Below are 130,379 nucleotides of genomic sequence, written 5' to 3' on the forward strand. Positions count from 1 at the left end.
AAATGAAATGATCTAAAGAATCGAAATAAAAAGATTTAATATTTATGGATAAATGTTTAAAAAAAATACGAGTAATGTTTTGTAGTTATAATTTTAAAAGTTCAACTACTTTTGCATAAACCCATTTGAAAGAAATAACTCTTAAAATAACCCTCTTAATTTATTTTTAAAAAATTACATTTTTTCTCAATTTGGAAGAAAATTAATCAATCAACAACAAAACCATATTTTAAGAAATGATCAATTTCAAAATCATTTCGTCCTAAAACAATGAAACTGAGATCATTTAGGTACATTTCTCCCATCTTACCTTAATTTCCTCAAATCGTGAAAAGTTTAGTCTCATTCAATCTTTAACTTATCCCTTTCATTTTCACTCCATGGTTTATTGTTATGTATTTTTGCTTTATACAAAAACTATTGAACAAGATTATTGTAAATTGTTTTTTGTTTTAAAACCAAACAAAACAACCCATATTCCCCCGTTTAGATATTGGGACTTTAGTATTAACTATTGGGTTTTACTAAACGAAACCTAAGTGAAACCTTAAAGACTTTGTTTAACACGTTAAGTGAAACCCTAAGGGTTTTGTTTAACATTTTCCTTAACTATTTAGTTTAGTATGTCAAATATAAGCATTAACTTAATTCATTTATTAAACAGATTCGCAATGTCAATTTTTTTAATCGAACAACATACAATGTTATACGACGGACCGCATTTTAATAATAAAACATATAAACTTATTTTTACTACCTTGTAAAAATTACATCCTTTCTTGTTAAATATTGCACATTTGGGATATGTAAATTGTTCAAATACTTTTTTTTCTAGCCATAAGCAATCCTATATCGTGTATATCCATATTGAAATGAGTTCTATATTTTTACTATAACATATATCAATCTCATGATATTAGGAATAATTTAGCAATCTATTTACGGTAAAATGTCACTCTAATTGATTGATCACGTTTACGTTTGACGGTAACTACAACATCTGATGCCTTATTATTTGTCAATTATATCTATTGCAAAGCGCGGATATCAGAATCTAAATAAATGGCAATGCATACAAATGCTTTTAAAATGGAAACAATCATATCATCGCAAGTAAAAAATTCAATAAAAATAGTTTGGAGTAGGCAAGTATGCACGCTTTGCAAAATATTTGTGTGCAAGATTATAATGTTTCTGTACGTAGAGTTGTTTATATAGTTTTTATAAAAAGGTTTAGAAAATCTTTCGCCGGGCACTGGCATGTTATGAGGTTCACATGTCAAGATTACACGTTCATTTATTTTGGTATCGACTTCAAATAGGGATTTAGTTCATATCAAGATTACTACAAAAAGTACTAAAGTAGCATCATTTAGGATGTTAACTTGACAAAACTTGCAATCACTTTGTATTTTAGGATTAAAATCCACGGTTATTAATATCAATCATAAATTCCGAAAAATATTATATATATCGGGGGTGTTTGATATTGCGATTACAAAACAAAATCTGCGTTTTCAAAATAGATTATGCATTTTCAAAACTGTTTTCTTCAAAACTGCGTTTTCATAGCCAATAGTCACTTTTTCATACAAACGCTTTTTTAGATAATTTGCGTTTTACAAACATAATAATTAGATAATCACTTTATAACGCAATCACAAACACCCTTTAAAATATATAACAACATATTAAACTAAAGGAAAATACTAAATAAAGTTTTTAAAATTTCACTTAACGTGCATAAATGTATTGTACCTTTTCATATCAAAAGTATAGCTCCTAAATTTTATAAAAAGTGTATAATTAATTAATGACTTTAACAGAAACCTAGGGCATCGTTTAATAAAATCTTAAACTAAATAATAAAAGAAAAAGAAAAGCGACTTGTCTTTGTAGCATGTTCTACTCTACTCTAGAATAGGTTGGTATGATGGCCATTTTAAACGTGTGCCCTGCATATTTTTATTCAATTGGTCCCATTCACATGGATTTAGATTGTGAAAATCACTAGGGTATATGATTTGATACCAATTAAAATCTATTATATATATGGAAATAATAACATACTTCCATGATTTTGTAAAGAGATAAATAAAGAAGGATATATGCTTCTAGTAGCATATTTGTTTTCTCATTATATATATATATATGCTAAAAAGTAATATCCATTGTACAAGTTCATTTGCTTTTAACCCTTAATAATTTTGGATTTTCGTTTTACCCTCTTAAATTTCTATGTTTTTACTTTTGTCATCATCTTTTGAGTTTTGTCTTTTTTCACCTTTTTAAAGCTTTTATCTTTTCACTTTTACATTCCATCAAAAATTTAACTTTCATTTTTTTGACACCAAAGTTTTCGGTTCTCAAGTTTCTATTAAACAACTTTTATACGTAAGCATTTATTAACTAATTTTTACATAAATTTTCACACATCATGCACAAAGGATATGAAACGGTATAATATACAAACTAAAATGATATTTTGATGCCCATCACAACGCGCGGGTGGCCCCGGAGGTGAGTTTTCCCCAAGGTCTCGGGTTCGAGTCTTTGGTTTCTCATCTCAAGGTATTTTCAATGAGGAGAGGGTTGGAGGTCCAGCGATTTATTGGTTAAAATTGTCTCTAACACGTCTGAATCGAAACTAACTTTACAAAAAAAAATATATATATATATATCTATTCTGCTTAACTAAAAAGGTGTAATGAAAATTACAAAAAATTAGTATTACAAGATTGGTTGTTTACAATATAACCATTTTATTCTTTATTTAACTTTTGACTGGACCTTATATATATATACTAGCGTTGTACCCGCGCGATACAACGGGGAATAAGAAAAAAACGTCGGTGGTTTGATGGTGGTTTGTGGGGCGGCGGCGATGAAAAAGAAAAAAAATTAAGCCGGCGGCAATGGATGGTGGTTTGATGGTGTTTATGGGGGATAACGTACATAGAAGGTGGATTGCGGCGGTGGATGGTGGTATTTGGGGCGGTGGTGGATGGTGGTATTTGGGGCGGTGGTGGATGGTGTTTATGGGGGGAGAAAATCAGAGAAGGGGGGAGGGAGAGAAAATCGGAAATCGGATGAACGTGTGTGTGTAATGAGCGTGATGGAGAAAAAATAGGGTAGTGTAAATTAGAAGGGCATAAAAGAACAATTTTAAATAAGAACAATTAAATAAGAACAATTAAATAATATATAGGGAGACAATTAAATAAGAACGGTGAGAACACTTAAAAAACATCATTTTGATGCATTAAAAGTCTATAAAACTAACATAGTGCTTAACTAATTATCATTATTTAAGTGTTTAACAACACATTGATCCGTCAAAATCGAAAAAATCACGTTTTTTTGTGGATGCATTATTTTGAAGAATATGCATCCAAGATGGATGCACAAAACAAAAAACATGATTTTCTTGATTTTGACAGGCCAATGCGTTGTTATACACTTAAATAATGATAATTAGTTAAGCACTATATTAGTTTTATGGACTTTTAATGCATCAAAATGATTATGTTTTAAGTGTTCTCACCGTTCTTATTTTAAGACTGTTCACACTGGAATATGAGGCTGTTAGGCACCAAAGTTGGGTGAAAAACCCTTCACATACTTTTTTTTAAACCATAAAAATTATGGGGGCCAAGCATTTATTCAAAATATTAAAATATTGGTATGTGAGAGGTTTTTCACCCAAGTTAGATGTATAACAGCCCCATACTCACTTTTCTTTATATATATATATATATATAAAGATGATATTTGAAACAAAGTTAATTAAATCTGATAGATACAACAATATTGATAGATATAGATGTGGGGCATGGAGGTTCTCGATTGGTCTCAACTTTGAGAAGCAAACAACATGTGTAATCTTTATATAAAGTCGAAAGTTATGAGAAACCTAATTACTTTGATGATTTTTTTTAATACACGTGTAATTTTTCATTAATGATATATACACACCTAATCTTCAACTGTTGTGTATCAAAATCTTTACTTCTCTCTCTTTTTTTTATGCGTAGCTAGATTAGGGAATAGCATATGAACTAAAAACCTAAAACATGTTTTCAACCTGTCTGAACCCGATCCAAAAACCAGACCCATTTAACGTCCCGTTTTCTTTTTGTCTTGTACCCCGTTCAGATGGGGTCGGGTTTTGACCAGTGTTCATGCCTAGGCTAGGTATATATCACTCTAAATAAAACATAAATAAAGTATTAGAGAAAACTTGTAAATCATGATCGGTCATGTCACTTGCTAGTTAATAGTGGATAAAAAAAAAAGAGGCATATACCTATTTTAAAAAACTAACTAGATAAAACCCCGTGTGTTTTATACGAGTTGTTATGATATATTCAAGATAAGATTAAATATATCTAATTCATGAAATTTTATAAATTCAAATGTAAAAATATATGAAAGAACAAGTCGATAAATTTTAATGTAATAAGTTGGGTAGAAAAATTTTGAGTTTGGATAATCAGTATTACAATTCTTAATTAATAATTAAATTAATAATAATATCATTAGTGTTGAATTTTAAAGATATTAGTTAAGTCTGTGTTGTATGTTATATATAATAATTAAAATAAAGATAAAAATGAATATTATATATTAAATTAAATATTTATTTTTATAATGTATAATTATCCAATCTATAATATATATTAAAAGAGAAACTTTAATTAGTAATATGAAGTAATCTATACCCTCCATTAAACTTCTATCTTTAATTTTCACCATTAAATCAAATTGCTTGCATCATCTTTGACTAAACTTTAAAAAAATGATATTAGTACTCCTACTTTAGATAATTTTCATAAACTAAAAAAAATAGTTTAATTACACATATTTATCAATCTATCTTTTTATTTATCAATTTTTTATTTAGAATAATAATATCCATCTTTTGTATATTTAACAATTCGATAGATTATTCTTTTTCTTAGGTCTTTTTAATCATGAACCCGTGTCAAACAAAAAAAATATATATTCACACATGAGAATATTTATATTTTGTATATTGATATTCTAAAATAATATTTGATTGTGTATGATGATTTGAAAGTTGTCACTAGAATCGTAATCTTGTGTTATATACAAATTTCGTTCATATGTTTGTTGGTGTAATTTGCTCTAATGATTGACTAGTATATATTTACTTTATAATAGTAAAATACAAAGTATTTACAAAGAAAAATAAAATTTATAACTGTGTTATATATATACTTGAAAGTAATCAAAGAAAGAATAAAATGTCCGATTTGTAGTTTTTTCAAAGCAACTGAAGATGAAGAAAGGTATTTATGTTTTCATTGTTAGTTTGTATAATTGTATTTATTTTATTTTTTATTCTTCCAGTATTTTATACCTTTATTGTTTTTTTTCCCATTATGTCAGTATTTTTATATGTATAAATGTATTTTTTTTATATGGTTTCCTCGCGTTTCACGCGGGTTATAATCTAGTATTATAGATATGGGTAGGATATATTGTATGTAAATAATGTACGACATTTATAATTATTAATTTTTAATATTTTTTAACAAACTAATAGGTATCTTTATTGAGATATGGTCAACATTTATAGTTTATGTGTGTATATATATATATTTATTTACATAAAAAAAGTCAAGAAAAGTTAAAATTGAAAATTAAAAAAAACCGAGATATGAGATTGGTTAATAAGTTATTAAATTAGCTGTCATTTAATATAGTAAAAGATATTGGACCTAATAAGCTTTTCTTAATATGTATAGTCAAACACTTTTTTATAACCCCAACAAAATATTTTCTTTATATATAACTAAGAGATAATAGAAAAATCCTATGTGGCATCTTTATTTATATGATAAGTACAATTTTTGATTAGTTGTAAATTTTCTAAATTTTTGGTATTATTTCATGCCATGTAGATTATGTAAATATAATATAAAATATAATTATAATTATAAATATAATATATGGATATGGATATAAAGATATATATAATAATAATATATTTATTAATGTACATAGGTCCTTCCCTAACTTTTTTTCGAACATTCAATCGGTACGCAAAATCAGAGAAACTTCACCGTATAATGGTGAAGCCTTGTACGTACCCTAGACAACGAGATATTGATTATAGGCCGTTACAAATATTCGGAGAAAAAAACCCCAAGACTTGTCATCCCTAAGGATCGAACTCAAGACCTTGAGTAAAACCTGAGAGTGTTTCCAACCAATTGAACTAGTCATCATTGGCTCCCTAACTCTTGCTATAACTTAGGATTTACAAGATTTTCTTTTCATTTAATGTATTCTTCTAGAATATTATAAAGAGAATGGTTTAAGACCCCTGTGAAAGATAATTAATTTTGTTGAACAATTAATTGTTTTTTACATGCTCTAAAAAGATAGCTTTAAACTTATTAAAATAGCTTAAAACTATTTATACTCAATATAAGCGTATATATTGTTATTATTCGAGTACTTACCACTTAAGGAAGGGAGTCAAAAATCATCAAACCTCACAATAATATATACGTTATTTTTGCATGATAAAAAACCAAATAACATATAAATAATGTTTTATTAAATGTGAAAAAGAAACCATGATCGTAAGCAATCATCTCATATGTCCTCCTCTAATGTTCTGTCTTCGATTTGTACCAACAAAAGAACAACCAACATGTCGATTATTACTTTCTTATAGACCATGAAACTCCATGTTAAGCTTGTTAAATGCATTAATCCCGTTATTTATCTGTTTTACAGTCCAATTACATCTATAGTACTTATAATGTTTTTGTGTCTTTTCATATACCATAACTCATTAACATAAATACATGCCAAGTATTCATGATGTTGTTAAATATAACTTTTGAGTTTTGAGAATATCAAATGATTATTGATTGTTTAAGAGTCTAAGATTATAACCAACATCAAATTGAAGGTTTAGATTATTAAGAAGAGTGATGAATGTAGTTTTAGCATTGATGCAAGAACTCAATCTTTATATTATATATAGAGAGAGAGAGATATAGATTATAGATAAATTCATAAATTCAAATTATTAAAAAGAGTGACGAATGTACTTTTAGCATTGATGCAAGAAGTCAAAATTTTTTTTTTTATCGTAAACTGCTTCGGCAAATGTGATCAAATGGTTCAAGTTGACGACCACATCAGCAAGTTCTTCCATAGCAACTTCAATCTTGTCGATCTTACACTGCAAATAAGTAAAGTATTAATACTAAAGATTAGTACAATGCCCGGTTTGTATATAGTCGATTTGTTCTCCACACCATTTCCTCTTCGCCTTTAGTTTTCGACCAATTGCAACAAGTTCTTCTTTGAACATTCGGTGGTCGAGGATATCAACCATGATATTGTCATTCACTTGATCGACAGTCATTGGTGGTTTTCGGTTAGGGGCATTTGATGAAGAAGTCATTTCAGATATATAGAAGTTTGAGTTTTGATCTGAAGTCTTTTATAAGGTCTCAGTATTTATAAGTAGACTACAAAGACGTTTCTTCAACGTTCAAAATTCAAAATATTTACACCATTAGTCCCTCTAACGTTTGAATTTAAAATATTTACACTTTCAGTCCCTCAAACGGCCAAAAATTCAAAAACAGAACAGTTACCTGGATTGTCACTTTATAAATAGAAACCTAGAGCACAATTTAGATTCATCACAATTCTAAATTTCATTCTTTTACAAACTCACACACTCTTTCTAACCAAATGGCGTCCTCATCATAAAAAAAAATGTTCACCGACCTCGTCTGACCGAAGATGAGATGAAAACACGAATCATGACCGATATCAAAGAGGACACCCTTCTTCAAACTGAACTCTCTGGGGTCCTGGGTTATCTACGGAAGAAAAGACGACAATGCGAGCAACAGGTTGCTATTATAGAAGCACTAGGTCGCAAGGTCTCGAAACACGGAGAGACATATTCGTTGTTTTTGCAGGATGAGAGCATGAGGGTCAAGAGGGTGGTCGATGATGTTTTTAAGGTTGGTCACACGTTGGGTGACCAATGCACTTGGGCCGAATCGTACCACGACAATTGCGGAGGAGACGAAACAACAGATGAAGTCAAATGTCCGCAACACGACAAGTGGTGGCCCAATGAACGTGCTTACTGTGGATTAGGAAAAATGTCAATAAAAGATGATGACGATGAAGAGTAGTTTTGTTTTTTTTTTTTAATGTTATGCATTGTGTGTTTCTATTACGTCCGTGTGTGTTTTTACTTTTAAAATGTAATATGTTTTAAGTGTTATGTAATGTATTTTGTTATTAATAAAAGATATAAATTAAAAAAAGGTTAGTTATGTAAAGTTTATAATGTTAAGGATAAATTATTAAAATGTGAAGAAAATGTTGGGAGTTTCAGTTGCCATTAAAAAAAGGTTAAAAAATTGTTGAAAAGTTGAAATAAGGTGGAGTGATTTGATTAGATAGTTGAAGAGAAATTAAAATGTTCAACCTTTTGGCTCCCTTCGCCCTTAGAAAAAAAAAAACTCAATTTAAACAAAACCAGTGTATATCAATGAATAAACATCAAAACCAAAACTAATTAACACAACAAGCCGTTACCATATATATAATATAATATAATTATATATACGAGTATAATACTAGTTGATAAACATGACTAAAAATTAAGATCAAATTTATGATGAGTCGAAGACGAAGCCTCCTTTGACGTGTTTCGTGATTGGTATGGCGTCGGTCTTACGGTTGCCCTGTCCTTTCTCCTTGCCAAAAACTTGTGAAGTGACGCTCTTCTAGCTATCGGCAAATCCAGTCCTTCTTCTAGTCTTGGAATAGTATTTAGCTGATCGGGCGATCCAAAAATGTCGCATGACGTTGAATAATTTGAAGGTGAAGTTGATTGGTTTTGAATTCGATTTTTACTAGAAATAATAGAACCACCAGAAGTCGCTAGCAACATTACATCTCTCGCTTTATCATCCGAAATATCATCAAACACTAATACTTGTCCCCCATAGAAAATAGTCATCGGTGCGGTCTTAGTCCCCGATTCATTGTTGTCGCTACTTTTATTTGTTAAACCGTCGACGACTCTTTCAAACAAGGAATCTGAGCTAACATATTGAGGAAGAGGATTTAATGTTTTCTCGGTTTTCGTCGATGTCTGGACCGGACTAATTTCCATGTTACTTAACAAATCAACAGTAGTCTCCCGTTTTTCTGAAATAAAATTAATGAATAAATAATTTAAAAAACACCATTCGTAATTACCATACAAATTAATATAAGTGAATATTAGTAAGATGATAATACCTATAGCATCAAAATTTGGATTGAGTCCAAGATCTATAAGGCTGCCTTTCTCTTTCAGAAACATGCCTAACCGATTGCAAGTCCTTGCAAAACTCGATTTCTCGTTAGCGTTAACAGAAGAATACATTTTAGCTCTTGACATATATATATATTGGTAGATAATATTAATTGATGGAAATAAAATAAAAACAAAATCTCCAGTATTGATAGGGAGAAATGGAAGTGAAGAAAGATTGGGTTTTGCAAGTTTTTTATATTATATGAAAAGAAGATATGGATGTGATCTGTTAACGATCGATTACTGTATCGTAGTGGTGACAGAGACATATACATCCATTTGCGTAGAAATTTAAAGAGATATATACATATATATATCACGTGTTAATTGTGTTTATGAAGAAAACTAGAGAAAAGTGTGCAGAGGGTAAACGGTGTACAACATTTCCAAGTGGACATCACGAGTTTCACTTGCCGTATAATTACATTTCAAATGGGAGCGCTTTTCTTTCACGGATATATATTATTGATACATACAAAGATATATCTATACTCCCTTATAAAATATATTGAACATTTATTTTTGGAAATTAAACATTTTTTTCAGTATTTCCATAATACCCCTTACACCCTTACTTATACATAAAACTCTTATATACTCTCTTTTCCCCGTTCTTTTTAATCATTATACGCTCTTATCAACCTTCTATCATCCTCCGCACCGCCCTATTTCTCCACCGTCTCCTTTTTATGTTGCCCTCGCCTTCTAGACGCCACAACGCGCGGGCACTATGCTCGTTCCCTTATAAAACATATTGAACATCTATTTTAGGAAATTAAGCATTTTTTTCAGTATTCCCATAATACCCCTTACACCCTAGCTTACTTAAACATAAAATTCTTATATACTCTCTTTTCCCCATTCTTTCTAATCATTACACGCTCTTATCAACCTTCTATCACCCTCCGCGCCGCCCTATTTCTCCACCGTCTCCCTTTTATGTTGTCCTCGCCTTCTAACCGCCGCAACACGCGGACAATATGCTCATAATCTCCTTAAACTATCTTTATCTAATTTTCTCTTTTACATTCTCAAGCTTAAGTTCATTATTAATCTAAAATAAAAATGTAGCATAAAGTACATGCGTTTGTTTTTATTAAATCAATATGTTGCGTAAAACAAGCCTCAATTGTTACTTTGATTAGTAGGTTTGATGTACCTTAGCGTTGATATTTGTTATATAAAAAAAGCTAATATTTTGGTTGCTATTTTTTATTATTATTATTTTTTTTTTCTTTTCCAAATGAACATCTATTTATCATTGGAGATGATCACATTTTGAATTTATGAAAGCAAATATGACTCTTCACAGTTATATGTTGTCATCTCTAGTAGTTTAGGGGTGGCGGAAAAAACCTAGAAAAATAAAACAAATTAAAAATAGTCATACCGGTCAATATTTTCGGTAATACCGATAAAACCAAAAAAATTTCCACACCAGTATGACTAAAATACCAGTTTTTAAAATATTGGCTTAAAACGGAATTCACCCTTCAAAAGAAAAAAAAAATAATAATAACTAAACATTAGGTACCATTTAAGTAATTAAGAAAAACATTAGGTATGAAATCAGCAATATCGTGCAAACGTTAGGTACCATTTAAGTAATTAAGAAACGCGATATTACATCTTTACCCCTCACGTGCAAGTTACGTGAGAGGGTTTTTAACGGCCACGTGACGGCGTTAGCCTTCAGTATGGTCCGAGTAGAAATTTACATACGTCGGGTATGATCAGCGTAATTTTGAAAAGAAAGGTATGAAACCAATAATATGACGCAAACATTAGATATCATTTCAGTAATTAACTCTAAATCATAACTATTTCAATTCAATATGGTGTACTTTCTTACACTATAATATATCAGCTGTCAATTTGGTATTTATGATAGGAAAATAATTAATCCTGCTACTCAAATAGTTTAATATATTGTAGTAAGTAGTAACACAAATTTGATGCTTTTCTTGAAGCCTTCTAACCATCCCCATTGGGGATGAAGTTGCTTTGTTCGGTCGTTTGATAATCGGGTGACCCCACCAAAATTCTTACCATATTTCACGACTTGTTTACTCCACCGACTGCTAGTTAGTTTACTTTATTCAATATTTTAACATTAATGGCTTTGTTTGCTTAGCCAACTTGGTTATTTTATTTAATATTTTAATGGTTTGAGAGTATATAGTGGGTTTGTAAAATTAAATATATTTAATAAAAAATAAATTTTGGTTGAGTTATTAATGGTAATATGAAAATTGGTTTTAGTTAGGTTGAATATATATAAGAAAAAAAACTTAAAATTTTTAATGAATAGCATCGTTAGGTTAGATTGAGTTATGAAGGAGGATGATCTAAATTAAACAATGTTTATTTTATTATTTATCTAAAGGATTTGCTTGAAATAAACGTGACTTTCCATGTGCAATAAGTGCAGAAAGAATATAATAATAAAAAGATATTATTGTTATTTTGTTTTAGTTTAAACTAAAAATATTATTAATATTATATTCGTTGATATTTTCCTTTCAAGCAGATAACGAATGAGATGGTCATTTTGATTTTTGGTGGCGTATCATAAACTTTTTGTGTCTCACACTCTCACTGCATTTCCACGTGAAACAGAGACTCCGACATGCCGCACATACATTTTAATGTGGAACTCACAATGAGAGTGGTCTTAACGTCAATAAAGTAATTGTTTGAACCTCAATCTTCAAAAATTATAAAAGCCTTAAACTTACGCATATGTGGGACTGTGGGAGGATCACATACACGAGTTTTTTTTTTTAATAGCAATAAAAAGTCGTATATCAATATAGCTAATTGCCTAATTAGCTGAAAAGAGCGGATAAATGACTATATTAAAATAAGTGTTGGAAATAACAGTATAATAACAATATGTAATTTCTTAAATATATATATATATATATATATATATATTACAATACGATTAAATAATGATAAAGGAATTAAACAAGAACAAAATGGAGGAACTAAATAAAAGAGGCAATTTGAAAGCTTCCTGAAAGACGAACGGAGCACAGGGATGGTTGCTGTTTCGTGACCGAAATTGCAGAGAATGTGTGTGTGGTATGAACGAAATGTATTGTTGTTGTTGTATCTTTCAAGTCCCTGATAGGACCTTATATACACAAAATTGTAACTCAAAATAATTAACTAGCACTAATGGTGAGTTAATTATTTATCAGTTTCATGAGTTACAAAACTGATACTTATGACATCAGTTTCAGGAGTTTCAAAAGCTTCTTCTAGATCATTCTTGAACGGGTCAAAAACCGGGTCGGGTTTATCTCGGGTCGCAGCAAAAAGGAGCCCCGCACGGGCCCCAGTTTTTCGAGCTGCATTCGTGTCCGCAGGTCGCGCGTACACGCATTGGTTCAGAGAATTTTGACCCAGAAACCCGTTTTCTGCACCCCCCCTGCGCGGGTAGGAGCCAGAGTAAAACACAACACAAGATCTTGACATAGCTTAGAAACCTCCACTTATAAACTAGTAAAAGTTTATATCCCACACCAATGTGGGACAAAGCTTTTCCAACTCCAACTTATGCACCAAACACACAACTTTGAGACTTGATATCTCATTCACCTTTAACCCAATTTGGACGCATCTTAGTTTGTTACGTAGCCTTGGCCAGAGACTACAAAACCCACTAAACGGTTCGCAATATATGTCACACGACTATATATTTATTGATGTCCAAAGTGGTGGAAAAATGCACTTTTTCCCAACAATAAGAATATTGTTTATCCACACTAACCAAGTGATTATTGACCATTTTTCAATTTTGTATCTTGTGAAGAACTGAAGATATTTCATTATTACGAAACTTTCAAATAGACCTGATTTACAATGGTCTCCACAATAGCTCTTTAATTAGGCTCTGGAAATTTCTTTGCTCTCAATCTTGACAGAATAAGAAATGTAATTGACCAAATATCAAACAATTTTGAACTTGAAGCCCGAACTTTAACAATGATCATGCAATGAAAGGCAATAACAAAGTACACGATTCAATGTATTCACGTCATTAAAGTACGGTGGATTAAGAATGAAGGGGAAATCGACACTCGTATATGACAAATTCCAACTCATTACGAATCGAGCTAGCAACAATTTCACTCATGTATATTAACTTTTTTAAGTACCAAAGCATTCCATGGAGTAGTAAAGTTCCTACCTGATAGAGTGACGTGGTCAATAATGGTGGAGCCACATAATCCCAGAAGGACCAAGGCCCATTCTATAATGGCATAAAAACTTTGAGATGTAGTTAAAAAAAATAATAATCACATTTATGGGCATATATATATATATATATATTTATTTTTGTATAAGGTTTTAGGGTAGTTGGGTAATTTTAATGTATAGGGTTGGGATTTTTTAAAAAAGCTTCATCCATGAGCCTTTCTTTAATAAGCCCAGCCTTTGGGGCTTTTTTTTTGAAAATAAATAGCCAGTCTCAGTCTCAAGTTTTAGCCCTTAATTTCAACCCCAATCCTAAATTTCAGCTACTTTTGCAAAATATATATATAATGAATTATGTGGAATTTATCATTGAAATTAGAGTACTCTTGAAATTATGATAGCCCACAAAGTAGTTAAAATTATTATATGTCGTTATCGTAATATAGATAATATTACTAGCAACAACTCTAGTATTATCGTTAAGTTGTATAAAAAAGTTGTATTTATTATATAAAAAAAAGGGTTTTGTTAGTTACAGCCCTTCGGGTTGTCAATAAAAACTAATTGGGTGCATTAAAATTTGTACCTTGCTGTTAGAAAAATCAAGGGGCGGTTTTTAATATATAATGTACAAGTTTTTAAACATGTAATATGTTGTTAGTAACAGCCCTTAGGGCTGTCATTATCATTTTCCTAAAAAAAATTATGATAAAATAAAAAATATGTATATATAGAAACTATTTAAAATCTAGTTAGACCATAATATTTTCTTATGTATATATAGAAACTAATTAGATTCTAGTTGAGTCGATGAAATTTGGTCATCTCCAAGGTCAATATACAAATATTTCCCAAATTTATAGGCTCTTCTAATACAAACTAAACGAACATAACCGTTCATCATTGATTTGGTCAAAGACGCATATATGGCTTTTTTCATTCTAGGCCACTCTTGCATTTTTCTAAACTTTACCTACATCAGAATCACAAAAAGACCAAAAATTCAGCTCAAACTTTCAATCCCCAAATGGAAAAAAACATCACAATTCTTTCCTTTTTCGTTTTTTCTTTCCCTTGGCTAAGTAAATGGCCATTTCTTTTAAACTATTATATTTCTTGTATATTTTGTTAATCATGATTCCATGGGTGGTTAAGGCTTACATGACTGATTCAGATGCTTTGCTTAGAATCAAACAATCTTTGAATAATCCTGAGCCTCTTGATTCTTGGAAAGCCGGAACAATTCCTTGCGACGAGGTGCTTACATGGGTCGGTCTTGTTTGTAACAACGGGCTGGTCACTAATCTTCATCTTAAATCAATGAGTCTTTCTGGTAATCTAGACATAAATGCCCTGTCACAAATGCCAGCATTGAGAATCCTAGCACTTGAAAACAATTCTTTCTCTGGCCCAATTCCTGAATTCAATAAACTTGGATCATTAAAAGGTCTTCACCTTTCAATGAATCAATATTCTGGTGAAATCCCTTACGATTTCTTCAATTCAATGACAGCTTTGAAGAAAATTTGGTTTGATGGTAACAAATTCACTGGCAATATCCCGTCTTCAATTGGAGAATTACCAAATCTTGTGGAATTGCATCTTGAAGACAATCAGTTTTCTGGTACAATTCCAGCAATAGGCCAAAGAAGTTTAAATTCGGTCAACCTTTCGTATAATAACTTAACAGGTGAAGTCCCACCAGGCTTGGCTAAATTTGATGCAACCTCTTTTGAAGGAAATCCCGGGCTTTGTGGAGCAAGATTTGGTAGAATGTGTGACAAAACACCTCCCAAAAGTCCTACTAATAAACCAATTGAAAATAAGTCTAATAAAAAGTCATTAAGGATAGAATATGTACTAATGGTTGTGACATTATTAATTCTTGTGTTAATGCTTGTTGGGATCTTTATTCTGATGAGGAGGAAAAAAGATAATTCTGAGACAATTGGAATCATGGAGAAAGATAACCTTGAAGGATCGGTTGGTTTAACTATATGTAATATAAGCAAACCAGAAGCTATTCCGGGCCAAAATGGTTTTGATACGGGCCAGAAGGCACTGATGACCAAAAAGAAAGGGGTGAGTGTTGATCTAATGCTATTAAACGATACCAAAGGAGTGTTCAGATTATCTGATGTGATGAAAGCCGCTGCAGAAGTGTTGGGAAATGGAATGCTTGGCTCATCCTATAAGGCCAAAATGACAAATGGGATGGTTGTTGTGGTCAAGAGGTTAAAAGAAATGAATCTAGTTGATAAAAATGGGTTTGAAGTTGAGATGATGAGGCTTGGAAGACTAAACCACCCACATATATTGACACCACTCGCATGCCACTATCGCAAAGAGGAAAAACTCTTGATTTACGAGTACTTTCCAGCAGGAAGCCTACTTTACTTGTTACATGGTAAGCGTTAGATTTGTCACGGTTTGTGTGTTTGGTGGTGCGTTTTGAAAGTGATCATGTAATGTGAAACACTAAGAATAATCAAATAATGATCATATGTGTTTTCTCTTTGGTCAAAATTTGTGAACGGATTATCAATGAATAAAAAAGCAATAATCAGATAATCACTTTAAAACGCAGTGTCAAATGAATTACAAATTATGGATGATTATGATGATTGGTTTCATATTTTAGGTGACCGAGGAAAGAGACACGCCGAGCTCAAATGGTATGCACGTTTGAAAATCATTAAAGGGGTTGCACTAGGACTAGGATATCTTCACAAAGAACTCGCCAGTCTAGATTTACCTCATGGAAATCTCAAATCGAGCAATGTCCTTCTAAGTGCTAACTACCATCCTCTAGTTGTAGATTTTGGTCTACATCATATGATCAACCCAAATCATGTTGCAAATGCGTTAGCAGCCTATAGAGCTCCGGAAGTACTCAAAATGCGTCAAGTATCACCTAAATGCGACGTTTATTGTCTAGGAATTATAATTTTAGAAGTCCTAACAGGAAAGTTCCCCTCACAGTATGTTAACAACGGCCAAGGTGGTACAGATCTTGTACAATGGGTAAAATCCGCTATGCAGGAATCTAGAGAAGTTGAGTTGTTAGATCCCGAGATCACTGGATCAAGTAAATACATTGGTGAAATGAGAAAACTTCTACATATTGGTGCAAGTTGTACAGATAGTGATCCCCAATCTAGATTAGATATTAGTGAGGTAATTAGTAGTATAGAGAATATTCAAGGTGGGGATGACAACACGATTCAAATGTTTTCATCTTTTGGGGATGGATATGACGATGCAGCAAGTACACTAACCGGAGTAACAGATTCGTCGTATATCTCAATGGCAGCTGATCAGTCTAGAACGAACAACAATGAATCAACGCAACAGAATAACGATAATATTGGTCTTCGTGTATCGTAATTATAGTTAATTTTGATCATTTTTGCTTGTATGTGGTAGATGTGTAGGTGTGTTTAGTGAATGTATGACCTTGAATAGCTTCCAAGCTAGGATGGTAGGTTGATTCCAGGTACGAAAGGCCTTTGCGTTATTTGACTATAGAACGTAGATTGAGTTTTGTAAGTTTTAAGTTACAAAAGTGAAATTAGTAGGACAGAATGAGACAATCTGAAAATGAGCCTTATTGGCCCAACTAAGAGGCTACATAGTTGATTGTTGAATTAATTAGCCTGAAGCATATGATCCAGGCCCATCATTATTGGCCCGTTAACATTAATGCCCTTCATTTTTTACTTTAGGAATCCTACACCCCTTCAAACTTCCAAAAGCCAAAAAATGTGTTTCGAATGAAAAAACTATCTATTACTCTAATAAAAAAAAGTAGTTAAACAAGCATTATAAGCCATTCTTTTTAACTTAAAGCTCTTTTTAAAAATTGACACATAAGATCTATCCTATGTGTAATTTTGATATTTTTTTACAATTATATATATAAACCCAATAAAAATAAAAACGTATACAAAATTAATAAGAGAAATCAAGTACTAAAAATGAAGAAATAAATCCCTTTCATAAAAGTGTGACTACGTTATTTTCAAGGTTTATTTATTGTTATTTTCCTTTTTATTTTTTTGGTAACTTGATACATGGAAAGAATATCAAGGTTTATTTATTGTTATTTTCCTTTTTATTTTATTATTTTGGTGATTCATTTTGTAGATTTTATATGGATTTACATAGTTACAAATAGATTATTTTTTAAGAAGAGTAAGGGTGTCAAGACATGATGTTCTCATTGCTTTCGGCCATTATCTAATTTTATGTTCTCTTTAGTTTAGAATTATCATGCAATACATAAGATGTTTAAGCCTTGACAATTGAGGATATGATCAACTTTGGAATGTATCAAAGCAAGACATCATTTGTGTTTCTATGGAAGAAAAGTTTCACCTATCGGGTAATAAGAATTTCTAATGAATTAATTTTCTGTTGAACAATAATAATTAATAACCGCATATATAAACATTAATCGGAAAGATGGATAGATATATTTGAAAAAAAACATAGATAAAAAAGAATCTTAATAGAATTAGAAAATTAATAAGTATTACAAAATGTAATCATATGAGAACAGTCGTTCAATATATTTCTTTTTTCTTAAATCTCTGTATATCATTTAATGATTCACAAATAAACTAATTATATATCACTCGCAAATAAATATGTCAATTGATAGTTATATATCTAAATCTAAATCTACATTTATATAATATCTATATTCATATTTATAATAACTAACCTATTAAGTCTTTTCAAAACCTCACTTTAAATCCAAAGCAGCAATAATTATTTAATTTTTATCTATCAAAAATTTAAAATTTAAATATACTTTATTTAATCGGTCAAATATTACCTTAAATATATTTTAAATTTGCCAAATACTTCTCAACAAACATGATGGAGTACAATGTGAAATGATATATGCAAATAAGTTTCTACAATGAAAACCAAGATTTAATGAAAATGAAAGCGAATTAAGAGGTTGATTAATAATAAGAGTTGTTATTTACAATACCTTATAAATAATTATGTAAACTTATAAAAACTCGCGCATCACGCGGGTCAAGTGCCTAGTATATATATATATATATTACGGTGACATCCTTATTATATGTCGTTTGTTCTAAAATTCGAGCGCACCCATCAAATTTTGATGCCCATAATACTTAGTCATATTGTGATGGGTGTCATAAAAGTTGAAAATTGAACTTAGCGAATTGATCTTTTTATGTACATTGTAGTACTGATTGATTCGCTTGAGTGTTGTGACGTTGTCTCTTGGAATCAATTAAAACGTAGGATTCTACTTTTCGTGTTATTAAAGGTAGGTATAATTACGATTATTAGGAATGAATAAATGGTAGCTAGTATTAATCACGAAAAAAAGGACCAAATGATAACATAAAAAAAATGAATGATAAATTAAGGATTGCTTGCGAAATAACAGCTGTAGATCACACGTGCACAGCGGATTCAGAGAGATACTGTCCAAAACCTCGTGGAGGAGGAGTAGCAGAATCTAAACTGCGTCCTTAAGTAATATAATCTTTAATTTTGACAACTAATACAATCGTTACTCCCCATAACCTTACCTTTTATTATCATGTTTATTTATATAATACATATTTTTTTTCTATAAATTATATATTCATTTTGGGACCACCAATACTATTATCAGATCAGATAAGGAACTAAGAAAAAAAAAAACTTTCATATGTTCAAGTATTTAACTCAAATAATCTTCTAAAAGTTAATGTGGTGTAATGGTCTTTTTTTACATATTAATAAGCGTACTTTATATATAGTTGACTTATTTACACTAGCTGTATTTTTTTGTCCTAACATAGAATGTTAAGCTTAAATTAAATCCCGTGTTGAGTTGAATGTTACTACTGAAAACAATATTTTGATGCATTTGGGATCTCAGATTTATAAAGGTAATTAATTTGCCTAATGCAATACGAGCTGTTAGAAAAATAAATACAAATAATTAAAATGTATCTCGGAACAAAAAGGGGAGCGCTATCTCAAGAAATAACGTGCATATCTCACCTCCATATACAAAGAAAAAAGGGCATCTATCATGGTTTGTCGGGTAAGAAAAATTTGAGAAAATTTAAGCACACTGGCTATGAAAATATATAAAGTTATTTAAGCTAAATTATGTACATATTTGAGGTGTTTGATCTTAAAGTTCTTCACCTAACTTCGTTAAAAAGTTTAGATCATTATCAACAAACTTTTTATATAGAGTGAGTTTAACAAAAAAATTGACTCGTTTAACAAAATTTTCATTTTTAATCAAATTGACGGATGTGTTAAGAGAAGAAGATTTTTAATTTGTTTTTGAGAGAGGGTGAAAGTATAAGTGAAGTGCAAGTGTGTGTAAGTATCAATGTAGAATGATTTATTTATTGGTTAATTTATTGATTTTTCTCTCATATACTAATCTGTTATTTATCTTTAACCTTAATTGTTACAATTCGCATTATTTTAGTTAAAATATTTTTCTGTACAGAAAAAGAAAAAACAAAATTAAACGGTCACAAATTAGGTACGAGAATGTATGATCATTCTATCTAAAAGATGGGTTTTGAATGAAATTGATGCGAGTCAAGAGTGTATAGAAGAGTTAATTTATTTTTTTATGTTAGAAATAATGGGCAAAGATGTAATTAATTCAGTATTTTTGTGTAAGTTGTAGATTTTTTTTTTATTTTTAAAATAGGAGTATTATAGATATAAGGTAGATAAAACAAAAATGTAAATTCTCATATGTTGCTTTTAGAAAGCTTAGTTGTAAATTGTAGTTTAACTCCAGCATTCTACATGTAATCGGGTTTTAAGGCGGAATATTCTGAGGATATTTTTTTTTTCCTGAGGATCACTCTCTCTTGCTTTTCTCCATGTCCAGTTCTCCACTCCCCTATTTTCTATTTTCTACAACATAATTATTATCCTTTCTTTATTTCCTTTTTTCCTTTTCTTTTTAAATGCTAATAACATAGCTCAATTTTTCAAAAGTTCATCGTTTAAAAAAAATATATATTATACGCTACTATATCTTAATCTTAATACTATTATATACTTTTTTGAAGGTATTGGTTTTTCCTACATAATTTTCTTTTTGTATATGTTTACATCATAAATTTTTTTATCTGACATATATTATCTATAAACTTTTTAAATTTGTATATAATTGATACCTCAAGAGGTCAATAGGTAATCTAAGTACCAACTATGTACAAATCAAAATAAGTTTTTAAAAAAACGTAACAATAAAAAAAATACATGATGCAACTATATATAAAATAATATGTTATTTAGTGATTAAACCATTACGTGAATAATAAGATTTATTAATCTAATATAAATAGGTGTTGATACGATGTATTGTAAAATTTCAAAGCAATGAAAATGCATGAGTAATTATTTTCATTTTTTTTATCCATACTACATTATAAACAAAATACTTATGACTAAATTACACTATCAGTTATTTAAATTTTAAAATATTTTCATTAATACTTTATATCAGTTAATTTTGTATCAATTATCTAGACCATTCGACGTCACCACTATCATCAAGCCGCTACGACTATCGCCACATTGCGCAAATACTATATTAGTTTTCTTAAATATATATCTTTATTGTGTAACAAACAACTGTATATGTTAAATGATTGTAATTGGAGGGTTTATCTAAGAAAATACTTGAATAGATTTAGTAGCCCCTATCTTTAAAAGTCATGAAACTTTTATTTATTAATAATGCAATATGTGTTGCTTACATTTTACAAAATCGATATTGTTCGATAACTTATTATAAAACCATCACTAATTTCCTCGCATTTAATAATTGCTGCATCATTTGTATTTTAGCTAATTTTCAAATCTCATGCATTGATGTCCCTCTGTCCTCACCATCCTCCTCTTACACATACCAAAAAAACAACAAATTATACTACTACTACTACTAGTACATTTTATCAATACCACAGATCCAAACCTCTTTTCACATTTCCCACTCTACCCGAAATCTTATACTTAACCTTCTATACACAAAAATCAAACCAAAAATTAAAATAAAAGACTAGCTAGCTAGTTTAATTTAATTTGTAGGTCGATCACTTTTGATATTATTATTATGGAATTACAACCTCCAGGGACCGATACGGCCACGGCCGAACAGATCATCCTTAGATGGGACTCAACAGCTTCTGAAGATGCCAGGTTCCGAATGATCTTCGAAGGCGATCGCCAAGAAATCAACCGTTACTTGCTAGCTGTGGATCAAATCCAACAATCCTTAAACTCGACTACACTCTCAGATGACGAGTCAAAGAAGGCCCATAACGCGATCCAGATCGCTATGGCGCGTTTAGAAGACGAGTTTCGTAGCATTTTGATAACGAACTCGACTCCTATTGAGACCGAGGCAGTCACTGACTCGGTCTCATCGGCTCATCTGACTCCGAGGACCACTCCTAGAACTAGTAGTTGTAGGAGCGAGTCCCCGGAGAAAGATGATCATCATAGTACTAGCAGTGGGCCCAAAAATGAATCTATTTCTAGAATTAGTTCTGCTTCATTTACACAAAGAAATGAAAGAAGTGTGACATATGCAAGCTGTAGATCCATGAATAGTATCAGGGAACAAGATCTAATTCCCCAAGAGAGCGTATCAGATCTTCGTTCCATCGCTGAACGAATGATCGCGGCCGGCTACTTTAGAGAATGTGTTCAAGTGTACGGAAGCGTTAGAAAATCGGTTGTGGATGGAAGCTTTAAGAAGCTAGGAGTTGAGAAGTTAAGTATAGGTGATATCCAACGCCTCGAGTGGGAGGCTTTGAACACGAAAATAGGTAGGTGGATTCGAGCGGCTAAAGTTTGCATTCGAGTTTTGTTCTCAAGTGAGAAGAAACTGTGTAAACAGATATTTGAAGATCTAGGTACATCATCCGCGGATGACGCCTGTTTCATGGAAACAGTTAAATCCCCGGCGACCCAGCTGTTTAACTTCGCTGAAGCCATCAGTATAAGCAGAAGGTCGCCGGAGAAGCTATTTAAGATTCTAGATTTGCACGATTCGCTACTAGATTTGTTGCCTGATATTGATGATGTGTTTGATTCGAGACCAGCTGAGTCGATTAGAGTCCAGGCGACTGAGATATTGTCTAGATTAGCTGAGGCCGCTAGAGGGATGCTGTCCGAGTTTGAAAATGCTGTTCTTAGAGAACCTTCCAAGGTTCCTGTTCCTGGAGGGACGATTCATCCGTTAACAAGGTATGTGATGAATTACGTAAGCTTGATTTCGGATTACAAGCTGACTTTAGGAGAATTGATTGTTTCTAAACCAACGACCGGATCTAGACACTGTGATTCCACTGCTCCAGAAATGGATTTTAGTGAACATGAAGGGCAATCGCCGTTAGCTCTTCATTTGATTTGGATAATCACTATCTTGCAATTCAATTTGGAAGGGAAATCGAAACACTATAAAGACAACTCACTGGCTCATTTGTTCATTATGAATAATGTTCATTACATTGTTCAAAAGGTCAAAGGGTCATTAGAGTTAAGGGAAATGATTGGGGATCAGTACTTAAGAACTCTAACTAGGATCTTTAGGCAGGCTGCCACGAATCACCAACGAGCAACTTGGATAGGGGTATTGCATTGTTTGAGAGACCAAGGATTACACTCGACTGGAAGTTTCTCATCCGGGGTTTCAAAGAGTGCATTAAGAGAGCGGTTTAAGTCCTTTAACGTCATATTTGATGAAGTCCATAGGACGCAAGCGTTATGGCTCATACCTGATGAGCAACTTCGCGAGGAGCTAAGGATCTCAATTTTGGAGAAACTGGTCCCTGCTTATCGGTCGTTCCTTGGGAGATATGGGAATCATATTTCTGATAATTACATCAAGTACACTGTGGAAGATCTTGAGAATGCGGTGTTGGATTTGTTCGAAGGGTATGCAGTTTCTCAGCACTCTAGGAGAAGATCACAGTGAAAGAAACAGACTATTGTAGGATACGATTTTTTGATTTTTTTTGGTATAAAAAAGAGGAAGCTTGATAGTCACTTCTCCCCTGTAAGCTCCTGTTGTTTGTTCATCTCTATTTATTCAGAGTTTTGTTTCTGATTTTCTTGTTAATGAACATGCATACTGATATTTAATTCACATCTAGCATAATATTCCTTGTGTTTGTGTTCAAATTTCTAATGTTACTCAGTTTCTTGCATAACTGCTATAGCAATGCCTTTTTATGTTTTTTGTTTTGTACATTGTAAGTTACCCTGTATCTTTTTTCTATACCAAAGGGACTTTGGCCTTGCTAGCAAGCAAGTAGTGGATTTCAGTTGCACTTGGGAAAAACCTTGTATATGTGATGATGGTATTTAGCATTTATTCTTTGGCCGCATAGTCGTACAAATGATCATATAACTTTGACAACAGTTATCAACTTTCAGGGTCATAATTAGCTGTTAGTCTGCAAGCTAAGAAATAGTAACAATGGGTCTGACTGTCTGAGTCTCATAGGTCAAGTCTTAAGATGTAGCACACTTGCTCAGTTTATCATTAGTATGACCAACAAAATATAGATTCTTTTGAAATAAGTGACCCAAGTTGATGAACAGATCTCTCATAACATTATTCAACAGATAAAGCCAAGGCACGTATGATTTACAGTCTACTACAAAATCATTAAAAACCCTATAGTTTCAACCCAAATTTTAAGCTATGAGCTGTTGGTTTTTCATATCCAAATTGTATTTATAAGTCTTAATACTGAGATTCCGAGTGTACAAATGAGAAAAGAGAAGACAGTAAGTAAGTTGGCCTAAACTCCCCTTCCCCTTTCTTCCCTTCATTCCATATACACTCGGGAGCACAAATAAAGTATGGGTTGGGCAGGGTATTCTGGCATGGCAAACAAAACCTGGTTTTGAATGCTAATGGAGACCTCAAATCCAAGTACAACATTTTTCAGGTCCAGATTCAAGCCTTACTTCTCCTTTACTGCACTTAAATTACTCTGAACTCACAAATAATAGTAGACGATAACAGCTAAGTATTTTAACTCAGGCGAAAACTGATGAAACATTACAAATGTTTTAATTATTACGAGTATTACTTATCTTACACGTGTTTATACTGTAGGATTTATTGTCGTCCTAAAGTTTTTACTGGCACAAATCCATGCACGAGTCACACAAATCACAACAACAATCAAGAAATTCAAGACAAGCAAAAGCAGTGCAGAGTTGAGCGATAGCAAGAAAACATTGCGAGTTTTTGAGTTCAGATAAGCATCTCCAACAACCCGAACTAGCCACAACCCCATAAAACGATGATGCAGCATTCATCACTATTGTTGCAGCACGGGTTAATTTTTCATTTTCGATTCCTGGAGGTAGATTTGTAGCAGTGGCCTTCAAGTTGCCAAATCCAACACTTATCTGCCTCATGTATATCGCCTTCTGATTCATTGATTTTGAACTCTTCTACAGTACAATAAACATTGTTCAGGTATTAGCAGTTATATAAATTCAAAACATATAAATTATAAAAATTAGTTATCCATACGTGGATGCATACCTCATCTCCTAAAAATGATTTGACAAATGACTTTATTTTATCATTATGAGCTACAATCATGCAGGTATATTCAGAAGGAATTCCTCTTTGTAAGCTCATTTTTGCAACCTGCAATCAAGCAATCTAATTTAGCACAACATAAATCTATGGCCTTACAAAGTCAAGAAAAAAAAAAAAAAGAAACCTTTTCCTCCAAATGTATGTTTTGGTCTAACCATGCTCGTGCCGTGAGTAAATCCACCTCCCTCTTAGCACATATCTGGAAATAGAAACATAATGTAACATTTAAATACAACAACAGCAACGATACTGCAATCCCACAGATTCTGGGTATAATTGATGTAAATATTAGGCGGTTATCTGTATTATTCTGTGTATATACCATCTCCAAGTTAATGTCGCATCTCTTTCTCACTTTGATATCGATCACATAACTACTTTGATCCCCTATTATACCACTAACTTTCACACATTCAGGAAATTTCCCATGGAATCGACCTGATACAATTAATGGGCGCCCATACACCAAATCCGGAATACGAGATGGGTACAACTGCAACAAGCAAAAGAAGATTTAATAAACGAAAAGAAATAAGTTAGTCCAATTAAGAAAAAAAAAAAAGAGATTCTCAAAATTAAGCGAGAAAGGGTAAATGCACGTACCTCATATGATTTGAGCTTCTCCAGAGCATCAAGAGTTAAATTAATAAGCATAGGCGACAAAGCATTTTCCAACAGTCGTTGAAAACGATCATCAATTGAACCTGACACATGCATTGATGATAAGAGCAAAAGAAGTATAGCAACACCAATCTATTCAAATGACCAACTAAACTAAGGTGACAATATTAATCTTAATTTATGAGTTTGATTAATCTAGTATTAGAATCTTGGTATTATTTGATGAACAGACCTGTTTCATATGCAGCATCATAGTATCCCCTTCCGATATGTGCAAGCATTTCCAAGAAATGATGATTGCAGTATGAACCTGGAAATGGGTAAAAAGTGCATACAATTTATTTGCAAAGAATAATATGGAACACAATTGCCATACTTTCACAATTATAGAGATCATATTAGTTAGAGTGTAAAAGGCCTAACCTATGCCAAATGTATATATTCGGGGAGAACTCATGCTTCCGTCTACAAGACTACATTTGACCATATTAAAAATATCTCTTTCATTTTCAACGGTGCCATCAGTAATGAGGAAAATGAGAGGAATGGATTCACCAGTTTTACCAACCATGTCAATTGCCTGCATATCAAATCATCTTTTAGAGTAAAGACTCTAATTAAATAAGCAGTCCGTTTAACCTAAGTACCTGATTTAATGGGCACATGAGGTTCGTTCCTCCTTGGGCAACCAAGTTTTCCCACATCCATTCAGTAGCATTTGTGATTGTTTCTTCATTTGCCAACTGCAATGAAGATGAGAATGACCGAACTTCATTATTGAAAGCTATGATGTTAAACGTATCCCCTTCATTAAGCTTTGAGAGAGATGTCGTTATTGCATCTTTTGTATACTCAAGAGGAGCACCTCTCATGCTCCCACTTATGTCTATTAAAAATACCACTTCTTTTCTGAAATTCTGTTAAGAATAAAAAACAACCATATCATTAGTTAAGCACAGAAACAAGGCAGAGAAAGTTATCATTAGTTAACGATGTCTTAGACTTGGTTACTAACCTTTTTAACATGGTTGGTTCCAGGGAAAAGATAAAAGCAAAACATATCTCTCTGATCATAATCATATAAAAACGGACTCTGCATGAGCAGACCACCAAAAATCTCGTTTGAGCATACCTGAAAGGATGTAGTCAAACCCATCAGAGTTAATATATCAAGTAGTTAGCTATGTTACGAAATTGATACACCATGTCACCATCATCTTAGTTACAAGTGAAGGTCAAACAAAATTGCAGATTCAAAAGGTAACCAAGTTGGTTACCTTTTTATACAATTAGCCCTTAAGGTAAGCTATACATACAATTGTGATCTTCCATATGGAATTTAAAAACCACAAGATCTCAGTGCTACCTGTCTTGAGTTGCGGATTAGTACCATTAAAACTGATTAATTAAGGACACCATGGTAGGTAAGCATATAAAGTCAGAGGTCTTACAGAATAACTGAAAGCAAAGTCTTGAGCGGACCATCTTAAAACTTCTGCCTCATATGAGAAGCTTGCTTCCCCTGCCTGTTGTCGTACCTCCTTAGAAAAGATCAACAAAGAGAGGTTCAGTATTACCATATATGAAACTCTGTCGATTAGAACTTTGTGAAGGGTTAAAACATGGTGCATTGATTTTGAGGTCTCTGGGAGAAAGGAGTATAACAGATAAGGAGGTCATCTGTACACAACTTGACAACTTGACCTTCATATAATAGAAGGAAAAAGGGGATGTAATATGAAGTACTATATATTATTTCTTGTATACAGATCACCTACTAATTAATAAGAAAATAAGCTATGAGTTATGGAATATACCTTTAAAGGGTGACTAGCAAATCTGCAAGTAATCATAGAGTCGCCACTGGAGTGAACATTTACCACCAGTTTCTGTCTTTTAGGAATTTTCTTCTGCAAAGGTATAACATAATACGGGAACGTGAATGGCAAATTGAGGCAGAACTCATGATTACCTTGATATAACAATTTCTGAGTCCATCTAACTTTAATCTGAATCATGGATCCCCCCTCAACCTTCAAATTTTGAGCATCATAAACCAATTAAGTAAGTAATAACACTGTCAAAAAAAGCAAAATTTACAAACTTGTTATGCAACAAATTAGGCAAAACCTGGGGAACTTTTAGTGTGTATGTGTTGCGGTTCATCATGAACCCATCTTTTCCCTTGTTTACTCCTTCTGTGTGATCTTTTTCATCTTCTAAAGTAATAAATTTGGTAAAATACGATCTTTTGGTGGTCTCAACATCAATCCCTTGAATTGAGCCCTGTTATCCAAACCATGTTTCGTTTTTAATCACGACTTGAAGCAGTTATTTGTAATTCGTTCTTTAATAATGTAGAGTAGTACTCAAGATTTGTAGTAAAATATATACCTGGTCGCCCATGGGAATTGCAATACGACAATCACAGCATGCACTTGATGTGACACAATGCACACGCCAAGCACCACTAACCGTAACAAACGCAGTGTCCAGATAACAATCCACATTCATCCCGATACCATGCATATGAAGGGGAATCAATGCTGGTGGATTGCAACGCCCATGCACGTGCGGCTGGTAGCTCCTGATATCCGGATTGTCCACAACATCTGGCTCAGTAATGACTGCGTAAACCATCAGCCCAGTCGGACGATGTCTGCCTGCAGGCAACTGATGGGATGATGACGACGACGTCATGGATGATGAACAATGTGAGAGTGTTTTTGTCATTACTGCCGTCTTAGGAGCAGACGTGGCAATATCGTCATCTTTTCCGTAGTATATACGTTTGGAGAGCTTAATTCCCATTTCAACAGATTTTGAGAACTCATCTCCCCCCATTTTTTTTTTCTTGGCAAAAGCTAGCTAGCCTGATCAAATGTTTTGCTTTTTTTTCTATTCTTTTTCTGTTTGTTTGCTACAATATGAAATATTTTATGAATGCTTGTTGTTATACCGCCAAATAAATTTATATACTTTTGAATGCTACTTCAATTAAGCTTTAACAAGTACTTTAAATTTTGGTGTGTTTGTTTGTATTGTTTGAGCAAGTTACGGATACTCTATTATGACTGTAATTTATCAAGGTTAATTACAATGTGTTATGTACTTATATGTCACAACTTTTATTATCTTTTGCCCCATTTTAAATTTAGATCTATCATCAACGTCAAATCTACATATTTGAACTTGGTTTCTCATCATTGTCTTTGAGAAAAAAAAAAAAAACACACCCAAAATCCCTACAAAAATGAAATAAAAAACCGGTCAACCAGTTATTCATCGGTTGCCCATTTCAAAAAAAGTATAAAAATAAATTAATCATATATCTCCTAACATATCGTTGAGATGGGAGAAGATAATAATGTATATTTTGATTCAAAGAAAATCAGAAGGATGTTTAACTCAAAGAAGAAAAAATTATCTAATGTTTAAAGAAACTGTTTCTTTTAAATTTTTTTTTTCCCTTTTCACTCATTAAACGTTATTATTATCATTTTAACAGTTGAACTTTTGAAAGAAAAATAATTATAAGTCCACGTAATATGCTAAAAGCCACTCGGGAGCCACATGGAAGACACTTAGGCCCGTTCTTTTTTTAGTAAGTGCTGAATATATAAATAATTAATGATAATAATGTTTGTATGTATTAAATAGAAATAAAATATTGACGGTTATTTTTATATATTAAGTAAAAAAATAAACATATATAAAATTTGAATAAATGATTAAAGTTATTTTAATACAAGAGATGAAAAATTTCTAGTAGAATAGTTAATTGTGACAAAAGAAAGATAGAATAATTATTAAAAAATAAACAATTTAATAAATAAAGTGTAAAAAATATTTTATAAATTTGATTTTTATAAAATTAACATTTATATGTATTTTTAATTATATATTTTTAAAATGCTCACCTCATGCAAAGGTCGGAGGTCGTATTTCATTATTTAGATAGAAACTTGAAACAGTCTCTCCACCTAGATAGAAGTAAGACCGTCTACATCTCAACCCCCATACATCGTCGAAGTATTGGGACCCCAAAACCAGTAGATTATGACATTGGGTGTTACATTTACATTTTTTGTATTCTTAATCTTTATTAATATAATTATACAATCTTCAACCAGGTTTTAAAATCCGGGTAAAAACCGTTCACATTTTCACACTAATGTTCATATACTGTAAAATCTTTATAAATTAATAATGTCGGCACTAAGATATTTTTTTTAAATAAATAAAAAATAGTACGGAGTACTCGTTTATATGATTTTTTCCATTACTAGGGGTGTAGGGGTCAAGACTTTACACTTTTACAGGACGGGGTAGGGACCCGATCTCTGCTTATTTACTCGTTTAGGTATGAAATGTTCGTGACTTTTTATTGATGTACATTTTCTATTGAATGTTGGCAATATTAATCAATTAATTAGTAATTTGATAATGACATTAATTAGTTATTATATCCTTAGAAAGTACTCCGTAGTATTTTATACTTGTATTTTATAAAAACAATGTCTCCCTAATTTTTGAACAATTTTTTTTATATATATATGGCCAATTACTTACTCCACAAACAAAATCCTAAATTTAATAAGTTGAAAATTACCAAGGACAATGATTTTGATCTAAAGTCTCTCTTTAATCTTTTTATCAAACATTCATAGTTTATATACATATCCATCTAACAGAAGCAAATTTGTCAAATTAATTGTAGATATTCATTTTTGAAGAATAATAATAACTTTATAAGTAAGCAATTAATTTCACTTCGATTTAGGACGTGATGATCAATATCTTTACGGAAAACTAATATTGATATAAACTCGGTTCTCCTGGCTAAGAACACAATTTCGAATTTTGTGTATGTATATAAATTTATGTAGAGCAAAAAGATGAATACGTATTTTGTGGAGGAACACATGTTACTTAATTGTTGCTCAAAGTTTCATGTGGTCACTAAATGTGTTTCCCAAAATCATAAACGACATGAGATTTGGTATGTACTATTTGGGCAGCTGATTTCTGAAATGAACAGCAACCGAAAAATGATATATAACGTGCGTGTATACAACATCAGAATAGTTAATTGGAAGAACAATATAGCAGGTAGTGTGAAAATTCCTAATAACAAGTCCATTTTTAGTCTCGTCAGCATCAATGGTTATAATTCATGCATCACTTGTAGGCGGAATTTTTGTCCATGAAGTCTTGGGTTCAGGCCTACACACTTTCATGCCACAAGCTAAGTATTAGTTAAAAATGTCATGCACATAGTTTGCCGTCTTAAAAGAAAAAAACTATATCCCCTACGTTTGTCACAATATCACAAATAGTATGTGGTTTATAGGCTTCCTACACAAAGACATCACATGTGTTATCCTAACGTTCTTTGTTATAGCATTGTATTGAATAAATTGGATAAATTTGGTGACATATTCACATGTAAAAGAAGCAACAAGACCATGACCTATTGGTGACATATATATACTCGTAAGTGTTACTACACGTCAACAAATGCAGCGAGATTTTGTACTTGACCATGTCCATTAATGAGAGTGAGGGAAGTGTAAACGTATCGATGGTTGGACAAAGTCACAAACATATGGAGTATATTATTTTCACATATTAATTGTAGTGGCAACGAAATTGCATATTTATTATATATTTCTTAATAATGGTAGACGAAGGTCGTATGAAAGTTCTTAAATGTCAAAAGGTTGACATATTTGACTAGTCTTCCTCTTTTTCCTACCTTAGATATCCAAATCCAACACTTCTCTACAATGTACAAACTCCATAATTAATCTTGTTAGATCGAATAAGCAAATTAAACCCAACTCTCTCAAATTTGATATACATTCATATATTTATGTGTGTAACTACAATGACGACTGAAATTATCAACAAATGGAACTCCACAACCTTCGACAAACTCTTCATTTTCGACACTACTAATCGCAACGAAATCGTTCCTTACTTACAAGCCATAGACGAAATCCAACAAAAATTATTAGTATCGTCAAATGACCAAATGACATCCAAATCTCATCTTGTTCCAATCATCGTATCTAGACTAACTAAAGAGTTTCACAACATTTTAAAAGTCAACTCAAAGTCAACCCCTTCATCCTTAAACAACAACCCAAACTTAAACACCCAATCAACCACAATGACAGACAGTGCCGCCAGTAACTATGAAGTGTACGATGATGACGTGTACGTGAGCCGCGAGACGATGATGAAAAATGAGTGTGTTGTTGATCTTAGAAACATTGTTACAAGAATGCATGCTTTTGGTTTTGTTAAAGATTGTTTAAAAGTGTATGTTAACGAACGAAAGCTTGTTATCGATAACGAGTTTGAACGTATGAAAGTCGAGAAGTTGAGTGAGTATAGTGCTAAGAGATTGGAATGGGGGGTGTTGGAAATGAAGATTGAGATTTGGATCAAAACCATGAAAATTTGTTTCAACTATTGCTTTGAGTACGAGAAGCGGTTATGTGAATTGATATTTCATGATCTTGGAGAGGACAGTAGTTTGGTTGATGATTGTTTTATGGATGTGATTATGGATTATATGAAGCTATTGTTGGACAATGCTGAAGCATTAAGTAGTATTCGTGTTGCACCTGAAAGGCTTTTTAAGATATTGGATGTTTATGATACGTTGTGTAGCGCAAGGCCTTTGATGAATAACTTTTTTAATAGGCAAGGTTGGGAGGTTTTAGGAAGTCGAGCAGAGAATGAGATTGTTCCTAAACTTGGTGATAAAGTGAGGGAAATTTTGTTTAAGTTTGAGAATTCGGTGGTTAAAGAGAAGTCTTCGTTTGTTTGTAAGGAACCGGTTCATCAGTTGGCCAAGTATGTGATGCATAACGTTTACAAGTTATGTGACTATAAAGATACTTTGACGGGGATAGCTCTATCTGATCTTCCGTCTATGGATGCTGTAGAAATGAGGTCTGAAAGTTTGGTATTGGAAGGGGGAAACGGGTTTTCTGTCCATATAGTTTGGATAGTATTGAGTTTGATATCGAATTTGGAGGTTAAAGCAAGTCTAATTAAAGATCCCCTGGTTAGTCGCTTCTTTCTTATGAACAACTTTCGTTATATCAGTCAGAAGGTCCAGGGACGGCCAGAAATGAGGGAAAGGGTTGGAGATGAGAATATGAACAAGTTAATTCAGAAGTTTCAAAGGGCAAGGGATGATTATTTGAAATTAAGTTTGGAGGCAGTGTTGAGGTGCTTAAGAGATGAGGGATTGAACAATACAAGGCGTTTACCTCAAAGGGTTTCGAAATTGACAGAGAGACTAAAGAAATTCAATGCTGAGTTTGAGAAACTTCAAAAGGATCATAGAAAATCGGTTGTTGCTGATTTTGAACTTATGGTAGAGCTTCGTAAATCAATTGTTGAGATGGTTGTTGTTGCTTATACTAACTTTCTTCGTCATACAGAGAATATACCTCGTCTGCAGACATATATTAAGTCTTCAGCTGAAGAGATTGAATCTGTCATCCAAGAATTCTTCGTTTACAACCCAACCCGGTGACTATTTGTTGTTACTGGTTTTTAACAAATATTTGATTTGTTTTATGTTTATATCAAGTATTTGTTATAATGAGGTAATCTTATATAGAAATTGATTGTCTTCAAGTTGTGTAATCTTGTATAGAAATTAATTGTCTTCAAGTTATGTCATTTCAGCCAGGGTTACATAGTTCTGTGACCTTGTCTCTGATGTACTATTCTATTCCAATAATAAATGGACCATCAGTTCATTGCAAGCTCCAAAGATGACACAAGCTGTTTTTACTATTCGTTTTGTTAAAGGAAAGAGATCTGTATGTTCTATATTGTGTTAGTAGTGACCGGCATTACAGGTCGATGCAGAGCATCATATAAAAAACAGAGATGAATGGATTAATCTAGCAGCCCATGCGATTCAAAATATTAGGCAAACATGACACAGATATCATCATGCAAGAACATAACGGATTCTTTATAAAAGCTCTATTTAAAGGAATACTTGGTGTACCTGAAAGTTCTCTCATTGTCATATCCGACCAGATACCATGTGTCTGACAGGTTACTTGCATCAGGACATCGATGTGCCATTGAGAAGAAAGCAATACGAGCATTAGCATCCAGCGGTAACAAAGAAAGGGAAGGAAAAAGGCGATTTTTTAATGGACTTACCTTTTGCTAGGTGATGTTTATACAAGAGGTATACAAGTAATTTATGACATCAAACAGTAACTCCAAAACTTAAACGAGGAAGAATGCATAATACTTCACACAATTCTTGCCAATAACCAAAAACAAAGCTTAATTACACTAAACTAGGCTAGACGTAATTTTTTATGCAAAAGAAGACATGGCAAATTGCAAGTAAACCCAAAACGAAACTACGATTTTCTATCAGGTCGACGAAGACTTGTTTCAAGTCACATCTCAAACTTTTGATTTTGGTGAAGGGTTTGCAATAAACAAGGAACCATAATAAAACGTTGTGGAGACTAATTCCAAATTTTGCAAAAAATTAAGCGTACAGCGGACCAGAGGATTAATACATGCTCTTAACTTAAGAAAACCTTTACTTTCGGAATCCACTCGTCCAAAAGCTAGAAACATGTGAATTTCGGAAATTATCTACAAATAACTCGGAAAAAAATGCAAGGAATCCATCACAACTGGTACAATCAGACATTCTTATTTCTAAATTCAGCCCCAACTTCACAAGCAATTTACAGCATTACAAAAATCCAGACCTTTTATCATTTACATTTCTACTACTATGTCCACCAAATTTCACTGCTCTCATATCTGGAAGCACCTGGGATTGGATTTCCGCAAGCTCTCTCACTCTTATCAGAATTGATGCTGGGATTGGAATTGATGGATGCTTCTTAGAATTTTGCACCTGCATCGAGTAAAACAGCTCTGTAACCAGCATGGACACTCAAACTAATAATTAGCAAGTGTAAAAACATTCATTTGGCCCAACTCATTATACAAAGACTCTTAAACCAGAGGTTTGCGGTTTTTTTTTAACAATTCCACAAAAGAAACATGAAATATATGAAAATCGTCAGACAAACTAGAGGTGGCAAGAAGGATGTTTTGGGTAAAGGGTCAAGACAGATTCAGGTTAAAACGATTCATTTACAATACAGGTCAAAAAGGGCTGGTGTAGTTCCTTTGACTGACAAACATTGTTTTGTTGAATTCCTCTTTTATTTACAATAAACAATGATCTAATAATGACTATAGAAGCAATATTGTTACCATAACTATTTAAATCTTTGGGTTAAAATGATTCAAGAGTTTTCAGCATTACAAATATCGGAAAACTCTACCTGTTGTGATGTTGGTACCCATTCCCCTTTCATCCAACTTATCAAAAAAAAAAGGAAAATGTGATATCCAACTTCTTCGAATTGACCATTTTGACTCATTTAAGAGAAAACACGACCCAGACATATGTTAGTTGGTCAATATAGACAATAGTAGATCGAGCCATAACATATGAGAAATGTTGAAGGAAAATTTCTTACCCCTTTTTCAGCTGGTAACTGCACAAAACTCGCTTTCAGCAGGTTCCTCCACTTGTCCTGCAAAAATCAACAATTGGTTAGCACAAAATACAAGCTCTGTTGATCATACTCAGAGATGATACATAAACTCATCCTAACGCATGAAAGGACAGATGATAGATAGACTACCTTGAGATCAACTGAAGTACGGTGTGAGCATGTTGCAAAAGAAATTTTCTTTATCTCGGACCACCTGCCAGCACCATACCTAGAAACACCGTCAACTAACTTGACAACTTCATTAAGAGTCCATGGTCGATGATGTTTCCTTCTCATACCACCTTTTGCTGTCGGCACAGTTGGTATACTACCATCTGAATCTTCTGCATATGAATCCACAGGTCCCTCATCTGAATCATTGTTTAAGTCGGACGATTGCTCTGAGCATTGTTCACTTTCTTCTGATTCCTTAATTGGCTATAAAGATTAAGATAACAGTCACAGAATGACAGGGTGCCATAGATCATAATTACTACATCAGATATAATAATGAAAGGCACAACTAACAAAGATAAAAGTGAACGACTGAATGTAGATTATAGACCTATGTTTCTTGTTACATTCCCGTGAAACCAAAATACTGTCCACCTTTATTTTTAATTTTCCCAGATAATTGTCCATTTCCAAGATGAGGTTAGCTTTAATTAATAAAATTCCAAAAACTACCCCTAGGCCCTAGCTAGAATCCTATCACAAAACTTAAGCAAGTCTTTGATGACTAGCAAAAAGATCAAACTGTAACTTTACAAAACAAAGGCTGCAATTTTGGAACTATGCTTTTGTCTGGCAGACAAAAATTTTGGAACAGAGGGTTTACATGCTATTATTCTAAGCACAAAACTAATCAGAACAGTGCATGCACATCAGAATGGACATGTCAGACCATGCCTTCAGCTTTGTATCAGAATTCATGGGTGTTGCATCATCAGGTTCTGCAACTTGACCGGAAAGTATCTTTACCCATAACAATGGATGCAAATCTACTGTTAGTTTAGTATATGCAGCCTTGCCTAAATTATAAAGTGTGTACTACTGCCATAAACCACTTAACATAACTAAAAAAAAATCATCACCAAATATTGGAGACAATATAAGAATCCATGATAGTTGTTATCTATAATGTCTGATTAAAGGGGCAGATACTACAACATTCTGATTCACATATCTATAACTATAGGGTTGTTCCCCGCAATCAGTATCATGCTCTATAGAATGTTGGAAAGATATTACATATATTACATAACATATACATATAACACAGATGGCAAGTTAATCAACCAAAACAAGAATGAAACATGTAAATGCTTACAGGCTCTTGATCCCATCCATTGGCCAGTGAAGCTCTCAATCCATGGTTCTCTATATCGTTATCTGACCGAGGATCTTTTTCATCATGGGACTTGCTTATGAGTTCTGCAGTCACTCCCATTCCACATGACTGAAATTTCTACAATTAAAGAATACCATAAATGACTAAATGAGCAACCCTCAACTAGCAGAACAGATAGCAGTACCAAATTCCACAAATAACAAGAATTAGACTTGACTCGTAAGCAGCTAGAGCCTATAGCTGTACTGTAAACGAACTGCAATAAAAAATACAGCAACGATACCCAATATCACTAGTGTGCGAGTATGGGGGCGGTAATAACTAAAGAACTGCAATAACTATGAGCTTGCCATTTGTCTGTCAAGTAATAGTAATCGGTTTTATACTTTCACGTAAAATATGACTTTGACATAACCTTTGCATCATTGGATTCGGTGTTCCACTATGCAGAAAGCGTAACAAGAAATCAGAGATGGGATCTGATGACAAATGCACACAGAAAAGATATACCAAAAGGCACCTCTAATGAACTTATTGTGAGCATGTGCATCTAGAGTTGCAAGTCGACCAAATAGCATAGACAATTGCATCGACAAAAATATAGACCCATATTAATAATGTCAGGAAACAAATGACCAACTGAAGCATGCAAAACCAGATTTAAACAATGTTGCAAAAATTTGTCTTGCTAATTAAATATTACCATAAGAGCCATAAAATTTTCTCTTGGACGTCCTCTCCGGATCCTACAAACATATGGAATTTCAACCCCAGAACCACCGAGAGAATCCTGACGAGTGACAAGAGGTCTCCTAACTGGCTGGTTACTATAAATGGGTCTGACACGGGTCCGCGTTCCATGTCCAGAACTTTTGAAAGAAGAAACCGGTTTTCCACTATGTTCCCGTGAGTCTGATTCTGAAACTTCTTCAATATAGCGCTTTGTGGGTTTCCGAACTCTTTTAGATCCTTGGTTATCATCTTCAGAAACATTATGATGCTTAGATGTTGCACTTTGCACACTATTGCTGTTGCCACTGAAATAGTCTTCCATTTGAATCGTTTGACCAACCGATATACTATCACCACTAACATTTTTTCCTTCAAATCCAGGAAAAGAGACCTCGTTGTGATTCTCATCCTTATCATTACACTCTTTTACTTTGACTTTCTTTTTCACTCTATTATTTGCAAAAATGAAGGTAGTTGTTAAAACATCACAAGAATTAGACAACCCCATGGAAATCCTTCTCTTGAGCCACTGTTTGTCCTTAACATTAGTTTCCCTACCAAATGTAGCCTTAAAAGTAGCCTGAAGTTCTCTAACGGAGAGACTTTCCAGGCATATCTCCCCCTCCAGCTTAGAGAAATCCGGTTTTGAATCAGCACACATAGTAGAAGTTGACGGTTCACTCTCGGCTGATCCTATTAGAGGATCTACTTGCTTTCTATCCACAGATTGGTCATTCTTGCCATCAACAGGAGTTGGCTCCGCTTGAGTATCTTTCTGCAGTTCAATATACATGGAGAATAATTACAACTTACTTGCACTCTTAAACACAAACTACAATCCAAAAGCCCGTTACTAAAACTTAAGTAATTAATTATAGTAAGCATCAAATTTAGTACAATTTAAGTTTAAACAAAAATAACAAACCCTCAAAAGTTTAAAGTGACGTATCTCTATCACTATAAGTACCATATTATACAGCAATTAGGACATCTTGCGACTAAAAATCGAAAGCGAATGCCAAAAATTATATTACGAAATTATTATACTATTCATTAATTGCATGTTAAACTTTGCATTCGCTGCATTAGGTGGTGATTTGGAAAGCTACTGGAATTCCTACAGTCAATTAGAAATAGAAAACAACACAGCTACAGTACCTCAAATTGGGTGTTTAATTTTCCAAGATCAACTTTTGTGTCAGCTACTGCATCTGATATTCCTCCTTGAGTAGGAAGGTCGTCAAAATTCAAGAGATCTGTAAGATTTTTGTCATTCAGATGGAGTACAAACATGAATATAAAACGAAAAGGCAGATAAAACTACTAAAAATGCATTTGACTAGAGAATGTTAGCCTGGAAAACAAAAGGTAAAGAAGCTGCTCGTGACTGGTACAGGTACCGTATTGGTAGCATGCTCAAGCAAAAATATTTTTTTTGTAAGACCATAATGCATCACTTGTTATGTGTATAAAATGAGGCAATAGCACTTTTGACACCAATAGAGCTTAACTAAAGACATGGCAGTAATATACGCCAAAGAAAGGCGACCAACAAACATCCCCAGCATATTATAAATTAGGTCATTTAAGGGAGCCACTAGAAAGTTAATAATGGGGGAGAATAACCCAAACAGAGACCTTCACAGTCGATGGCCATGAACTCCTGACAAAAAGCATCATCATGTGAAGTGCAGACAGCAGTCTGAGTGTCATCAGGAACAAATTGTAGAGAACTTTTCTGATCAATCAAGTCTTCAACCTTCATGACTTCATCATCAGTTGCAGCTACATATATCCCATCACCTACAACCTGGAAAGAAGCCAACAGGTCAAATCGACCAGCACGTACATTAACTGAGGAGATATAATTAGCATCATCTTGGAGATGAAATCAAAACTCGGATTACTCTGAGACCTTACCACTAGGGCACCCTAGAAATAGTTTGCCATATCTTCTTCTGTCTTAGATAAAACTAACAGCAAACTAATTACTAAACAACTCAGTTTCAGATTCAGGGGGCGATTTTATAAACTCTTGAATCTCCGCAACCCACAAATGAAAGTTTCCTGATACTTAAAAGATGCTTACACAAAACTGCTTATGCTTATCAGCTTATTTACATAGTTTGACCAACTCCCAAAAACAGCTTATCAGTTTATCGTTCTTTGATGCAGCATAAGCAAATCCATATTCCAAACCTTATCTCCTACATAATGTTATGATACAGCTAATAATCCCTCCCTTTCATATAAATTCCAGCTTTCTATTTTAGTTTGTCTAAAAAAATGTCCACTTCTCACCATTTTACCCTAGTCACAGATTTTCACCAAAGAGATCTCCCTAAAAGCATAATAGACAGTTGAATATCTAAGATTGCAATAATTAAACATTCCTAAAACCATGTGCCTACAGTCTAGGATTTTTTTTGAAACGGCTTAATTTTACACAAATCCTACTCTATTTGAACCTTAGTCTTCTCCCCGAGAGGCATAAGCCTCTACCAAGTGGGCTGCCCCACATTGGCGTGCCTACAGTCCAGTTAACAATAATTTTCGGACAGGATATAGCAATAAACACTTCTGTCATAGAGCATAACTTAGTATATGGGTGTTTTATATGGCTTATTTCAAGATGTTTATTGCTTCTAACATAAGCTATACAGTCTATTTAACAATAACTTTCAGACAGGTTACAGCAATAAACACATCTGTAACAGAGCATAACCTGTTATATGGGTGTTTCAGATTGCTTATTTCTCGAAATGTTTATTGCTTCTAAAATAAGCAAGTACCAACCTTCATATTTTAAAGCACTTATTCCTTCTAATATAAGCAAATAAGCATTTTATTAGACGGCTGCTCGGGATTGCTTTTCCGCTTTAGAATAAGCGATAAGCCGACAAACACTTAAATAAGCAAATCCTAACACCCCCATCAATACTTAATACAACACTAGCAACAAAAAGAGAAAAAGCTTTCAACTTTCTTCATTGGAACTCAATATAACACTACATACAAATTGCAAATATATAACTTATCATTTAAAGTTCCAAAAAACAACATTATAATGCAGTTACATATATTTATTAAAAAAAATAACATTTTTCAATAATATTTATATACATAAAAATTAAAAAGTTACCCTTGCAAGCTTATAGACAACAGGATCAGAAATGTGCAGCTTGGTATTCTCAGTTTCTTCTTCTGTTAGTACAGCTTCCATGTAACATTCCACCACATGCAACTCTATTTTCAATAAATTATAAAAATGAATTAAATTTGAAATTTCACATTATAAACCATTAAATAATTGATCAAATTTAATACAATTACCTTATAAATTGTTGTCACTGCCCCGTAAAATGTGAAATTTGAATTGAAGAATTTTGTGATTAGGATAGTGAAAATTAGGGTTTCAAATTGAAAGATTTTGGGGGAATTTTAGTCCAGTAAGGTATTTTCTTTTTGAACAGTGTGGGTGTGTCTTTTTATGGATTAAATAATTAACTTAAATTAAACTAGTTTATATAGAGAAAGAGTTTATTATTATTATTATTTTTTATATGATATTCCGGATTTGAAAGGGGAATATACATTTGGTTTGATAATGAGGTTGGGTCCGGATAGGTTTCTTGCGTAAAAGGTCGACTGGTATTGTATATGTTTGTACTTTGTAGTTTGTAGTGTGGATGTGGATATAATTGTGTACTTGGGCCGCGTATAAAAATGTCAAGAATGACAATAAAAATTTAAGTAATACTCGTATATGTTTGTAGTTTATAATGCTTGTAGTCTTATACGATAGCATAAAATATGATAAAGTTAAACAAACATGATTGTTTTAAATAAATAACATCCTTATTCAATACGACAATAAAATTTTTGGAATATTAAACCTTGTTTCATATCATGAGATTGAATACCCCGACCTCCTAGAGGCCTCCAAAAAAATTATTTCAGTCTTCCAAACAATAACGTTATTCTATATATCCATATGTCATGACAATATTTCTTAACTTTATTTTTTCTTATATTTATTAGAAAAAAATACATCAAATTAATTTCTTTTAAGATAGGTGTTTTGCATTGAAATCTAGCTGATCATATAATCGTAGTTGAGTGTCATTAAGTGTAAATTATGTTGTTTTAGTGGAATATATATTATTTCAAATTGACATTCACATAAAAAAAATTCACATAATATTGAAGCTACATACCTATTATCACCCAAATGGTCTAGTAAAAAATATGTATCTTCACAAATTCACGAGGTGGCGATAGGTATTTAATTTTTTTACTTAGTAAGAGGTTAGAGTGAATTTTCCTCTTTAAATTTTTGTTAATAGAATTTTTTCATTAAAGAGTCTAATAAAACTACTTATAATGTCAGCGGTTTTGACTTTTGATCATAGGTCTTTAAAAGGACGGGATAATTTTTTTTTAAAGTTAGATTGAACTTTTGAATGGTAAAGTTGAATCATCTATTGAAATTAAGGGTTAATATACAAAATAACCGCAGTAAAATTTTAAGATTTCTGTACAAGAAAAAAGGGTTAAAACCCAGTGTAACACGCGGGATATGAAGAAGAAAAAAACGGATGGATGAAAAGAAAGCATAAACCAAGCTCGATGCCCTCACTTCTTTCATCATCATCATCAACAACGTCAATGGCGGGTGTTGTAGCTTCTCCACACACAATCTTTTTACATGATCATCATTATAATAATAATAATAACACTCTCTCCACATTTCCCAAACCTTGTTTCATTCCAACAAAGCGTTGTGTCATATGCTCATCATCCAAGAAACGAAAACCCGGTTTCTTTGATGTCATTCTCGATTACATCGAAGGTATTTTTATTGTAGTATGCTGTTTGTTGTAATGTTGTTATTAGTATTCATGATAAAGTTTCAAAATTGACAAACTATTTGGTCCAACTGCATTGTGGATACCATGCTGGTTAATATAAGTAATCAAGATTATTACTCCATGTTAAGATTAAGTGGCTTTGAATAAAAATTGCGCGAATATATGGAAACCGGCAAAGGAAAGTAGAATCCGTTGTTAACCAAGTATTTGCTACAGCTGCTTTGTGCCGGTACCATGCTAGTTAATTTGCTTCTACTGCGTCTATTGAGAATACACATTTTGGTAGTTTACGATGGCAGTGTATGAGTGAATATGGTGAAAAATAAAAGGATGAGATGTGACGCTGTGATTGGCAGCAGCAGTGTATATGAAAATAAGTAAAGATAAATGCTTTATATAATTGAATTGAGATAGAAGTATAGATTAGTGGTTTTTTGTAGGTTGAGCACTTTGAGGTCAACGTGTTAGAGTTTATGGTGATAAATATTCATGGCATGGGTTACAACACTTACATGTATGTCACTTTAATATATCTAAATGAGGTCACAGTGAAAACGAGAAAGATATTTCCTTTCTGCCCACAGGCTAGGTCGATCTTATTAGTTGGTTGAAGTTTGAACAACCACGTAAATAGTTGAAGAACCACATATTGTGGATTATGCAAAATAAGCTGTAACTAGTTCTACATATAGAATAATCTGGAACGAAAGTCCTAACTTTCCATATAATTAGCACAAGTAGATACCTGGCCTAGTTTTGTTTTCCAAAATTCATGACCATTTGGGCAGGTTGGATTGAGCACAGGGGCATGAATCTCAGCATCTAAGCAAATTAGTTTAACCAACCTTATATGTATTTGATTCATGTTTTCATGGTGTAGGGGGGCCGAAATTGAGAAGATGGTACGGGGCACCTGATCTTTATGCTGAAGATGCATCCATTTCAAAGGAAGCAGATGAATTTTCTGGTAATATACTGGAGCTACAGATTGAATAGCTTTTACTTATTTTATTTCATTTCATTTGTTGACTAAATTACTGACATCACTTTTAAAACACAGAAGAAGATGAAGTTAGGGATGTAGTTTTGGTTACCGATGGTGATAACGAGATTGGTCAGGTTTGTAATGTCCTGGATTCTATTTTGAAAGTCAACAGAGTCTTCTTGATTTGCAAATGATCATTTATATAAAAGATTAAACATAATTAGTATATTAGCTGTTTGCATCCTGTTTGAAAAGTATGACAAAAAAATTGGCTAGCAGGTCAATGTGACCCGATTTGTTTTTACCCGTATTATAAGTGACCTTGTTTGTACCATACTAGAGTCCCAAACCTGTTAGTCCGTTACCAAACCAGTCATATTGCCACTTCTAGTTATTATAAAGGTATATCAATATACTGATGAGCAGGTTGCTGTTACTCTAGTGATTGGAGATGAGACTAATTAAGTTATGTAGTATTGAATGTTTGCAGACAGTTATATTGTCTTTAATAATCAAACGAATTAGAGTTAAAGCATTAGTGAAGGACAAGCGTGCTGCTATGGAATCATTTGGTGCTTATGTTGAGGTTCGTATATTTACTTTGTCAAATGTCATTTCCGTTCTTTACTTCGATTTAATACCTCACCTAATGTTTGATTCTGGTTATCTTGTAGCCATTGAGCGGAGATCCCAAGGATTCTTCATTTTTAAAGAAGTCCCTGAAAGGTGTTCGTGCAATAATTTGCCCCACTGTAAGTTTTTCAAATTCCAGCTCTTTTTCTTTATTTATCTTTTACCTTCAACTTATAGAAGCATTTATGCGGGTTGAATGTGGTAACTGTTTTTATGCAGGAAGGTTTTTTATCTATAGCTGACAGCTTAAAGGGGGTACAGCATGTGGTTATACTATCGCAGGTACTCTTTATCTCCTTGGCATTGTATCTTGCACTTGAGAAAAATTTGATACATGTAGTAAGAGGTAGTAAGAATTGTTTGGGGTGGGGGGATCATTATCATTCCTGTTATGGGTCGAAAAATCAATATTATTACAATGACGATCTAAATTTTCATATAAAATGATTTAGGAGGTTCTATGCATTAATAATAGACTTTGGCTGAATTTAATATGTTTTACCCATTTCAACTATTTCTCTTTAAGCTAAGTTTTTTATCTGAACTATTTGAGATAGTATGCTACCTGAATCGAGCCATTAACATATGAAGTTGCCACCTCTACATGTAATGACTGTTGGATATGGCAATTTGACAATGTTGCAGTTGTCTGTTTATAGAGGAAGTAGTGGTGTTCAAGCAATCATGAATAATAATGCAAGGAAACTAGCGGAGCAAGATGAATCTGTGGTAGTTTCCTCAGGAATTCCATATACTATAGTTAGAACTGGACTTCTAAAGAATGATCGCGGAGGCAAGCCAGGTTTCAGTTTTGAAAAGGTATTATCTTGGTATATGTTCAATCTCAAAAACGGGAAATATGGTAATATTGAAAGTTGGCTTAACATTCCGAATAACAGGGTTGTGCAGATAATGGAAGTCTTAGCAAGGAAGACGCTGCATTCATTTGCATTGAAGCTCTTGATATGGTCCCTGAAAGAGGAATGGTATTCGAGGTTGGTTAAAGCTATTGTGTTCTTTCTTGTTCTTATTTTTTCAACAATCTGTTCACAATGTTTGTAACTGCTCAATATTTTTACAAGAGGTGACAAAATGGGCGGGTTTGATTTTGGGTCAAAAGGGTAAATTTTGCTGTGGTCAAAATATGTTGATTTGAAACACTGTGACAAATGCTTCAGTATTATGAATTGGAGTGTCATATGTTGAGAAAAGTCATAATTTTTCAGTAACCATCTAGTTTCTGAAATAAAATGATTTAGGGAGGGTTGCATCAAGAATACACCTTGGGCGAATTCCACCCCGTTTCACCTGTTTCCTTTTAAGCTATTCGTTTTTGTTTTTAGTTTTACCCATGTAGCCATTTTGCAATAAAAGCCTGAATCTACTCATTTGTTAGCAAATCGGTTTTAACTGCCACCATTATCCTTTGTCAATGCTATGATTCTAAATATATCATGAATTTATGAAGTAATGTTTAACTATAGGTTGTTAATGGGGAAGAAGAGGTTCAGAACTGGAAAGACCAGTTTGCAAAGTTGATGGAGCAAGCACAGCAATGACACCTCGATGGGTCTTCTAATCCAAGTTCATGAGTAATGGACAATGTGCTAGTCTGATTGGATCCAGGTCAATATTATATGATTTATTCTGTGTAGTTTTCTTTCATTGGTCTCAAATATAGAATAAATGAAGAAAGTGAAGAATTATTTAGCTTCTTTTATGCTTTAAGAAACTATTTTTAGTCTCCTCAATTACTGTAGAGTTTTACCTTTTATCCTGTTTATTTATATTCATTTTAATCTTGTATGCTGTGATCTGTGATCTTCTTTCTTCTTACTTCAACCAAAACAAAGAAATAAGGCAATTGAATCTTTTGAGTAAAAGTAACTCACCTTGGACTTAAACGAGTCTGGTTTAGTAGAATGGGTAAATATATGAGTTTACTTCCAGCTTATAAAAAGCAGTTGCCATGTGGATCTAACTGTCTATTTTAGTATATTATTAAGAATACCAAATCATACTCATTTTGTTCATGCCTGATGCCTCTTGCATATGTATGAACCAATTCTCTGGGTACCAAGATGGTACATGGGACCAGAGGGTTCCCACCCATTTACCCTTCTTCTTCTTTTTTAATACTGGAGTCTCACTCTGGACACATATAAAGTAGAAGTACCAATGTTTAGCAGCATTTTAACTATTAGCTGAATTCCAAAAAGCATGCAATCACATGCTAGTAAGAATAGTCTACAGTAGAAAATTGATGGACAAACAATTGTAGTGACAAAGAAGATATTTCTTTTCAGCTTTGGCACTACAGACTACAATGTTAACGTCCGAACTTCAAACTATAAATGTCTTTTTTCGTTCGACTACATCGGATTTTGCTCTCAAGATAATAATAACTTGTGCATAGATCTTAATCCTTATTCTGATCTTTAGAACATGTTTCACACACAAAATATTATAGGTAGCCTTTAGAATTGACACTAGCTGATTGTAGAGGTTCAACGATTACGGACTAGAACTTTTTGTTTATACCATGTGTCATGTCTGCATCTCTTTATTTACTGCTTTTATTGATTCAGTAACTAACTAACTGAGGATTCAAAACTCTTGTACATTGATGACATAGCTTTGACACACTTTACGATTGTCATATTTTTAATGAAAATTGCATCTTATAAATTTAGTTTCAACAATATAAAATCGAAACCAGAGGTAAGAACCGAATACCGTACCTATCGGTATCGTTATTTTCGGGAGTTCCCCTTTAATACCGAAATGTGCCTGTTTTTAATTTTGACTACGGCTCTAAATAGGAGTTATGTAGGTTTTTATGGTCTTAAAAAACACGGATTTATATTTATTTTTAGAAAATGATTATAGTTCACGAGTATTAAATCTGTCTGTTACTGTGTGATTGGCATGCTATATGCCTATATCCTTAGTAGTATACCATAAATGAAATGCCTATTTGCTTAGCATGAACCACCATGTAACTGCAAAGAACTTTTTCGTAAATCAAAATATGGCTTAAAATAGTTTGGTATTAACTTCGGTATTACCGGTACGAACCGGTACCGAACGGATTGGTACCAATACCGATTTCGTCCCAAAATCAAAACCGATACCAATACCGATACCGAATCTCTATCGGTACCAATTTTTGATACCCGTACGGTACCGGTTCAGTATCGATTTTTCGGTTTTTTTACTCATCCCTAGTTCATTGTGTTTCTTCTTCTGGATAACATATGATGTTCTCTTGTATTTTATGATATTTAGATTATAAATATACTATGTTATTTACAAAAGGTTAACCTATCAATAGTTACTTCTCAATATGATGTTCTCTTGCAATTTTGATTTTTGATGTGTTGCCAATATATGCTCTGTTCATTTATACTTCATCGACTTCGCTATGGTTAAATATGAATGGGACACTTATTTACATACATTTATCATATTCCATAACTCAAAGTGCTTTGATCTTCTTTATAATTATACGAGAGCAAGTACCCGCGCGTTGCGGCGGTGAGATGGGGAAGGTGATAAGTTATAGGAGGTGATATGTCATAGAGTGTCAATGCCTTAGCCGTACGGGCTCCGCCCTTGATTTAAAAATTCGTCGAAAGTATATCGAATAACATCTCTAATGAAAGAGCATGAAATTTTAAGAACACCTGTATATTTTTTATAATTTATCGATGTACGGTTTTTGAGATAAAAGATTTTGAAAAAATTAGAGGAATAAAATGATTTATGGAGGAGAGAGAAAGTTGTAGGCATTGATATGTGGTACATCATGCATTATCATGTCTACATTGTTGAAATTGAATGTTGAAAGTTGAAAAGTGAATTTGCTTTATAATATAGTATAGATTATAGCTGTACAAGTGATCATTCCCTCTATTTCATTCAACGTCAAGTGATATATTATGCACAGTTATATGTATCTTAAGTGATGGTTATGAGACATCACTTGCATATTTTCTATTGTACGGAATTATCTTTAACGGAATTACGGATTTCTGTGTTAGTCAAATAGATGATAAGGAGGACTATATATCTATTTTTATGTAGTTAGCTTGGTGTGTTGTTATAGTTAGGATTGCAGAATCGAAATTTAGGTTGGAGGTTGTAGATTCATGTGGATTTCTGTCCTCTGTCCTTTTTGGTTCTCACTTGTGTTCTTGGGAAACTTTAGCATCGATACCTACAGATAAATAAGACCCAAAAAGAGAGGAAAAAAAAGGAGAAGGAAGTTAAGGTCAATCAATGGAAAACATTGTTGAAATTTCCAGCATAATTTTTGTCAATTGTGGGTAGGAAGTTTCTCAGAAACATAATGGATGGTCTGAAGTCTGAACTGAGGGCCAACACTATTGTAGGAGTCAATGCCAACAAGGAATGTGGCTGAGAACAGTGCATTATGTGCCATGTGCGATCGTGATGCATTCACTATTAAGCATCTTAAAGATGTGCATATCTAACATTCTTATTTCAAAAACGATCATGAGAACAGCCTAGATTGTTAGCGATGTACCCATACCAATATCCATTTTTTTCTTTAAGATCATTGATTATTCGTAGCACATTTGGATGAGTTTGATAAAGTTTAAAACCACAAATTTAATCATATAAACATAAATTGGTGGTGGCCTGGTGGGGCACTTCAGTAAACCACACCCTGAACTGAATTAGACCGAAGTACTACCAAGTACAGGCATGAGTAAAGTCTACTAAGTTACTCTTTTGCTCTCAACTTTGTGGTTCCAGCATTGTCTTACTAATGCATAAATTTACAGATCAAAGTCACTGCCAAATATATCAAAGTTGGATATTCTATATATCTTATACATAGGATAAACGACACCAGCTGGATGGAAGCATTTGTAATAATTCCAAGTTATCTACAGCTTTATAAATAGATGAATCCAGAGAACTCAGAAATCCGAGGTATGGATGCAATTATTAAGTTTTAGTACAGTGTAATTTGTATATATAGGCTGGCATGGTACTCCTATTTTCTGAACTAGACGATGCATAGTAAATGTTACCTAGAGAAATACACTACTGGTACCTGCAAGGTACCTGTTGACCCAATCCAAAGTTGTGGGGTCTTCATTTGAGAAATCAAAAAACTCATCGGTATTGAAGCTAAACTTTGAAGATTCAACTCCATGTTTGTCTTTGGTGGCGACATCCTCTTCTTTCATCTCGTTGTTAGCTATCTCTACTGCTGTCCTTCTCTCAGCTAATTTGGAGCCATCTCTTGTTGAATCATGATCGGTTTGTTTTTCCATTATTTCCTTCTTTTTGCTTAAATGTGAATTCCAATAGTTTTTTATCTCATTATCGGTTCGACCTGGTAGTCTTCCAGCAATCAGTGACCACCTAAAATCGTATTTAGATTAATACAATCATCAATGAAGTATAAGTTTCATAAAATAGAACTACCTATAAAATTTGTTAAATTCACACCATCGATGGTTTTGATGAAATTGAAGAAAACATGGAACCTGTTTCCTAAAAGTTTATGAAGCCTAATAATCAAGTCTTCCTCTTGGTCTGATATATTTCCTCTCTTGATGTTTGGTCTCAGATAATTTAGCCATCTTAGCCTACAACTCTTGCCACACCTCTGTAAACCTGCAAAGCTGATAATTTAATCACATAGTTTGGCCCCATTCAGCTAGTACTTTAGTTTCATTTTCATACCTGCTTTTGTTGCAATGACTGTCCATTTTTTAGGACCATGTATCTCTATAGTTTCAGCTAGCTTTTCATCTTCTTCTGCTGTCCATGCTCCCCTGTTTATTTCTTTCTTTGATGGTTTCTTTGTCTTCAAGTCCATGCTAGAGAGACCTATGTATCTTTGTGAAGAACTCACCACTCAGATAGTCATTTATATGCAACACGTGAATGATTGCAATGTTTGCTGTGCTGAGTGATTCTCTAGATGGAATCTTTAGGTATATTTTAGAAAGATGTTCTGTAGGAGAGCACCTAAGACCAGTGATATAAGTGTACTATTAAAATAATGGGGTGGTATTTATATGGTTATGTTAAACTTATAATGCATTATTGTAATGACCATTAAAGAACGACGACTTTTATGGGGCGTCTAAAAAAAAAGAGCGCAAAATTCCCCTTTTGAAACAACTCAGGATGTTGTATTCAGACCGTTGAGTCCAAATAACCCATTTCCTTGCTAGCTAAATTGCTTCATTAGACTTGTTTGAGACAAAAAAAACACAACCCAAATCTACTCATTAATAAGTAAACGGGTTCAACTTGCCACCTTTGAGATAGAACACAATCTAAATCGACTCATTAATCAGTAAATGGATTGGAATAGTCATCTTAATGGTTTAATGCACTTTATTTTAAATGCAATACCCTTATAGATAAGTAGTCGCTGTTCACTTACACCTCTTTCGTGGTCTTGTTGCAGTTTCTGTCGCTTGTTGAAAACATGTACTGCTTCGTATTATTAAAGGTCAGTTTGGAACAATGCTGTTTTACTAGTAACAGCCAAATGGTAGTAGCAATTTGTTTTTCTCACAAAAGTGCAAACAATAATATGCCACCAAATGGTTAGGTTAGCATTATGTTTTATTTAGAGGTTAGGTGATATAATGACGATGATAAGATCAATTATATAAGTTTTATAAAAATAGCATCCTTAGCCACACTTTCTTCTCTTCAATAGTTTTAAATAGTGTCATGATAAATATTAAAGTACGTAGAGTGGAATTATATGATGCAACAGATATATGATGTCGATAGTTCTTAGGCGATTATTCTACTGATTGTTGGACCGTAATAGTAACTTCAAAGTTCAAATCGCTATCGAAAACCCAAAATTTTAAACATCTATCAAATTAAGCATTAGAGATTATATAATAAAAGGACAAGATTGTGGTGCAAGAATACGTGCAAGTCCTCCAAATGTTGGTTCTACTTACCCTCATAAAGTTCTGATGGTGAAGCCTCTCTCAAGATTTTACATATACATGTTACTGTATCATATTTTCCATGACTTTGTTTCTGTTCCTCCTAACTACTAGTCGCCACACGAAGATAGTTAGATATATTTATTTGTACACAAAATTCTGTATTTAGTTGCTTCTTTTATCTAAATTTCCTAAAGAAAAGAACCTATTTCCGTCTCCTTTTTTTTTAAAGGATCGATTAAATTATGGAATATCAAATTGAAAAGAGAATATCGTTAGTTTCACCGTTAAGTAATCAATTATAAGCTCATATGGATGATATAAATAACATCGATTTTATATCATGTCAAACATATGCATATATTTTTTTTCTAACACACTAAAGAGAATATCCATTTTTTTTTAACAAACAATCTTATTTGTAATTGTTCAAATAATCAAATGTCTCCATTTAGTTGATGCATTTCATGTCAAACATATGCATATATTTGTTTGAGTCATTTATAAGCTCTAACAGTAGATATTAATGATTGATATATACTTTAGTACGTAGGAGCTAGCTAGGTGCATGCGTCTTAGATTACAAAACAATAAAGAAAGACAAATATTTGAAGCCAATATAGTCTATACACGTGATTTGAGGGTTTGTCCAATGATGACATGATGTCGGTGTAAGTAGCTTTCAATACCATCACTCATGTTCTTTCTATCCATTCTGACCAAATTGCAACCTTTCATTACAGTTCTCATAAAATTTATTTTGTTTTTTTTTTCTTTTTTAAACTTGATTGAAAAAAAATAAAATGAAGGTGTATATTTAGTGTGCTAATTTGATTTTGTGTTGATATTGAGCTCTTGACATCGAAATGAATAAAATTAGGCATAACTAATTAAACCTCTTTGATGGAATATGATTGTTGCGTTGTGTAAACAAGCTGACAAGCACCATTTGGCGGGGTCTACAAATGGTTCAACCTTGCATACATTATAAATGCATATTTTTGGTCTTAAAAATCCATATCATTTTATTCACATACGATATATGTTCTTAGTTCCTGACTTAAACTTTGGTTGCCTATATTGACGTTGATAACTTTGTTTCATCCCAATTAAATTCGTGTAACCCTAAGGTAACGTATAGGGTAAAATATTTTATTGCAGTGTTTCACGATTCAAAGGAAAATATAGTCATTCCCCGAACCTAGCTATCTAATTACACTACTTTTTTTTTTTATCAAAGATGTTCACTTAGCTAGTTTGTTTCATCGATATCATTTTATTATCTTTAAAATTAATATCTTTATTTTCAAGGAAAAAGCACTGTTATAGTTCTAATTTTTCTTCTTCTTCTTTTTAAAAAAAAATATTAATTGGTTCACCCACCTTTCTTTCTTCTGTTGTCAAGTCGGATATCAATGTTTAATTGTTTATGAAAACTGTCACTCGTATTTTAGATAGTCTCGTAGTCAATAAGGATTATGGTGGTGATGATATAATTAGTATCATAAGTTCTTATTAATCTACCACATTCATACATTATCAACTTGTATAATGTGCTGTAATATTAGTACAATGTGGTAGATTAATAAAAAGTCACTGTAATAATATCATTTCTCTATGTTCTGAAATGAATGAATGATGAATTTATGTTTATTGGGCCCTTAATTCCAGTTGGAAAAACAGTATTTCATTGGGCTGTTCTGCCTAGTCCAACACGAATAGTTGGACCTCCCGCGTATGTGTTTTAACTTTTAACCTTGAAGATGGACTGATGGAGTAACAGTTGACATTGATTTATGAGAAATCAAAGGACTCATTTGGTTCACAAATGTTTTTTTTTTTTTTAACAATATTAATCCTGTTGTATTACATATCTTTTTACTTAAGTGTGTCAAATACTCTTCAAATCGCGAATATGAACATGATACAACGAATCTTTAAGAAATGCCTTTTGAAGAAGAAAAGGGTATGGTAGTGGACCCCCTTTTGGCTTTGCTTAGCCAATCAGGAAGCACCTTACCCAGAAGGGAGCTAGCTAGGCCATAGATTAATGAAGAGAATGCTTTGGTATTAAACTTGTGTAGAAATGGACAATAAACCAGAATTATTGTGAAAAGTCTCTTATTTGTTATTAGCTGTCTCACTATGTCTTCTTATGAACTTCTTGACTTCATTGCCATGTGCATAGAAGGACCACAGCGTGCACCAAGTTACTAGTCCTATGATTACTGGAGTTAATTTTTCAACTAAGATATATAGCCAAGTTACACCACTCGTATTCAAATCAACTTTGTGGGACTATTATAAACGACTTTATAGGTCATGGGTTCGAATTCATCTCCAACGGTCCAAAGACATGTGCTATTGCGGGCTGTAAACGGTTCGGTTAGCTAGAAATTTCGAACCGTTTTTCGGGTTTTGGTTCGGTTCGGTTAGTTAGAAATTTCGAACCATTAATTTCGGTTATCCGAAAAAGTCGGTTAATTGCGGTTTTATTTTCGGTTAACCATTTATTAAAGCTATGCTAATATAAAGTTTAAGTTTTTAATTATAACAGTCAATTTACATTGTATTAATTAATTTTTCTATGTAAAATAATTATTTAACTACATTAATATTTTGTATTAAAAATTAATATTTAATTTTAAATTACTTTTTTTTAACATTATATTTATGTAATACAAGTTTATATTGAAGAGTATTATGATTTACCACTTAAAATATCTTCTATTTGATATTACCAATATTTTTAATAAATATTTTAAACAAAGTTAACAACTTTTTATTAACAAGAGTATATATATATATATATATATATATAACAAAATAACTTAGAATATCCAAAACTAATCATAGATTGTAAAAGAAACTTAATAAAATTGTTAATATTTTAGCCAACAAATACAAAAAATTAGTTAAATAAATATGTAAATAATGTATTCATGCAATACATATATATGTAAATATACATATGTATGGTTATATGTAGACATATATCAAAATTCGGTCCGGTTCGGTTAAACCGCGGGTAATAAATAAGGAAAACCGTAACCGAACCGTTACACATCGGTTTTTTTGTTTTCGATTTTTTCGGGTTTCGGTTTTTTCCGGTTTCAGTTTTTTCGGTTTCGGATCATGCGGTTCGGACCGGTTTTTTCGGTTCATTTCTTCCCCTTCGCCTAGAGCTGAGGTTAAGGATACAAATAACACCAAAATTAAAAACTTCTTAGTTATTACACTAATTTTAAGACAAGGGTGATCTTTTATTAAACTCAATCTTATTTGGTGAAACTTTGAATTAGTAGACTTGTAAAATGTAATCAGTTTATCAACATTGTATTTGGAATCCTTTTCTTAAAAAAAATAAATTCGCAAAAGGTCTTTAAAATTTATTTAACCGTCATAATTTAATCAAATATAGCTATAGTTTTTTTTTTTTTTTTTGGAAAGGATTCAAGTTTTATTAACCAATCGCAATGTCTAATTTTCTAGTTGATCTATTAAAAGTTCAGTTTTAAAAAGTTTTAAATTCTACTAGTTTTTAGCCAACTAGTGTTGGCCATCGACATTAAAACTGTTTTAAATTCTACTACTAATTTAAAACAAGGAGTGGGTATGTGCGTAGCTAAAATGTGTTGGCCATCGACATAAATACTCGTAATACAAGAGGAAAATTCTATCCATACATTTGTTATCTTCTCAAACACTAAAATAAATTCCATCGTCCTGTTATCTCTTAGCTAGCTAGGTACGTGGCACAAATGTATGCGTGTTCAGCCAAGGGGCTTTTCACAATTTTGGTTGCAACATTTCCAATATTGCTTATTAAGTTATTTATTTAATGAGTTATTAAAGGTGCGTTTAGTTCAAGAAAACTTTCCTGTTTTCTATTTTTATTTTTTAAGAAAACATGAAAAATAAGAAACGCGTTCAAATTGGATTTTTCTAGAAAAGTTTTCTTAAAAAATGAAAATTCCCCTTTCCAACTTTTGCACTAAAATTAGAAAACTGTTTTTTTCAGTTTTTGTTTTTACTTTTCTATTTTTCAAACCTTTTATAAACCTAAAATTAGAAAACAAGTGAATTTGAACATGTTTTATAGTTTTCTAAAATGGAAAAATGAAAACTCCATCTTTTATTTTGAACGCGTTTTCAAAATTTTCAAGGGTTTTTTAGAAATAAAAAACCTTTTCATTTTCTAAAAAACTAGAAATGGAAAACTTGAAAACATTTACTCGAACTAAACGCGCCCTAATTGATTTGTTACTTTACAGAATTAGTCACATTATTGAAACGTTGTTCGAGATTTCCAACGACCTAATCATTTTTCAATCGTATAGTATTTTGGGTTTAGGTTTGTTTTTGGTTAGGTTTTTACTGTTTTAGGCCTTTTTTTTTTTTTTTCTCTTGATTTTATTTGTTTTGTTTAGATATACTATAAGATTTTAGTAAGTAATTATAATGTAAAATAAAGTAAACAATATATATGCATCAGTTTGAAAGAAACCAAAAACCAAAATCAGACCCCAAATTATATTCGATTCTTCTGATTACAAAAACCAAACCATCCGTTTGAACTTGAGGGTTATGGACCTACACTTGCATCTCATTTTTAAGTGAGGCTCACCATAACAAAATGCTTCATGAATTGTGATGCCAAATACATTTACAATGTTACTCGGTTATCTTTCATAAATTGCTAACAAGAAATCTAAAGTTTGTGTGATCGTTATGCAATAAGTGGAAAACCGTGTAAGACTAGTTGGCTAAAAAGTAGTAGAATTTAAAACTTTTTGGATGATTTGAAAGTCGTTTTCTCTTTCGAACGACAAACGTTAATTAATTGTTATTTTCAAGTTAGTAATTCACCATAATGCAAACCACAAGCTAGGTTCGAACCCCAAATCTTCACATTAGGAACTTCTTTAAAAGAAACCTCGTTACCAATGTATTTAAGTGGAATTGGCTCATATATGGGTAGACTAATTGATGACCTAAAGTTTTTTTTTTTTTTTTTTATAATTATTTCAAATAGACGTCGATTCTTTAAAACCACTGCACTCCCTTGTACCAATGGATTTCTAACCCACTAATTCTGATTCAAATCGCCTTTTCTAATTTGAACTTGTACCTTGCTATTTTGGGAATAAAATGCAGCTAAAAAAGTACTAGTAGAATTGAGGAGACCAAATAGGAAAAAAGAAATGAAATAATAATCATTGGAAAATCAGTGCCAATAAGCCAAAAAGGTGTAAAATGTTTGTTCTATCAATTTAAAAAGAACATGGAGGTCACTACCAAGCCAGCTTTGCCTTTTTGCACTTTTTAGATTACATAATCCTGTGGTTGTAATTCCTTTGCATGGCTCCCTTGCTCAAGTTGCACCATATCATATCTTCCTTATATAAACCGACCCTAACATTACATCAAAATCACACCAAATACTCTTCTTCTTCTTCTTCATCCATCAACAATATATTTATTCTTTATAATAATTCCATTATGAAAATGCTTCACATTCTCTTCGTTGTTTGCTCTCTTCTCACCATCTCAACTCATGCTGCGGTGCAAGACTTTTGCGTCGCGGACCTAAAAGGCCCAGAAGGCCCAGCGGGCTATTCTTGCAAGGCAGCCACTGTAGTGACAGTTGATGACTTTGTATCAACTGGGCTACGTTATGCAGGAAACACTTCCAACATTATCAAAGCAGCCGTCACTCCAGAATTTGCAGCCCAATTCCCCGGTGTAAATGGGCTTGGGCTGTCCATTGCAAGATTGGACATAGCCCCTGGGGGTGTGGTTCCAATGCACACACACCCGGGGGGTTCTGAGCTCCTCTTGGTGACTCAAGGGTTTATCAAGGCCGGTTTCATTTCCTCGGCTAACACCGTCTATTTGAAGACCCTACAAAAGGGTGATATCATGGTGTTCCCACAAGGGTTGTTGCATTTCCAGATAAATGCTGGAGGAGTTACTGCCGTTGCATTCGCAAGCTTTAGCAGCGCCACGCCTGGCCTACAAATTCTCGATTTCGCGTTGTTTGCCAATAACTTGCCATCCGCTTTGGTGGAGGCTACTACTTTCCTAGATGATGCCACAGTGAAGAAGCTAAAGGCTGTTCTTGGTGGAACTGGCTAATTATCCACATTCATGCTATGCTAATTGCATGTGCAAGCCATTCTTTGTGTCAATTAGTTAATAATTACGTACCAGTCTTTTTTTCCTGTGTTTGTCGTCATTAACCTAATGATTATGACACGCACTATGTATTTCATCAATTGTTTAAATTTAAGTATGGTATGTTTTTTGCGGATTTTTGTTTGTGGATTGACATAAAAAAAAAAAAAAAAAGCTAGGTTATATGAATCATATATATATGATTCATAAATACTACATGCATTCCAATTATCTTGTTTGGTTTGGCAAGTTAAAACTACACATGACCATATATATCCGATCCTGATCTTTACTTCAATGCTCACAAAAATAAAGTTTGACATTTTAATGTCAGGTTATCCGGCCTACAATGGTCACACACAAAAATGCATTTATTATTCGTTATTTAATTTGGCTTTTACAATCTTAATTAAGATGAATATTTTTGAAAAAATTTAAATATGTATTAATGCCTGTTTTTCTAAATTTTAAATAAGACCATTAAGTTCATAGCGTTGACAATTTGACATATCATTTTACTTTTTTATAAACCACTCAACATTATAAAATTACCAATTTATTCTTATAACTTTACCAAAGTCCATTAACGTTCTTTAACAAACCCCATTTACTTTGTAACCACAATATAATAATTGAATGTGTAAAATGCAAAATTATCTGGCCCGCTAACAGTAGGCCCAATTAAGCTTCTAACCCATAAGGATAAGGCCATAAGTCATAGACGTCATCTTAAGACTTGAAACTTTCGCTGGAACTTTTTGTTATGGACTCCACCTCAGTTACCATGGACTTGTCAAATGTCAAATAAACTTTGCATGACTGATCCGTAAATATGGACTTTTATCCCATAACATTAACATTTCCATTTTGGGAAATGATTAATCCTCCTAACCATATAGCCTAATAATCCTCTTAACTATGAGATGATGACATGTGGAAAAATCAGGAGTGAGATTAAGAAGAGAATTAATAGATACAACATGTCACCTTCTTAATGTATTAAGAGGATTATTAGGCTATTTGGTTATTTGGTTAGGAGGATTTATCATTTTCCATTTTATAAACCACTTATTCTTATGAACCTTTTGAGTCCATAACAACTAACAAGGTCCCATTGCTACACTTTCTAAGTTTCTACCATTTCTCAGGTTCGAATCCTGCCACATGCAAATGTGGTGAGGGGGCCTTAGCAATGCTATACTCATCTAACACATGAGGAGCAAACCCTTTAGGGCATTGCCAGGTAATGAACCGACGTGGGCGCATCCGCGTGGGGGTGTTAGCCATTTATCCGTTACTGCCTTTCAAAAAAAAAAGATTATTAATTTTTCCACTTAATCTGTTTACTTTATTATATGTAAATAATAATATGATTTATAGATAAAATAATGTCAATCTTATACAGTATACTTTACAAAAATATAAAAACAGTTAAGTTATTATATTTCTCTCAAACTACATATAATTTTATTCCATTTCACATGTTCTTTTTTCTAACAAGAATATTTTTATTAAGTAATATAGATATACTTTTTATTAAACTGATCTTAAATGCAAAGACAAAAATGACTTTTTACCAAGTAAAGCCTTATTTTTAGGCATGAGAGTTTTTTTATATGCTTGTGATTTCTTCCTAAATTGGTGAAGTTTTGAATCATGTCAAATGCAAGTTTAATGAGTAAGGTCTTAGCTTTGCTATGCCCACTAAAACTGGAAAAGCAAACCTTTTAGGCCGTAACGAGGATTTGATTCTGAGTTGGACGCACCAAAAATTGAGGGTATGTTAGCTAGTTAACTCTTTTGTTTTTTATTTTTTTAAGCTTAAAAAAACAAGCTCATTTATTATACCTATTTTAGATTATGGTTTTATGGGTTTTTTCTTTTCAAATATATTATCACCTGTATTACATCAAATAATATTAAACTATTTTTATCTGTTCCAAAAAATATTAAACTATTTTTATATTTTCAAGAATCGAACATAACCCACATTGATGGTTGATTTTTGTGGAACGGATTTCATCTATTTAGGATATTTCAAAATTTGTAATCACTTCCCCTAGAACCCTACAGTAAGTAGAGAGACAACATAATCCAGAACATAATTTCTATGTACATCTGAAGTCATATAAGAGACTCCACATTTCTTCAAACCAACATCGATAGCTATGGACTTGTTCCTTCTTTTCTTTCTTGGACTACTTTCACATATAAAATGCATGGGTGACTTTGTATATAAACTTCCGCATCATCACGGACTCCCTGAGTTCCTTCTATAACCCCTACAGCCCTACACTACTATCCTTATAGTGTGTACAGTGGATGTAAATCGAACTAGCATACTGTATTAAAATAAAATCTTTGTTTGACTTTAAAAATGAGAAAAAAAAAAAGCAATTTAACATATGACCACACGAATAAACTCCAACCCTCCAAGTCATGTAAAGCAAAGCAGCTAGCGTAGTCTACTATTGTTGCTATATATGCACGCCTAACGTCTCCTCCAACCAACCATCAAAATCTTGACATGTTCGAAATATGCTGTTACAACGTTCTTACTCATTATACCAAAAAAAAAAAAAAGAAAGAGAAAAAGATAGCAATGTCAACTTTACTATTTTCATTTTCATTAATTGATTAATATGAAACAATAAAGCTTAATCAAACAGCCTGCAAGTCCTTAATAATTAAGTTGCAATATTAACTTTTTCACTTGGAGTATCTTAAGGAATATACTTATATCTACTAAATTATGTATATTATTATATAACAACTCGCTTAAACACCTTAAACGTCTTTCCTCTTTTATAATCTCTATGCTATAAAATATATTTCCCCATAGCTGGGAAGGTGTTTTTTAGTGATTCTCTGGGACAAAAAGTCAATCGTTATGTTGAGCCAATCTAAACTTTGTTTAAATTTAAAATCATGTTAGCAGAAACATCATGACATAATGTGATACAATGTGATGTTTTAAAAAACTATCCAATTGAGTATATATTTTGTAAACCCGACAAGTTATGACAACATAATCAGGCCAAGGAATTGTTTTTTAATTGCCTAATAAGATAAGAACAATCAGTATGTTCAAACAAGAACAACTCTAGTACTAAATTAATCACACAACAAAACAGAATTGCCGTCTTGGTTACAAATTTTAATCGAGTAAACCAATTAAGATTCTTAGTTTTTTACAAATTTGTCGTTTTGGTTAAGAAATAAGATAGAAATTAACCATAATTAAGAAGACATCAAATCATCCAAAAAACAGCACATCTACCTCATATGAATTATGCCATTTCACCATCCCATCCTTTTCTGTATATTATATATATATATTAACCATCCTTACATAGTATCATATCAAAAAATCTCTTCTATTCTAAAGCTTGTACTGGGTTTCTATTTTTTTTTGTCTTGAAATACAATGATGAAACAAGACTCATTGTTCTTACCTTCTTTTCCCCTAAACACAACCCTCATGTCTGAAACGACGTTGTTTGAAGAAGAACTGAATCCAGACTTGGACCCGGGTCACATTTTGGATTGGTTAGAAGATTCAATGCCACACGTGCCACTGATCCTAGATGATCTATATGGCACGGCTGATGATATCACTGATCCTTGGTGGGGGCTGGACTCCATTGATGATAACATCAACTTTGCGGACAGTTTTAGCAACACTGTCAGCAGTACAACTAGTTCATCACCGGCTGATCATCTAATCATTGCCTGTGAGCAGCCACCACACGAGACGGTGTCTGATCAGTTGAAAAAACGCAAAGGACCAGAAGATCATATGCCAATACCACAAGGGAAACGAGCAAGTGGAAACAAGAAAGGGACAACCAAATCAACAAAGGGTACTATTAATAGTGATAACAACGGACGATGGGCAGAGCAGTTGCTCAACCCATGTGCTGCAGCGATTTCTTTAGGCAACGTGACTCGTGTTCAGCACCTCCTATTTGTTCTTCAAGAACTAGCTTCACCCACCGGAGATGCTAACTATAGATTAGCGTCTCACGGGATGCAAGCACTACTAAACCACCTCTCATCAGTCACCAACACTCCTGCAAAGGTGGTGATCCCAGCAGTCAGTTTCGGCACGTCAACACCCAGATTCTTTACACAATCTCTAATCAAATTTAACGAAATCAATCCATGGTTCACAATCCCCAACAGCATTGCCAACAACGCCATCCTGCAAGTCTTGTCAGAGCAGGATCATATTCATGGGTCATGTAAAACTCTTCACATACTCGATGTTGGGGTCTCCCATGGTTTCCAATGGCCCACTCTTTTAGAAGCATTGAGTCGCCGACCAGGTGGTCCACCACCATTGGTTCGACTCACTGTAGTCCCACCAACCCTCGACAACCATCAAATTCCTTTTGCAAACTGTCCACCTGGCTACGACTTCGCTTCAAATATTCTTCGTTATGCCAAAGACGTGCACGTTAACTTACAGATCAATAAACTCGACAACTTCCCTTTGGAAAACCTAAACGCGCAAAGCATCAATACTTCCCCAGATGAAACATTAATCATATGTGCTCAGTTTAGACTACACAACCTTAATCACACCAAACCTGACACCAGAACAGAGTTTCTGAACATAATCCAAAGTATGCAACCACAAGGAGTCATTCTAAGTGATAACAACATAGATTGCATCTGCAACAACTGCAGCGGCTTTGATTCACGATTTTCTCAAAGTTTAGATTATTTATGGAGTTTCTTGGACTCTACAAGTGTGGCATTTAAAGGAAGGGATATGGAAGAAAGGAGACTTTTAGAAGGAGAAGCTGCAAAAGCATTGATGAACACTTGCGAAATGAATGAAAAGAAGGACAAATGGGGGGAAAGGATGAGTAGTGTGGGGTTTGTAGAAAATGCATTTGCAGAAGATGTCGTGGATCAAGCTCGTGCATTGTTGAAGAAGTATGATAGTCATTGGGAAATGAAAGTTGAAGAGAAAGATGGCTCATTAGGCTTATGGTGGAAAGGCCAACCAATTTCATTTTGTTCTTTATGGAAATAGATATAAAACTAGTTAATTATAGAGGCATTAGTTGGATAATAACTGTGAATTTTTCTATTTTTTTGAATCAGGATTTTTAACTCTTCTTGTGCAGTTTTTCAATCTGCAGTTCTTATATAATTGTTTATGAACTATTTCCAGTTTGTGGATTATAGCATCTAAGATTTCTTAACCACGACTGTTATACAATTTAGCTCCATTGCATTGGCAAGGGGCCACACTGTAACGAGGGGGTCGTTTATGTATCTCCTATGAAATTGTAAATCTTATAAAGAAACTCATAAGAATATAAAATGGACTCCCTAGTGCTGGCATGGACTAGGTTGAGCCATTGAGGCCGATCACACTACTCGGTAATCCTAAATGATTTTCATTTCATGCTCTTTTTGTGTGTTTCGTTGCGTGCATACTTCGTTGTTGTTTGTATGTCGTTTCCTAAAGTTCCAAGTTCTTTTTGTGTGTGTCATTGCGTGCATACTTTGTTATTTTTTGTATGACGTTTCTTAAAGTTCAGTTCGTATACTTTTACAATGCATTTCTAATGCATCTCCTAAATAGCATCAATAAAATAAAGATGGTAAACTAAATTTCAGATAACGAAAAATATAACTCACTGAGACATTTCATCAAACACCTCAAAGGCATTGCTCTATACACTAAATGTATACCAAAAAGATTCATTCATCATACTAAATGTATGTTTTCTACCGATTGTGTACTATCTAATTAAATTAACACCTCAAGAACGTCAATTGACATATATAAGAAGAAAGATACCTTGCGTTAACGGTGTTTCCAAATACGATAAATACGACAGTCCAAATTTTCCCATCTTTAAGTCTACGCATGTTGGGATAGTTAGTCGATTATCATGGTTTGAAAAGTAATAACGACAACCAAGTAATATGTAAATGTGATAATGAAATTTTTTTTATTATTTCTTTTGGCATAACTTTTTCTTTTTACGAATAAAGAAAATCAGTAGTTTATCATGCATTGCTAGGATACAAAATTCTGAATATTTTCTTTTCAACATTATCATTTGAATAAAATAATGTATATAATCCGATTTAATAAAGTTTCATTATCATAACAGTGCAATTTCTATATGAAACATTGATTATATATATAGCCAGGAGTAAAGAACTAACAAGTTCATGATTGTTGTGACAATTTGAGCATAAGAACGTTCTCATAGTTGATTTCCAAAAACATATTTGTTAAAATAGTTGGGTTAGAATTAAACTGCATGCAGTTGTATAGTCCTGGAAAAAAAAAACTAAGATATGATTCCTTCCTGGTCAGACATTATCATGAGGTGCATATAGATTATAGATAAGTAAAACTAATATATTAGCACAGATATAAAAAGATGAAGAAAGTGGCACGATACATCTCTAGTCTACAAAGTACAAACAAACTCATCAGCAGAACAAAGGGGAACTACAATGCTAGTGATCGATCCCTACTAATTCTATTCATGTCTCAAGAGTCAAAGATTCTGACTGAAGCGCTGACCATCTGTCTACAAACAGGGCATTTGGGAGACATCTCTCGCTCTACTGACATAGCGCATTTTGGACAACAGACTAGATGCCCACAAGGTAAAAATGCAGATCGTCGTTGCCTCAGTAAACATATCACACACAACTGCTCTTCTGGAAGACTACCGCTCCCTTCAGCTTCCGTCTCCATAGCCTCCGCCTCGATAGCAGTTTGTTGCTGAATTCGTTTTTGTTGTTTCCACAATTGCCATCTGTTCCAATTCCTGATACACCATCAATGAGAAAACTTGTTTTATATTTGGAGAATAGAATCCACAATGGTGAATATATTACCACTCTGTAGTCAAGGTTTAATCAGATAGCATACCTTAGAATAGCATAACCTAGGATGCCAGTTGCAAATGTACCAATCACAATACTACTCCACCATAAAACTCTTGTCTTGAAGTCAAGTTCCGCTACCATCTCATCTTTGCTCATATGTGATCTATCAATAACAACATGATTCAGTGAGCAGAGCCAAGTATTTGTCAGATAGGAAACATTCATTTAATAAGTTTCAAGTGCATTTCAAAACTCAATATCACACAAGGAAAGACGATAAATGCAACTTCATTAGAATGTTTTAGCATGGTAGCAAGTCAGCTACTTTCCCAGTGGGTTAGTTATTTAGTTACAAAGTAGTCACTTCCCCAGTTGGCTACACCAATGCTACCCCCCACCCGCAAAAAAAAAAACAAGTTTCAGTCTCCCAAAGGAGGTATTAAACAATGCAAAAGTTATTCACGGGTTTTAGAGTCACTGATACTAGACACAAGTTGACATAATGTTGAACGAGATATGTATATGATATGTCAGTCTTTCAAAATGGTGTTCATTGATTCTGAAAATGCATTTAACGTACTGACAAAAGAAGTGCTGTGATGAACACATGAGAAAGAAAAGAACTCCTACAATTTACGTCAATACATGAAGCCTATAAGAAGAAAAATGTCATTGTATATCTACAAGGTTATACAAAAGGTTACTAGCAGATTTCTTATTTTAAGGTCTCAACTATATATGAGTAAAGAAAATGAAAGATATATGTTGCTGCTATATGTTTTTTGACAGTTGAAAAAATTAACTGAGAAAGGTCTTTGAACAAAGTTGTAAGTACATAGATGATACAACCACCCCTAAAACCCACAGTTTTAAATTAAGTTGGATCATCATATGAATGCAGGAATTCTAACAAAACAATGCAAAAAAAAACTAAACAATATAATATGTGTTTTAATTATGCATTATATTTATAACTAACAGGCATTTGTGAAAGGAAACATAAACAGGAACACAAGTACATTAACAGGTATGTCACTGCAATATAATATAAAAGGTTCCTTACAGGAAAAACGGTAAATCCTTGCTTGCCATCACTTCAGGATTTCCGTCTTTCAACCTGACAAGGCCTACTGCAGTGATTTCCTTTCCAACAGGTAGAATTTTCTCCTCATCCACAACTCCAACCTTAAACGCCAGCAAAAATGAAATAACACATTACAATCAAATCAAAACTGATAGGCCCCAAAAAATTACAAAGGAAGATGAACCACCAAGATACATTTCAGGACTTACAGGGTACTCATGACCAAAAAATGCCTGAAAGAAAGTGTAAGCAGAAGCATGAACAGGCTGCAAATTATGGTATACAGTTGTAAGAGGTAGAGAATGTGTTGAGCCATCCAGGTTTACGGTCAGATAATCACATTTTGGCTGTTTAACCCCATCAACAAGGATAAAAGGAACCTGTCCAGAAATAAACAACGGATGGCATATCAGACTTTAAAACTATTATACAGTATCAAGCAACTACAAAATATTGAAATTTTTTTAAACATGTATAGCAGTGTAAGTAATGCACTGAGAAATTCACAAGATAGAACCTTATACAGACATACATATAACTTATTCACCAGATAGATCTATGATCTTAAAATGATGAAGCATACACGAATTGGTCGGTAATTAAGTGTAGGCATGTAACTTGATTACAGGAAAACTATCAAAACAAGAAAAGGATACATCTTAAGCAAAGACATGGAAAACTGAACCAGTATGGAACAAAAAAGCAAATCCTAGCCTCCTTGGCTAAGTTACTGCCACCTTTTGCATATGTTCACTAGAACAGGTGCTCAGACAATATCATTACTTTCTAGAGAAATAACTAGTGACATTAGTGGCAGAAAAGAGAGAGGCAGGGCCTAGAATATCAAGTCAAAAACATAAGGAGACTAAAAGAAGGCAAGCAGTGAATTGCATAACACAGCTAACATTATCAAGAATTTTAAACTAGAGAATTATACATCATTAATTAAAATCAAAGATGCTTTGTAAACACCTGGATAACTATAAGTCAAGAGACAGAACTCATACTTGGCCATCCTAATATCAGAAGAAATGGAACCAAATAAACAAAATAATTATACATGGAAACAGTACTAATCAACACAACACTAGGGAAGTAGCCACTTCCACGTTGTGAGCAAGATCTGAAGACAAAGTTGTACCCCAACAATATGTTTAACAACTCTCATCAAAATTTCACACGTAGAACTAAATGCAGCTGCATTTTAACCAAATTAAACTGCAAGACATGCGCAAATATATCAAACAAGTATTGCATAATATCTGTGTACTTTTCATACTTTATGGTTGATGATGTACCATCTCCCTAATAGCTTTGGGATAATAATCTCTCATCTACCCTATGAAGGCTACTAGGCTCCAGCCCAGACGTAGCCTCCGGACTTGAGCATGGTTGCTCCTTAGAGGTTTCGAAGTAGCCTCCGGATTGATCCATGGAGGCTCCCAACAAAGCCTCCAGATTTGAACACTAGCCTAACGCTCCATTACTTGCGATGCCACGCTAGGCTGGGAGGCTTGATGATGTACCATCTCCCTAATAGCTTTGGGATAATAATCTCTTTTCTACCATATGGAGGCTACTAGGCTCCAGCCAGACGTAGCCTCCGAACTTGAGCATGGTTGCTCCTTAGAGGCTCCTGACACAGCCTCTGGACCCTCCTCCATAGAGGCTCCTGACATAGCCTCCGGACCCTCCTCCATAGAGGCTCCTGACATAGCCTCCGGACATAAGCTACGGAGGCTCCTGAAACCTTCAGACCTGAACATGACCTCATGTCCTCATCTATGTTAAGTCATGGGCTTGATTTAGGCCCAAGCATATAAAGCCCATGGCCCAAATCTAAAACCCTAACAGCATCTCTATAAATAGAAGATCAAGGCACCAACCAAGGGACTCTCTATCTCTCTCTCATTCTCTTACACACACTCCTTAGCCTACTTCGGCTTGTGGTGTCACATCTTGTGGTCACCAATTGGGAACCGCCACCGGAAGTAGCAACAATCTAATCTCCTCCATTACACCTTATAGATCGAGGATTAACCCCCCAATACTTAATGATAAATGCTATACCTAAACGGGTGTAGACTTATGCTTAAACAATGGTTTTGCTAGGAATCCTAGACACATAAGTTAAAACCAAAAGAAAGCATAAATCGGTAAAAGAAAAAACTTGCCGATCGAAGGATTTATATCAACACATATAACTCAAATACGCAAGGGACTGGTAACACAATACAAATAACTGAGAACAATGTTGAAGTTACCGTTCTTAACGATGAAGCTTCTTGCTCTTTCCAGTGTCTTGCAACCAACGACATAAAATCTGTGTTCCATCCGAAAAATCCCCTCCATTGGTTGTATATACACTACAACAATTCAACAAAAGTCACACTCTAAACCAAAATATCAAACACATACAGAATATATACATTTGTTGAATCAGTTAAGAAGCTGATCAGATCTCATGCTACGTATTTAAACATGTCATCTAGGGATGTCAACGAAACAAAAACAATCAACAAAACGTTCATAGAAAAGTTCATACAATGTATGTAAGTAAAGGAAGTAGCATGGACAGGATTTCCGTGTTAGTTTAATTAAATGAAAGAGCATAAACATAAGTATCATTCGTTTATTTATATCTCTATGTATGTATACACAAATTTATAGTCATACTTATACAAACAAAAGACACAAAGAAGCATAAACGAAAACAAACATTACATATACTAAACATTATATGACATTTCGCTTGCTTGTTTGTACTCTTTAATTACCGTTTCTTAATGGAGCAATTACATAGATATCCATTCGTCAAAGTTTCCATATTAATTTGTTCATTTTCCGTCCTTCTTCCTTTTGTTCAATGAAACAAGAAAACACGAACTCCATTCATGCTTTATTTTTACAGCCCTAATCACATCAACTCTTGTATTTATATAAAACAAAATATTCAAAATCATCCAAACTAATAATTGCTCCATACTCTTAATGTAGACAGATGACACTCAGCAGACAAGTATGGTTACTAGACCCTTTACACATCCCTGGTTTTTACTCTTTTGGCCGGAGGTCCTTTTGGAAAGAGTCTCTCTACCTCTGGGTAGAGGTAAACTGTTTACGCCTCACCTCCCCTACCCTACCCTGCTTACAAGGATTTGGGTCTTGGTGTCGTTGTTGTTGTATCCAAACTAATAATTGAGCAATTTTTCATTACAGATGGATACAACATATATATACATATATTTAGTAGTACAAACAATTTCAAGTTAGTAGTACAAAAAACTTCCATAAAATTTAATAAAGAAAAGCAAAATCATAATATAACTCATCTCAAGTAGATAAAACATAAATTATCAAAATACTACACACAAACACACATATATATAGATAGATACAGATATATACCAATTGTGTTCTCTGAACAATAACAGCGGCCTCATTGGTCACATGAGAAAGCAAAGTAGCAGCAGATGTCGGTTCAACAACACCGCGAACGATTACGAGTTTATTATCAGCGGAATTAGTGTCATCATCGGAAGAGAGAAGAGAGCGGAGATCGGAGACGGTGACGGACGGCGAAGCTTTGATTTTTTTCAAAGCGGACGACGTCGTTCTGAGATTGAGAATGGAATTGACTGCAATACAAGCTAGCGCAACGCCTACTACTGCACCGTCTAACGCTGTGGCTATGTGTGCCACTAGTGCGATGGCTGGTTGTTCGTATACTGACGACATATCGTGATTTACCCAAATTCAATTTTCTATCTGAAAGTGGGGTTATACGTATAGGCAATATATATATATTTAAAAAAAAAAGTTTTGGGGGTTATTGGGTGGGTCCGGTTTTAATTTTGTTTTCTTTTTAATCAAGTTAAACAATTTTTGGAAACCCAGTATGTGGTTTAGTTGACCGGTAACCAGTTACTACAATGATTCACCATAAATTTATATCTATATCTATAATATTTATATATAAACAAACTATTCTTTCTAAAATTTAAAACTCTACTTTTAAAATCTTCAATTTATCCTTTTAATCTATATTACTATCAAACACTTTATTCCTGTAATTTCAAAAATACCCTTAAAAAAACACATATTTTTTTCCTACCCTTAAGTTGCTCACATAGTATACCAAAAACACACACATGCATTACCGAATTTAATAATCAATCAACATAAAAAACGCACACTCTAAAACAACAACGGCGGTAAGAAACACTTGAGTTAAATCATACATTCATGTAATAACACGGTACAACTACTTAACCAGCATTTTTTTCCTATATCCCGCTACATCGCGCGAGTACAAAGCTAGTAAATATATACGAGTATATATTTTTTCTTTTCTTCTTTTTCTTGTTTTGGACTTTTGGAGTTTTAGATGGCCCATTATTTTTCTTGTTTTGGAGTATAGATGGCCCATCATTAAGTTAGGGTTGCCTTTTTTCTAACCTCATTATTTCTTAAGAGCATAATATGATTTCCAAATAACTTAATTAGCTATTAACGTATGGTTTTGAAATTACATGTTTTAGTCATTTAGTTGTATATATCATTAGTGTTGATGTTGATGTTTTCAACCACCTAAATAAACTTAGTGTTTTCCACTATCTTAATTAGTTGTATTTATCAAGTATATAAAACGTAGTACAATTTTTGGAAACCCCGGATGTGGTTTAGTTGACCGGTAACCGGTTACTACAATGTAAGTAAGTAAGTAAGTAAGTAACTGCTCAGTGTCGTCTTTCGCGGGTTTTGAGCCCCAATACCTCGACGGTGTATAGGGGAGGTTAAGATGTAGGCAGACCTTACCTCTATCTAAGTAGAGAGGCTGCTTCCAGTTTCTACCTAAATGGTAGAAAAAGCCCTCCAACCTTTGCATGGGATGAGGATCGAACCCATGACCTCTGTCTCCAAAAGCAAGGATGTTTACCACTGATCCAACCATGCTGCTTAACCGGTTACTACATTGATTCACCATAAATAAATGTCTTTTTTTTTTCTTTCTTCTTTTCTTGTTTTGGACTTTTGGATTTTTAGATGGCCCATTATTTTTCTTGTTTTGGAGTATAGATGGCCCATCATTAAGTTATGGTTGCCGTTTTTTCTAACCTCATTATTTCTTAAGAGCATAATATGATTTCCAAAGAACTTAATTAGCTATTAACGTATGATTTTGAAATTACATGTTTTAGTCATTTAGTTGTATATATCAATATATCATTAGTGTTGATGTTGATGTTTTCCACTACCTAAATAAACCTAGTGATTCGTTGGTTCGTCTTGGTTCACTAAGTCAAATATTTTGTATACAACCCTCGTATATTTCAGAAATTGTAATATCAATAGCAATTTCGATTAATTTCTACATTTTGTGTGTGTGCTCGATTTAGATAAATACCCGAGTGGTGAATCAACGTATCGACGCCAAAACTTATATTTCAAAATGCTTTAAATAATATGACATTCATTCGTAGATTGACTCAACACGGACAATAACTTTACGAATAGCCAACATGGACTACAAATAAGTAAAAACACTATAAATAAGTAAAACCATAGTGATGCATATGTCTATCGTACAATAACTTAGCGATACACCATTTTGACTGACTAGATACGATACATTTCAAATGGGAGGCGGGGTTGGGCTACGGTGACAAGTGGAATCTTTTTTGGTGTTGATAAGCCAAATATCTCGTCCATATCCAGATCATTAGTGGTCATTTTGCCAGGTAATTTCCAGCTAAAGCCATGTAACAGATTAGCCAAAGTCGCTTCAATAACTTTAAATCCTAAACTATAACCAGGGCACATCCTTCGTCCTGCACCAAATGGCAACAACTCAAAGTCATGACCCTTGACGTCTATTTCCTTCCCAAGGAATCGTTCTGGACAAAACTCGTTAGGTTTATCCCAATACTTGGGATCTCTTCCTATTGTCCAAACGTTAACAAGAACCCGAGTCCCTTCGGTAACGTCGTAACCAGCTACTTTACAATTTTCGCGAGCTCTTCTAGGAACCAACATTGGTGCCACGGGATGCAACCTCATTGTCTCTTTAGCAATTGCCTCGATATAAGGTAGTTTAGGCATGTCCTTCTCTTCAACCCATCTATCCTTGCCAATGACCCGGTCTAGCTCTTCAGTTGCCTTTTGAAATATTTCTGGCTTCTTAAATATTTCAGAAATGGCCCATTCGACTGTAACAGCTGAACTTTCGGTTCCACCCGCAAGCAAGTCCTATTAATATTTAAAAAGACAAAAAGTCAAAAAACATTGGCACGGTGCGGCCCCTGCACGAAGTTCATCGATAGGCCCCTGCACGAAGTTGTGTCGAAACTAAAGTGACGCACATGATACATATTGCGTAAGTTTTTAATTTAACTTTTTTGTATTAAAAAAATCCATTATCTATCGGGATGAGTTACTATATATTTATTCAACTATTTTAAATTTGCGTCTGAAGACAATCACACTATTACCAAAAAAATTGGGATGCGAACATAAAGATGCTATGAAAACTTAAAACAGTATACTCCATATAAAATCATTTGATCAATAATTTGATTTCTACACTACATATAGAATATGACTCCACTAGATACGCCATTAACATTTTAACAAATATCAATGCTGGTTTTATCTATAAATAATTTTATCATAAAGAATGGTTCATCACTGTATATTCTTTAAATATAAAATATAAAACTATATCAAAAGAAAAATGCAGTTGTCTTATCTGACTTCAAGATTCCAATTGATCAACCATTAACTTGATTCTGTATAACTAGTACTTTAATACTTTAAAACGTTAAATAACGAATACTTTTTCTTTTGGCGTCTGGTAACTCGACCACTTTTTTGGTAACCTGACCAGACTTTTTGCAGCGACCCTGACAGGGGCCCGCTTTTATTCTGTCATATTTACCATTATAGACATGGGGTCCGCACTTCACTTTTTACAGCAAAGGTAGTAGTGGTCGAGATACCAAAAAATAGTGGTGGGGATACGGGGACGTTTCTTTTAAAGGATATTATTATTTAATAAATAATTAATGGAGTATATGATTTGGATGTTTTGTGGTCACATGAGTTTGTTCAAATATACTCACTGGAAGTAAAATATCTTCATTTCTTTAATTATCTAATTTAATTAAGAAAAAAGTTTCACTTCAAGAAAATGTTGCATCATTGCAATATGTAAATAAAGAACCTGTGTAAAAGCTTTGACGCCATGCCTCTCAAGCTTAACATCAAGACCAGGATCATCAGCAAGCTGCAACAACAGATCCACCATATCCGTAGCCACAAACTTGTCCCCTTGGGCCTTCCTTTGCGAGATATGTTCATCTAGCACATGCTCCAAAAACCGGTCGAATTTCTTACTAACACTCTTCATCCTTTTGATATACCCTTGCAAATCCATAAAATCAACCCAAGGTATTGAATCACCAATATTCAACACCCCGTTTAATAAAAATAACTCGTCTAACATCTTTTTAAACTCATCCGGACTCACAATTGAGTCTTTAGACTCGTCTAAATACCTTTTACCCAAAACCATCCTACTAATCACATTCAAACTAACCGTGGATAACATATCTTTTAACAATATCTCTTTTCCGGACGAATTAAATATTGTTCTCAATAAAGCATTTGTTTCCTCGACTCTAATGTATTCATAAGATTCTAGACGTTTAACGCTAAAGAGCTCCATTAAACACATTTTACGTGCTTGGCGCCAATATGCTCCATAAGGAGACCATGTTATGTCCGAATAGTTGTATGTTGTATATTTTCCTGCGGCCGTTTTAGGCCTGCAGGAAAAGTTAACATCTTGTGTTTTCAGGATGATTTTTGCCATCTCGGGTGATGAAGCAACTAGGAAATTGTACGAACCAAATTTAAGTTGCATGATCTCTCCGTATTTTTTGGAGAGTTCATGGATAGAACGATGAGGGAGGTTTCCTATGAGGTTGAGGTTACCAATAATTGGCCATGGCTTTGGGCCTGGGGCGGTGTTGAGTTTGCTGGGACGCCGCAGCCAGCGAGCTACAAACAAGAGTGTTATAGTGGCTAGCCATGCTGCGACGTAGTAATTAGAATAAAGTGAATCCATTTGTGATTAGGGGAGTGTGTGCAAAATGTTAGATGTGTTTGTTATGAAGATAGAGGCATGACAAGGTGGTTATTTATAGTGAGGGGAGATATATATTGTAGAGCAAGTGATGTGTTAAGTGTGTATGTGTAAACATACCAAAAGTAAAGTCAATAAATAAATATATATTTATTCACTTGCTTTTTTTTTGAAGACTCAAACACATGTGTTTCCTTGACAGAAAAAAAAAAATGATATACTTTCTTGAAACTTGCTTTCTCTGAAAACCGTAACATGATCAGTTTAATTTCTTTGCAAACACCTTCTCATGTTCATGAAATTTCTTAAACAATACCTTCTTTTTTCAAAAATTATTTATAGCCACAGAAAGTTGTATATATAATGCATTTGAAATTTGTCGATGCTCACTACCTTCAACATTCTCGAAATCCTTTCTTCTCCTTATTATCTTAACAATTTCGTAGTAAACGTTTCTTAAACGGCTAGGCCCACACCCACATTCAATTCATTTTATAAAAGGCGGTTGGTATCCCGATCACTTTTTTGGTAATTTAACCAGACTATTTGCAGCGATTATCGCTGCAAATAGTGGTGTTTTTGTCCATATCCAACTTATCGCGCTGCAAATAGTAGGTGTGGTCGAGATACCAAAAAAACTTGGTTGAGATATGAATCCCTTTATAAAATCTACGATTTCATTTGTTGAATACATGTGATTAGTCCTTGTCTGGCCAACCAAATCAATAAATATAGTTCATCTTTTCATTAACTAGATTTGGTTAGTCCTTCTCTGGCCAACCAAATCAATAAATATAGTTCATCTTTTCATTAACTACATTGGTGTCCGCATTTTGCAGGGGCAAAAATAGACAACTTTTCGAGGTGAGATGAGAAGCGAGGGGGAGGGGGTTATGAGTTAGGGTTTTTGCTGTGTGTTTATGTGTGAGGGAGAGATAGAGTCTGAAATTTTTGTAAGGGTATTTTAGTTATAGTGTATAAAATAAAAATATGGATGTATTAATATATAGATGATAAAATAGACATATCGAGTTCTTAATGTTTAATTTTTTTTCTTTAAAAAAAAAGACTTTTTCATGAGTATTTATAACTTTATCTTGTTAAATTCGATTCTTGTTTACAATAAGTTAAGCGACACTTGATATAATAATAATAATAATAATAATAATAATAATAATAATAAAGATATATATGTATAGGTATATATTAAAAAAAGAGGATAGAGTAAAATTTACATTATGTAAACAGTACAGCTTTTAGAAATTTGAAAAAGATACCATCTATTTTAATAAAATTACTATACTTTTTTATCCTGTATTTGTATTGTCTATTGTAACTTGAGTAATAAATTAATTAAAAAGAATTATACAAATATTAATTCCCTTTTACAAAAGATAGGAATTGATTATTATTATTTCTTATAGGTTTAAGTATCCCGAAATGTAAATAACTTTGTAATTTTTCTATTGTTTGTAACTGTATATGCATCAAAAATTTTGAACATTTTATGTAAGTATCTCGCTAAATTGAACGCATAATGTTAAAATGTATACATGGTAACTATATGAGCTGCCCACGGAAAAATTATTGATCGGTCAACGTAAAAATTTTACATTAATTGTTTAATTTAGCGAGATACTTAAATAAAATATTTAAAATTTTTAATTAATACACATAATTAAAAAAATTATAAAGTTACTTGCATTCCGAGATAATAAACCCTTTGTACTACTCTTTGAGTAGGTGAAGGAAATTTTTGACGTGTTTGAAAGTCAATAGGAATTTCATAGAAACTCATAATCATTTTGAAAAGTAAAGTGAATGTGGAAATGTCTCGGTTTCCACGTTGGTCATCAGTCAACTAAATAAGCAGACGGCTGTTTCATTTTTGGACCCTCCCACTAACAACTAAACCATATCATGATTTTTGTTTTTATCATTCTTTTCACAAAAATAACACTTTGCATAAAAACAGTAAATTTGTAATTGATGCCTTTAAAAATAAGTAATTTGTAATTTATAATGACCATATGAAAAGAGAGCCAAGTCTTTAACTACCGGAAATTTAGAGCCACTACAAATAATAATAATATTAAAAAATGCTAGTGTTTTATTAATTTCAAAATCTATAGATGAGAATATATCCACCAATGATTAATGTAGAAATTTAACACTATATACAAATTGATTAGTTAAGGCTGGATTTACGTAAATGCGTCTAAGCAAACTTGTTGTGAAGACGCTAAACTGTATATACTTCAAGTCAATTCGGTAACTTGCATAATTTTTATTTCTATTTTTATGTAGACTCTTGCTCATTACGAAGACTGAATAGGTTAAAATGTTCACACCAAAAGAACTTGCTTTAGTGGTATTAGAGTTTAGAAATGATCAATCAGCTGAAAATATTGTAAGTTAATTATAATGTAATACAGTAATAGACATAGACAATTGTGTGTGTATATGTGTAGATGTATATATACATGTCTTGCTTATCTTAACATGAATCTGACTTAGAAAACTACAAGAATATTATTAGGTATTAAAATTATAATGTAAATATGTATAATACCACTATATCTCACATTACTAGACAAAATTGATAGCTTATGAAATGAGATGATATTCGATAAAATGAAAAAAGTATCATGTCATTGTTTTGAATTAGTAACAAAGAAAATTGTACAAGTATAATCCATCACGCACACACATACCCCGTATATAAAATTGAGTGTTTTAAAATTTTGGTCACTAAAACCGTGAGTTCACACTTCTAACAAACATCCAACTATATCATCAACGTCCCCACAAACAACTAACCCCTTAAAAAGTAGTCTCAACTCTCAATCATTTAAGTATTTCGCATCATTTATATATATGATAACGACATCGGGTTCCGGAGCTCGGATTATAAAGTATTTTGTGGTCATTCAACAAAAAAAAAATGTATAATAATGAAATGTGACATAAACAGTAGTGTAGATTCGAAAAACATATATAAAAATTATACAACACAATAAATTTTATAAAAATGAAGGCACCATCTAAGATATTCAAGAAGTAGAAGGCCTCTTACGACCCTCATCAAATGGCTCGCCAATGGCAGAAAGCATTAGTAGATGACGAACAATGATGGAAAATCACTTTACGCATCAATTCAAACTTTGGCGTACATTGTGTGTTTTGATACAAAGTCCGAAGCTTATAAGTCGAGTACTTAAAAATTTCGTCCCTAATGCATTTTTCCAAAATTTCAAGCCTTAGGTCGCGTTTGGTTCGCAGATTCTGATGGAATTGAAATTGAATTACATTCCTTAGTGCGTTTGGTTGCTCAATGATAAAGGAATATCATTACGTTGGAATGTCAACATTCCCTCATTTGATGGAATCTTCATTCCATGAGGATGAGGGAAGGAATCTCATTCCGTCTCTCCCTTAAATATTCAAAAAATGAAAAACATTCCATCAAATTTCATTCCATCAGATTCCAATTCCTTCAATAGATTTCATTCTATCAAAAAACATTCCGTGAACCAAACACGCCCTTAGATTTCATATTCGTGTACTTCTACTAGTACCAATTTATGGATATCTTTGGTTATATATAGCTAGATTAGACATAACTTATAACATAGTTGTGAGTTGTGACTAGGGATGAGCTGAAAGTCTCAAGTCCCGAGTCTTGTCCTAGTACCATTCTGATCTCGGTACAGGGAAGTAGTGGTACAGAGTTTCAAATGGGATCGGGACGAATATTGATTTTTGATGGTTTTTAAGATTGGGACTGGAAAAATCTCACGAATTACGAGATCGATTTCCTTGTCTTGTCCCGGTCTCTTCCTGATCCCGCCATATTTGGGACCGGTACCGGTACCACTCTTTTGGGTTTTTCAAGACTGATATTGTTGGTACCAGAAACTATACGGGACGGGACTTGTCCCATGCTCATCCCTACTTGTGACAACTTCTTTAAGGTATTCAAGTGTTTAATGCAGTATGGTTTTCAATCATTTATTTCCACCACTTAAATTACTCCACATGGACAAAGTGATCGACCTCACCGGTGATTTGTTTTTGTTGGATTTTCAAAAGAAGGCAAGCAGTGAAGTGCATAAAACAGCTAACGTACATTATCAAGAACCTTACATACGTATGTGTTCTCGTCGATCTTTCACCTTATATGTCTTTTTAATTTGGTCGTTTAGATGGCCCATTAGTATAAACACCACAAAACACAGTGATACACCGGCCATTTCTATCGACTAGATAGGGTACATTTCTAGTGGGAGTCGTGGTTCTGCTATGGTGACAAGTGGGATCTTCTTTGGTGTTGATAGTCCAAATATCTCGTCCATATCAAGATCATATGTGGTCAATTTACCAGCAAGTTTCCAGTTAAATCCATGTAACAAATTAGCCAGAGTCGCTTCGATAATCTTGAATCCTAAACTAAACCCCGGGCACATTCTTCGTCCCGAACCAAATGGCAAATACTCGTAATTATGACCCTTGACATCAATTTCCTTTCCAATGAATCGTTCTGGATAAAATTCTTCAGGTTTATCCCAATACTTAGGATCTCTTCCTATTGTCCAAAAATTAACAATCACCCGCGTTCCTTCTAGAACATTGTAACCAGCTACTTTACAGTTTTCACGAGTTCTTCTAGGAATCAACATTGGTGCCACGGGATGCAACCTCATTGTCTCTTTAGCAATCGCCTCGATATAAGGTAGTTTAGGCATGTCCTTCTCTTCAACCCACCTATCTTTGCCAATGACCCGATCTAGCTCTTCGGTTGCCTTTTGGAATATATCTGGCTTCTTAAATATTTCGGAAATGGCCCATTCGACTGTAACAGCTGAACTCTCGGTTCCACCAGCAAGCAAGTCCTATTAATTAGTATATCAAAAGATAGAGAAAGTTCATGAGATATATTATAGAAATATTGAGTTTTTTTACTAAGATATATATACGCTATATATATAACATAACTAACTGACATTTTCCCTAACAAATATCAAGATATTACCCATACCCAGGGAGATTTGAACCTGAATTAAGTGCCAATATCATAATCACTAGCTAGATCATCTTGGAGGCGTTTTATAGTTTGATGATTTTAATAATAATATAAAGAATGTAAAGTTATACAAAATTAAAAATTCACTTGTTTGAGACACCCTTTAATTAGGAGGTTTTTTAATCTCATGGTGTGCATTTGTCGGCGAATTACTACTAATCTGGAAGTAACAAAACTTAAATCTGGAGTTTAGTCTTAATTAGTAAATCATTTGAAAACCTCATTTCTTATCTTTATTTAGGAATTGAATAATGAAAGATTTGAACTTTAAGAAAATGTTGCATTATTATTATTGTCACCTGTGTAAAAGCTTTGACACCATGTCTCTCAAGCTTAACATCAAGACCAGGATCATCAGCAAGCTGCAACAACAAATCCACCATGTCCGTAGCCACAAACTTGTCCCCCTTGGCCTTCCGTTGCGCGATATGTTCGTCTAGCACATGCTCCAAAAACCCATCAAATTTCTTACTAACACTCTTCATTCTTTTAACATACCCTTGCAAATCCATGAAATTAATCCAGGGTATTGAATCACCAATATTAAACACCCCATTTAACAAAAGTAACTCGTCTAACATCTTCTTAAACTCGTCTAGACTAACAATTGAGTCTTCAGACTCGTCCAAGTACTTTTTACCCAAAACCATCCTACTAATCACATTCAAACTAACTGTGGATAACATATCTTTTAACAATATCTCTTTACCAGACAAATTGAATATTGTTTTCAATAATAAGTTTGTTTCTTCAACTCTAATGTACTCATAAGATTCTAGACGTTTCACGCTAAAGAGCTCCATTAAACACATCTTACGTGCTTGGCGCCAGTATGCTCCATAAGGAGCCCATGTTATGTCTGAATAATTGTAAGTCATATATTTTCCTGCAGCCGTTTTAGGCCTGCATGCAAAGCTAATATCTTGTGTTTTAAGGATGATTTTTGCCATCTCTGCCGATGAAGCAACTATGACATGATACGAGCCAAATTTAAGCTGCATGATTTCTCCATATATTTTGGAAAGATCATGGATGGAACGATGAGGGAGGGTGCCTATGAGGTTAAGGTTACCAATAATTGGCCATGGCTTTGGTCCTGGGGAAGTGTTGAGGTTGTTAGGACGTCGCAGCCAACGAGCCACATGCATGAGTGCTATAATGGCTAGCCATGCTACGACGTAGTAAATTGAAGGGAGTGAGTCCATTTGTAATTAGGGAGTGTGTGTAAAGTATTGATGTGTTTGTTATGAAGATATAGACGCATGAGATTGTGGTTATTTATAGCTGGATAGATGTTGTAGAGCAAGTGTGTGTGTGTGTGTTTGGTATACATAATAGATATTGGATTTTCTAAACTTTCCATTTTATATGAATATTTAAATTTCATGACAACAAAAACAATTTATATAGGATCGGAGTTTATTAGGTTTTCCCTATTACGAAATAAATATGTTGAGTTTATACATTTCATCGCACTCTGTGAAAAGCAAATGATCTTGATTGGTTCCAATAATCAAGCCTGCCGATTTTTTGCCTCTGTTAATTCTTCAACCAAAGCAATGAAAGTGTTTGGATCATCGAAAAATATCCGATTCCCGTATTTTATGCCAATTAAGTGTTTCATTATCATCTATCAACCGAAGCATATACTCCACCAATTCTAGATGATCCGAATGTACGTGTTTTGAATTAATTTTTTTTTGTTTTGTTTTTTGAACTAGCTAGCTAGGCAAATTTTCTAAGACAAACTTTTCTAAAGGATTAGAGTTAGACAAAAAAAATCTTCAAAAGTATAGTAGCTAGGCTAGTCCGACTTGTAGACTTTAATGTAGCTTGGGTTTTGTGAACCTGCTTCATCGATACATGGAGCTTACTGAAGGTCTGATATATCGACAATATATGGCAAATAAACTCAAATTTACAGAAGTTCAAGTCTAAAGCATGGTGCTAGCTGAAGTTGACTTTGCCCATCTTTGAAAGTTTTTAGTTATATTCGATCCCTTTAACAACTTTTCTTTAATTAAGAAATAAATGGTCATTTCTAAAAAGATTCCCTAATTAGTTAATTATGTCTTCACCTATTTATTTAAAACGTTTACGTGCAACATGATCACAATAGCAACCTAGCTAGTAGGTGACATATTGCACCTTAATTATAAACTTAATGGTACTGATCATGTTTTCTCAAAATTCATACAGTACAAAGTCTAAATAGACATATATATAAATGAGTACAGTACAAATTAAGTCTAAACAGACATATAAATGAGTAATAATAATAGTGTTGTTTTAATAGATGTCCTAAAGGCAACACATAATTAATAGGTCTAAATTAAAGGCATACTTAAAAATTCGATATGGATTCCAACCATTTATTCTATTAATTTTTTTTTTATAAATGACAACAATGGATAAATGGCTAATTAACATCCACACGTATATACACTGACGGTGGTTCAAAATTTATTCTATTACTTACCTTTTAATTTGTTATATATGAACATCAAATTTTAATTAATTAATCATGTTCGTAAGATTATTAAATTAGTCATATTAATTATTATTTTTCAATACAAATATATGTAACAAACAAAATAAAAAACATTTTAATATTTCATTAATAAATTATCATTATTCCCATAAATAATCTGTAAACTAATTTTAAAAATGATTATTTTTCCGACATTTCAAAACCTAATCATTTTTATAATGTATAGTCAATGTAATTAAGTATTACGAATTAAAGATCTTGCATCACAAGTATATAAACTATAAATAAACTAGTATACTATATATCTATATCTATAAAAAGACAATATGCTTACGACCTTCAACATGCATGCTAATATGCTTACGTCGACCTTGAACATGCTGATTATGCGAATTATATATGTCTATTAATTTTTCAAGTAGTTGTTAAAACATATTTCAAATCTCCCCTAATTTGGTCTCCATCATGATAACTAGATCAAGATAAGCTATCAAAACAAATTGTAAATCGAAACTAATTGATCAATAGGACATTCCCATAAGAGAAAGCGAAGAAAGATTTTACATAATATGTTTTATTAACTATTACTCCCTATTTTCCATTTTAATTGTCCTAGTTTGATTTTCAAAGTCTTTTTCTTTACTGTTTGACCGTAAATATTGTCTTATGTATTATATAATAGTTTGATGAAATTTATATCATTGAAAAGTACATTACAAATATAATCCGTTCAAATATTTTATATCAAGTATTATAAAACGCAACCAAAAATAATTACTGTCAAACTTTTAAGAAAAAAACTTTGAAAGTTAAACTAAGACATTTAAAGTGGGACGGAGAGAGTATTTATTATAACACTTCATATTTAGGGTTTAAGACATTTAAAGTGGGACGAAGGGAGTATTTATTATATCGTATCATTTGTTCTAAATCCATCCAATTCTGAAAATCAACATGTTTTACCTATTTCTGGGAAAAACCAGAAGAAACTTAATTAATTCATATCAAATTTGGAGGACACGTAGACCTTTCAAAAATATAAGTTTCATCCCCTAACTCATTCAGACGAATTTTCTATGATTTTTGCTAGATGAATGAAATTTCAGTCTTAAAGAAGTACCCTTTGTTTTGCAAACTATTTCGACCATCAAACAAACATAGCAAACCTACACGGCCTATAGAACTTAGATACACCCAAAATATGGCTCAATTGATGACTTGATATCATCAGTTAAATTGTATTAATAATATGGATAAGATAAGTGATAAATCCATAACATTTTCTAGTTATCCATAACATTATTACATACTTTATGTGCAATATAATATGTGTATATGCTGTGAATAGCTAAAATATGTTGTAGCTATTATTACCCTATGGGTAATGATAGATCTTTCTAATAATGTCCTCATTTTATGTTAATCGTTATCCATTAATTTTCTATCATAATCTAATTATTTGATTGTAACATGTTTAATGGTCATAATGCCAAAAGTATTTTTATGAAATCATTTAATGAAGGGAAAAATGAAATATACAGCAAGCTGAATAAGAAAAAGTATGCAACAAATATAGCTTTTTTTAATTAAAATAAAAGGTTACAATCTAGCCCATTTAATTTACAAATAAACAATTCTGCCCCTTGAATTTCAACTTTGCTGCACCTAAACATTATACAGTCAACAACAGGGAAGCTTTTCCCTTTAATGAAATCAAATTTTCTAAAATATAAGCATATCTATTTATTATTTATATAAAACTAATAATTTAACATGTTGACAAGTTACTTTCACAGCGAAAGCGTTGAATTTTAAACATAACCAATTTTCCAATATAATATGTTTTAGAAAAGTGGTTTTCACAACCAGCTAGATCGAGCTCATTTCTTGAGGTGAAAAGATAATATATTTTAGACGACTATTAATCCTCCTTCATTAACCATTTCTTAATTCTATAGGCTATGTTTAGCAAGAGCTTTTGTGAAGCTTTAGCTTATGATTTTGAACAAAAACTTCTATTGTGTTAAAAACTTTGTTAACTCCAAAATGAAACGTTTCTTGAAATAGCGTTTCATGAGCTTTAGCTTTTTGATGAATCTGTTAATCATTAAAAGTACACAAATAACTCTTAAAGTTACAGCTATAATTATCATACCAAACAGTTTTAAAAATAAAAGCTCTATCTAACAGTTTTTCTTAAAAACTACAACTTACAACTCCAATTAAAAGCTACAGCTACAACTACTTTTGTCAAACATACCTATAGTACTTAAAACAAGCTAGTGATTGTGAATCCAATACCTAATTAAGGGAAAAGTAACTTTCACAGCGAAGCTTTGAGTTTCAAACATAACCAATTTTCCAATATAATATGTTCTCGAAAAGTGTTTTTGTGGTACAACTTGTTTTATATCGGCCTTGCTTTTATGACGTGCTGGGAGGGCAAAGGGAGCTTTGCATAATAGTTGCGTTCGTCCTATATGTTTGCTTTTACTGCATTCAATATGCGTTTCTTTTCTTTTTTTTTTTTTAAACTTATGTTTGGTTTAATACGTTGTAAGATATTTATTTGATTTGTGTCTTTCTTCTGTCTTATTATTATGCTATCAAGGTGAGTATGGTAAGTCTCATGCACTTGTTTCTTTCCCTTTCACGGCTGGATCGAGGTGCTTTTGGAAGCAACCTTACCCGATCGAGGAAGCCTGAAAGAAAGGCCGTCTACATCACCCCTCTTCCATACCCACTTACGACGGGATTGGGTACAGGCCATGCAATTGTTGCTCTAGTTTAATCATCTGAAAAGTCCAAGAGGACTTCATACAAAATTTTAATCAGTTTCATGCCTGCTACAGAGTATAGGTGGTTCAAGAAAATGTATTAGGATTACTTATTGATATATCCAATTAACATCCTTGCCTCTGGAGACAGAGGTCAAGGGTTCTATCCTCATGCTTTGCAAGGTTGTAGGTCCCTTTTTATCTTAGATAGAACTTGGTTGTTCAAGGAATATATTAGGATTACTTATTGATATATATCCAACTAGCAAGGTTGAATAAGTGGTTAAAATCTTTGCCTCTCGAGACAGAGGTCAAGTGCAAGGCCTGAGGTCTTTTTCCATGTTAGATAGAACTTGAAAGCAACCTCTCTACACCGTCATGGTAGAGGTAAAGCTGTTAACATCTTAACCTCCCCCAATACTGCGGTATTGTGACCCAAAACCCGTGGAAGGTGGAAGGAGAAGATCATGGACTGCAGACAGAACTGGCTAGTTTGTCTGTTGAGGTATGTATATCAGCAACTTTATGTATCAATGAATGTGAAATAAGCTTGTGCCACAGTTTTTTGTTCACTTAGTTACAATTTTACAGACAGATTATATTTCAGGGTATAGGATTCAATGTAGAGATTTTCTACTCCGGAGAGCCTGTTTCAGATTATCTCCAATCTACTGTTTCTACAGTGATGCCAATACATGACAAGGTACCCTTATAGCTCATTAACCATGTTTGAAACTGCAAGCAGGTACATAAAATTGTACATGTGTCATTATTTTAATTACGCGATTGTTTTTTAATATGTGAACTTGTAGGAGCCAGTGGGAGATATTGTTGTTGTCTTATTAACTTGGCTGCGGTTCAAATGATCATAGAAGAAGCGTTAAATATTGGCAACTCATCTTTTGGTATGCGAGAGGGTTTATTATTTGTTGATCTTGCTGCCTATTAGTTAAATGTTCTGTGGCTCATTAGTCATTTTTGATGCTTTATCAGGATACAATTTTGGATCAAGTTTTAGGGCTCATTGTTTTGCCTTTGTACTTTTTAGTTTCATTCATGGATTGTTTATTTGTATTAAAAAATAATATTTTGCTGGGAAACTTTCTAGGACTTGGTGTTTTCTCCTTCCCTAGAGGTAAAAGGAAGGCGGTAATATCAACAAATGTAGCACAGATATCCCTTACGTTGGAGGAAATTTGAGTAATGTTGTTTGTTGAACATAAGCAATGAATTGAATTTATGTTTAATTACTTTTTAACTTCAATTGTGGAGCAGGGCATTAGTTATGTTGTTGAATGTGGTTTTCAAAACAGCGGTTCTACAACCTGGTATTACTCAGCATAATGGCGTAAGTTTTTTCTGTTTTGTTTTTCTCGTGTTAAATGATTGACTTCCAACACATATAATTAATTGCTTAAAAGATTACCGATATAGAGAATCTTGTAGTGGCACCAATATCTAAAGCATCTGCTAGGCAAAGGGCTGGCTGTGTACGGCCTGGGAAGTGTTACGGGTACATAAAAGACAATAGTGGCTATATATTTGTATTGAATAATGCTCATGTTTTTGATATAAGCAACTCAAAACTGATAAATTCTGTTGGTATATTTTTGTGAAACGTATGTATCACAATAAGGCTTTATACAAATGAGTATTTTGTCAATGAGATGTCTTCACATGGATTCCTGAGATGCAGAGATCAAACCTTGTTTCTAGTGTGATTCAGGTATACCGTATGCATATATGCTCAAATGCAAATAACATTTAAATTTTAAATATACATACAGACCTTTTTTCATTTTTGCTAGTTGAACTTCAAGGTTTTTTTCATTTTTACAGTTGTGTATTAATTGCAGTTAAAAGCGTTTGGTATGGATAATATCTTAGAATTCGATTGGCCAGCATCACCATCACCTGAAGAGTTGTTTAGGGCTCTTTAAGTACTTTATTCACTTGGAGTCCTTGATGATGCTAAACTTCACCAGTGGGATTCCAAGTTGCAGAGCTAGCATTGGTATGTTACCACTTATATAGTTGTATTCATACCTTTTTTGCTATGAATTCATGTAAAATCTATGTATGTCATATGCTTTGCTTCTTAGGATCTCATGATATCAAAGATGACCATAGCTTCCGACCAACTTATATTTTCCAAAGAAATCATTAGTGTCTGCTATCCTGTCAGTTCAGGTGTTTTTAATCTTGCATGTGTTTCTTTTTTGTTTCTTCGTTTAATAACTTTCCAAGCTACTGTAAGTGTAAACTTGGGTTTGCAAATTTTCAGTCTGTTACAGAGCTTTTTTTGTACATTGATAGTATACTATTTACTAATCTATGGCTTTTCACCAGTCAATATTGATATCCGTGAAGGGGCAGAAGGAGCTGGATGAAGCCAAATTGAGGTTCACTGAAGCAGAGGTATGTCATTGGTGGCAGATAGCTAGAGTTTGTTTTATTTAGCGTTGATTTGTCCTTTGTTTATATCAAGCTTATAAATAAATCGACATTCATATATAATTGGTTGGTTGGTTGTGCAAAATCACTTAATCAGCAATTAGCTCCAAGCCTCCAAGTTCTTACAAATCTATTGTTGGGCCAAATTTAAAACGTATTATATATGTATTTTTTATATATTGTAGCATCAAGTGTTGTTTGTTAATTTTAAGACGGTCATTACTCATTAAATCTAGTCTTATTCTTACTCCTAAAACTACCCCTAATATATTTTCATCTGCTAATTTTTTACTTTGTTTGAGCATTCACGTAATCAACCATTCATAGAAGCAAAACTTTATTACTCCAAAAAATTACAAACACTATATCTTACAACATGTCGTTGTCTTGCTAAATTGTTTTATTCTATCCTTATTCTTTAACATTGCAAGGTGCAAATATTTTTAAGACATTAGCCTTATAGCTACAGTAAAAACAGTTTTAAAATAAAATCAATCTAATTGGGTTTTTATTTTTCTTAACACAACATGAAGTTTTACTGACAAAAGCCATATCCCATAAGGGACACTAGTAAATTATTAAAAACATAATTGCCCACCGTAAAGCTCGAAACCACTACCACAAGGTTAAGAGCCTCGCGCTATACCAACTGAGCTAGACGGGCTTTTTGACTCTGTTTCCCATTTTCCAAATTATCTTCGTTGCTTCTTAAAAATGTTAGTGATGAAACGCACTAAATGGGTTTCATCTTTTAACTACTCAACGTTTTAATAATGGTTTATCTATATATGTATAGAGACTTCCCTTTTCTTTTTTTTTTAAGAATTGAGAGAATTTTTAAATTATGTATTGATTCACATTCTTTTTTTTTTTCATTATATTGTATATATAATATATAGAGTTAAGTACTTTTTTCGTTCATGTGGTTTATCATTTGTTCACTTTTCGTCCTCGCCGTTATCTTTTGGTTATAATCTTCCCTGTAGTTTACTTTTCGTCCTTTGGTCCGTTAACAACACCCCCCCCCCACACACACACACACACCACGTGCAAGTCACGAGAGGGGTAGTTATGTCTTTTGTCAACTGCCTTTCCTCGTGCAACGATATATAAAAACCCACCCACCCCCATTTTCCCCCATTTTCATTCTAATCGTCCCTGTGGTTTCACTGATGGAAAAAACACACAACAAACAGAATTCCATCACATTACTTCGCTCCCATGAAAACAGTCAAAATAGAAGCAGCACCCCATCCAAACCATATGTGTTTTTCATTAGTCACGGCCCATAAAAATTACACTGTGATCTTTTTGTTCCCTCCAGCGGCCCACTATAAAAGAAAGCAAAAGAATGAGTTGCTTTTGAAGTTCCTTATTCGTTGAAGTTGTTTCCCAGCCAAAGAAAAGAAATGAAGCAAAATATAGAGTGAGGTGGCATGGTACGGTTGGCAAGTCAAAGTCAACAAACCATAATTTCCAAATTGAAATTCAATGGAAATGTGAATGTGGCCTCTTGCTGTGTGCGTGTAAGCTGCTCCATTTTTGTTCTTTCTACCAATCAAAATTCATTAGATAAGTGATAAATCCATAACATTTTCTAGTTACCCACAACATTAATGCATACTTTATGTGCAATATAATATGTGTATGTGTTGTAAATAGCTAAAATATGATGTAGATATTACTACTCTATTAGTAATGATAGATATTTCTAATAATGTCCTCTAAACATTATTCATTAATTTTCTATCATAATCTAATTATTTGATTGTAACATGTTTAATGGTCATAATGCCAAAAGTATTTTTATGAAATCATTTAATGAAGGGAAAATGAAATAAGAAAAAGTATGCAGCCAAGAAGGCATTTTTTTTAAAAAAATTTTTACAATCTAGCCCATTTAATTTACAAATAAACAATTATGCCCCTTGAATTTCACCTTTGTTGCAGCTAAACTTTATACAGTCAACAACAGGGAAGCTTTCCCCTTTAATGAAATCAAATTTCTTAAAATATAAGAATATCTATTTATTATTTATATAAAAATTAATAATTTAACATGTTGACAAGTTACTTTCACAGCAAAAGCGTTGAATTTTAAACATAACCAATTCTCCAATATAATATGTTTTAGAAAAGTGGTTTTCACAACCAGCTAAATTAACCTCATTTCTTGAGGTGAAAAGATAATATATTTTAGACGACTATTAATCCCCCTTCATTAACCATTTCTTAATTTTATAGGTTATGTTTAGCAAGAGCTTTTGGGAATCTTTAGCTAATAATTTTGGAAAAAAAGTTCTTATTGTGTTAAAAACTTTGTTTTGATTCAACTAACTTTAGGCCTTTAGCTTTTATTTGAAAGAAAAAGTTCCCAAATGAAACGTTTCTTAAAATAGCGTTTCATGAGCTTTAGCTTTTCAATGAATCTGTTAGTCATTAAAAGTACACAAATACCTCTTAAAGTTACAGCTATAGCAATTATACCAAACAATTTTAAAAATAAAAGCTCTATCTAACAGTTTTTCTTAAAAACTACAACCTACAGCTCCAACTAAAAGTTACAACTACTTTTGTCAAACATACCCGTAGTACTTAAAACAAGCTAGTGATTGTGAATCCAATACATAAATAAGGGAAAAGTAAGTTTCACAGTGAAGCGTTGAGTTTCAAACATAACCAATTCTCCAATATAATATGTTCTCGAAAAGTGTTTTTCATAACTAGCTAGATCGAGCTCAATTCTTGAGGTGAAAAGATAATACACTTTGGACGATTAATCCATTGCTTGATTATCTAGTGTGACCAGTCAATTGTTAAAGTTAGATGTCGTTATATCTTCTGGATATGCAAAATAAGAAACTCCACTATAGGGTCCCAATTACCAAAAAATTTAATTGAAAAGTGATTTTACACCTGACAAGAATCGAACCTCCAATCTATACTAATGATGTATTGTTAGTGCAAAATTACCACTAACGAGCCTAAAAAAGTTAAACAAATGAAAATTTGAGGACTCAAAGGAACGTCTATATACGTACATCAACACATTCGATAAGATTGCACATCTCACACCCTCGTAAAATCAACGTATCACAAATATACATTGCAAAATTGTACTCGATCTCTTACAATCTTAGAAGCCACGTCTGAACAATATATGGAAAGTTCAAAATGCCTCAAAGTTCGTATTACTCGTAATCTTTTACATCATAACTTTTCTTATATTATATGAATATATTTTTAGGGTGTAAACAACATTATACAGGAGTTAAACTTTTTCTTAGGTTTCCCGGCCGTTTCCCGTATCACGAAATATGTGGAGTTTATTTGTAATCTGTTTTTTGAAAAGCAAAAGATTCTATTTTTTTAGTATATAAAGATACATAAGATACCGGATTCTTAATGTTGTTAATAAATCTACCAAATTAGTTATATTTATTGTCTTCATATAATAAATATACATGTAAAGAAATTAAATACACAATTTCAACATTTCATAAATAAATTACCATATATTCCCATAAATAATTGGTAAACCACTTTTCAGAACCTAAATAATTTATTTAATTAGATTAGCTTTTGCGCAACGCGGCAATTGTAGTGTCGGCGACGGGTGTTGTCGGAAGCCGCAAGTATTGTATGATATTGGTGTAAAAGGTAATTGATGTAAAAACTGATAGTGTACATATTTTAAAAGTTTGAAATATATTAATGTTGTAAATTGAAGAATTTCATTAATGTTATTTGTATTACATCAATAAAAAAAATGGAAAGATATAGTAGAAAGTTTTAGAAAACCACTTTTCTAAAAGAAAAATAAGATTACTGATGACCTTGAACATACTGATCATGTGATCCATATTATTTCTCGAAAAAATGTCACAAATGGTCTCTGTGGTTTGTTATATTCGCATTTTGCCCCTTGTGTTTTTTTTCGTTGCAACTGGTCCTTGCCTTTTTCATTTTCGTTGTCAGAATCCCCTGACACTAACTTCTGTTAAATTTAGCCGTTAAATCTCTCACGTGCATATCACGTGAGGGCATTTTGGTCCATTTTGTAATTGCATGGACTGTTTGTGATAAAACAAACACCCTTCTTCTTCCTTTTTCTCCTTTTTTCCGGCTACCACCCCCACCACCACCACCACAATCCGGCCAATAATGATCATTATGCTTATTCTTTTTTTAGATCTAATCCTCCTCATCATCTCCAGATATTCATAGCATATCAACTAATAATAATAAGGGCATTCTCATCCTACTATACATAGTTATATTCTAAATATCATAATGAAACCATTTCACTAATTCACCATGGTTTCTTTTCCACAACACAAACACATGAGATTCATCCAAAATTTATTTATAATACCTTTTTTTCATTCAAAATTTATTATATATATAGAGATGTATGTATGTATCTGACTATCTACACATTCCTTTATATCCAAACTCAAATTTCCATATCCTCTTCAAGAATTCATTTAATTTTTCACCAACTCTAGATTCAATCTAAAACATAATATAACTCTGTATCTTCAAAATCTCTCTTTTGATATCTATATAATCACACGATATGTATATTTAATACATATGGATGATATACAAAAATGGGATGATTTACCCAAAACCATATTCATGTGATGTCGGTTCAAAAAATCCTAGGCCCACAAAAAATCTAATTAGAAAAAAAAAAAAAAAAAAAAAACTGAATAAGCCAAAGTTTTCCAACCATTCTTTAATGGAACATAGTCATACATATACACGGTTGGGATCATTTAATCGTGAAGAAATATATACCTCTGAAAATTGGTTACAACTTTTATCCACACAAAAAACCCAATATATACACACACAAAATACAACTAGAAACTTTTATTTTTCTAAAAAACATACTGTATATTACAAACCCACAAAACATAAATCCAAATACATACATACCAATCAAATGATGTTGGATATCAATTAAACAGTGTTAAAACTCCTACATACCGTTTACGATCATATCTTCATCCCGATGATCCGATAGATGACTTTAACCCGTTGAAAAACCCTCAAAAAGAACCCAAAAACCACCACCAAATCTCCGACCACCCATTTAATAGATATAGAATAGATATGGAAAGGTTATAGATTCAGATGCATATATAAATATTTGATTCTAGATCTGAAGTATTCACATAGATATAGATTGGTTCAGATGCATATATATAATATATATTTAATATTTAATTATCATTAATTAAATAATACTTTATCACAAACAGTCCCTGTAATTACAAAATGGACCAAAATGCCCTCACGTGATATGCACGTGAGGGATTTAACGGCTAAATTTAACAGAAGTTAATGTCAGGGACTTCTAGCAACGAAAATGATAAAGGCAGGGACCAGTTGCAATGTAAAAAAAGCACAAAGGGCAAAATGCGAATATGATAAACCACAGGGACCATTTGTGACATTTGATTTGGATATTTGAGAAATGAAATGAAGTTGTTAAAAGCATATTTGAGATCTCACCTACTATTTGATTTGGATCCATCCCGGGTCTCCATGAAAACCAGATCAACCGATCAAGATACACATATATTTAATTAATATATTCTAAAACCAAGCTAGCCATATATTTTGAATCAAAACAATTAATGTGAATCGATCGAAACTGATGATCAGTACCACTGTTTCATTATTAACGAAACGAGTTGAAGGACGCCATTCCCATAACAGGGACCGCGAAAGATGTCTCCATAAGAAGCATTTGTTGATGCTTATTCTCATTATAGCTTCCGCCATCGTGTTGCATTAAGAAGTCTTTTAAAATAATCGAATAGCACTCTTTCAACTTGCGTAAAACAATTGCCTTCTTTAATTTTATCCATTTAACTTGTATTCTTTTAATCATTCTTCTCACCATCACGGATCTAGATGACCGTTGTTCCCCTTGCAACTCATCCCGTTGTCCTCCCAATCTCACCGTTGGCAGCTTTCTCTTATTCCTACGTAGCCTCCAGAGGAATCTACGTCGACCGTTGTTTGTGGATACTACTGCTGTCTTGCTAGGTTGTTCCTTCTTTAACTTATTGTCGACACTACTACTAGAAAATGTTGCGGTGTTTGGAGCTAAAGCCATGATTCTACAGTTTGGGGATGAATTGAATGGGAGCTTGCTAGGAGTTGATTATAATAATTAGGATTGAAGAATGTGTATCATATATCACGTATGAGTATGAGACGATGGATACTAACGATATCAAAATGTATATATGAGTATTTTTTTTTTCTTGCATTTATATCAAGGCTCTTGCACATGCAATTAAGCTAAATATATGAGTCATTATTATTGACCAAGTGCCGATGCTTTCTATGGCCCCCATATGATACGATGATGTGTGATATCTACATCGATCTTGTATAGCAATCTAACCGACTTTTTATATTATTTATAATTAGCTTAATAATGCAATTATTGACATGACTTAAAAAGTGTGAATAAAAGAAAGTCAAATGAATAGTATACAAGAGTTTAAAAACGTATTTAGATCTATTCGTCTATACTCTATTTTGTAGATACGTAAATATGAAAATGTACATAGCGAGGATGAAGTTAGTGGCTTAGTTTAGTCGATGTATATATACCTCATTTGTAATGATTTTTAAATCAATGAAAATAAAAGTATTTCCCTCAAATGTTCTATAATAAATTCTCTTAAGTTTCTATGGTGTCACTTACAATTGAATTCATAAACACTTACAATTCCGGCTAAATCACCGGTGTTTTCGGACAAGCTCTTTCATATTTTATGGACAATCCATTACACTCTTTTACCTTTATTCATTTCGTTTCATTTCATTATTAATCATACTTAAAAAATTCAATCAAAATCAAACAAAATTACTGGATCAAGTGTTTATCAGCATATATTGTAAATTATGATTATAATTCTTATAATATAAGCGTTGAGAAGCAGAACTAATTAGCAACTTTTTTAGAGTGGTGTTTCAAGACAATCTACACTAATAAAAGGATAAAGGAAATGAATTACAACAACGACGCTTTGGCCGAGTGGTTAAGGCGTGTGCCTGCTAAGTACATGGGGTTTCCCCGCGAGAGTTCGAATCTCTCAGGCGTCGTTTTATTTTTTGTATTTTGTTTTTTCTATTCTTGAATCTAAAGAACCCCATATTTGATACACCGACCTCTGCCATTAACAATTAAAATTTTACATTTATATATTGTATTTATTATGCTTTTAATAATACAGTAAGAACATAATTTTGTTTTTTTTTTATAATCTTGATCGAGCATTATTATCTGCTAATGAAGCAAATACAATGTGGGATGATTAGAATGTTGAAACTTTGGCTGTCAATATCTTTTTATGTTTTCATTATCTTTTTTTGTTTTTATTATCAATTTAGTTATATGAATGATGTGTAGGGGCGGAGCTACTTTAGACATAGAGTGGGCCACGGCCCATTACATATATGCTAATGATATTAAAGTGTTATATATATTTTGCTGTAGTTTTATTTTATTTACTACTTTGGCCCATCCTATTTGAGAAGTTTAAAAATCAATGCAGTTTAAAGGTTTACGCATAAGCTTTTTATCTTTTTATGTGTAATGAGCTCTACCAAATTCTTCTAGAGATCCTGATCAAACTTGCATTATCTTTTTGAAAAAGTAGACTTTATATATCTATTATAAATTTACAACTCATTTGACATGTTTAATATAAATTATAAAATCGAGTGAGAATTTAGAAAAATGACCACCTGATGTCTGTAGTTGAAAAGTTTTTATTATCTTCGGCATTTTATATACTTTATATATTGCTAAGATATCATTGTTTTGCTATTTGTTTGTATTGCAGTACTTTTTATTATATATTGTACTTTTGTTCAAAATTGCTTTTAAGTATTTTTAGTTTGTATATTTTTAAGAGATGTTTATGTATGTAGCTATCACAGAATTTGATTATAAAGTATATTGTCTTAAGAAAATGAAAGATAAAAACAATTATTTACTACCATTATGATTGTTTCTATGTTATTTTATACTAAGAGCAACATAATAAGCTATGTTCATTTGATTTTTTAGACCATTGTTTGTTTTCATGTACTAATTACATGTTGTTTTCATGTAATAATATGGTTGACTTGCTAAATGGTTTCATTCTTTTAAGGTGTTGTATTGTTGTTGTCTTGGTATAATATTGCAATATGTTATATTGTTGTTCTTTGCTAGCTAAATGTCTACTATACATAAACATAAATGTTCGACTAGTGTTCGGGTTAAAATTGGCTCTTCCTAGATCAAATTGATGGCTTCGACCCTGATGATGTGGTGTTCCATTATTTATGGAAAGACCTCATTTAGATTTACAATTTTTCGTCTCTCATCTTTGTGGCAATTTTATCAAGCAAACTTAGAAATGAAGTAGTGACACTCATTTCCTAGTTTCTTTAACTTGTTTTTCTATTTTTACATTAACAAGAGAGTAAGTGATACATACATTATTTTGATGAAAATCAAACTTAAATTAAAAGTAAAGACATATGGTTTTACCATCTAAAAACCCATAGGATCTTTTGATGATAAATAACTTACCAACTAATCCAAAGTCTAGAACTACAACCCATATTGCACATATCTCTTGTTATCAACCAGAAAGACTTAACAAACCAGCATCTTTCTTTCTGTTTAATAAAGCCAGTATTTGGAAAAATAAAATGCTGAAATTACATGCTCGTTTGCCATTGACTCGAGCTCCATTGAACCGCGATCGGGCTTCTCACATGGTGTGTTCCATCGCTCCACTCGATTGAACCAAATGCAGCCTTTGTACCAACGCTTGAAGTAAACATGATCTCGTATTCAACCTCTTTCTTCTCTTCACTAAACTCCAACTTCGATGGCGATACAACCACATCTACTCCTGGAGGAGCACTCACACTTACCTTATAAGCCGCATTGACCTCACCGCCTACATTTTTTACTACCCTCTTGTACTTCACAACTCCGCCTTTTTGGGAATCAAACACAACCGAAAAAGATGGATAGTTCAGATCACCAGGACTACTCAACTTACCAACACTACAATCCACTGGATCCTTCACAAAAGTTGCTATTTTCTTGGAATCATATCCAATGGCACAAAGGAATGCCACGTAATCATCAGCCCCGGCGTCATACACTAACCCCGGGTTAAGGGCTCTGTTCGGGTCGACATGCCCTGACCCATGAACAAATGGTGTGGATTGCTCGCCTGTAGCAAGATCCGTAATATTTTCCCCAATGTTGTCCAAATACTTAGCCGTGGTCATCAAAGCCGACTTTATTGCAGCAGGCGACCACGTCGGGTGAGCCTTACGTAACAAAGCACACAAACCACTCACATGAGGACACGACATCGAAGTCCCGGATATGATGTTAAACTCGACCCGTCTAGAATCCGTATCCAATGAAGTCGGGCTAGTTTCACCGGTCCAACCAGCTAAAATATTAACCCCAGGACCAATAACATCCGGTTTAATGATCTCTGCAGTCCGATAATTCGGACCACGACTAGAGAATGACGCCACACGTGGTGCAGACGGTGATTTTCCAATCACCGTCCCTCTGATCACAATAGTCGCAGTTGGCGACGGATCAGATCTCACATACTCCTTCACCTTATCTCCAGCCGTAGCACCAAGCATAGTCGCGGGAATAACGTGAGCATCCGCGAGCAACTCTTCACCATTTTCGTCTAAATTCGTGTGAATTAACCCTACACCACCAGCTAACTTAACCGCAAATCCTTTATCAACCCTAGCATTCCCTCCACGATCACAAACCACAATTTTCCCAGCCGCTAAACTGGCATTTAGTTTTCCAGAATAACAATACCTATCCCCACAATCCGCCCCATAAACCAACCGGTACTGTTTTTCCTCAAGTCCTTCCCCAGAGTAAAGCGACACACCGCCATAAACTCTCCCATCACCAAGAATCGCATCAGCCGGAAATTCCCGGTCCAAAGTAGAAGCACCAATAGTAAAAATCCAAGGAGCAATATTTACAGCAGTATATGCATCAGGTCCAGAATTACCTGCAGAGCAAGAAACCAATATTCCGTGTTGCATAGCACCAAAAGCACCTATAGCAATCGAATCGCGATAATACTGAGGAGCATAGCCGTTGGCTCCAACCGATAGAGATATAATATGTACACCATCTTCGATTGCTTGATCCATTGCAGCTAGAATATCCGAATCGTAACAACCGTTTTCCCAACATATCTTATAAGCCGCAATCCTAGCTCTTATAGCCATACCTCTCGCTTCACCTCTAGCAAAATTATAAAACCCTGCATCTTTGACCACAGCACCAGCCGCAGTTGACGCCGTATGCGTTCCATGACCTTCCGTATCTCTAGGAGATAAAAAGGTGCTAGTCGAATTAATAATATTGTCACCAGAACTAGCATAATAACCGCGAAAATACGCCTTAGCACCGATAATCTTTTTGTTACAAGCAGATGCGGGAAAATCGGAACTAACATCACAACTACCTTTCCATGTAGTTGGAACAGGTGAAAGTCCCTCATCATCAAAACTCGGGCGTTCGGGCCAGATCCCAGTGTCCAGAACGCCTATAATAACATCATCTCCGTATTCTGCGTTGGGCCATAGCCCATAAGTATCGGCTAAGCCCAAAAAAGTTGGTGTGTGAGTAGTGTGGAGTGATCTCCTGCGATCCGGGATCACTGAAATGATCCCGGGTTGACTACGGAGCTGTGACGCTTGGGCTCGGGTTAACTTAACAGAAAACCCGTTCACCGAGCGTTCGTATGTGTATAAAATATCGGACGCTTGGTGTAACGGGTTGACTGATTTAACCTTAGATGAGTACCAACTATGATGTGTTGCAAAGGCTGTTGGTTTTGAGGATTTGTCAGTGTGGACGATGTATGTTTTTGGCTGTGTTGGAACTGAGTGAGATATAGATATAGATACAAATAATATACATACAAGGAAACATAGGTGGGGGAGACACGGTGGTGTTGGTGCCATTTTTGGGTGGATGGGTGGCCTGAATATTCTTGGGAGAGATAGAAATCGAGATATATGGGATTTGGAAAAGATTAAGGAAAGATGGATGGGCTACGTGGAGGGAGTTGATTGGATGAATATGAATGGGCCAGTGTAAGTGATACCTACCACTTGTAAATTATTGGATTGGCCAATTGGAATTGTCCATGACATTTTTGATATTTTGTATTGATTGCTTGATATTTTATAAATATCGTTTTACTTGATTTTTTAGAAAGATAAGTTGTTTGCTTTTATTTGTGATGACTAGTTAAGAGTTTATACATAAAATAGATAAAGTAGAAAAGGGAATTTTTTTATAAATCGTTATTTGTAGAGTTGATCAAGAGAGAGGTGGTAGGTGGAAAATGGTTTTTTTTTTTAAAAAAGAACTTGGCGGATAGAAAAGTAAAAAAAGTAGGTAAAAAAATATCAAGTGGATACATAACTTAAACCTACCAAAAAAAGAAAAAAAGAAAGAAAGAAGGGGGGAGGGGGGATGTTTTCCAGGGGGAAAAATAAAAAATAAAACACTCAAAACTTCTAGACTCAAGCGAAACCATTACTAGATTGCTACAAAAACCAACAAACCGTATTTTCCTATAACAAACCGTCAAACTTACTCTATGTTATCACTTATCAATCTGAAAATGAAAAATGTCTGTCTACCACGCACGTAAGATGTCATATTAACTTTTCAAAATTGTTTTGATTAATTAAAACTAAAAAATGAGTATTTAATTTGAAACAAACAAAAATATATGATATGAATGAATATCAATATTAGGATGACGAGTAGTAATGTAGTATCAAGTACTTTTGCTTGACAAAAATCTGGAAAAGTTTCATACGAAGCCAAGAAGCTAGGTGGTTGGTTGATCGTGAGAAGTAGGACTAGGGATGTTACGTGGTCCGTTGATTTGAAAATATTTCAGAGATACGACAAATAAATATGAAAATTGAAAAGTCATGTTTTTTACATAGAAAATAATGTGCATTAAATTATAAATAAAAAATGGAGGTTCCATCATGTTATCTCTATTTTTCTTTCTTTTTCAAAGATTTTCATGTTTTTATATTTATTTTGCTATAAAATAATTTCTATTATGTTTTGCAATAAACATTTTTAATGGTTAATACACAGAGACGGCTCAAGTCTCGTAAAGGTCTTTTTAACGAGGCCTTAATGACAATCATCTAGTCTTTGTTCTCATATCAAATTTATTTATCGATCTAGCTTTTCTTTGATACACAACTTTCGATTAAATCTTTATGTTCAGTCGTAATCAATAAGTTAACAGTGCAATATGTAATTAAAATTGTAACAGTGCAATCATTTTCCAAATTGTAATCCATACACCATTTTTTATATTCTATAAAAATAATGGATATATTAATGAAACGTTACTCATTTTTTATATTCTATAAAAATAATGGATATATACACGTTACTCAATTTGTCACATGTCCATTTTTGTAATTTGATTCATTAAAATCTCTTGTGACTAGCTTGATGAGTGTTTCAAGGTGTAAGTTTATGTCTTAAATATAAAAATAGAAATTTGTAACTTATAGTGATCCATTTAGTACTTCTTGTTAATATGATATATAATCAATAAGGAAAACTATATACAAATTCTATATAAATCGTTTTTAATCAATGTTTAGAATTTGTTACCACTATTCAAAAATGAATATGAAAATAAATACACATGTAATTAAGAATACACAAGGCTTTTATAATTTAAGGAAAGTCTTATTTGTTTTACTATTTACCTTTGAACCGCTATTGTCAATATCATACCAATAGTATCACACATTCTCTCCCAATGCATAACTAAGTTGGTTAATAAATGTCCTTCGGATTTAGCCCAATTGGACATTTAATGTCTCGTATGTCTTTTAGCAAAATGTGGTCACGGGTTCAAAACATTTGAAAGGCATATTGGGAAGTCTTTGTCAATGAGGTGAAGCATGAGGGTTTTCTCTAGCATTAGCTAGTTTTCTCCATAACAGTAGTGGGATTTCCACCGTCAGTCATGCCCTCGGAGTGACTGTGTTGGTGACGTGGTCAATCTCTACCGGACGATGAATAGGCATGCCGCTGAGTCCAATCACCACTGCTGTTCAAAAAAAAAAGTTGGTTAATAGATGAAATCTAGCCTAACGTCAAGCGTTCGATCTTTGCAAGTGATTCTATTCTATTGCCTTAAGCCGGTCAATCATTATTTACTTATCTTATTTGACATGAGCTGATCAAAATTCCCGGTTTTCAAATATGAGTACTAAATACATTTCTCACACATATTATCATTATTTTCTTATCTTATCGGCTTTGAGAGATTCTCAATGCTTGCCATAATTTTTATCAATATTTTATTGTTTACTAAAAAAAATAATAGTATAAGTAATTTTTACGATTTTATCCATGTGCCGTGTGTGTGTGTCATGTCATGCACGTTATCGTTAAGCATATGTACGATATGTCAATATATGAACTGTGACTTGGATCTTAATTTAATTATTAACTAATAACAACTATTAGTATTTTACTAGACAGTAATGAAGACTTGCTAATACTTTTTAAGTTTTAACACAACATTACTACTTCATTTCTCTAAGTAACAAAAAATGAACGGTCAAAAAGATTCCAGCATATATGATACATTATTATTTATGGAAAGAGTTAATTATTTAAATGGTACTAATATTTGCTCAATATTACTAATTTCATATCTAATGTTTAGTTATTACTTATATTATACTCATATTTACCCCTGAAAAGAGAATAAGTGGAGTGGAGAATATCTTTTCAAAACAAATGATGTTTTTCCAATTCGGTATTTTCTCGGCAGAAACAAAGAGGAAAAGAAAAAAAAATAGGTGTCGAAAAAAAATAAAGGATGGTTTTGTCTTCTCTTGGTGGTCGGCGGCGGTGGTTTAATAGAAGTCAACAAGCCACGGGCCACTACTTCCTCCTACCATCTGTTAGAGTCAATGAGCCACCCACACCACCGACTAATCAACCACACCACCGTTCACTTGTGTTTTATCTACTTGATTCTAGATCCATGGGAGACATGTGTTATTAACTATATATATAGTTGAGTGTGTATATATATATATATATGTGAGAAAAGTGAGTATGAGGCTGTTATGCACCCAACTCGGTGAAAAATCCCTCACATACCAATATATTAATATTTTGAATAAATGTTTGCCCCCCATGATTTTTATGATTTAAAAAAAGGTATGTGTGGGATTTTCACCCAACTTAGGTGCCTAACACCCTTATATTCCCTTCCCCATATTATATATATATATATAAAGAGTTAAATACTTAAACGGTACCTAACGGTGCTCGATATATATATATATATATATATATATATATATATATAAAGAGTTAATTACTTAAACGGTACCTAACGGTGCTCGATATTGTTGGTTTTATACCTAACGTTTAATTATTACTCGGATTATACCCATATTTACCCTTCCGTTCAACTCACGTGGGGGTTTTGACTGTCAACTCACAGATGTTTTGTCCAAGTATGGTCTGAGTGGACTTTTTACGTTGGGTATGATCCGAGTAATAGTTAAAAATTAAGTATGAAACCAGCAATAACGAGTAAAAGTTATGTACCATTTAAGTAATTAACTCTTAGGGAAATAATATATCTTATTAAAACTTAAAAAGAATCTCAATCTTTAAGTTAAAATTAAAGGTCAAGATACAAATTTGATTTTTGAATCTTAACCTTTGATTTTAATCCAAAGATTAAGGATTGACCAACTTTATCTTTAAAGTTGATATCAACTTTATAAGATCTTTATCCTTAAAAATTTAGTCTAAAAGTCCTTTTAAAATCATAAGTTGATTACATGTAAATTTCATTAAATCATTTTTAATCTTAATTTTTAAAGTTTTTCACAGTTATGGTCTTGTGATTAATTAAAAGAATTATTATTAGGTTATTTTATTTGGACAATTTAATTTGTTGTATGATGATGAGTAATAGAAAAGAAGACCCACATGCATTTAGTTAAAAGGAAAAATATTTATTTAGTGTAAATGATGCGACTTTAAGTTTTAATTATTGTTAACTTAATAAGTTAATAAGAGCTTTTCAAATAAAAAATTCAGAAGAATCATTTAACAAACATGGATTGTCTAAACTTTAAAGCCAAAAGGTCATTAACCGTACTACAGTAGCATCCAATATCACAATTCCTACACTTTTCATCATCGTTAACATCTCTTACATTATAAGAAGAGTATTACTAATACCATGATGGGCGCGCGTAAAAATCATCCAAAAAATTCAGGGTCAAGCAGAAATAAATCAAAGAGTATTCATAATGATAAGAAGTTTTTTCATCCATAAAAAAAACTATTCAAGCAAATGGTATCAACATTTTCCGAAGACTTTTTATAATTTGTATTAAAAAAATACTTTTTATGAATCTCCCATTGAAGATATGCTAAGGAAGGTCAAAATCTAAAATGCATAAGAAAATTTTCAAATCCATAAAAAGAGAATTTAAATTTTGATTGGGGGCATTGTCCTTTTCGCTCTCTCCCTTTTGGTACCGGTTCTAAGCATGGACGGTTCTAGTATTGAGGCAGCGGGATCAGTTGCTCCCACTCCAATTTCAGTATAATTTTTAAAATTTAGATGGTATATATGTAATTTTTTTTCTTAAAATAAGAAAAAATAATAGGAAATACATACATGTATTATTTTCATTGTCATAAGCTTATTTTTTAGAAGTCATTGGTTATCGAAGCATTAACTTTGAGATTGATCTTTCCATCTGATAGAATAAAAAACTTAAGATGTTTTAATTTTTAATAATTATAATAGTTATGTAGAAAAGATATATATACAAGCAAATTAATTCATAAAAAAATATATTTTTCCAATTCCCTACATTATCATTGAATAAGTTTCATTTTATTAGGACTTTCCCTGATACTTGTGGCCTTTATTTATTAAAAAAACTAATACATTTTGAATATGAGTGTTACACCTGGTGTATGAAGAACAAAATTATTCTGAGGGTCCATTTTCTAAAAACGAGCTAGGGTCCAATTTTTTACATTCTCAATACGATTTTTATAAGTATGTCAAATAATTTTTAAAATTGCCTTTTGACAAAAAAAAATCCTGACACCGTCTCTGATTCTAAGGTCAAGTCGTCAAGATAGTCTGCTTGACTACTTGTTATATAAGAGTATCAATAATGTCATATATCAATATACAGTGCCGACTTAAGTTTTTCGGGGGCCTTAAGCGAGATTAATTTTGGGGGCTTAATTGATTAAGATTCAAATTAAAGTAAATACAAAAACTATAAAAAAAAAAACTATATATATAGTTTATCTATGTGAAAAGAACGCAAAGAAGTAAAATTTTGCACCATCTTTATGAGAAAGTCTTTCATATAATCAAAATTTTATCACTAACTCGTTGTTGGAAATCTTTTCTGAGAGAGAAATCAATTGACAGACTTTTTTAATTTCTTAATAGTTAGTTTTTTTTTTCCTTTTTTCCTTGAACTCATTTATATAATGTCTTTTTTTTTTCCTAAAGGTCAGTCACTATGCCATGATGTTTATTTGCTTATTTGTTTTATTGAGCATTCTTGTTACTCTTGTATAGTAATAACATATGATACAAAAGTTCAAAGTATAAAACATTAAACCCAAAATATAAAATTGAGGCATTTGTATTTTTGGGGCCTTAGACCCATGTCTAAGCTCATAGTATTGTAAAGCCAGCACTGTCAATATATCATAAAAAATTAACAAGTCCCATAAAAGTGTCGAGTCATTACTCATTAGGTGAAAGAAATTCGTCAAAACAATAACTTAAACAAGAAGTTTTGTAATCAAAGTATTCTTCTGGTGGTGCATGATGTTATAGAACATTTCATTAATTGGGTACATGAATAATATATTTCTGGATATGGTTTGCGCGCGTGGCATCTATAAATCATCTAATCCATGAAGCCTACGTACATAAAGAATTGTAAAGTCCACAAATGTCGAAGGTATATGCATGCTGACGATTATATTAGACACTATACCCTTTGATAGAGATACTTACTGGCGGATCCAAGAATTCAGATTAGAAATGAAAAAAGGTTCCTTCAAAGTTTAGAGAAATGAACATTGTTGTTGCAAGGGCACGAACGACATGTAACAACTAACAAAACAAAAACAACATTACATCAACGAAATGACAACTAAAAAATACTCGTACTAAACAACCAACTAATAACAAAATAAAACCAGAACACAAATATAACAACTAAATTGAACAATATTATATACTATTAACTATAATTAAAAAGCGAATTTCAACTTATAACACGAGAACCAATTATAAAACCTATGACCAGTTTAAACAAATTAAACTAATATAAAAAGTAGAGCAAGTCGCGTATTTTCTTTTTATATATTCTTCAACAAATCACCAAGTATAATGATGAAGACAATTCTTTCCTTTTAAAATTATTTACTTCTCATGTTCTTAATATATATATATATATATTAAAAAGATAAAACGAGAACCAACAAAAGGTCGAGAACTATGATAACCATCTTTTAATTAAAAGTCAAAAGGACAATATTGTAATTAGATAAATGTGTTGGTAAATTATAAAACAAAAAAATCAATAATACTAGTAACAAATAAAAGATCCCAGTCCGTCCCCCTTTCTCACTCTCCCCTGAATCTCGCTCACTCCATTAGAATCGCTCTTCCAGTTTACACCAGTTATAGGATCCCCCCCCCCCTTTTATATCAATCATTTCTTTAATTCCCCGTCACAATTTACCAGAGGTTATATTTTTGGTGTTTTTCAAAAAAAGGTCAAGATGGATTATAATAATGATATCATAGTTCATAGGAAAGAAGAGGATAGCTTGGATTCAATGTATGATTCAATTGATGGTGTTCAAAGCCATGAGATGATGGAAGGTTTTTGTTAATATTAAATATTATTTATATTTGTTCTTAAGTAGTATTCAATTTGATTTAGTATATATCATAATCTTTTAATTGTTCGTTTGTTTTTTCTCATACTGAAGTAATATAGTATACTCATGTATCTGGCACATCTAACTATTGTTTTTGCACTCTTAAGAATGAAATATCATATACCCTGAACCGGTTGGAAATTTTAGGTTGGATGCATATGTGTTTAAAATGATTTGTTATAGTTATATATACAATCTTATTTTCCTGATTATGGGTTTTGTTTTATGAGTCGTCACCATACACATGTATCTGACACAAAACAAGCAGTAATATACCATAGGATTAGCTAAAAGACTCCCTAATTAAAAGTTTAAATTTAATCAGTCATTTTTTGTTCAAATAGGGTTCTGCTAGTTTTTTAATTCAAGTCATCTTATTTGCTTAAATTCACACACTTTCCTTTTTTTTAGATGGAGATTTTACATTCTATCTCTAATTCAAATGGTAGTTGTGAAGAAGAAAGACATGAAACACCAAATGGTACCCGGTTTTGGAGACCATCATGTCCCTGAAGACTTCAAAAATGTTTCTGAATCTGTATGGGCCGACCAGAGGATGCCTTAGCCATGTATAAGACGTATGCAGAGAAGGCTGGATTTGATGTACGCAGAGGTTCTGTAAAGAGGATTAATTGTGTTGTAACACAAGTATTTTCTTTGCCATAAAGCAGGCGAGCCAAAGAAAAAGAATGTTGCAGACACACTTGTTAATGATGATAATGATAAAGGTAGATTGTAGCGGAACTCTAATTACAAGGTTACTAATTGCATGGCCCATATTAAGTTGAAGTTGCTAAAATGGACAGAAAGCTACCAGAAAGTAATAGTGGCAGAAGATTCGTCGGTCTAGGGGAGAAACATGTCAATAAACATAAACGTAAGATGCGCAAGTGCGCATATTGCAAGGAGGTTCAAGACAACCATGACATACGGAACGGTGAAATCAAGAAAAGAGATGAAGAGGAAGCCCCGGTTGCAGCAAAGAGGGCAAAACAAGGGTAAGGCACACATGCGAATTCGTCATGTGACTTTTTCATTCACACAGGCTTTGCATCTATTTTTTTTTATTTTAAGTTCACGATTTTTGTTTACTTGTTAGTTATACTCTTCTTAAACTAAAACATCTTCCGAGATGCTTCCATTTTATTCACATCTATCTCAGACTCTTGATATTTTTTTCATCTTTCAGCTTTTATTTCATGATTTTTTGATACTTGTTATAACTGCTATTTTTGTATTATACGATGTTATTCAAAAATCCCAATGTTTGTGTTCCCTTTACTATTATATCAACCATTTCCATTTACGTCAATCCAATTGGATAGAAATACGTGCACACTATGTTGATTGAACACATGTTTTCTGGTTTTTGTAAGTGTTCCCTTTACTGATTTTCTAAGTGTTGCGAAGATGAACAATTCTCCAGGAAAACACAAACTATGTTTAGATATGTCTCCCTTTTCTGGATTTTGTAACCCCGTTGATCCTAAAAAGCACATGTAATACGATGTGTACACAAATCCGCAACTTGACCCACACATGTTCAAACCCAGTAAACATGTCTCCACAGTCAAACATATGTGTTCAGTACACATGTACCTAATGAAAAACATGTGTCTGGGAGAAACATGTACCTAAGATAAAACATGTGGCCAGAACCTGTAGTGGTTTGTCAAAAAAAAAAGTCCCGTTAAGAAAACATGGGTTCAGTTGACAAGAACTAAAACATGTGTACCAAATGTGAATGAAACATGAATATACTATCGTGTACGATTCATGAATGTACTAAATGTAGCAACGAAAACCAAAAAAACGCCACACGATAACATAGTTAGTAGCTGTGAATAACATGTAATAACAACATAATGTGTTTAATGCGAATCGACACATGTGTACATCCGAACACATATGTCCAGGAAGACAAAAAAAAGCATCTGTCAAATACATGAATATGCTAGATACCTTCAGGTATTAAAATAAAGCAGCCCCATAGACGATAACATAGTCTTAAATACCATCAACATCCAGACAGATAAACGATAACATAGTCTTCAAACAAAAACACTTAATAAACGATAACGTAGCAATGTTCATTTCTTGACTTTGGCAGCTTGCAGTATCATTTCTCGGCTGACATTGTGTTCTGATAATAAGAGTTTAAGTGCATACTACTTTCGTAACTTGGCCAACTTGGTATTCTATGTTCTCCCTTCAACATCCGGTCCACAATCCCACTTTGCACCGACCTCCCCCATGTACGTCTCCATGTGCCTCATCACGAAAACCCCACCGTCGACTTCATTTTTTGTGGTTTGCCACGTCATATCAATGATACTCGTAACTTCATTCACAACTCTTTTCCATTTGGCATTTTCTACACTCTTTAGATAGTCCACAAACACCTTGTTCTACAATTTCAAAATTACCAAATTTCCATCACTATGTATAATCATTAAGCAAAACCACTTTTTAATATAATCATTTCAAAAGATTATCTAGTTAATTAATAGTATTCTTATTTGTGCTGAATATTTTTTGTCATTCTCCTTGGGTTCCCTATGATTATCTATAAAATCTATTTCCCCATGCCTAAAATCATAAACTACCAAATAATAACGATATCCGGATAACATTGGGAAAAACACCTGCATGCAAATCACATGAATTATAAACAATCATAAATATATGATTGATGTACAACTTCCACACATGAATTTTGGTTTATCATATTCCATACCATATCATAATCATCAAGTTTCATCTGAACCTTGTCTTCATTCAGCATCTCACTCATTTTTGACATGAAGACTTTTAGACGTTGACCATCGTCCATCTTTTTTTCACAAAAAATATCCTCTAGTTAATTTTATCATAGTGTATGTTAATTGCATACATATGTTTGATCATACAAATAGCAATATATGAAGTTTCAAAATACATTGTATGTACCATGATTGTCGAGTAGCAGAATAGTCTGTGTGGCGAATCACGACTTCTTTTGTCTTTTCAATGGTCAATAATGCAGCCCAACACGTTAAAACATGCTCGGCAATGGTAGAGGTCTGTAGCAAATTTTTAAAATGAAAACGTAGTCCTGTCTTCGCACGTCGATGAAACAGAACATCATTGTTGAAATTCAAACCATTAAATGCATAATCTAATATACCGTTTTTAGATATTTGTAAATAAATGGCACATGTGATTCAATTAGTAACTGTATACATACTAATCATTGCATAGCCATAATGAAAAGGTCATTAAAAAAACTTACTTGTCTTTTCCCACACCCGTCTCTAAATAACGCAAAACCTTACTTTCCTCAGATGTCATTCTTTTCTCAACATCAACCACCCGATCCCAGTACGGCGACCTACATGTGTCTGCATTCTTTGTGGGGCGTCTCCTTCCTTCTCGTCCATTCTTGACCCTTTTATCCCCCATCACATAGGTTTTCTTCCCTATTTTCCACGCTCACATCTTTTCCCAAATTAGAGCCTGTCACTTGGTTTTGAGCACACTCATCTAAATCTTGTGTAAGCCCTAAGCTGAATGACGGAATGGTTGCATCTTTTTTTACCCCTAAGTCTAGCGGTTCTGAGGTTTTTTGTTCACATCCAGAATATATCACTGCCCTCTCGACTCCGGTCTTAGGGCATTTCACAAAACTTCTTTATATTGCTTCAATCACTTCTGGATCATCCCAAAATTGGCTAAACGGTTCTTGCGTATCCATTACTCTTGGTGCCCCATTATCGTTTGCCTCCATGTCGCCAAGTTCTCCATCTTTTCCAACCATCAGTTCCCGTCCTGCTTCCAGCCCACTAACACATTTCCGTAGAGGCCAACCTTCTTGATTTGGTGTTGTGAACAGTTCAAACCCCCCTTGCGCATTATCACTCGGTCCGCCTTCATCCCCTTTCACACGTCTGGATGTGCCACCAACACCGTTGTCCCCGTTTTGTTTCATCCACTCTTGCAACACAGAACCTTCCTAGGATTCACTTTCAACGGTTTGCAACATGATTCACTTACACCTTATGCGCATGTGTTTGTTCACCAACAGAGGTATCCATAACACATTTGCACCACATTTAAACCAGGTTAACCATTTTTACGCCGTAAACGTACCACACATGTTCGACGCCATATCCGTACCGAAACACATGTATCCGTACCGAAACACATGTGGCCAAGTGAATTTACAAACAGATACTCTGTCAAAAAATAAAAAAACTGAAGAGGGCACCATGCTCAATCCTAATAAACACATACTCGGAACACATGTTATCGCTCTAAATAAAACCCGATCACATATGTTATAACTTAACAGGAACATCTGACCATGATTACTCAGGTTCACTTAATAAGTTCCTTATTTTGTGCTCTATGCATAACACATTTGTTCCTCTTTTAAACCAGGTTTAGCTTATTAAAGCCACATTCGTCCCGCACATGTTTATTATTCCACACATAATACAAATAAACTGATTTTGCAAGCAACAGTTAATCACACATGTTTACCTAAGATATCCTTGAATCTAGTTTATCTTAGTTAGTGCCACAGCCATTCAATACACATCTGCCCTATTATGCTTACATACAAATGAACAGTGAAGAAACAGGGGAAGACGATAACATAGTATCCAATCAAACAAATCTAATCAACATATGTTGTCACTTTTCATTAAATTGTTATAATCAGACACATATGCTATATCTATATACAAACATTTGACCCAAATTAATAAGGGAAAAATTAAAAAACTTTGTGTCACTACCAACAAACACACACTTTGGAACATATTTTATCAGTTACCGTAGTAAATGACCTAATTGACATAAACCATCAAAATCTATAGATATAAATACGGGTTATACCTTAACCGGAATCACCGGTTAAATCAAGAGCAGTTTCCTTCTTATTGGTGTACTTGCTAAACGATTTCTCCATCTTAATTGTGTCACTCCTTCTGTCTGTTATTACAACAAAATGAAACAACAACACAGAAAAAACCCAAAATTAATGGGACACATATAAACCATGAATAAAAAAGAAAAGAAAAGCAAAAAAAATTAGGGCTGAAAAATAACTTTTTTCCCCCTCATCTTATGGGTTGTAAAACCTAGTATTTATACTATCGATTGATCCTAGTATTTATAAAACCTCGGATATTTTGCTTCAATCGCCGATTTTCTGTTGATTTTTTGATCGTATTGAATCTTCATGTAAAAGGATTTAGGAGGGAGAGATTTCAGGCGACGATTTTTGCTCTGAGGGTGAAACACACTTTTTTTTCTTTTTCTTTGGGGTTTCTTATATAATTTCTTTGTTTTTGCTCAAGTGTTCACACTTATTTACACAAATGCCACTGAATAATATTATCCATTGATTGACAAGATCCAATGGTCTAAATGAGTTCTCGCAGTTCTTAACCTTTTGATAGTTCTCATAATAACTGCTCTCTCTTTATACATATTATATATATATATATATATGTATATATATATATCGTAAAAACAAAATTGCAAATAAGAAATTATGTTTAATATGTATATTAGACTCTCAAGTGATAAACTAACTAGAATCACAACTGCAAGTTTGCAAACTAAAGTTAAATACTTATGAAGGTAGCCTTTGAAAAGGCTATGTCGTGGACTCGTGGTGGAACTGAACGAATAAAGTAGAACATGGGAACGGGGGATTTTTTTTTTTTTAACATTTCTTGTATTTTTTTTTTTTTCATAACCCTTATACAGTTATACACTCTTGCTAACTTTGATGGATTCTTTAATTTGGGCCAATTGGGCTTGAGGGCGCACCAACAATTGAGCTGAGGGCATCATGACAAATCTTAAGTTTTTCTTTTTCTAAACGAATTGACACTAATTTTATGGAATATTTGGGCTGATATATCACTAAGCTATATATATCATCAGATCCATGCCCTCGCTCGTATAAAAATTTAGGCAAAGACAAGAACAGAATACTATACCAAAAATTATAACAGATGATACAGCTTCTTCTAGTGAAAAAAGTGTATCAATAGCATGTATGTACATACTCAGGTCTATCAAATGCATCTCGAATAAAACTATTCCCGTAAGTGTTATCTTTTTCATTTTTGTATATTAACTCTTTGATGGTTTAACAAAAATTCACAATTCGTAATTTCGTTTCTATTTTTAATTTTCATTTCCGATAATACACATCATGTTCATTCTCATTCCTCCATTTATAAATACTTAAAATTAATCACAGTACTCTAGATAACTTTAAAAATTTTATCAAGATTTTTTAAGAATGTTAGAATTATTTAAAATTATGATATACGAAATATTTTTTTAGTCTTTAAATGTCAACCAAGTTAACTGTAAATTTATTTATAGAAATAATTTATATCTCTTATTAGTTCAATCTAAACTTACCCATTTCGTATTTTAATAATCATTTTCTATAAAGTGTAACACACTAAATTTTGGTAAGCTTTTTATTTTATATTCAAATATTTAAAAAATTACCAAAAACGGCCAATAGCCCAATATAATGTAATGCTACTACCGTACTATGTAACAAGAGTATATATTTAATTAGCTAACCGGGTACATTAGTTAACTTAAGAGAGGAAAGAAGAAGAGAAGGAAAAAAAGTTTTCCTTCTTAATCATCTCAAAAATGAGAGGTCAACTTTTGAAGCAAAAAACTACACTCCCCCTCCTAATCCTTTTCACTCCTTCCCTTTCCACACTTAAAAAAATCTTAAGAATGTATTTTATAATTTTCCCCTCTCTACTACTTTCCTTTCCACATCTAAATAAATTAAACAATACAGTGTTAGTGCTTGGGATATGTACAAATTAATGTTTTAACAATGAGTAGTTTAGTGTTATTTGGTATAATTTAACAGTATATTTGCCATTTTAAAAAATAGATAAAAAAATTTTATAAAAAAATGTTAAATTTAAATTTAGAAATAAAATGAAAAAATAAAGAAAAGAAACATAGGATTGGGTTGAAACAATCCCTTTCTATCCACAATGACGTGACATGTATCCAAAATCCAGCACAACACAAAAACCATCACGCAAAAAAAAATAAAATATAAAAACCCTTCAATTATAATTCATCATCAGCTCTCTATCGGACACTTTTGTCGTATCACTCAGTCTTCTCTACTGACACGTCTTTCCCCCCATTGTTTTCTCTCTATTAGTTACGAGTATATTGATAACAATCACATTTCATATAACTCCATATTTACACACAAGTAGTCCATAACTCCAAAAAGGGCGTTACATTACAACAGGTTAACTTAATCCCTGCATACATATATGTTTTGATATAAAGCTATTATAATAAATAATAATTTTGTGCAGATTTTGAACAAGATAGATATGGGTGGTTTTGCCAAGGAGTATGAGTTCTTAACAGAGATTGGGATTAAGCCACAAAATAAAGGTAGTTTTGTTAACGGTTCTTGGAAAGGAACTGGCCCCGTTATCTCTTCCGTCAATCCTGCTACCAATAAGGTCCTCCTACTTTTACTTCCTTTGTTACATTTTTCGCTCGAATCTACTTTCATCTATTTTACTTAGTAATTACCGCCGGCAAGCATGACGGATCGTAAATTAATGAGTAACAATGTAAATGTATAAAGTTTGAGGGCTAAATTTGTAACATATTCTTTAAAAAATAATATTGTGTTAGAAAGTACGGATGATCCATAATGCTGATCTGCCCGGCGGCATTACGGATCATCCGTGCTACAATACAGATAAATTACCGTTTTATCCCTCCATTTTGAAAAGGATAATGATTCCTACACAACACATATTTACCATACACAATAATATATGCATTAAATAGTCATACAATACAACTGTTTGATGCATATATTCAGTGGCGGCTTAAGGTTTTGGTGGCCTTAAAAGAAATCATTTTTGGGGCCTAGTCATTAACATATAAATTATGCAACAAAGGAAAAGAAAATAGAAGAAGGTAACTCGACGTATGTTGTTAAACCACTAGTAATAAAAAGATGCAACTGATGCAAAAAACCAAGTGTGTTATTAGAATGCAAATTATATAATGGTACCTAGCACAAAATCCAAACATTAAGCCTACTATACAAAATATTGTGGCCTTTGATTTTTGGGGGCCTAAAGCGATGGCTTAGTCCATATACTATGTTGAGCCGCCCATGCATATATTGTTGTATATGACAAAGTTGTATTGTATAGGGATCACCTCCCTTTTGAAAAATTAACGCATTTGTAAAATTTATGCCTTTAAGTAGCGAACTAGTGATGATATGTACGGATCATTTCTACATTATTAAAAACTATTAGTTGATTGATTTTTCTGCATGAGCCATTTGGTGGATTTTGGGGCCGTTTACGCTATAAGCCTATGATAAAAAAGTAGGCTCTTCGACGAGAAGTTTTTAGATACAAGCATAACAAAAACCAGTTCACTAATACCTCGAAAAATTGTTCTAAGTAGCGAAAAAATATATATGTGTATATATATATGTTTTGGTGAAGGTGAAGCAGCATGGTTGGATCAGTGGTAAACACCTTTGCCTCTGGAGACAGAGGTCATGGGTTCGATCCTCATCCCATGCAAAGGTTGGAGGGCCTTTTCTACCATTTAGGTAGAAACTGGAAGCAGCCTCTCTACTTAGGTAGAGGTAAGGTCTGCCTACATCTTAACCTCCCCCATACACCGTCGAGGTATTGGGGCTCAAAACCCGCGGAAGGCGGCACTGAGCAGTTACTTACTTACTTACTTATGTTTTGGTGAAGGTGCCTACAAATAATGGTGGCCTTGTGCAGTTGCCAATAATGCGCTTGCTCAAAGCCCCTCTTACAATTTTCACCTAGTCAATCGAGCATCTTGTTGGGAATTACTTGATGGTGTATCTGCATCTTTTTCATATTTTAGTATCAATATAAAGATTTAAGCTAGCCAAGATATAGTCACTGTTAATGTTCAAAGCAAAATTTGTTGAAGTTTGGCCATAGCAAATTTAATTACCCTGTTCAAATTTGTGTCAAGGAGGACTTTTACCTCCTGGATTGATTGGATACAACAAATTAACAAAAACAAATAATAATTTGTGAGCGGGGACTGGACCGCGTGGTTTAGCAAGACACTAACACTATGGTTACCAAAAAAAGAAAGAAATTCAAAATGAAGCCTTTGGAAGTTGTAATATAACCTGCAACATTGTACAACCCAAGTTCCTTAGTAATGTACTGCTGTTATATAGTGGTCGACTGGTCGTATCTGTTAGTTTGTGTTTAAAAGTCAGGTTTTTTTAAGAAGTGATGTTTGTTATTATGTTGATTCAGCCTATTGCTGAAGTCGTAGAAGCTTCTCCTCAAGAATATGAGGAGGGCATGCGGGCTTGTTATGATGCTTCAAAAATTTGGATGCAAGTAAGTGAAAGTTCTCATGAGTAGGGCAGTACCCTTTATTTCTTGTTGTTGAGGTCATTTCTGGTTATTGTCTTATGTTAGAAGTTGCGATTTTGGGAATGCTTTAGAATGATCCATGATTTCATTGACTACTCTCTCTCAGGTTCCTTCACCAAAGAGAGGTGAAATTGTTAGACAGATTGGTGATGCATTAAGAGCCAAGCTTGATTACCTTGGCCGGCTGTTATCACTCGAGATGGGTAAAATCCTTCCAGAAGGAATTGGGGAAGTTCAAGTATGTATTACCTTTCTATAGCTATCACTAGTGTTGGAAAATTTCAAGCTATGTTATAGGCCGATGATTATCATACTTTATTAAATGATCTAAATGAGCAATATTCTTCCATTCTTACGGAAATGACATATAAAATGTTTGCAATATTTCGTTTTATATAATCTGGTTGCCTACTAACTCCAAATATTAAAGCTATGCAAATGTTGCCTTAACCTTATAATTGGGAAGAAAAGATGTGACATTCATCCATACATCGATATCATTACATCAATATAGAAGCCCTGTTATTTCATTTGTATGATTTCTTTTGCATATATGTATTTTCTATTTCTTATTTGGTTTGTTTGTGTTCTGCTAAGTGCTAAGTATAAGGTGTACCATGGCAGGAAGTTATAGATATGTGCGACTTTGCAGTGGGGTTAAGCCGTCAATTGAATGGATCAGTCATACCCTCTGAACGTGAGTTCTATTTCTAGTCCCTTTCCTATTTTTACTGAAAAAGACAAATTACATCCTTCATTTTTTTGTTATCGGCAAATGGCAATGGTGGATAATTATATATAATGGTACTATTTGAACCCATATTACCTACTGCCGAAAGTGTATTCAAATGTTTGCAACCTCCTCATTCCAACATGTTAGATTATTATTTCTATTGTAGCTTTTTTGTGATTAATTAGTAAAACTTTGTTGCACAATTTCTGTTTATTAACTCTGGTTGGTATGTTGACAGGTCCAAATCATATGATGCTTGAGGTGCGCTTTATTGTTTTGCTTTAACAAAATGCTTATCCGCACATTACACTTATGCATTATCAACTATGTACAGATGTGGAATCCCCTCGGAGTAGTAGGTGTCATTACAGCCTTCAATTTTCCTTGTGCTGTTCTTGGTGAGCACTGCAGCACTCTTAATATGTTAACTTAATGGTTTTAGAACAAGATATTAACTTGGAATGGGATCATATTTTTATTAGCTGCCATGCAGAGTTGTGGATATAACCAAATAATGAAACAAGTAAAAATTTTCTTTTATCTTATTAGTAATTGTCATTGTGTAGGATGGAATGCGTGCATTGCTCTGGTCTGTGGAAACTGTGTTGTTTGGTAAGTCTTCACCATAAATTTCCAAAGTCTACTTCCAGTGCATAAAACCTTGTGAATTATTGTTCAAAGATCTTGAATATTATAGTAATTTTATTGTTTAGGTAATATACTAAAACGTTGAACTGACTGAAAGTTGTCCAACCCCAACCCATCCCCTTTCGATCCACACTAAAGCATTGCCCCGTCCCCGACCCGTTAATCTTGTAACCTCTACTTCTCATCAGTCATCTCTTTGTACTGTTGTTATCTATCAAGTTTTTCGTGTGATGGAATATTGATGTAAGTGGTTGATTGTGATAGAAGGTGTGGATTGACTTAGTAACAAAAACTAAAGTACTAAACTACAATGGCAAACTGTTGTTCTAAGAAATCTTGTAGTTTATCGTGTTGAATTGTCATTAAGAGGATTACAAGAGGTTATGTTTATAGAGTTTACTAAACGAATACATGGAAACTAATACTATGGAAACTTGATATATAGAAACTAATATATCTAATATGTAAACTGAATTATACTTCCTAATGATACTTATATCATATATTCACATCATATGTTCTTCTATGTCTTTCAGAAAGAAGTTCATGGATTTTCATGTCTAATCTATAAAATGATTGCAGGAAAGGTGCTCCAACCACACCGTTAATAACAATAGCAACAACTAAGCTATTTGCAGAAGTACTAGAAAGAAACAATTTACCAGCTGCTATCTTCACCTCATTTTGTGGGGGTGCGGATATTGGTCAAGCCATAGCAAAGGATACACGCATACCCTTGGTTTCCTTCACTGGAAGTTCAAAGGTATTTTAATATAAACAGAGCTTATCTTGTCTCTTACATAAATAGCACTGAACCTTTAAATTTGTACTATTTACATCAAGGGTGGATTATATTTATACGAAGTCATTTGACTATCTTGTAAAGCATGTTACAACTTACAACCCCCGTTTTTTTTTACATTTCCCAGCTCCATTTATCCTAACATAATTAAGAACAAAATGGAAAAGTGAATGGACTAAATGGATAGATCTGTTGCTTTGAGTAGGCAAGCCCTTCTGATTACTAACCATGTTTGAAATATTTGTTTAACAAATTTCCGGTAATTTCCTGATTGTGTTTTCTGTGATTGTCATGCATCATGAAATCAATGTTAATGGAAATTACTGATATCACTAATTCTGGTTTCTTATGTAAGGGTCTTTGTATTTATGATTCTGTGTAGAGCTACCATGGTAATTCAGTTCCCCTTAGTTCATTTGTTCTTATGTTTTATAGATAAACTATTCTGATATATATATATATATATATATTTCTTAACTGATAGCTCTATAAATTTGACAATTAAGTTGTTTCTGATCTGTATGTAAGGCTGATACATAATGAAAATAAATGCAGGTTGGTCTTATGGTTCAACAAACAGTGAGCCAGAGGTTTGGAAAATGCTTGCTTGAATTGAGTGGAAACAATGCTTTAGTAGTCATGGATGATGCTGACATCAAACTTGCTGTTCGCTCTGTCTTGTTTGCTGCTGTTGGTACAGCAGGTCAGCGCTGCACAACATGTCGCAGACTGGTAATAATATATTTTATTATCGAAATGATTTTGGAGACTTACTTTTTCTTCATTTTCATCTAAAAGTGGTTTTTAATAATGCTAATAATCTATCTTGTTTATTCAGCTTGTTCATGAAAAGGTATATGAGTCTGTGGTTGAGCAACTACTTGAAGCCTATAAACAAGTCAAAATTGGGGATCCGTTAGAGAAAGGTACTTTGCTTGGACCTTTGCACACTCGAGCTTCAAGAGAGAATTTTGAGAAAGGAATAAGGAATATCAAATCTCAGGTACTTTATTGGTCATTTTGGAATAAGAAATCTGACCTATAAGGAAGTAGAGTGTTTGTTCAAAAGGTATCCATGGCATAATCTATTGTTTGCAACCTTGTAAATTGCTTTGGAAAATATTGGATTGTAATCTTAAAATTAGTTTATTTAAATATATGTAGTATATTGATCATACATGAAGTTCAGGAAAAAGTACAAAGTCACTGGTTTGACCAATCTGCCTATAAACATTTACACTTTAACCAACCCGCCCTTTTTTTAACATAGGTAACATCATATTTTCTGCGGATTTAGTTTTAAGAGGCCTCCCTTTTTTATGTTTAGTTCGTGCGATTGTGAATAGTTTGTTTCATCAACTGACATTTTGCAGGGAGGGAAAATCCTCACAGGTGGTTCAGTTATAGAATCTGAAGGAAACTTTGTACAACCGACAATAGTTGAAATATCACCTAGTGCCGATATCGTGAAGGAAGAACTCTTTGGTCCCGTCCTATATGTTTTAAAGTTTAAGGTCAGTTTTTGGCAATTTCTTACATACCCTATCCGTGAAATACACTACACCTCCTATTACAGCTATTTGTAGATGCAATCCACTAGTATTTATTCGACATGTGTTGTTGTACAGACATTTGAAGAAGCTGTTGAAATAAACAACTCAGTGCCTCAAGGGTTGTCTAGTTCTATATTCACTCGCTCACCTGAACTTATCTTCAAATGGATTGGGTAAGTGAGAGAATGTTGTCATAGGTAGCAAGTTAATGCTTGATGCTCATACATTATTTTTATGTGACAGACCTCAAGGAAGTGATTGTGGTATAGTTAATGCAAATATACCAACCAATGGTGCTGAGATCGGTGGTGCTTTTGGTGGTGAGAAGGGTACTGGGGGTGGCCGTGAAGCAGGAAGCGACTCTTGGAAGCAGTATATGAGACGCTCAACATGGTAAATTATACGTTATACACAAGGACTAGCTAGCAACTCATCTTAGTATTCCTTTTTGATAAAAGGTCAAAACGGGTCACTGGTGCTGTTCGAATCGGGTCAGATTGATATAAATCACTTCTATCCAAAAAGTTACAAGTACATTCTTTTTATGAACATTTAGTGTGTCAAAGACTAAATAAGTATATATAACGTCATTAATAACCTAGGTTTTTAAAATTAAATGGTTTGGTTACTTGTGGTCTCTTTGATATTTTCCACTCATTTGACCTCTTTTTTGAAATATGTTACCCATTGCGGATAAATATATCATTAATCAACCCTTTCATGAGTAAACAGACCTCTATATTGCGGAGTTTGTGATCACATCTTATACCTAATCTTTTTGGGCATTACACCTGATGATATTTTCCCATGTTGCTTATCAGTACGATCAACTATGGAAGCGAACTACCACTTGCACAGGGAATCAACTTTGGCTAGTAGATATTTCCCGGTCGGTTTAAACTTTCAAGTATGTTTGATTACATTTTTAATATAAAAATCTGTAAGATTTTAACCCTTATGAAAATTATCTCGGTTTGTTGGTTTCAGTACCAGGAAAGCATGAGAAGCACAGTGCAGGTGGATGCTTAACTTGGACTCGTAATTTATATCACATAATAATTCAAAAATCGATAGAATAAAGGCACTTAACTTGGACTCGTAATTTATCCATGATCTAATATATCGATTATTATATGTGGGTTCAGCTGCTATTCTTGTTTTTTTTTTTTTTCTTTTGTGAGTTTCAGAACATTACTCAAATGCAAGTTGCCATGGTTGTGTTGTGGAAATTCATGTTTCATGAATTTGAAGCATAAAAAATTGAATAAGGCTAAAACATATGCGCAAACTGGGATCCAATATAATGCGAAAGATAATAATAATCAGTAGGACTAAAACATATGCCCAAACTGGGATCCAATACATTCTAATGTTTAGCACATAGGCTGATAGGCATGTATATTTTATAATACAAGCTAACGTTAGGTTCGTTAGTTCATATATGTAGGTCTATATCTCGAAACTATCTGGTTTTTTAAATGAAATAGGGAGAACATATAAGTCAATACCTGACGTCTCTTAGTTCGATTCTAATTTCCTCCACTTCTTGTGATGAACAATTATTAAATTATATGAATTGAAAACTCCCTTCTTATTGTCGTACGTATTGAGAAATCATTATATTACATTATTACTAGCGTGGTAGCGTCTAGCAACTACATAACAAACTGGTCTTTTACATGTGCTCTGAAGGTAAAAATAAGACTTTTAGAAATACTGTCCGAGTGTTGGTAATATTCAACATGTGACATAAATTCTCTTACCATTGGCTCTCACTAATGAAGACCTTATATAATAGGATATAATAAAATGATACCTACGGTATTTTTATATGTGATGCTTTTTCTCGCTTCTGATAATATAAAGCCGTTTTTTATATGATTAAAGCTTGAATCAAAAATCTGATATTTTGATCTCTTATTTATTTGTAGTATGACAACTTCTTGTCATGAATATGTGTGGAGGAAGAGAAAAGTATAAGTAACCCCATAATTTACTAACAATATTACTTCCTTTTTCTCTCTTTTTTTTGTTTGTTTGTTTAGCCTTATTTTAATTTTACTCTATACCATTTTTCACGTATTTTGGTAACTTTTATGTTTGTGAACAAATAAGATAAGATTAAGGGAGTATTGATGATGCTGTGAATCGAACGATGCCATTATTTGTGTGTTCCGCAAATAAATTGAACAATCGAGATTGGTATTAGGACTTGACATGTCATAAATAAAATAATAGGGTGAATAACGAAATTGGATTGTTGACCAACCAACATGTCACATGGACAATATTAATGACATTTATCTACTCAATTATTTGGGAGGTTGTTAACCTAATCTAGAAAATTTTGGACCTTAATCATATGCACCATCCTATTTCCTACCTACTCGCATTTTCCAATCATTTCTAAACAATTCTTGGTATACTTCTATGAACTAAAGTAATCAACATTCTATTTTTAGGGAAAAAGGAAGCAAGGAAATACATAAAGCTTTTACTCTTTTAGTCTTTTATAATCTTTTTACATTTTCTTTCCGAGGTAAATTATACGGATGATACTTGTTAAAATGGCAATTGGGAGGGAACCACTTAGCCCCTTATACCCTTTTGGGTACCATGTCGCACTACCGCATATTGGCATCCTGATGACTTCCCCGGGGAGTAGGTGGGAATAACGAATACTGGGTTGCGTCAGGATTCGAACCCGCGCCTTACAGACTCCTAGATCCCTTGTGAAGGGGGTGGTGACCACTGGGTTATCAACCCAATGGTTACGGATGATACTTGTTGTATTTCCCAGATTAACCTTTTAATTTAAAAGATTGTACCAAAAGGATAATATAGAGTATATTTCATGTATTTTTTGTGTAATTTACTAAAGTATATTATAAGAACTCATCAAGTAAGTTTTTCTGTGACATATTTTCATTGAAGGAGTGGTCAGCCGTTTTTTTCTACACCAATTTGTTTGGCGAGTATAAAAGGGGCAAAAAAAAATTCATGTTCAGGAAAATATAATTTTCTAAAATAAGCAAATGGCCATCTGATAAATATTCCCGCTATCTGTTTTGTAATATATGTCAACTCTGTTTCGTAATATGTATATTTATATTAGAACAGAAATACATGAAAAATGATTGATCCTCATAAAATTTTAACCTAATAATCCTCCTAATATCTTAACACTTTAACATATGTAATCCACTTATTATCTTTTTTCACCACCCCTTTGATTTTTCCATGTGGCTTAATTTTATGATTAAGAGGATTATTAAGTTGATCAATTAAGAGGATCCATCACTGCTCGAAATATATATCTTTGAGTATGGGGAATGTGACATGTGCATATGTAAAAGGAGTTGTCGAAATTTTTTATTTTTATGTTACATTAGTCATCATATGCTAGTTTGGATACCACTTGCCTTAGCAAATGACATCTAATTTTTAGGTGAATAAATCTTCTAAGACTTGCTTTTTTCTTCATTTTTGTTACTTGAGCCTCATATAAGTTATTCTAAATTGACACATCTTTATTAAGAATTTTTTTTTTACTTTATTCATTAGTTATTTTAAACACGTATATATACACGCATCTCACCCAAGAAGCCGAGGCCTCATCCCTTGTTCTCTCACTAGCTTCTTCCCTTCTTTTTCGGTTATCCGAACAAACCAGACCAACGAGCCCAAAGAGTGTGTACCAACAGTTCTAAAAATTGAACGCTTCTTCGGTTTAACTGACAGCCCTCTGAATCTCTAATGGTGAATTATTTTAATACAGTATAAAAAACAAATATATGTAGTATATCATACATAATTTACATATACATGTTTCTTAGAGAAAAATAGAATAAAATGGGTTGTTGTAATGTAGTGTTCATGATGCGGGAGTATAGTAGTGTGATACCACGTGAGTTAGTTTTGTTGCACACATAAAAACAAATTTATATCCAGCCACTGCACAAACAGAACCATTTGCGCACTTTTCTATTATAGCCTTATATAGGTTACCATTTTTATTTTATATATTTGTCTTTGGACTCGCCCCAAATTGTTATAATTGATCATAGGATCGTAGGGACTCGTAGATGATTGTTGACTTGTTGTACTCTTATTAAGTTTAGAAAAGTAATTATATATGTTATCTAGTGTTAATCATGTACATATAATGAGAACCAAAAAAGCTAATTCTTAAATTTGTACACTTGTAATTCACGAATCTCCATCTAACACTTTTCATATTTTACATTCAAGACATTACACTAACATCTAAATGTTAATAATTTAATTGATAACTTTATTATATAATGAAAGAAAACACTTCATAAATATTACTGAATCAGTTATATCTACATGCCAACTCCAATAAAAAAAGAAAAAAAAAGAAAGCGATAGTCAACAAACTAAACTTTATTGTAACAATTTAGATCACTAACTGGCGACTGATGTATCATCTATCACCGATGTTATTACGTGATCATATTCTAACATCACAGTAAAAAACCCACAACATGCGAGAAAAACCTCCTAATTCAATATTAAGTTACTTTTCTTTTTCTTGCTCACGAGACTTTAACCCAGAAACTTTTCACTATCATCCATGAACTTTTAATTATCAAATCAGTAGGTGCCATCACTAAAATAATCCGTGTTCTCTCCATGTTTCTAGACCCATGTGATTTTCCTCTTTCCGTACAGATTTTACTATTTCTCCACTCCAGTAAATATATGCAACTTCACCAATGACCAATGTTATCTATATATAAAGAGGACTGCAAGTTAAATTTTTTTTTAAAAAAAATAATGCATTATGGTTATATTCATACATTATCCATTTTAAACTGTATGTGTTTTAAGATATCATAATATACAATAATATTAAGCACCTTAAATGGTGTAAGGTTAAAAACTATGATGTATAGATTATCTCTTTTCATAAATATACACCCTCGATCTCCTAAAGGCAATGTCAAATTTATAGATATCTTCACGTTATATTCATAAGTGGAAAAATAATCATAACTACTGCGAGAAGATTACCCACGCAATGCGCCGGTAGCGACGGGTGGCGTCGGTGTCGGTGACCTAGCGATGTGTTTATTAATTTAAAAATAACTGATTTAATAGGGGTAACGTAAGTAATTAATTTTATTAAGAGTATTATAAGTATATTTGTTAGTGATATTTAAATTAGTTAATAAAAAGAATGGTAATTTAGATATTTCAAATACTGACAAGAAAACAGTGATTATAGCCATTTACTTCCAAAAAGCGTTAAGTAACAAGATACAAATGGTTTCGTATTTACTTCATTGACCAAAGATTATAGCCATTTACTTCCAAAAAGCAACGTACGTACCCATCCATAAACATTCATTTAGCTAGCTTTAATGATGATATCCACTAATCACGGCCTCAAAATGTTATCGAGAAAATCTGAGAAAATATTTAATTAGATTTAGAGTGTGTAACCAAACTAATTTCTCTTGTACGTCTTTTTCATCTTTAACGGCAAATATATCACACGTCCATGTAGTTGATGATCCAACACCGCTAGCTAGACCAAAAGGTTAATTATATTTTTTGTGATATTAATTAGCTAGCTAGTTAAGTACGTAATTCATCATCATCATCATCATCTTCTTCTTCCAGCCCATTATTAATATACGAACATGAATCATCAACAACAAGCCTTATTTTGGGAATACAGCTCTCGGATCGTGTTAGTCCAGCAGCAGCACTACTACAGACATCGTCTTTTTTTCTCATCGGACTACAAGGCGTAGACCTAACAAAACCCGGTGATGATGAATCCAAACTTCGCCTTAGAATCTGTCTCATAGCTGATATAAGCTTAACTGTCGGATCAGCAGCTGCCGACACTTGGCCTAATGACGAGCTTGGCGATCTACAGAACGCCACGTGGCGCGCCACAGCCTCGTCTGTGCTGATCAGCCTCTGGCTCCTTAGAATTTCGTCTTGGACAGCCTCGCCACATAATCCGCATACCCATTTTCCTTGATATCTTTCACGAATTCTTTGGATATATGCGGGAGTGCATTCTTCTGTCAATCCACAACAATCGCATTGAACAAACTCTACTTCTGTCGTCGTTTCGGAATTATTTTGTTTTGTTGATTCTGTTGTGTGCATTATCATCATATCCGTCATCCTATCTACATATATCAAAACGTACAAGAACTACATTAATTAGCCCATATATAATGTTTGATTGAGTTTTTTTTTTTTTTTTAATTTAAAAAACAATAAAAAAATATGCAACGCTTTTCCTATTTGATTGAGTTTTTTTTTCTTCTTGTTAATTTAGATGCATGTATACAGCCTAACCGGATAACACTACCGGCCCTGACCACCCATAAAAATTGTACCTAGATAGCTAGCAAGCAGGATTCGAACTTGAGACTTATTGTAAAGATTCCAAGATGTAAACCACCGGGTCGCCTTGGAGCTAGCTGGTTGATATGAAGCTTGTTGGTACCTCAAAAATCCAAAACGTCGAAAACTTTAGTAGAAAAGAGACTAATTAAGATAGTTTTCGATTATCCTTCTTTTTCCCACTCTCCATCTTGGAGTTTAGATTTGCTAGGATAAAGATAGAAAAATCTAAAAGACATTGTCTAGATGAATTTATATAACAATTATACTTCAATAGATTGTTTGTCACAACTTTGTTATTGGACGTACTTGTAAAAAATTTGTAAGCAAAGAATTATATGAAGAGAAGATTGGAAAAGAAATGGAATTATGAGGGGAGGAACAAATAGAGAAGGAATGGTGGGTTTTGTAGAGAGGGAGGGGTGGGTGGGTGGGTGTGGGCTCAATAATTAGGGGAATAGAATCCACAGCATTTTACCAAATGTAAAGGTATCAAACCTTGATTATAGACTTAATTAATTAACGTTATTGGTGTCTCATTACATAAATGTATGTGATTACTATATATACTTATTCCGTGTTTCCGTTTACACAATTTTATATCTCTTTCTATAATAACAATTATCATTTTTGACAATTATCTTAACGACAGGGCCATTACACTCAACAATATTATTTATTTGTTTACTTACAAAGTTACAATTTAGCGAAGTTCTTCTTGATTGAGATGAAAATATCTTCATCTTCATACACAATTTTATAAAGTTGTCTAATTATAGCCATTTGATTTGTCAAGTCGTCTTACAAATTAAACAAACTGGCATATTTTTCTAGCACCTTGCCTCTGCCTTGTGAACGCCGAATCTTGTAATGAAATCTAAAAGGGGCGCCTAATTTGTAATTATATTCGTATTATCTCGATTTGTAGTTATGAATTTCATAAGAGTATATTGTTTTGGTGCTAAAGAACTTCATACAACATATATATGTCTACTTGTGTAGTACTCTACTTGGCTACTACAAAAATTCTTAATCTTATTTCCTACAACATGTACACTATTGGTTTGTCAATAAATATTCATCATTATTTTTATGTTCCACTTCAATTGCTGTATGATAATCGTAGTACATTCACACCAAATTGGCAAATTTACACATCTTACTTGGAACATGAAATAAAGTTGAAAGGAATAAATTGGTAAATAGCTTAACAGCGCATATATGACAGTCTATCCGTAGCCATCATATCCTCTGGTCATACTAATACCATACCAATCTAGTATATATTCTTCTTGTTAATTATATGACATGTAACATAAAAGAAAAAATTGGGATTTATATCTCATCTAATATATCCTTTAATCATATCGATAAATGATGACCTTTATTACATATTGATAGTATGAATAATCGGTTATGATTTAATAACGGGTCTGTTTTAATTTTTATATATATCTGACAATCAATTCAAAATTTATATGAATTAACATTATTATACGAGTACTTCGTTACTCCGTATTAGGACTGTCAATAGGTTCGGGTTCGGGTTGGTGGGTTGAAAAACTCCGACCCTAACCCAACCCACTAAAAGTTTCAGGTCAGAAATTTCAACCCTGACTCACAACCCGCCAACCCATGACCCAACCCATGTGACCCGAGAAACAAATATATATAAATATAAAATGGAATAAATCAACCAATATAAAGCTTTATCATTGATGGTGTAAGCCGAAAACGAAGGGTACAAAAAAGAAAAAAAAAATACGAGGGTATTGTTAGTACTTGACACAAAGTTAACAAACTTACCGTCTCATCCTACATCACTTATCATCTCACAGAATTTTGAATCCTCCTTTTATTTCATATTTGAAGTTACTTTAGGTTAGAAATATAAAAAATGAGAATAGGATGTATGAATTAGTGTAATGTGGAGTATGAACTATTATATATAATTCAATTATTTTAAAGATATTGGGTTGGCGGGTCGACCTGACAACCCAACAACCCAACCCGGACCCAACCCAGAAAAAATCAGGTTGTTGGGTTGGCGGGTCGAAAATACTCAACCCTAACCTGATTTTTTTCGGGTTGGGTCGAAATTGACAGCCCTACTCCGTATATCACTTACCATGAAACTTACGACCTTCGATGCTAGCTAGCTAGATGTAGGGCAGTGCCTAAAAAGCTGTGCAAATATGGACAGGCCCGGTCTTGAGCAAGTGCGTAAGGCTCAATTGAGCAGGGCACCAAAAAATAAGGGGCACCAAATTTTGTATACAATACGCCACTGAGTCACTCCATATATTGATTTATTAAATTAATTTTGCTGCTAAAGATATATCTATAGGCAAAAGATGTTGTTGTTATCTTATATATTAAAGTCCACTAGTCCATCAATATCTTATGAATTATATTATTGTTTTATTATTATACCATACATAATAATCTCATCTTATATTTTTTGACGTTAATATATGCAGATAGTTGCAAAGAGTAAATACGCAAACTGGAAGTGTTCATTGTTCAAACATATATATTGATTTATATACTTTGATTAATTTTTTTTATGTGAAACTTAAACAACTTATGGTATTAATTATCAAAACTTAAATTTTGATGCATTTAAAATAAGTTAGAAAACTTTGCTATAGTTATTTTATATTTTCGAACGACATTATTGTTATGGTTGTTTTGATACCTTTTTATATATACTTACTATACTTCAGCTGTTAATGACAAATTTTGACGTTTAATGGACACCATTAAGGCATTAATATATTATCGAGCTGGACACCCAAAATTCATGGCACGGGCCTAAATATGGAGTACTCAAAGTTCCTACGCATTATTATACTTTGTAGTCTTTACACATATTTTTATATCTATAATGTATGAAGCCTCGTATTTTAATCATGATTTTGTTTCGTTGCCTAGAATATGTCCAAATAAAAAGTGGCTGGACACTTTCAACTCTCCTAAAAGATCTATATGATGAATTGGTATTAAATAAACGCCGGGAAAGATAGTTTTTTCATCAAAAAGTTAATAATCCTCAACTTATTTGATGATGAAGGACTTTTTTTCAAAAACACTCATATCAACTTATAAATATATTATATTAATATAACTTTATCTAACATTTTAATTTAATATTATAAATTAGTGGTGTAGAAATAATAAAAAATCATTGAAAGGTTGATGTCATTGGGGATTTAGAGATGCTCTAATATATGAAGATTCATATTATCGTCAGTCTAGGCTTCTAGCTTGAGTTAATTAGAAAGTTACAAGTTAAGTAATATTGGTAGTATCTATAATAATAATAATAATAATAATAATAATAATAATAATAATAATAATAATAATAATATATTGGCCTTGGAGGGAGGGAGACAATGAGTGTCGAGATGTTTCCTTTAATTCGATAGCAGCTAGTGTGGGGGTCGGATCGTTCTCATGGTGGGTGCCGAGTAGGATTATTAATGTCTTTATTGATATATATCGAAACATATATATGTATTGAATTTATCATAAATGGTAACGCTATCTTGGTATATCTAGAAAAAAATATACAAAATATAAAAAAAATTCACTCTAGTTGGTCAAATAAAATTGAAAACGTTGCACTAGAGAATTGTGTCATTCACATAGCTTTTATTAGTTTCAGTTTTTAGTTTAATCTATTTTGAATGGTTTTTATTTTTGGGCTAGTGTAACTAGTGACGAACCCAAAATCAAACGCTATAGGTTTACATAAAGACATAAAATTCCCCATTTATAGCCGTCAAGAACATTATTAAAATTGCAATGATTAAGAAGTATATACAATAGATTTGAATATTCATAATCGTGGAATGTTGTAAATGTAAAAAAACTGATATATAAATAGTGCTTTTTAAATGTTCAAAAAAAAAAAAAATAGTGCCTTTTAATAATGAAAGATAATTATTGTGAATGTGATTAAGTTAGGTCAATAGATCCTCATCAGTGCCTTGGTTTATTGGGTTTATCAATGATACCAAACCCAATTTTCTTAATTAACTGTTCAAGTTCTACTTTTTCTATAAAGTATTGAATAAACAAGAATAAATTTGTATTATCTTGGCTGACTTTCCAAAAGGTAAGTTATTATTGGTGTTTTGCACAAGTGGCCCTCAAATAAAACAATAAAACAATTGGAATGAAGAAGTAATAATTTCCTTATAAAAAACAAACAAATGTACCCAATAATATTATTGGGAAAGTGAATATACGTTATCATACATCAAATATTTTAATCATTTAAAAACATTAGACTCAAATGATTTATATATTTAACAACACTATTAAAATAATTATATGCTAAGGGTTCCATATTTAAGTTTAAGTGTGTAAAATTTTCATACTTACTTTTTGCTTTTATTATTGATAAAAGATTATGTGCATTAATAATATTTGAAATATTAATAATGAAGTTTAAATAACATCGTAACCTTCATTCTATCATTTTCTTCACATATGCTAGAACAGTGTTCGTGTAATACGATAGCAGAGACGACAAGTTGTGGTTGTGGTGGTGGCGGCAGCGACGACGGTAGCGATGTGGTGATTACTGTAAAGGTAATTGATGTAAAAAAGAGTAATGTAGTTATTTTAAGTGTTTGACGATATATATTATAAATAATTTAATAAAGATGTTTAGTTTATAATAGATAAAAGAAAATGAAAATTTTGGGATTATTGATTCACTACTATCACCAAATTTTTTTATAAAAAAGTATATAGAACTATACATGACGCACTATCATCACCAAAAATTTCTTTCTCACGTAAACACGGACCATGTTAGCTTTTAGCTACAACATGTTTATGTTTGCCTATTTTTTATATTTTATGCACCATATTTGAGCAGTTATTTTGTAGGAAGCGAAAACACAAACGAAAACGCCAAACTTTATACAACTAATAATCGCAAATAAAACATTATAGAAAATTTAAAACTCAAATGGCCAAAACTATAATGAAAAAGAAGTTAAAATCCAATTTACAAATGTACACATAGTAATATACTAGATTTTAGACCCGTGTCCAACACTGGACACGGGATCTACGATATTATCAATATTAGATATTCATACTTTTAATTCATGAAATCTTATAATTTTAAATATATACGGTCCTAAGTGTTATATTTTGCAAGTAGTATACAAAAATCATAGGTTTTCTAAGTGTTATAGTTTGTAAGTTGTAGTAAAATAATCACAGGTTTATTACTGTTATTATTAGCTGAGATATATTAATGGAATCGTTTGTCGTAGTCATTACACAAGGCACATGCTACAATAAGTTCCATATTATATAATTTTTCAAAACTAGTTGTATTCATAATGTAATATTATTATGAATATTAATTATGAATTAAAATATAAACATAATTGTGATCATGTACTTAACATTTAATTATATATATTTGGTCATGATGCGAACCCATTAACGAATATGTTTATTTTTAATTACCTATCCTATGATAATTACATAACAATTAATATTGTTTTCATTTTACAGCTAGGTTTTTACGGTCAGTTGTAACTAAATTTACGGTCAGAACAAAAAAAACACAATCTTTTGGTCGAGTCGAGTTCTTTCAAGACTTTGAAAGGACCGGGATCGACTCGACCATTTTTTTTGTTGATTTTGTTTGACCACTTCCATACTTGGAAAAATCTTTGACTAAAATAAATTGAAAAACTGAAAACGCTTTAATTCAAAATCTAATGAATTAGAACACCTTAATATGTTATATTATACATATTCTAAAAGTTCCAGACATTGAAAAAGTTGGATGAAGCTCGAAAATTTTTGTTTGAGAAAAGAAGAACTGCAACCGTGCCTGCAGCCGTACTCCCAGAAAGCTGAACACCAAGACGAAAATACTGCAGACGCTGACGCCGAGCACGGTCATTATTTGATAACAATTAGAACTTTTGATTTGAGTGACAATTATATCTTTAAAAAATTAAATATAAATACTTTTTGTAACTTTTTTTAAAAAAATTTTTAAAAAAATACTCAAGTTGATGGTTAAAAATAAATATAAATTAAGTATTTAAGGTTAAAAAGCGTAAATTAGTGATGGAAAACAATAAAGTGTAAATTAATGAGACTTTTTCTACACATTAGTATAAATACTATACTAATATAATAATATATTTGGATAATGATTATTAGAATTTTTAATTTGTAGTAAATCTAAATGATGACATAAGTGAGAGTCAATTTGATAAAATTGAGCGATTTGATTGGTTAATAAGTCATTAGTTCAACTGTGTTATAGTATATACTAGATTTTAGACCCGTGTCAAATACACAAGTTTACTTTGTTATAAAGATTAGATTATTATCAAAGTTTAATTATATGAAAGCTAAAATGTCTTCTTAACTCAAAAGAAAAAATAGCCAAAAAATAATCCTGAAAGATGTTAAGAACGTACTTAAAATAAGGATAGATGTTTCATCCAAAAAGTTGAACTTACATGCATGTTTAGCTAGCAGAAACATTCAGTTGGTGGATTTTACTTGACAGTTTGAAATTAATCGGAACGCTCATTCTTT

At 33.0% G+C, this 130,379-nt stretch overlaps 17 protein-coding genes, 2 long non-coding RNA genes and 1 other non-coding gene across 23 annotated transcripts; 10 read left to right on the forward strand and 10 right to left on the reverse strand.

The window, feature by feature from the left end:
• Positions 1-8,539: 8,539 nt before the first annotated feature.
• On the reverse strand, positions 8,540-9,590 carry LOC122596583 (protein TIFY 10A-like). The gene is made up of 2 exons (XM_043769191.1): positions 9,322-9,590; positions 8,540-9,228 (listed from the first exon to the last, which is right to left on the reverse strand). Exons 1-2 carry the CDS (start codon positions 9,461-9,463, stop codon positions 8,669-8,671), a joined length of 702 nt encoding a protein of 233 aa, XP_043625126.1. The 5' UTR covers positions 9,464-9,590; the 3' UTR covers positions 8,540-8,668.
• Positions 9,591-14,653: 5,063 nt separating this feature from the next.
• LOC122598554 (pollen receptor-like kinase 3) lies at positions 14,654-16,973 on the forward strand. The gene is made up of 2 exons (XM_043771145.1): positions 14,654-15,992; positions 16,227-16,973. The coding sequence occupies exons 1-2, from the start codon at positions 14,672-14,674 to the stop codon at positions 16,970-16,972; spliced, it is 2,067 nt and encodes a 688-aa protein (XP_043627080.1). The 5' UTR covers positions 14,654-14,671; the 3' UTR covers position 16,973.
• Positions 16,974-21,503: 4,530 nt separating this feature from the next.
• On the forward strand, positions 21,504-25,163 carry LOC122597760 (exocyst complex component EXO70A1-like). Its single transcript, XM_043770328.1, has 2 exons — positions 21,504-23,669; positions 24,741-25,163. Exon 1 carries the CDS (start codon positions 21,720-21,722, stop codon positions 23,586-23,588), a length of 1,869 nt encoding a protein of 622 aa, XP_043626263.1. The 5' UTR covers positions 21,504-21,719; the 3' UTR covers positions 23,589-23,669; positions 24,741-25,163.
• Positions 24,764-26,563, reverse strand: LOC122597669 (von Willebrand factor A domain-containing protein DDB_G0292028-like). Its single transcript, XM_043770241.1, has 8 exons — positions 26,507-26,563; positions 26,283-26,439; positions 26,092-26,169; positions 25,842-25,942; positions 25,561-25,731; positions 25,363-25,437; positions 25,179-25,286; positions 24,764-25,084 (listed from the first exon to the last, which is right to left on the reverse strand). The coding sequence occupies exons 1-8, from the start codon at positions 26,561-26,563 to the stop codon at positions 24,764-24,766; spliced, it is 1,068 nt and encodes a 355-aa protein (XP_043626176.1).
• Positions 26,564-27,265: 702 nt separating this feature from the next.
• On the reverse strand, positions 27,266-28,703 carry LOC122597670. Its single transcript, XM_043770242.1, has 4 exons — positions 28,254-28,703; positions 27,990-28,145; positions 27,677-27,892; positions 27,266-27,400 (listed from the first exon to the last, which is right to left on the reverse strand). Exons 1-4 carry the CDS (start codon positions 28,701-28,703, stop codon positions 27,266-27,268), a joined length of 957 nt encoding a protein of 318 aa, XP_043626177.1.
• Positions 28,704-31,644: 2,941 nt separating this feature from the next.
• On the forward strand, positions 31,645-33,677 carry LOC122597605 (exocyst complex component EXO70B1-like). Its single transcript, XM_043770182.1, has one exon. It carries the CDS (start codon positions 31,735-31,737, stop codon positions 33,415-33,417), a length of 1,683 nt encoding a protein of 560 aa, XP_043626117.1. The 5' UTR covers positions 31,645-31,734; the 3' UTR covers positions 33,418-33,677.
• A 751-nt stretch (positions 33,678-34,428) lies between these two features.
• Positions 34,429-41,018, reverse strand: LOC122598573. Its single transcript, XM_043771166.1, has 9 exons — positions 40,857-41,018; positions 40,666-40,769; positions 39,162-39,333; positions 38,682-38,779; positions 37,495-38,298; positions 36,771-36,908; positions 35,591-35,878; positions 35,423-35,479; positions 34,429-34,788 (listed from the first exon to the last, which is right to left on the reverse strand). Exons 2-9 carry the CDS (start codon positions 40,744-40,746, stop codon positions 34,621-34,623), a joined length of 1,806 nt encoding a protein of 601 aa, XP_043627101.1. The 5' UTR covers positions 40,747-40,769; positions 40,857-41,018; the 3' UTR covers positions 34,429-34,620.
• A 1,092-nt stretch (positions 41,019-42,110) lies between these two features.
• Positions 42,111-45,763, forward strand: LOC122598574 (uncharacterized protein At5g02240). Of its 2 annotated transcripts, none has more exons than XM_043771168.1 (9): positions 42,111-42,375; positions 43,275-43,361; positions 43,455-43,513; positions 43,870-43,965; positions 44,054-44,131; positions 44,232-44,294; positions 44,658-44,831; positions 44,912-45,007; positions 45,497-45,763. In XM_043771168.1, the coding sequence occupies exons 1-9, from the start codon at positions 42,126-42,128 to the stop codon at positions 45,569-45,571; spliced, it is 978 nt and encodes a 325-aa protein (XP_043627103.1). In that variant the 5' UTR covers positions 42,111-42,125; the 3' UTR covers positions 45,572-45,763. The 2 variants fall into 2 exon arrangements, with proteins under 2 accessions (XP_043627103.1, XP_043627104.1); XM_043771169.1 differs by having other exon boundaries at positions 43,458-43,513.
• A 3,078-nt stretch (positions 45,764-48,841) lies between these two features.
• On the reverse strand, positions 48,842-50,090 carry LOC122598575 (transcription factor MYB114-like). The gene is made up of 3 exons (XM_043771170.1): positions 49,737-50,090; positions 49,538-49,667; positions 48,842-49,412 (listed from the first exon to the last, which is right to left on the reverse strand). The coding sequence occupies exons 1-3, from the start codon at positions 49,870-49,872 to the stop codon at positions 49,076-49,078; spliced, it is 603 nt and encodes a 200-aa protein (XP_043627105.1). The 5' UTR covers positions 49,873-50,090; the 3' UTR covers positions 48,842-49,075.
• Positions 50,091-56,401: 6,311 nt separating this feature from the next.
• LOC122597895 (auxin-binding protein ABP19a-like) lies at positions 56,402-57,287 on the forward strand. Its single transcript, XM_043770479.1, has one exon. The coding sequence runs from the start codon at positions 56,477-56,479 to the stop codon at positions 57,110-57,112; it is 636 nt and encodes a 211-aa protein (XP_043626414.1). The 5' UTR covers positions 56,402-56,476; the 3' UTR covers positions 57,113-57,287.
• A 3,291-nt stretch (positions 57,288-60,578) lies between these two features.
• On the forward strand, positions 60,579-62,195 carry LOC122598349 (protein NODULATION SIGNALING PATHWAY 1-like). The gene has a single exon (XM_043770939.1). The coding sequence runs from the start codon at positions 60,579-60,581 to the stop codon at positions 62,193-62,195; it is 1,617 nt and encodes a 538-aa protein (XP_043626874.1).
• Positions 62,196-63,524: 1,329 nt separating this feature from the next.
• LOC122596228 (E3 ubiquitin-protein ligase SPL2) lies at positions 63,525-68,868 on the reverse strand. Its single transcript, XM_043768771.1, has 6 exons — positions 68,517-68,868; positions 67,373-67,474; positions 65,318-65,488; positions 65,088-65,209; positions 64,068-64,187; positions 63,525-63,963 (listed from the first exon to the last, which is right to left on the reverse strand). The coding sequence occupies exons 1-6, from the start codon at positions 68,844-68,846 to the stop codon at positions 63,681-63,683; spliced, it is 1,128 nt and encodes a 375-aa protein (XP_043624706.1). The 5' UTR covers positions 68,847-68,868; the 3' UTR covers positions 63,525-63,680.
• A 1,680-nt stretch (positions 68,869-70,548) lies between these two features.
• Positions 70,549-73,303, reverse strand: LOC122596792 (trimethyltridecatetraene synthase-like). Its single transcript, XM_043769436.1, has 2 exons — positions 72,331-73,303; positions 70,549-71,357 (listed from the first exon to the last, which is right to left on the reverse strand). Exons 1-2 carry the CDS (start codon positions 73,234-73,236, stop codon positions 70,728-70,730), a joined length of 1,536 nt encoding a protein of 511 aa, XP_043625371.1. The 5' UTR covers positions 73,237-73,303; the 3' UTR covers positions 70,549-70,727.
• Positions 73,304-77,516: 4,213 nt separating this feature from the next.
• On the reverse strand, positions 77,517-79,542 carry LOC122598478 (trimethyltridecatetraene synthase-like). Its single transcript, XM_043771070.1, has 2 exons — positions 78,637-79,542; positions 77,517-78,146 (listed from the first exon to the last, which is right to left on the reverse strand). The coding sequence occupies exons 1-2, from the start codon at positions 79,540-79,542 to the stop codon at positions 77,517-77,519; spliced, it is 1,536 nt and encodes a 511-aa protein (XP_043627005.1).
• A 5,675-nt stretch (positions 79,543-85,217) lies between these two features.
• On the forward strand, positions 85,218-86,195 carry LOC122594894. The gene is made up of 4 exons (XR_006323139.1): positions 85,218-85,331; positions 85,462-85,619; positions 85,708-85,795; positions 85,955-86,195. It is a non-coding gene; the product is annotated as an uncharacterized LOC122594894 (long non-coding RNA).
• A 6,916-nt stretch (positions 86,196-93,111) lies between these two features.
• TRNAS-GCU lies at positions 93,112-93,193 on the forward strand. Its single transcript has one exon. It is a non-coding gene; the product is annotated as a tRNA-Ser (tRNA).
• Positions 93,194-94,523: 1,330 nt separating this feature from the next.
• Positions 94,524-97,158, reverse strand: LOC122595584 (subtilisin-like protease SBT1.4). Its single transcript, XM_043767969.1, has one exon. The coding sequence runs from the start codon at positions 97,118-97,120 to the stop codon at positions 94,805-94,807; it is 2,316 nt and encodes a 771-aa protein (XP_043623904.1). The 5' UTR covers positions 97,121-97,158; the 3' UTR covers positions 94,524-94,804.
• Positions 97,159-111,326: 14,168 nt separating this feature from the next.
• Positions 111,327-118,539, forward strand: LOC122595135 (aldehyde dehydrogenase family 7 member B4). 3 transcript variants are annotated; one of them, XM_043767452.1, is made up of 16 exons: positions 111,327-111,489; positions 111,560-111,712; positions 113,537-113,623; positions 113,766-113,897; positions 114,284-114,356; positions 114,631-114,653; positions 114,727-114,790; positions 114,959-115,004; positions 115,623-115,803; positions 116,398-116,574; positions 116,681-116,845; positions 117,216-117,356; positions 117,471-117,568; positions 117,639-117,788; positions 118,217-118,302; positions 118,383-118,539. In XM_043767452.1, the coding sequence occupies exons 2-15, from the start codon at positions 111,578-111,580 to the stop codon at positions 118,269-118,271; spliced, it is 1,527 nt and encodes a 508-aa protein (XP_043623387.1). In that variant the 5' UTR covers positions 111,327-111,489; positions 111,560-111,577; the 3' UTR covers positions 118,272-118,302; positions 118,383-118,539. The 3 variants fall into 3 exon arrangements, with proteins under 3 accessions (XP_043623387.1, XP_043623385.1, XP_043623386.1); XM_043767450.1 differs by having other exon boundaries at positions 111,328-111,489; positions 118,217-118,284; XM_043767451.1 differs by having other exon boundaries at positions 111,328-111,489; positions 111,576-111,712; positions 118,217-118,284.
• On the forward strand, positions 116,870-117,079 carry LOC122595136. Its single transcript, XR_006323196.1, has 2 exons — positions 116,870-116,911; positions 117,007-117,079. It is a non-coding gene; the product is annotated as an uncharacterized LOC122595136 (long non-coding RNA).
• Positions 118,540-122,586: 4,047 nt separating the features above from the next.
• On the reverse strand, positions 122,587-124,151 carry LOC122596450. The gene is made up of 2 exons (XM_043769029.1): positions 123,782-124,151; positions 122,587-123,568 (listed from the first exon to the last, which is right to left on the reverse strand). Exon 2 carries the CDS (start codon positions 123,561-123,563, stop codon positions 123,000-123,002), a length of 564 nt encoding a protein of 187 aa, XP_043624964.1. The 5' UTR covers positions 123,564-123,568; positions 123,782-124,151; the 3' UTR covers positions 122,587-122,999.
• Positions 124,152-130,379: the final 6,228 nt, after the last annotated feature.

The sequence above is a fragment of the Erigeron canadensis genome, chromosome 4, assembly GCF_010389155.1.
Source record: "Erigeron canadensis isolate Cc75 chromosome 4, C_canadensis_v1, whole genome shotgun sequence".
Taxonomy (NCBI): Eukaryota; Viridiplantae; Streptophyta; class Magnoliopsida; order Asterales; family Asteraceae; genus Erigeron; species Erigeron canadensis.

What these genes read in the sequence shown, in the direction of transcription:
- LOC122596583 (XM_043769191.1), bottom strand. Translation starts at nt 9,463, where the DNA reads ATGTCAAGAGCTAAAATGTATTCTTCTGTTAACGCTAACGAGAAATCG. An exon ending in TCCAAATTTTGATGCTATAG is followed by an intron (nt 9,229 to 9,321) that starts GTATTATCATCT and finishes ATTTTATTTCAG; the next exon opens with AAAAACGGGAGACTACTGTT.
- LOC122598554 (XM_043771145.1), top strand. Translation starts at nt 14,672, where the DNA reads ATGGCCATTTCTTTTAAACTATTATATTTCTTGTATATTTTGTTAATC. An exon ending in CCTACTTTACTTGTTACATG is followed by an intron (nt 15,993 to 16,226) that starts GTAAGCGTTAGA and finishes TTCATATTTTAG; the next exon opens with GTGACCGAGGAAAGAGACAC.
- LOC122597760 (XM_043770328.1), top strand. Translation starts at nt 21,720, where the DNA reads ATGGAATTACAACCTCCAGGGACCGATACGGCCACGGCCGAACAGATC.
- LOC122597669 (XM_043770241.1), bottom strand. Translation starts at nt 26,563, where the DNA reads ATGTGGGAAAACTTGGTTGCCCAAGGAGGAACGAACCTCATGTGCCCA. An exon ending in AATATATACATTTGGCATAG is followed by an intron (nt 26,170 to 26,282) that starts GTTAGGCCTTTT and finishes ACCCATTTCCAG; the next exon opens with GTTCATACTGCAATCATCAT. An exon ending in AATCATTTTTAGGAGATGAG is followed by an intron (nt 25,085 to 25,178) that starts GTATGCATCCAC and finishes ATTGTACTGTAG; the next exon opens with AAGAGTTCAAAATCAATGAA.
- LOC122597670 (XM_043770242.1), bottom strand. Translation starts at nt 28,703, where the DNA reads ATGGGGGGAGATGAGTTCTCAAAATCTGTTGAAATGGGAATTAAGCTC. An exon ending in CAATTCCCATGGGCGACCAG is followed by an intron (nt 28,146 to 28,253) that starts GTATATATTTTA and finishes TTTGGATAACAG; the next exon opens with GGCTCAATTCAAGGGATTGA. An exon ending in TTGCTAGTCACCCTTTAAAG is followed by an intron (nt 27,401 to 27,676) that starts GTATATTCCATA and finishes ATCTTTTCTAAG; the next exon opens with GAGGTACGACAACAGGCAGG.
- LOC122597605 (XM_043770182.1), top strand. Translation starts at nt 31,735, where the DNA reads ATGTGTGTAACTACAATGACGACTGAAATTATCAACAAATGGAACTCC.
- LOC122598573 (XM_043771166.1), bottom strand. Translation starts at nt 40,746, where the DNA reads ATGGAAGCTGTACTAACAGAAGAAGAAACTGAGAATACCAAGCTGCAC. An exon ending in ATGGATGGGATCAAGAGCCT is followed by an intron (nt 35,879 to 36,770) that starts GTAAGCATTTAC and finishes TAATCTTTATAG; the next exon opens with CCAATTAAGGAATCAGAAGA. An exon ending in AGTTACCAGCTGAAAAAGGG is followed by an intron (nt 34,789 to 35,422) that starts GTAAGAAATTTT and finishes TACTCGATGCAG; the next exon opens with GTGCAAAATTCTAAGAAGCA.
- LOC122598574 (XM_043771168.1), top strand. Translation starts at nt 42,126, where the DNA reads ATGAAAAGAAAGCATAAACCAAGCTCGATGCCCTCACTTCTTTCATCA. An exon ending in CATTCTCGATTACATCGAAG is followed by an intron (nt 42,376 to 43,274) that starts GTATTTTTATTG and finishes TTCATGGTGTAG; the next exon opens with GGGGGCCGAAATTGAGAAGA. An exon ending in CATTTGGTGCTTATGTTGAG is followed by an intron (nt 43,966 to 44,053) that starts GTTCGTATATTT and finishes GTTATCTTGTAG; the next exon opens with CCATTGAGCGGAGATCCCAA.
- LOC122598575 (XM_043771170.1), bottom strand. Translation starts at nt 49,872, where the DNA reads ATGGACTTGAAGACAAAGAAACCATCAAAGAAAGAAATAAACAGGGGA. An exon ending in AGTCATTGCAACAAAAGCAG is followed by an intron (nt 49,668 to 49,736) that starts GTATGAAAATGA and finishes TCAGCTTTGCAG; the next exon opens with GTTTACAGAGGTGTGGCAAG. An exon ending in CATAAACTTTTAGGAAACAG is followed by an intron (nt 49,413 to 49,537) that starts GTTCCATGTTTT and finishes ATACGATTTTAG; the next exon opens with GTGGTCACTGATTGCTGGAA.
- LOC122597895 (XM_043770479.1), top strand. Translation starts at nt 56,477, where the DNA reads ATGAAAATGCTTCACATTCTCTTCGTTGTTTGCTCTCTTCTCACCATC.
- LOC122598349 (XM_043770939.1), top strand. Translation starts at nt 60,579, where the DNA reads ATGATGAAACAAGACTCATTGTTCTTACCTTCTTTTCCCCTAAACACA.
- LOC122596228 (XM_043768771.1), bottom strand. Translation starts at nt 68,846, where the DNA reads ATGTCGTCAGTATACGAACAACCAGCCATCGCACTAGTGGCACACATA. An exon ending in TTGTTCAGAGAACACAATTG is followed by an intron (nt 67,475 to 68,516) that starts GTATATATCTGT and finishes GAATTGTTGTAG; the next exon opens with TGTATATACAACCAATGGAG. An exon ending in AAGCTTCATCGTTAAGAACG is followed by an intron (nt 65,489 to 67,372) that starts GTAACTTCAACA and finishes ATTTCTGGACAG; the next exon opens with GTTCCTTTTATCCTTGTTGA.
- LOC122596792 (XM_043769436.1), bottom strand. Translation starts at nt 73,236, where the DNA reads ATGGATTCACTTTATTCTAATTACTACGTCGCAGCATGGCTAGCCACT. An exon ending in GCGTCAAAGCTTTTACACAG is followed by an intron (nt 71,358 to 72,330) that starts GTTCTTTATTTA and finishes AAATATTAATAG; the next exon opens with GACTTGCTTGCGGGTGGAAC.
- LOC122598478 (XM_043771070.1), bottom strand. Translation starts at nt 79,542, where the DNA reads ATGGACTCACTCCCTTCAATTTACTACGTCGTAGCATGGCTAGCCATT. An exon ending in GTGTCAAAGCTTTTACACAG is followed by an intron (nt 78,147 to 78,636) that starts GTGACAATAATA and finishes ACTAATTAATAG; the next exon opens with GACTTGCTTGCTGGTGGAAC.
- LOC122595584 (XM_043767969.1), bottom strand. Translation starts at nt 97,120, where the DNA reads ATGGCACCAACACCACCGTGTCTCCCCCACCTATGTTTCCTTGTATGT.
- LOC122595135 (XM_043767452.1), top strand. Translation starts at nt 111,578, where the DNA reads ATGGGTGGTTTTGCCAAGGAGTATGAGTTCTTAACAGAGATTGGGATT. An exon ending in CAAATCATATGATGCTTGAG is followed by an intron (nt 114,654 to 114,726) that starts GTGCGCTTTATT and finishes AACTATGTACAG; the next exon opens with ATGTGGAATCCCCTCGGAGT. An exon ending in GCACAACATGTCGCAGACTG is followed by an intron (nt 116,575 to 116,680) that starts GTAATAATATAT and finishes TTGTTTATTCAG; the next exon opens with CTTGTTCATGAAAAGGTATA.
- LOC122596450 (XM_043769029.1), bottom strand. Translation starts at nt 123,563, where the DNA reads ATGACGGATATGATGATAATGCACACAACAGAATCAACAAAACAAAAT.